At 39.3% G+C, this 121,896-nt stretch overlaps 4 protein-coding genes across 6 annotated transcripts; 2 read left to right on the top strand and 2 right to left on the bottom strand.

Moving 5' to 3' along the window:
* Positions 1–239: 239 nt before the first annotated feature.
* psmd12 (proteasome 26S subunit, non-ATPase 12) lies at positions 240–8,199 on the top strand. The gene is made up of 11 exons (XM_083935065.1): positions 240–417; positions 805–864; positions 1,341–1,469; positions 2,767–2,874; positions 3,353–3,457; positions 3,681–3,830; positions 4,020–4,154; positions 4,705–4,817; positions 5,894–6,068; positions 6,631–6,708; positions 7,620–8,199. The coding sequence occupies exons 1-11, from the start codon at positions 310–312 to the stop codon at positions 7,827–7,829; spliced, it is 1,371 nt and encodes a 456-aa protein (XP_083791191.1). The 5' UTR covers positions 240–309; the 3' UTR covers positions 7,830–8,199.
* A 2,457-nt stretch (positions 8,200–10,656) lies between these two features.
* On the top strand, positions 10,657–75,729 carry helz (helicase with zinc finger). Of its 3 annotated transcripts, none has more exons than XM_083938615.1 (34): positions 10,678–10,699; positions 19,647–19,673; positions 21,437–21,682; positions 22,663–22,699; positions 22,968–23,092; positions 27,150–27,206; positions 27,781–27,829; positions 28,581–28,656; positions 29,508–29,706; positions 31,818–31,925; positions 32,109–32,250; positions 32,514–32,669; positions 33,071–33,341; positions 37,303–37,429; positions 37,588–37,800; positions 38,588–38,718; positions 41,848–42,027; positions 44,180–44,281; positions 46,042–46,220; positions 51,224–51,342; positions 53,914–54,059; positions 55,212–55,359; positions 57,019–57,202; positions 57,959–58,187; positions 59,806–60,094; positions 64,361–64,406; positions 65,273–65,460; positions 66,844–67,048; positions 67,172–67,254; positions 67,361–67,871; positions 68,514–68,775; positions 69,092–69,788; positions 70,504–70,795; positions 70,927–75,729. In XM_083938615.1, the coding sequence occupies exons 3-34, from the start codon at positions 21,455–21,457 to the stop codon at positions 71,295–71,297; spliced, it is 6,150 nt and encodes a 2,049-aa protein (XP_083794741.1). In that variant the 5' UTR covers positions 10,678–10,699; positions 19,647–19,673; positions 21,437–21,454; the 3' UTR covers positions 71,298–75,729. The 3 variants fall into 3 exon arrangements, with proteins under 3 accessions (XP_083794742.1, XP_083794741.1, XP_083794743.1); XM_083938617.1 differs by having other exon boundaries at positions 67,172–67,258; positions 67,365–67,871; XM_083938616.1 differs by lacking the exon at positions 19,647–19,673 and having other exon boundaries at positions 10,657–10,699.
* Positions 75,730–76,456: 727 nt separating this feature from the next.
* LOC310954386 (voltage-dependent calcium channel gamma-1 subunit-like) lies at positions 76,457–91,471 on the bottom strand. The gene is made up of 4 exons (XM_083923821.1): positions 90,959–91,471; positions 83,409–83,483; positions 80,358–80,504; positions 76,457–79,064 (listed from the first exon to the last, which is right to left on the bottom strand). The coding sequence occupies exons 1-4, from the start codon at positions 91,194–91,196 to the stop codon at positions 78,832–78,834; spliced, it is 693 nt and encodes a 230-aa protein (XP_083779947.1). The 5' UTR covers positions 91,197–91,471; the 3' UTR covers positions 76,457–78,831.
* An 8,447-nt stretch (positions 91,472–99,918) lies between these two features.
* Positions 99,919–113,199, bottom strand: LOC310957721 (voltage-dependent calcium channel gamma-4 subunit-like; the record flags this gene model as incomplete). The annotated part of the gene is made up of 4 exons (XM_083928415.1): positions 99,919–100,463; positions 102,781–102,921; positions 104,899–104,982; positions 112,977–113,199. The coding sequence occupies 4 exons, from the start codon at positions 113,197–113,199 to the stop codon at positions 99,919–99,921; spliced, it is 993 nt and encodes a 330-aa protein (XP_083784541.1).
* Between the last annotated feature and the right edge of the window lie 8,697 nt (positions 113,200–121,896).

Here is a 121,896-nt window from a genome sequence, read left to right as displayed (position 1 = left end):
AGAGAGAGAGAGAGATAAAGATATACTTTATTTATTGTACAGCTTTCAGTGAATGACATTAGTCATGTAGTATTCCGTAGTATGTATACATATTCAGCAAAAAGTAGGTTTTATATAACGCCTGCCTAAAATAGTCTGGTAGGGGGTCCTCACTGGGTCCTTTCGGCGCCTCGGACAGCTGTCTGACTCGCTCCTCTGATTGGTCATCTTTCCGTTTCGTTCATTTGACGAGCAAAATAGTGTGCTAAGCTGAGTTCGGTAGCAAGAAAAGCAAAGCACCGTACATTATCCTAATTCGAAACCGCTACGATGTCAGACGAACAAACTGAGAGATCCGATGGGAAGATTGTGAAGATGGAGGTCGACTACAGTTCGACTGTGGACCAGCGTCTCCCAGAATGTGAAAAAATGGCTAAAGTAAGTGTAAAAGCTGCGCCGGCTGAGTCATGGTGCATCAGTGTCAGTGCGTTAGCAGCCGAGCTAACATCGACTTTGTGTTAGCACCAACCGGAAACATAGAACCGATATATTGAACCTAAAATGTATTTGATTAACTTTCACTAATTATAGTGACCATTATACTGTCACATACCCATAACGATGCGGGTTTGTTATTAGGCTCGCTAGCATGCTAGTGAGTTAGCGAAACGTCTGTCTTAGCGGTGTAGTCATTGGCAACATCTTAAGCTAACATGTTAGCCAGACAGAGTGCTTTTTAACTGTCTAAGTCCAAAAACAAAGTACTATTTGTCGAAAGAAAAACAAGTGTAACTCACTCTTAACTTGTGCATTTCTCTGTTGCAGGACGGCAAGCTGCAGGAAGCTATTGAGAGTTTGTTGTCATTGGAGAAGCAAACCAGAACGGTACGTTAAGCTATTTTGTACATTACACACCAAAACATGATAACATGCAAAATCTGCCTTATTGTTACTTATGAGCAAAAAGGTAACAACTCAGAACGGATCTTAAACTGTGTTTTCTGCTGCAACGGATCTAGGAACTGTAAATTGTCTTAACTGAGTAAACGAGGACTGTCACCCAGAGCAGTAAGAGTTATCCTGGAAAACGAGGAGTTCTGCTTTTCTGCCATGAAACATTTACCAAATTAACCAAAATATTCTGGGAACAAGTTTCATGTAACCCTAAAGTAGGCATTGGGTAGCAACCTATAGTCGTAGGATTTCCCCGGATAAGTTTACTTGGGTGGGTCCTCAGCGTCTAAAATCTATACATAGGGAAATGATACAGAGCTGTTAATGAAATAATTAATTCATCTATGTGGATTTTTGTAAGTATTTGATTCATTGTTTTCACTTATCTGCGTTCAACTCCTGCTCAGGCATCAGACATGGTGTCTACCTCCAGAATCCTCGTGGCTGTGGTCCAGATGTGTTATGAAGCCAAGGACTGGGATGCCCTGAATGAGAACATCATGTTGCTCACCAAAAGGAGGAGTCAGTTGAAACAGGTCAGATACTTATTTCTCCCTGATAGCAACTTTCTACCAGTTGTGTTCAAACATAATCACATAAGTTTTTGTGCCACCAAAAGTAACCATGTACACACCACTACTGACATATAACATTACCTAATAGCAAGCACTGCTGTTTGTCAATATTTTGTGCTGAACTGATTTCCCTTGATTGCAAATAAATAAGTACCAGGGTTCTAAATTAATACCTGTCAAATACAGGTAAAAATTAATTTTGGCGGGTGCATCACTTGCATTATACATGGCTCTGTTCTCTATCATTTATCCCCCTGGCAGTACCTCCTGCATTTCCCATGAATGCTGTGCTGTAATGCTACGTGATAACCAGTGAAACCAGCATGAGAAACCATGGAAATTAACGGAGCGTCCAACAGAAAACACATGGAAGAAGAAGAACGAACAGAGCCGTAGCAGGGAAATAGACTGAAAGAGGAGGGAGTTAGCTAACTTTAGTAAAGTCAAAAGTTAAGATAAACTAAGTGCGGCTGTGGTTGGGACAGACTTCTGGGGGCAAGAAGAGGAAAGAGGCAAGGGACGAGAATGTCGACAGAGAAATTAAGACTTTTTTTTTAAAGCCAAATGGCTGACAGGTCGTGAATGGCTTGTGTTTGATCACAAATATGCTTTGTCAGGATTGCTGCATGTACGTAAAAGGAAAAAACAAAAAGAACAATTTCGTTGGGTGAACTAGTAATTTTAAAGTCGGGGCAGTAAAGGACCATGAGAGTGCCCAAACTCATCAGGAGAGCCTAGGGAACTTGGATGTGAGATAGATGGCTAGATAGAGATAGATCCCAAGCTTGAAATGAAATGTTTGCAGTTTCTGTGTATAGATGGATAGATAGGTAGGTAGGTAGATAGATAGATAGATAGATAGATAGATAAAATAATAGGTCTATAGATAGATGGTAGATAAATAGACACATACCAAGCTTGAAACAAAATGCTTGCACTTTCTGTGTATATATTGTTGTATGTTTTGTCCTTAATGTGTTTTTCATGCCAACATGTTATAAAATTATCAAATGCATTCAATGTGGCACTCATAATTTCTGATATTTTCAGCAGAAAAATTTTGATAGTGGAAATTCTGATTCGCTGGTGATCAAAAAAGTTAATAAGGACCCTGGGAGTACCCATGAACAAAAATTACATAAGTTACTACATGTCCAGAACTTCTAACAAACATGATTCACTGAATACCTTGTAGTCCTTCTTTGTCAAGCTCTAAGGAGGATTAAATCTGTTTTTGTTTTGCTCTCTATCTTATCAGGCTGTTGCCAAGATGGTACAAGAATGTTACAAGTATGTGGATTGTGTGACTGATCAGGCCATCAAGCTGAGACTCATTGACACACTTCGCACCGTGACTGCTGGCAAGGTCTGTAATGTGTTCATGTGTGATAAAACAGAGTTTTATACTAGAGACAAAAGGAAAGTTGTGTAGATTTAAGCATCCGTCTTTTAGACTGGTATTTTGATCTTCTATATATTTCTTAAAAGTTTTTTATAATATGTTTTTGGCTGTATAATATTTGTTGTTTGTATATCTTGAGTTTCGTAGCAAAAAAATAATTCCCCCCTAGGATTATTAAAGTATTTCGGATTCTGTGCCAGATTGGTGGGGCCTGAAAGTCACAGGCTAACTATGACTTAGGCATCATATCCAGAGATCTGTGTATTATGAGGAGTTCCAGCCTTGTGGTGTAGCATGTTTATTTATCTTCAGGCACCCTTCAGAGTCCGTAAATGATGGCTTTTACTGAGGTTTTATGCCATTTTGAGTAATTGATTTACTGATAGCAGATACAAAAGTTGTCAGGTATATCATTAATACACTAAACATGTCCTCCTTGCAGATCTATGTAGAGATTGAGCGCGCCAGGCTGACAAGGACCTTGGCCAATATGAAGGAGAAGAGTGGAGAGATCAAAGAGGCCGCTTCCATCCTTCAGGAGCTGCAGGTAAGAGACTAATGGCCTTTATTTTCTTCCTTTTAGCATGAAGTAAAATCTCTTTGTGTTGTCTGGAGACAATTGGGGACATATGCGCTTTAAGAGGTTTGAAATAATTGGCTTGGATATTTTTTGTTTCCACATTTCAATAAGGGAAAATTATTGAAATGGAACCTTTCATTGCTAACAGTCAGGAAAGTTTTTAGTTGTTTTTTTTAATTTCCTGGCTCAGGTGGAGACATATGGCTCCATGGATAAAAAGGAGAAGGTGGAATTTATCTTGGAACAGATGAGGCTTTGCATTGCTGTCAAAGATTACATTCGCACCCAGATCATCAGCAAGAAGATAAACACCAAATTCTTCCAAGAGGAGGGCACCGAGGTAAGAGAAAGAGGACAGCAATAGAGCATTAACAAAATACTGCAATGTGTTGTTGGCTTGACAGCCATTGATGATGAAAAGCATTTGAGGACTGGCCAGTGTTCGCTTTTACAACCCTGTTTTGGAAACTGTCTGAATTCTATAGGTTTATGTAACTTAACATTTCATTTTGTCTAATAAACAACTTAGGAGTCCAAGCTGAAGTACTACAACCTGATGATTCAGGTAGACCAGCACGAGGGCTCCTACCTGTCTATCTGCAAACACTACCGTGCCATCTATGACACCCCCTGCATCTTGGAGGACAGCATCAAGTGGCAACAGGTACATGGGCTTTCTCTCAAGGCCACAGTATATTATTACAGAGTATTAAACATATGCATTTAAGGTGTGATTGTTTTTATGGTGTTACCAATCCACTACTGAATTCCCCCTTTTTGATAAATGGTTACAGTACAGTGTAAGGCAAGAGGAATTGTATTGTACTTTTTTACTGTCCGTTTCCTGCCTTATTGCTAGAACACAGAAGAAACAATATGTTCAGAAATGCAAGAGATTCATGTATCAGCCCTGACTAAATGAGCATTACCACTATTCTTTAGGGGGGGAGAATTTTACCTTTTACATTGGTACTGAAATCTACACCTTTGCACAGACGGGGCCCATGATTGGATTTTTCATCATAACATTACTCTGAACACATATCTAGGAAATTAACATCTTTTTGATCAATGCTCTTTTCCTTGAAAAATGACGATTACAGTATAGTTTTTAATAACAGTAAAACCAGCACTATATATCTGTTCCAAAACTTTACTTTGCTTGTTGCTATATGAGTGTCACTAGAAAAGCCATGAATGCATTTGTATTTCAGGCCCTGAAGAGTGTGGTGCTGTACGTGATTCTTTCCCCTTACGACAACGAACAGTCAGACCTTGTGCATAGAATCAGTGCGGACAAGAAACTGGAAGAAATTCCTAAATACAAGTAAGACATACTTTGTGCTCGTCTTCCTGTAGGCTTCACAATAAATATAACAATTTATGTGATGTGGGTCCAATTTCTATACAGAGTATGTACTATATTTCAGATGTCACTTATAGGCTGATGGAGAGTTTCTATTTTAACCGTACAGCTTCTCTAGCCTTTACTGCACTGGTTTAGAGCATGGATGGGTTATAGGCCCAGGAAACTCCCAGATTAAATAGCATGCACTGTGAAATCTCACTTGACATACGTAAACAATCAAGAAACACCACCGCCTTCTTTGGACCCAGGCTCACTTAAGAGTCAACATTTTTAATGCTTTTTGGAATCATGGACACCGTGTCCTCCAGTGTAAAGAGGAGAGGGACCATCCAGCTTATCAGCACACAGTTCAAAAGCCAGCATCCACGGTGGTATCCAGGGGGCATTAGTGTGCATGGGTAATCTGCACATCTGTGAAGGCATCATTAATAGTGAAAGATATATACAGGGTTTGGAGGAACATATGCTGCTATCTTTTTCAGGGAAGGCCTTGCCTCAGCAAGACAATACCAAACCACATTCTGTACGTATTACAACAGCATGGTTCCGTTGTAAAAGAGTCCAGTTGCTAAACTGACCTGCCTCCAGTCTTGACTTGACACCCATTGAAAATGTTTGGCACATTATGAAATGTAAAATAATACTAAGGAGACAGCAAACTGTTGAGCAGCTGAAATCCTACATCAAGCAAGAATGAGAAAACATTCTTTTCAAAATAACAGCAATTGTTCTCCTCAGTTCCCAAATGCTTACAGATGAGAAAAGAAGAGATGATGCAACAGAGTGTTAAACATGACCCTGTCCCAACTTTTCTGAAACATATTGCTGGCATCAAATTCTAAAGAGGAAGTTCAATAACAATTTTTTTCTGTTTCTTTCAACATTTTAAATGTGTTCTTTGTGCCTTTTTTTTCAATTACATATGAGGTTTCAATGATTTGCAAAACATTGAGTCCTGCTTTTATTTACATATTTTATTTACAGTAAGGTGTAAAAAAAGGCAAATGTTCATTATATTTCTCCTCCATTCCTAGGGACCTTCTGAAACAGTTCACCACTATGGAGCTGATGCGCTGGGCCTCACTGGTAGAGGATTATGGGAAGGAGCTGCGAGAAGGCTCATCTGACAGCCCCGCCACAGAGGTCTTCTCTTACTCAGAAGAGGGGGAGAAAAGGTGGAAAGACCTGAAGAACAGAGTGGTGGAGCATGTAAGTCCCACAAGTGTAGGCTCCTCTCAATTAGAAGTGATACATGCATATTTAGGTGGCTTGGAGAATGTGTTGGCGCTCGGCATTCTTTCTTATTCGTGTGTGTGTGTGTGTGTGTGTGTGTGTGTGTGTGTGTGTGTGTGTGTGTGTGTGTGTGTGTGTGTGTGTGTGTGTGTGTGTGTGTGTGTGTGTGTGTGTGTGTGTGTGTGTGTGTGTGTGTGTGTGTGTGTGTGTGTGTGTGTGTGTGTGTGTGTGTGTGTGTGTGTGTGTGTGTGTGTGTGTGTGTGTGTGTGTGTGTGTGTGTGTGTGTGTGTGTGTGTGTGTGTGTGTGTGTGTGTGTGTGTGTGTGTGTGTGTGTGTGTGTGTGTGTGTGTGTGTGTGTGTGTGTGTGTGTGTGTGTGTGTTCAGATTAATACTCATATTCCTAGATTTCACTCATAAATATTTTTTTTTTTTAGCTGCAAGTGTTGATGTGACCTGGAAAGCACCTCTGTTCTAACCTGAAGTAATTATCATATTCTACAGCTATGTATGTTAATGAAATTCTCCCTTTCCCCCCCAGAACATAAGAATAATGGCCAAATACTATACCAGAATCACAATGAAGAGAATGGCTGGACTCCTTGACCTCTCTATTGACGTAAGCATCACTTTTCATAATCATCTATCTTAATTCAGCGATTATGACTTGCAGTTAGTTGTTGCTTTTGGATAACAAGGAAACTAATCATCAGGATTAAGACTTGCTGAAGATAAATTTTTAAGTCCATGTAAAGCAATGACAAAAGTGGTTCTGGGTTTGTCATACATCTTCAAGTATGAAGAAAATAAGGTTTCAAAATCATAAAAAAGAAGCAGTCTTTTCTGAAACACTGGGGTTGTGTATTCTGGGGGGGTGTCGGGTGGAGGGGCTGAAAACACACACAAACCTCAGTTACGATCTGAAAAAGGAGCTGCAGGAAGATAAATGAACACTTGTTATTTTTAAGCTAACTATAGTCCTATAAGTGACACCAAAGCATTATGACAGTAAGTATGAGCACACATGTCACACGTGAAGTGGATCTCATGTTTCGATGGGTGATCGTCTAATTTCCATTATGTGTTGGCCATGAGCTTTCGTCTGTATCCAATTTTGGCTTTATAAAGGCTCATTTTTTTTTTGACTCTGTAGCTAGTAAAAACATGGTTCTGGGTTCTTTACCAGCTGCTTTTAGGCATTTTTCTCTTTTTTCTAGCAAACAAAATGAACAAAGAGGTACCCTCACACAATACAAAGTCAGTGGAGAGCAGTGAATTGCTACACCTACGGTGTGGGCAGGGCGCTCTGTCTCTGTGGCTCCAGTTCGTAATGGAGCCAAGACCAAAAAATACAAATCTCAAAAAATGTGAAAAACTCTTCAATGCTTCAACTCCGTAATTCAGTATTACACAAATTACAGTATTTTCACATGTTGACAGCAATAATTTTGTGTTTAATGTGTTTTGAATAATATCTCTGAATGTACTTTAGCCGGACTTTAAAGACTAACACAATGTATGTATTTACAGGAATCCGAGGAGTTCCTCTCTAGCCTGGTTGTAAACAAGACCATCTACGCCAAGGTTGACAGGCTGGCTGGCATCATCAACTTTCAGAGGCCTAAAGACCCCAACGACCTGCTCAACGACTGGTCGCACAAACTCAACTCTCTCATGTCTCTGGTCAACAAGACCACGCATCTCATTGCCAAGGAGGAGATGATCCACAACCTGCAGTGAAACAAGAACATAGAGCATTATTTTATGTTTTGGTTTCTATTTGTTTGTTTTTGAATATACAGCATATTGGCAGATTGTGTTTGCAGCGTTATTACAATGTCATATAATTGGAGATAAATCTGCAGCACATGCACAGTACCCTGAGTTTGTTCATTTTTTACTATCCAGTAAAACCTTGACAATAAACACATGAGCATCTCACTTTTTTTCCATCCCTCTGTCAGTGACTGGATCTCTAAATATACTTCCCATTGCCATTTAAAGGATTATAGACAGTAATTTAAAATGTATTGCTGTATGCAAACATCACTGAAAACTCTTTTAAATGTGTACTTGGAAATGTAAACAATAAACTCCTCACATTTGTTTATCAATTGTAGGTTTTATACATTATTTACCATGAGTGGCGTACATTCAAAGATGACGTCTATAAAGTATATGTTTTTTCCTTTGGAAACAAGTTGCACAGCGTCCATAAGTAGTCATCATAGTCAAGATAAGTCTGGATGAACTCAATATAATAGTCTCTGTCTCACGCTTAACTATCAAAATCTCATCGAGTTCCCCTCCAACAGGCCGCGTCTGCAGATGTGGCAGCGGCATGATGCTCTGGGTAAGGAAATACAGCCCAGTGCCATTCATTTGACCATTAGAGGGAGAGGGATCAGGCAGAAAATCCCTAGTTTGATCCATCTTTGAGTGTGCATGTAGTTTGGGAGAAATATGAAACCCCATTTTCAAATGTGAATACATTTCTTTGCATGGAGATCTAAGCAAAGTATATAATCCTGTATGAACAGTTCCAGTCTGGTTTCCGTCCCCTCCACAGTACCGAAACCACACTTGTAAAAATCACCAATGAACTCCTCATGGCAGCTGATTCTGGTCTACTCACTATCCTCATCCTCCTCGACCTGAGTGCTCCCTTTGACACCATCAGCCACCCCACCCTCCTCAATAGATTATGTTCCATCGGCATCACCCACACTCCACTAAACTGGTTCCGATCCTACCTCTCAGGTTGCACTAAGTTCAAATCCTTCACATTCCAGCATTCCCCCGTCACTTCAGGTGTGCCCCAGGGCTCTGTGCTGGGGTCCCTCCTTTTCATCATTTACCTTCTTCCCCTCTGCAATATCTTCCGTAAGTACAACATCAGTTTTCACTGTTATGCGGATGACACCCAACTCTACCTCTCCAGTAAACCTACCTCCACCCTCCCACCCTCATCCCTTGCTGACTGCCTAACAAACATAACATCTTGGTTCTCCTCCAATTTTCTCAAACTAAACAGTGACAAAACTGAGGTTCTCCTCATTGGTTCCAAATCAACACTATTCAAAACCGACAGTTTCTCAATAGCCATCGACAACTCCACTGTCTCCCCCTCTCCACAAGAGTCTGGGTGTCATCCTCAACAGTACTCTATCTTTTCACTCTCATATCAATAACATTACTCAGTCTGCTTATTTGCACCTACGCAACATCAACCGCCTCACCCCCCATGCCACTTCTATTCTTGTTCATAGCCTTTTCACTTCTCGCCTCGATTACTGCAATTCTCCCCTCTCCGGTGTCACTCACAAATCCCTCCATAAACTCCAGTTAGTCCAGAACTCAGCTGCCCGCATCATCACAAGGACCCCATCCATCCACCACATCACCCCCGTCCTACAACAGCTCCACTGGCTCCCAATCAAGTTCCGCATTGAATTCAAACCCTCCTCTTAGCATTTAAGTCCATCCACAGTTTATAATTGTGGGTGTTGCACTGTTTTTAACAAATGTACCCTCGTCCTTGAGTGCTTAGAAAGGCACCTATAAATAAAATGTATTATTATTATTATTATCCCGTAGTCTCAAAGCTTTTTCTTTTTTTTCTTTACAGCTGTGATTGCTCGGCTTGGGACATAAAACTTACCGTTTGGTCTGTTGTACTTGTACTGTAATTGCTGAGCAAAAATAACTTTTTTTTTAAACGTTTGATAACGTTTTTTGGCACTCAATGAGTGACTGTTTGTTTGAGACTGCATGAATTCTTGTAGCTTCTCTCCCTGTTTTTCGTGTTGTGATCTATCAAATTATTCTAAAGTGCTTTAAAAAGTATCTAGGAGCTTAATTGAAATTGCTTTTAATTAATTTTAATGACATTAGTAATGCCTGTATTCCGACCTATGTTACCTCAAGAACAGAGCAAGCATCAATGCTATGAGTTACAGCTGGGCTTTTCTTGCTATGACAGGTTGAAAATAGGTCTGCAATGGATCTTAATGGCGAAAAGCTAGAGTGTTAATCACACTTTAAGTGACTCTACTATAAACTCTCTAGTCCTGCTAAAATACAAAAATATACACTGTGGATGGCATCCCATATAGAGTTTAATAAGGCTGACAAGGATTGGGTTGATGACAATCCAAAAGAAAAGGCAGTCCACAGTAGCCTATAACTCCCTTTGGTTGTTCAGCATGGTTTGAATCCGCAACAAAAACAAGGTTTGTCCCAAGAATAAACTGCCTCTATTTTTCTGTTCTCGTACCAAGATAAGCTAAGGGGAAAACCATGTGTTCTGAGAAAAATGTCACCTCTATGTACAAATTATGCAGCGTTTTTATCGCTCCAGTTCTACAGAATATGGGGTATTCTAAAATGTGGCATTTTAATTTTCTTTTTTAACATAAATGTTTAAAGGAATAAAATAGGAATTTTGACGAGAAGGATTCCTGCCGTCAGAGGCCCCCCACTCTCTCTCACACACACGCGCACTAACACGCACTAACAAACAGTCCTCTCAACCTTCAGATCAGTACATCCCACTATGCTTTGCGATGGTCTGACAAGTGGATCCAAGATGGCGTAGAAAGTAAAGCTAGGTAAGTGTTGACTTCCCATTTTCAGCCCTTTCAGTTGTCCTTTTCATCGCAAAGCCACTGACATGAAGCCCCTCCACAAATCATTATGATAACGGCAAATGCTTTGAGTTCATGCAGGGATAACAACACGATGTCATATCAATTATGTGCGCCTAAACACCGTGGCAAAATTACAGGCCCGAACCCGTTTTGTTACGGCGAACCCAGCTAGTAGCTAGCTAGCGTGCTATCATTAGCAAAGCAGCCAGCTATTCTTGTTGTGAGCTTGCCAGTTTGGTGCCAAGAAAGGCCGTGTTTTGGCTAGCAAGCTAACGGTTAGCTGTGCATACTCTGGTTAGTGGGAACACTGTTTACCCCCTCGCAAAGGGGAACTGCGAGTTAACCAACATTAGTGGGGACATTTTCAGGGCTTTGTAACGCTGCCGTCATCGCTCTGACTTGCAACAGTCATGACAAGTTCACTAGACAAACAACAGCTTTAACTCCAGCTACTGAAAGACGAAAACAAGTGATTGCCAACGTTTGTTTGTTAGTGTATGGTCTCTTGATGTCTACTAATTCAAATTTTAATACATTTGTAAGTTTTATAGACGTGTATTCTACACATTGCTGCTAACGATACTGTCGAGCCCAAAGGTTATTTCAGGATGAAAGCAATCGATGTTGTTTTACAATTATCCATAGCTATTAAAATTAGCTTTCTCCTCCACTGTGCTGCATTCGAGCCTGTAACCTCTGTAGTAGGATCCCACGAAAGCACACTATAACAAGGCAGGTGTCCACCCACTGTATCCCGCCAAACTATTTGTTGTTGCCTCTATAAAGTAGTTGGCTTGAAAGCATTGGGTATCATCAGCTATTCTTACTGTTACAAATAGGAGTGTAAAACGCTCCATAGGGTTTAAAATAACCTCTCCTAATTGGAGATGGTAAGACATTAAGATCATTCCTAAGTTTGGGTTCATCTTTGACCCTATTTTCCATTTCCCAGCAAGCAATTTCCAACCCCTATTTTGCATATGCCACATACTGTACAACATTTGCTAACTACATTGTTATGATAAATGATGTCCCTCAATGTTGTAAATAGAAACACTAAAGTAAAGTTTCCAGGGGTACTAATACTTTTTCAATACCACATGTTTACTGTAAGACGATATAATATCTACATTTGATAGCATTGAAAGTACTGAAGCTACTAAAAAAGATCTACAATCAGATTTTAACCCAAGGCTGCACAGATGACACAACAAGGAAGTAAATCAACTCAGTGTTTGAATGTGTTCAGTAACTTTTTATGAACCAGCACGTTGTGTAGGATATAATTTTTAAAGAACAAAAAAGTCATATTTTTTTCCCATGATATCGAAAGGGGTATTGAGTATTGTTTTTTTTATATTAGTATTGTCGCAATTGTGATAACCTTATATTAGAATATGTCCTATTTGCCACCATAGCAATAATGCCATAAGATGACTGCCTTGTCATTCAAATACAATCTAAATTCACTTCCCGAAATGCACATGCACCTGTCTTGTGGAAACACATCCTGGACCACTCAGAGCGTTTACATGCAGTTTAAAAACCCAATTATATTCGGGTTAAGGTCATACCCTGGGAAACACCATACCCCGGGTAAAATCTGGGTTTTCATCTGGGTTAACAGACCTAGAGAACTCCTTCAGTTCCCCGATCAAGCGTCTTTGAGTACTGAGAAAAGGTCTATATAAAATTGATCTATCATTATTTGGCATGTAAACAGCATTCTCTGATTATTATCTTGTTTCTTGTCCCCACTCCGTGGCAGTGGCTTTTGACCCGGAAATAAAATAAACCAGAAAGCAACGGCGCGAAAAACAACAATAATAGACCGTTACCTTTTAAATTGAGGGAGAACTTTGCAATGGCAAGTAAAATTACAAACAAGAAGACCCATTTCGGTCGTAATTTTGTCCAAAACTCGGCTGTTTGTGACTTTTACAAAGGGGAACCGGACAAAAAAGCTGTATTCACTCCAGCTGTATGTTGGCGGAGAGCCACCTACTGTACCGGAGGTCGGGCTACTCCGTCATTTTCTCATTCAACCCCCGCTCATGTATACAGGGGGAACTTCAATAATCCGATCATTCCCTAAACCGGGGTAAGGCAATTTGGGGGTTACTGATGTGCATGTAAACGCACTGACGGTTTCTTGTTTTAAGATGCTCCAGGCTATATGTGGTATCACGGTATGGCTACTGCAACATTATTGGTCATAATATGGCCAGTTACCACATATGCATAGTATACAGTCATGTATACATTGTTTAGCCTACATAATATTGTTCCTCGTCTGAATGCTTTATTTTTTTGAGGAAGTGAATTCAGCAACAGTCTACTCTTTCCTTGTGTAAAAGATGAAACTGTAGAGAGAGCTGTAATATTTGGGTCAGAAACTGTAGATGAAACACTGAAGTGTTAACTATTTAGAACATGCATTTGTTCATGCTTAATATTGTACAAACTTTGTCTGCCTTTGGAGATGAGTGTGCTGTTACCAGCAACATTGGAAAATATTGCATTGTAACTTTCATGGCCGCAGTGTTAATTCTCAGTAGAATAACATCAGTTAAAACCTATAATAAATCCTGAACATTTTTTTTTTTTACATCATATTAAGTCAGTTTCATTTGTTCACCCAACATCTAATGTACATTTGTGAGAGAATCTGTTAAGTTTATGGTCAGAGACAAGAACAGGCTGTCTTAAAGGCACTGCCAGTTAGGAAAGAGCAGCTGCTACAATCATAGTTGCCTGTTTCTGGGTATTCAAGAAGTAACTGATTATCTGAAACACTTACTGCAGGGTTAATACGCTCTTTATTGCAAAATGATGCCAATGTGGCAGATGCACTCAGTTTTTCCCTCTTCTCACATAGTCCGTTATGGCACATGGTGGAATACCCATAAATGTTTTTTAATGAAAAAAAAAAAGTTTTCTACCAGGATGTGACATTGTCCGTTATTTTGTCTTCTTCATGCTGCTAATGCAGCTTTAACACAGCCTACGTTAGTTGTCTGCTGTCTCATTTTCAAGGACTAACTCACAAATATATCCAAAATTATGGGGCAACAGGCCACAAATTCACTGTTCCTTTTGAGCCAGTCATAATCAAAAGCTGAATTCCAGGCTGTGGAGAGGGCCAGGATGGAAATCCAGCATCAGCTAATTGTTGTGGAATCTTTATTAGCAACCAATTCTGCCAGCCATCTTTGCACATAATAACTATGATGGGGCTTTTTGGGCAGCGTTTTTGTGATAAAGGGTGTTTTTCTACCAGCCTGAGATAAGCTACAATGCCAACGGTGAAACCAGTAAGGTGGAAATAAGACCAAAGATTACTGAGCTATTAGCCAAGATTGAGCATTTGTTACTCTGGTGTTCAGCAGGTCATGGTGTACCATCCCTATCTTCATTTGTACTGGTTGGTGTGAAGGAGGGCACGCTACTTCTCGTAATCTCGGAGTGAGGTTTAGATTATCATGCTGTAGCCTTGCTGCTTTTTTGTTGATTGGCTAAGCATTAATGGAATTTTGCTGGGGCCACAAAGACTGTGGGGATTGTACAGTACAGTATAGTGCTATAATAGTCATCTTACATCAACTATAATTTTACACATTTTCAAACTTGAAAAGTTGACTCCAAGGGGCTCTGCGTGGGCCAGTGACAGACTGATGGCAGCATTAAGGTAGGGCCTAGGTGCTGTGATAACAGAATCATGGACAGAATTGTGAAATTGAGAAGAAATAAAAAACAAAAACACACTATAACACAGCTTCTATGAGCCCTAAATAAAGTAAGTGCTAAAATCTACGTCTTAGTTTCCAACTGCCCCTCTGTAACTGTAATTTAAAAAAACAAAACATTAAAAGAATTATTAGGCTTGGTGGGGGGTCAACTTAGACCCGGTGTGCCAACTTGATATCTAAGAATAGGGAAAACATGCACTTTCAGACCAAATCAGTGACTTAGGGCGCACTTACACTGTCCTTCCGCACCTGGCCAAAACAGGTTTTACAGGTAAAGCCTAGCTCGTTTGACCAGTGTGAGTGCAATCGCTCCTTACCTAGCTGCGGCCAGCTGCGTCCACGGCCCGTTTGAGAGAGTTGGGCTTTTGTAAAGCGTGTTTGCACATGTACAAACAGGAGCATGCGCACAACATGCGTGGACATTTAACAACAACAACAACAACAATGGCAGCAAAGGTTCACGTTGGTGTGAAGCGGAGGTGAAGTGTTTACTGCAGATTTGGACAGATGAAAATATTCAAAAACAGTCGGACAAGACGCGCAAAAACTCAGAGGTCTATGGAAAGATTTATAAACAAAGCGACCCATCGCAATGGCGTCAATCAATGTGTGTGTTACGGCATGATGACGTATGGACAGGCAAGACGCATTTGCGCGAGGCCCAGGCAGTGGGAGTACAAACGGGCTGGCCAGCGGGGGGGAGAGGGAGGGGGGGACAAGTACCCTAACGCCTGGGGCGCGGTACGGGCGGACAGTGTGAGTGCGCCCTTAGGATAAACCAGCTTTTTGATTAACAAATGTTATCTGTCCTGGCTTCATGATCCTTCTTTCAACTAGGTCTGGGTGATATGATGATTCTGATGATGATGATGTTGTTGTATATCATCAAAACCATGTACAAATGTCTGTTAGGGTTGGGTGATATTGAAATTCCTCTACTGACGCTATAACTTTAAGAAAACGATATATATTCCCTCCCAAAAAAGAGATGGAGATAGTTTACAGGAGGGCATGCTGAGATCAATAAGTCAGATAAATCAAGTCTCATTGATCGACACTGTTGTTTGGAGTGAAGAAAGCACATTATTACTTTTTGTCCACAACCTGTGGGTTTGGTGAATTGGTGAATTTACTGTTTATCAGACCAAAGCTGGTGAACGCACCCCACCGCTACTACTACTAACCAGTGTTGCATGAAAGTACTGTGCAAGGCAAGCTAACTAATCAACTGGTTTGTTAGCTAGCTAGCTTGCTAATTCTGCAATGCTTTAATGCTACAGTGGTAACAGAAAATGAGGCGACCTATGTAGCACTGTGCTTTTCTATGCTGTGACTGTGAACAGTGTGTGCATTACATTAGCGTACATCACTTCATGCTAACTTCAAAGACAAAAGTGAGGGCAAAATGGCATCACTGATCTTTTTTTTTTTTTTACAGAATATTCAGTTTTACCTCTGCTAAAAACAAAGACTCAGCATATTGGCGTGTTGTTCACTACCAAGCCGGCTTGTAACTGGTAGGCTATCGACAACATTATCTTTACTTCACCTGTTTAACTGACTTTTAGTTTAGTTAACAAACACTCGACTGTAAGCCTATTTCACGGAGTGATGGTGGTGTGGTGAGGACCATTATCGATGCCAAACAATATTGGTTAAATGATAATCTTGTCATATAATCCAGGCCTTACAGTCTAATTTTGCACTAAAGTTCAATTGAGAAAATACTCAATACTTTTCATTTGTCAAGTATTTAATTCACACAGAAATTCACTAAAATAGGCTCTCGTGCGCGTACACACACACACACACACACACACACACACACACACACACACACACACACACACACACACACACACACACACACACACACACACACACACACACACACACACACACACACACACACACACACACACACAGTTATCAAGATATGGAGTTATCCATATCGGGATAGAAGTCACATTGGGGCATACTTTTCAAAAGCCTTCCATGTCTTATTCGATACTTATTCTTACATATACAAAGCAGACAATCGCATGGTTGTCTATGAATTAAATTCAGTCCCTTGTACTTGTTATGCCTAAATGCGCAGAAACATTGCTGGATGTTGTATGGATCCTGCCACCACCACCTACAACCACACACAAACTCCTCCACACAGAACCAAAGACTACTTAGCCTTGAATATGAGTGAATGTTTAGATATAAACTTATTAGTGACTCACACTCTCTCTCTCTTTTATTAAATAAGATGACAGTAGGTTCACTCAAAGGATGCTGCTGGTCCAACATGGCCTGTTGTTTGCTTTGCAAACATTGATTATCATAACATGTTGTGATTGACTAAACCTCCTAAACTGAGAATGTGTCTGACGTCTTTAGCCAAGCCTATAATCATTACTCTATTATTTGACAATGAGTGTAAATGTCATTGCATAACCAAGTAAGCATACCCACATTTTTACTTTTAAATTGCATGCATTATGATGAAGCATAAGACTTTTACAAAAAGGTTGACATTCTGTGTAAAATAAAAATGGAATCATTGCATATCATTGAAACGCCATATGTAATTGAAAATAGCACAAAGACAACATTTGCAATATTGAAAGAAACAGAACATGTAATTGTTTTCTTGAAAATTATATTCCTCATTTAGAATTTGATGCCAGCAACACACTTCTAAACAGTTTTGACAGGGTCATGTTTACCCCTTTGTAGCATTAACCCTTCTTTTGACAACACTGTTCAACTGTAAGCTTTTGGGAATTGATGAGACCAATTGCTGTTATTTTAAAGGGTCTCTTTTGTTGTATTTTATGTTTCGTAATATGCAAAACATTTGAATGAGTGACAAGTCGCGACTGCCGTCCTGCCAGTTTAGCACCCTTTTACTATGGAGCCATTCTATTGTTATACGTGCAGAATGTGGTAATGTTGGAATTGTCTTGCTGAAATGAGCAAGGCCTTCCCTGAAAACGATATGGTCTACTTGGCAGCACATGTTGCTCCAAAACCTATATCGATCAGCGTTAATGGTGCCTTCACAAATATGTAGGCTACTAAGGCTGCACTCACACTGTCCATCCCTACCGTGCCCCGTGCTTTAGGGTACTTGCCCCCCCCCCCACGCCCCAGGCCCGTTTGTACTCGCACTACTTCGGCCTCGCGCGAATGATTCTTGCCTGCCTATACGTCATCACGCCGTAACAAGTCACACGCATTGATTGACGTCTCTTTGTTTACAAATCTTTCCATATACCTCATATTTTGTGCGTCTTGTCGACTGTTTTTGAATATTTTCATCTGACCAAATCTGCAGTAAACACTCCACCTCTGCAACTCACCAACATGAACCTTTCGCCGCCATTGTTTTAAATGTCCGCGCATGGTCCGTCCTTCTTTTTTCTATGTCCGAACAGGCACACATAAAATGACGTCAGAACCACCATAGGCCTCGTACTCGTACACGTGTGCAGGCTCGTGCTCATACATGTGCAAACGTGCTTTACAAAAGCCCACCTCTCCCAAACGGGCCGTGGCCGGCAAGCATACTGCTCCATGGCACTGTATGTTTGTACTCACACTGGTCAAACCTTACATGGTTGCATGGTTGCAAGAACAACATGGCTGACGAAGAATGAAGGAAAACTCAGCAGAAGTCTGTCCATTGGTAAGGTCTGTACAACAGCTACAAAGTACACCAGCAGCACAATAAATCTTTAAAATCTTGTTAGACGACATGGGGAAAGATACGCAGGTGATGAGGATTATGTGGATGCTAGTAATGTTACAGCTAGCACAAGCAAGAACACGCAAGACAAAGGCATGGATCTTAAAAACCTTTTCCAGCCACAACCGTTTTATCCCTCAATACCCAAGACCTTACATGGTACAGTCTTTGGTCCTTTGTAGTACTTTGACAGTAGGCTGTCTTTTTTTGTCTCCCTTTTGTCAATTGGAAAAGTAATACACCATGACATGTTATTCTGAAATGATTCTGAATTTCAAATTTTGACTCGTCAAACCACAGGATAGTTTTCCACTTGATACCATCTTAAATGAGCTCAGGCCCAGAGAAGACGACAGTGTTTCTTGATCTGGTTTATATACAGTTTCCCCTTTGCAAGGTAGAGCTTCAACTTGCAGTTGTGGATGCAGCCACAAACTGTGTTTACTGACAGTTGTTTTTGGAAGTTGTCCTGAGCTCATACAGTTTTGTTCACTACATAACCTATGTACTGTCGATGAATTCTTAGCAGTTTTATGTTGAGAAATATTATTCTTAAATTTTATTGCACTGTTTGCCAGTGAGTTGTGAATCTTTACTTCAGAAACACTCGGCCCCTCTGGGAGGTGCTTTTTATACCCAATCATGTTACTAACCTGTTGTCAGTTAACCCTAATTCAAGGTGAGATGTTCATTCACTGGCTTTATCCACAACGGAGCCACAGGCAGCTCTGTGTATTTTGTCTGTTTTTATATTTTCATTATTATTTTCAAAGAAGACTATTTCTCATGTTTTAGAACTAAAAGTGAATTGTGTGTTTTGGATGTTATTATCAGACTGTCGAGGATGTGTCTGTGTTCCCCTGCACTTATTCAGCTCTCTGGATCTCTTCTGCCTCAAAAAGGCAGCCATAGAGACCGCCGTTAAACAATAACCTTATGTTTTAGGTTAAGGAAAAGGGCTCAATGAATGATAATTCAGTGTGTTTTCAACCCTTTGTTGAATAGAGAGCTCCATCTAGTGGGCTCAGAAAATAAGGAAAATGGTTTATGAAGCTTCATTTGGGCATCACAAGTAAAGGTTCCCACTTGTTATCTGATCACTCAGGATGGATGTTAATACCAGGTGATAACTGGCCCAAAAAGTTTTTTTACATTTTGCATTATCAATTATGACAATACCTTCAGTCTAAGTAGTCAGATGACACCAGACAGTTGACTCCACTGCTGTTGGTTTTGGAGCTTGGTATGACTTTTAAAAAAAGTATGTCTTATAATGCTGTAGGCTTTTCATGTGATCACTGCTTTCCCAGCAAGTTGCAAATGTATTTGAATGTACACTGTGAGCAGAGGTCCAGAATATAAAATATGTAGGAACCACTCTTAAAGAACCATTCTCTCTTCCTCTTGATTTATGACACAGATCAACCACATGAAGACGAGACTCTTGGTGAGCATGCATCCACTTTCTTATTTTAATTAGACGTTTATTTGACAAGGACCACGTACAATACACATTGTCTTCAATAAATTAAATATGATGCATACAAAGATATACCTAATATAGGGATGCAAACAATGAATTGATTATTGATTGTCAGTAAGAAATTACTCCATTAAAATAAATGGATTGCGTTTTGAACCCGTTATTCCCCGCCAGTCCACTTGAGTGCGCTCTTAATGCCAGAAGTACTTCACATCGATCTATAAGATGAAACGACTATCGATTAATCAATTACTCAATAATTTGCATCCCTAATCTAAAACCTTATTTGCTAGTTTCCAGTTGAGAACCAGTAACAAATAAGAATCAGAATCGTAATTGTATGCCTTCGAGCTTCGATCAGTTATTTTTTATCAATGTCAACATGTTTTTCTGACAGATGCGCATTGCAAAAATATGACATAAAACTGCTGGAAACATGCAACAAGAATGAGTCATGGCGGTGAGAAAGAAATGGTTCAAAGCGTGGCATAACATTAGCACCACAAATGCAGGCTTAGCTGATTTATTTATTTTTCTTTAAAAACCTAAGTAAAAGAGAAAGCTATAAAATATTCTAATTTCATCTACACTGAGTTCAGAGATAATAGAAACAGTTGCCTTGACACAACAACTGATCTGGATTCAATAAGGGGATCGATAGAGAATTTTGACAATGAATAAGTAGAATTGATAATTGCATTGATATCAATAAATCTTATCAATTCCATCCCCATAATTTTCATCCCCACTCACAAACAGCATTAACATTACATAAAATATCAGTTATAAAATACTGTCCTATTTACACAGACACAGGATGTGTAGTAATTACAGATTAGTTGTCATGGTTTAAGTAATAATGCTTGATAAAATGTAATGATTATATTCTTGATTGACCACCTTTTCAACAGTGTGGAAAAAGAACAAAAATCCTCTGAAGTTTTGATCAAGGAATGGAAGGGGTCCCATTTTCTGTCTTTTATTGAAAAGCAGACTGTGCAGAGAAACTTGGTCATTACATATCAAGTTGAGCAAACAAATCAGGGATCTGTTTTACCAATAGGTGTGTGTGGGAGTACTGTAGGTTTTATTTTGTCAGATTGTATAACCCACAAGAAGTTAGTATGATGGTCTGACCTTTTTGAATTTCCAGACCTGACATACAGCCAGTGAACATGCTTGAAGTAGCCTAACCACATACAGACTGTCTGATACACATAACATGGAGACAAAGAAAAATGGCTTTTGTGAGAATGAGAAAAAGGGGTAAATGTTCTAGTTTTAGATTAACATATCACAAATTAACACTTTTCCTGTGTCTAGGCTGAGGCTTGTGTTATTTCACTTCCTGTGGAAGGAAAAATATTACTGATGGGCTAGTGTTATGTTTTCTGTAGTGCAGTGTCCTGGAGTTCTGTCTATGATCCCTGGTGAGATGAGTGTCACGTCTTGAATGGTTGCAGGGAGTTTGGAAAGTCTCACTTAATTTTCAGTGTAAAGAACATGTTTTTAACCAATAGCGTCACGGTTTGTCATGTTGTTTTGTAGACATGGCAAGCACCCCTTCCTTCAACCAGTCAATCGGCTATAGACACAATTTGCTACTTTAACCAGGGTGGCAGTGGCCAATAGATAAAAAATTTGGATTTTTTGTTCTCTTATTGGCCAACCTTGCTTCAGAAAAAAAAGATTTTGATGCCTTTCTTCTCGTCTATTTTTGATTCCAGACGTTTTGTCCCTGAGTCATGGCGGACAGGAGAGCGGAGAAGTCATGTGAAGAAGCCAGCAAATCGTTAGCAAGACGGGAGTACGAGGCGGCAGTCAGTCACAGCACGGATGCCCTGGTGGTCCTTGCACCCCAAGCCCCACCTTCCGGTGCCCCTGTCCCACTGAGCCCTACATCCCTTGTCGCTGCCGCTGGACCCCTCCGCAGCCGTGCACTGCTCTACAGAATTGCTGCCTTCTTGCAGCTGGTGAGGACAGTTGCTGTCTAAGTATTGCTGCTGCCTAGAAATAAGACAACCTATAGCCTTAGCTGATTACTCTTCTACCCTTGTCCCCTGTTGCTTTGTGGCTCCAAAATCCTTTCCATTTTTTATAACCAAGTGTTTTTTTTACACCCGGGTGAAAATAGCCTTTCCCGCACAATCTGGCTATTTACACCTGATCTCTCATCCACCGCATCAAACAGCAACAAAGTGTGTTAATGTAATAGTTAACTGTGGGTTAGGCAACACACCTTCACCCAGCAGATCAGGAGTCGAACCCAGCCTGTGACGTAGAATTTGGTTGATTATTTTTTTCCCAGTTTGGATAGATTTAGGCAACAAAACTACATGATTAGGTTTAGGTAATAAAGATACTAGATTAGGTTTAGACAACAAAACTACTTGGTTAGGGTTAGGCAAAAAAAATGGGTGAAAATACCATTGTTGGATACTGACACCCGGGTACAAATAGCATACATTGATATTTGTATCAGGGTGAAAATAGCATTTGCCTTTTCATTATACCAGTCAACCACAGGATATATACCAGGATACCTTTTTTGAGAATCTTAAAAATTATATTTTTTAAACAAAACTCAAACCATTGTATCACCTAATTAATTCATGACACAAATGACGTAGGCTGATCATTGTGCTTTAAAGCCACTGTTCTTCTAATCACATGTTAAATTATCACAAAGACAATGCTAGAAATGAGAACAATAAACCCTACTTTCTTCCTACATAGTACTGCGTTATCTTCCCAAAAGCACTAAAATTTCACCAGATATTTAAGCCCTAAGATTATGGAAACTTATAAGTCTGTAATGATTGTGTGAGGAATTCAACTGTGAAGTAAAGATGGCCATTCTTTGATCTTATGTGAAGCTCAGACCCTCCAACAAAAAGTATTCCCATTTATGGTTAGCCCTTTTTTACTTTTTTTTTTCTACGTCTGCCAACAGAAAAACTATGATGAAGCAGATGAAGACTGCAAACATGGTGAGTAGCAATTCAAATTGGAACCATCTGCTGATACTATACAGTAGTTGTTTTTTTACCAATTGGCAGACCAAACACCAAGTTCTAACATGCCTTGCTCAGTGTAGCAAAAGAAATCTTACATTTGGGCTAATTTATTTGCTGAATCCTGCTTATTTTTGTACTGTGCTAATGCCATTGCTTCATTTACATATATTGGAATAAAACTGGATGTACTGTCTTCATTCTTTCCCTACCTGTCCTCTGTGTATTCTTCATCCTTTCCTAGTCCTGGCAGAAGAGATTGCCAGAGGAGATGGTTCGCTACAGGCCAGCTTGCACACCATGGTGTTGGATGGCAGCCTGCAGGAGGTGGCCAGCATCCTCTCTAAAGCCTTGTATGGAGAGCCAATGGTAGGATCAATGGACAATTTATACAGTGTATACATGCAGTCAGCCTACACATTGACTGTAATTTATGTAATGCCAAAGTGCATGCTAGGCTAAAATATTGTGCAAAAATGGGGGAACTTCACTGGACATTTTCAGGGCATGGGCGGGGTTTGGCGATTTAATGTTAATGGACATGAGTCAGTGATTGGAGTCAGTGATCGGAGATGCTACAGGAATATACAGTGTGCTTGATAATTAACAGTCATGGTGGTTTTGTCAAATAGGCCACACATAGAAGAACCATGCGGCCTACTAAAAAACAATCAACTGTTTTCAGGCTCATACAAATAGTTTATGGACCACAGTGAAGGAAATAAGTATTGATTCAAAGGTTCCCAACTAATGTTGGAATTGAACAAGGGCCACAATAATGTGTAGTGCATTACACATGTTTAGTGCAATAATGTGAGTGCCCTCCCTATAACAATGCTACTTTGTGGATGTAAAAGACGTTTTGTGTCCACCTTTTCTCCTGTGTGACTCTCTCCCTTTGGTAATCCTAACCACTATCGTCATACATCAACATGTATTTTGCTGCCAAGGTGCCTCCCCCAGCTCCACTCTCCTCCTGTGTGCTACCACGTACTGCACTCCTGCCCACTGAAACACGCACGCACGCACGCACGCACGCACGCACGCACGCACGCGCGCTCACTCAAATGTATTCAAAGGTTGAGATTGGCCCCAAGGTCATCCAACATTTTATGTGAGTGGGGCCAATCTTGTTTGCTTGGCAGATCTCTATCTCTCTCTGTCTCTCACAAACGAAAATTATTTTGACACAGCTTGAGTTGATTAACCCCCCCCCCCCTTTTTTTTTTTTACTCCCACTTTTTCACACCATTTTAAGCCTCTCATTCTTAATGTTTCCTCAGCTCAGCCTCCCTTTCTTTGTGTGTGTTCTGTAAAACCCTTGACTTTTCTCATGCAAACGAGAATGTATTTCAGAATGGGAACACTAGAGGAGGCAGAAAACTCTTCTTGAAGTGAAATTCTGATTAATTTTATTTATAGTGCCAAATCATAACAAAAGTTATCTCAGAACACTTTACAGAGAAGGTATAGACCACACTCTATGACTTATTTATGATTTACATAGATCCAACAATTCTCAGCGTACGGTGGCAACAAAAACCTTCCCTATAACAGGCAGGAACGTCGGACAGACCCAGCTCTATGGAGGACGGACATCTGTCTTGACCGGTTGGGGAGGAAGAGAAAGAGAGAAAAGACAGACAGATGGACAGAGAGACACAAAGACAGAGACAGACACACTTCCAGTAACTATAATAATATCTATAGTAATGTGAATATGACTTATATGTTATGGCAGTTAATACAGCAGAATAGTAGAAACAAGCACAGCTAAGGTGATAGAATATGAAAATGATAATAATTATGGGGGTGAACAAGATAGAAATCATCCCAGGGTCTTTTTTAGGCAAATTGGGTCATCAAATAAGCCATCGAAACATTTTTTTTGTATATGGACTATGAACTTAGATTTTCCGGAGAGACGCTAACAGCCTGACGCGGCAAACATTGATTAGCTTAGGGCGGCAGCGAGTCGACACAGCGAGTGTATTAAGAGTGTTTTGAAAGACTTACCTACTTACCTACACCCCCCCCTGAGATCTCACGTAGTGTTTCGACTTTTCCCAAACCTTTTACCATCTTTTATCAACTTATATTTCACCATACTGGCACAAACCACAACATTTTACATGTTTTGCGGGAATAAATCATCAATGAGCTCCTTCCCTTTGAATTGCATTTGGTAATTGACTTGAATGGAGCAGCTGGTACTGGGGCTAGTAGGAAAGTCTTTCAAAACACTCTTTTAATGCACCCCGTGTTCACATACTATTTTGTTGGTGCTTCAGTTAATGTGAAGGGATTATCATGCTACTGCAGAGGTTTGGTGTTATTTGGAGCAGTATTAGTTGTTAGAAAAGCTGTTTGAATGCGTTCGACTCGCTGCCCCGAGCTAATCAATGTTAGCCGCGACAGGCTTTTGGTATCTCTCCAGAAAATCTACATTAATAGTACAAAAAAAATTGTCTCCATGGCTTATTTGATGCTATTTGATGGTCTTGCCTTGAAAGACCCCAGGAGGATTTCACACCGGGATTTCACTTTCATTGTTTTGCCACTTCATCTCGGCCCAATGTGGTTCTGGCACACCACAGTCAGTGCTTTTACATGCACAGCAGTAACCCGAAAATGGTCTTTCCTCTGAGTGGGATGGGGGAGTTATAATCCACGAAGCATGCGCAGACGTGTAACCCGATATTACTCCCGGTACACTGTTTACATGCATGAATACCCGGATGACCCAAGGAGTTATCCAGGTCTGTTAATTATGGTATGAAAACTTTACCGGGGGTTCGGTGTTTACATGGTGTTTGAGAAACCGGAGCATTCCACCATTCCGAATATAATCAGGTTTTTTGACTGCATGTAAATGTGACTGTGGAGTTAAACTGCCCTCTGGAGTGTCATGCAACTGTGTTGTCATTTGATACAGATCTATCAAGATGTAGCCAACTATTGTTTTTTAGGTCTCATTCAATCAATGACTGACACTTCATTCGGTTTATTGAGTAATAATTTCATTTTTCATAATTCTTTTTTATACTATTTTTCACAGTGTGTAATTAGGGGACTGCAGAGGACCACTTACATTTAAACCTCGCCCGCCACATTCAACACATTAAGTAGATTGCAAGTCTCTTAAATATTTTATAAAAGTACCCCAAATGTTCTTGGAAGAGTGATTGTTTACCTTTTGAGTTTGATAATTTAAGTAATCTGTTCCAGGGGTAGAGTTATTCACAGTTCTGTAATCCAATTTAATGAACTTTGATTTACCAGTCTTCTTCCAAGAGAGTGAGCTAACTCTTTTTGCAAGCAATAAACAAATATTTAAGGGAACAATGTCTGTCTTCTGTGTATGATGTTTACCAGTGTGTAGATCTAGAATGAAAAGGGTCAAGTATTAAATGTGAGCCCAGTATATTCCCCATAATTTAATTTCTCTCCAGATCTCACTTACTCATTTTATCACATTCCCAAACACAATAAAAGTGGATTCCTTTCTCCTGTCCACACCTAATACACATTGGTTTGTGCTATATTACTCGTTAAGTTTTTCTGGTGTCCCATATGTCCTCACCAGCCAGTTATATTACAGCAATCTGAGCCGAGTGTCATTATTTCTCAAGGCACTCCAGTTTAGTAGAGAAGACTCGGATGATCCCTCAATTAAAAGACTGTCATTTTGAGATAATGCACTTTCATTATACATACCAGTCCTTATGCATTTCTGTTTCCAAAGTAGATAATGGGTGACAAATATAATTTTGAGACAATCTAATTAAGTTTTTCAATTGTAAATATTTGAAGAAATGATTATGTGGGATATCATACCTGGAAACTTAATCTTCCAGTGAAATTACAGTCCCATTGTCTAATAAATCCTTGGTCTTTTCAGGTAAAAATTCACCCTTATCAATTTTGAGCCATACAATTAGTCTGCAATAGAGTTTGCCTTACTAATCACCACTGAGACCCTGAAGGTGCACCATATTTCTCCAGATTCTGGTGGCAGATACAGTTACTGTCAGATTATCCACCTACAGAAGTGGCCAATTGAAAGAGCAATATATAAACTATAAACCCTTCATTTAGATAATACATGGGTACACATTTTTGTCACTTGTGTTCTTTTGGCATTCTTTGATGCATCAGCAGTTACACACTGCAAGTTTTCACTTGACATCACTCCCTGCCGTAAGGAGCTGCAAATATTCACACTTGTGTAGTGCAGCTTTTAAAATATTGTGATGGTGATGAATTTAAATCTTCCTTGTAGATATCTGGAAATGCAAGGACGAAATATGATTACACCAAGCAATAATTTCCAGCGGCAGGTTTTAAAGTTATCATAAACGTATACTGAAAGCACTGATTGCATTATATTGTTGTAATGGAGATTTTCTTCTATCTTCTTCAACAGAATGGCATTGTTGCAAAAGACCTTACCAGATTAAAAATGCTCTTCTCAGAAATAGAGGTAAGTGCCTCTGCTGGCAGGGATGCAAACCCTACTGTTGTGCTGTTTTACAGATGATGTTTTAATCCCAGTTCAGACCAAAGATTCGTAACGAGACAAGTTGAAACTTTCAACTACTGTACTTGAAACGTGCAGGTCTGCAACGTTCTGAAACCTGCCCGTTCACACCAGTGAGATGAAAGGAGATGTATCATCTCCATAGCTGTACTTCTGTTCTAACCTCTGACTTTCAGGTTTTTTTGTAGCTGGATATTTATATTTTATATTGCTACAAATTATGAGGACAGAGATAGTGAGATACTTGCTACAGCTGCATTTCTAGTTGTGATAAAACGGCAAACATAACATTTTATTTTCCAGATTCACTGCTTTATTCGCGACTACGGCCGGTGCTCCCTCTTCTTATTCATTGTATCATTTTGTGCTCCTCTGCCTAACTTGTAGCTGATAGATTTATTACTCATTTGACTATAATAAGTCCAACTACTTGCATGGCTAATTCTGTAGTTCACATAATATTAATGATATTTTGTCCCCACCTCCATCCACCCTGCCCGATCTTTGTCTCTGTCAGGCTATAAATAGGGACATGGCACCAGAGTACACGGATGACCAGGAGGAAGGTAAGCAAATCTGTAGCACCAGTCGTTTCCAATACTTCTCTCAACTCCAAAAAAAGAAGTACTGACAATGTGCTTGATACCAAAAAGGGCTGGGTATGAAACAATACTAGTGTATAAACAAGCCTGAGCAGAATATATTAACTATTTACGGGGGAAGTCATACTGTTGCCACACAGGTGACTTCAGGGAAGCAGGAGGATTTAACAAATATGTTTTTCCGACATCTTCGACTCTGACAGTGGCCATGGTGCCTGGAAAAGGTGCAGCTGGTGGCAACTAGTAAGCAACACTGTGTCTTCAGCTGCATACTGTTGGAATCCCTTTAGAGCGAAATCCAGTCACACATAAGCCTTAAGCTTAAGCATTTTAGCCATATTTTCACTAGCTACTGGCAGGGTAAGGATACCTGCTGACAGGGGTAATGTTAACTAGCATCATGTTCAGCAATGCTACTGTTGCCTGTAAAAGTCAGTTTTAGAATACTATAGGACATCACAAGCATTTAAGTGGCACTAAATGAGTCACCAAAAGCTGCGCTGTTGTTCGGTACGGTAGACACTGGTTGTAAAGGAACCGGTGCCATTTTGGTACTTAACAGATTCTGATTCTGAACCCTATCACAAAAATCACATTTTGAAGTTAAATAGATATTATTCATGTTATAACATCTTAACTCAGCCAGCTGGCTGCTTGTGAGCACATTCTCCACAGGTTACAAGCTTACTGAAGCTCATTTTATGCTGTTTTACAGAGGTCCAAGATGGCTGGCAGTTCCGTCCTCCTCCCCGAGGAGTCACCAGCAGTGAGGAGTACACCCTCTGTAAAAGGTAATGCAAACTGGTTTGTCATTTTCACACATGTGTGAGGAATTCAGAATTCAGAATTTATCTCTCATCTATAATATTACTGAGGTCAATGAATATACCCTGTCCCCTGTTCTATATTGTGTGAAAGACTAATATAGTTTTCAGGAATAGTGATGTTATTCAGTTACACTGAGGACTATGAAGTATGATTCATGGTAGTTATGTTAACTGCCAAACAATTTAATTGTGTCTCTTCACTTACATTATTATACATCCTGGTTCTTTTATGTGAAAGGATGCCAGTGAGTTGATTTTGAATTCTTTGAGTTATCTGTCAAAGTCCATCATATATGTTCCAATGCCGCACCACCAGCACAGGTTAGACAGTCGTATTGGTCTGCTGCTATGTCAAGCTTGTAATTACCTTTTAATTAATATTCTATATTCTCAGGTAAGCTAGGACTGAATTTTAAGGCTTCTTGGTCATGGTCGTGTAAAATTCTGTTTCAAAGGATTTTTGGCCATGATAAGACACCATATTAATTAAAAACACATGAATACAGGTTTGCCTTGAAAATGGACAAATTTAAAGGTACTTAATATTTGAATAAACTATTTATTGATCATCTACAGATGCTCATCAAAAATGTTAACTTAATGTGTTCCTATGGAAAATTTGAATAACTTAAATAATTATTTTTGGTAAATGTGTGAAATGAAATGTGTAAACTAACTACTATGTTTGGTATCGTTTGATTTCTTGACGTTTAACAATTAGTTGAAATTGTCACAGCTTGCTATTTTTAGTTGAATAATTGGTAAATTGACTACTTGGCTTAGCACCAGTTTAGCTCAAAGTTTCTTTGTTGTAGGTACTTGGAGCAGGGTCTGTGTCGATACGGGGCCCAGTGTACATCAGCCCACTCTCAGGAGGAGCTGATGGAGTGGCAGAAGCGCTATGCGTCACGCCTCATCCGACTTAAACAGCAGCAGGAGAGTAAACACTTCACAGAGAACTACATGGAGACCCTGATAGAGAAGTGGATGAATTCCCTCTCCCCGGAGAAAGTGGTGAGTGCATGCAAGCTCAAAAGTGGCTCAATGGATAGAAAACAGACAAAAATACTATACCAAGGCAATGGTTCTCTTCCTGGAAAGGCTGACAAACACACATGTCTGTTTAGTACTGTGTTGTGATTTCACTAAATGCCACTCCAAACTTTTATAATCCCCTCACCTTGTAAATCTAGTGGAGGGCAGTACCAACACCCTTGTAACAAAACCCAGCAAATGGGTCTTGTGTGTATATACACATAAAACATTGACCATCCTAGCTGAGGGGTAGTTTCTAAAGGTCCAATATTGTAAAAAATAAGATTTCCATGTCTTTTTTCAATTATAAAGCAGGTGGAAGTGCTATATAAACACTGTGAAAGTATCAAAACACTCAGTCTAAAGAAATATGCTCACACAGCCTGTCTTCAGAAACTGTGCCTTTTTAAATGGTCAGGGCATTTGTACGGTTGTGATGTCTATATAGGTAAAAAGTGTAGCTATACTGCCATAACAGTCATTCCCTGACTGCAGTGACTGTACAGAGACACCAAGGAAGATCCAGAAACGCTGCCCAATCAGAGCTGACTGGACTTTTTTTAAGAGACATGCGCAAAAATGAAGTGTTTGAGACAGAGGCTGAATATAGGCATTTTCAGCCAGACAGTATGAGAAATGTAATGTAGTTTTAAACATGCTCTAGTAGAAACCAAAAACACAAGCATGAACCTGAAAATTATCATAATCTGGGACCTTTCAACTTACCAGTTTGGTTGTTCATGTGCTGTCCTGTTAAGGTAGCATATAGATTAGTGTTGTCACGATACCAAAATTATGACTTCACTACGATACCTGCCTAAAATATCTCGATACAGATACTGAAAGATAACACAGCCTAAAACTAAAATATGATCAACAGTAATGGAATAAAATATTAGATGACAGAACATGGAACCTAAAATTATTTATTTATTCTTATTAATTAGAACACTTTAACCTAAAAAATGAAAATAAAAATGTATATATTTGTTAAAGCTGCTGAGCTTAAATAGCTACTTAACCTGTTATAACAACAAGGAAAGGATTATGCAAATAAAGATTTGTCATAGACTATGGACACATGAAAACAAGAACATGTTCGTTATTATCTAGACAATTCTTTGCCCAATTAAAGGTTCTAGGCTTTGTTGTGTTGTTGATCAGCATACTTGTAAACACAAGCGCATGTTATGATAAAGTTAATGTCACCAGTGTTAACTGTTTGCATACAGAGATGTGTGAACCACATCGGACAGTTGAAGTTAGCTTTACACCTGACTTCCTCGTGTAACTCTGATGGTGAAAAAAGTTCACTTGTCACAAGATAAACACTAACTTGACTTCACGTTACATCCAAGGGATAGTTAGGTTATCTATCTCTAACCTGCAGCTCTCTGAACTCTTTAAACAAGTCTGCATGTCTGCCAGCTCAATGATTTCTCCAAGTTGGTTTTTGGTCGGACTGGCTTTGTGGTGTTTGTGGACTTGCCTTGAATGTTGTCAATGTAGGCAAAATACTTCAATATTTCGCTCCGTGCGTTGGCTTTTTCAAAAAGCCAAGGACGGTCGGCAAAAGCACTCGAGCCACTGTCAGCCATGTCTGTCTCACTCTGAAATCACGGTCACTCTGTCTGCAGGCAGTAATGAAGCAGGGAAAAACTGCACACAGACACGCTGCCCTGCTGTCGCACAAAGTTCATACAGTACCGATACTAATAGAACGTTAAAAAATATCGTTTTTAACGGCTGGCTACCGCAATACGTTTGTAGTATCGATATACCGTCAACACTAATATAGGTGTACACCCTGTTGTTTTTGTTGTTGTATAACTTAAACTAATGAAACGCCAGAATTGTACTTTGCACGGCAGGAGCAAACGATCCCTACCCCATTAAGGGTAGACTGAAAATGTTTTAGTCTGTTGATCTGACAAACTGACAGAATTAAGTAATATTGAAAGAGACACATTCATTAGCCTTTATAAAACCATTTATAAAGAAAATGACAGTATGTGATATGGATTTTGTATATTTCTGAGTACAATTTCAGTGATAGATTCTGTTTAACCACGTGGTTGTTTTTTTTCTAGCTAAGTGACTATTTAGAAGGAGTGAATGTAGAAACCAGCTCCAGCCTCTCTGTGACTGTCACCACCAAAAAATCCGCCCACTCCTGGACCTTCTCCTTCTTTTGCAAGGTAGGCTGAAATGTTAAATATCAATCATATACTTATTCAAATGTTTTCTTTGTTTAACCAGCTCACTTACGACACTGAAAAATAAGGCAATACTTGGAAGAGTGCTGCCAGTGCTAGTTGGTCCGAATTGTGTTTTGATGATGTGAATGTTCTCATTGTCTTCCTTTCTCTCTCCTTGACTAGCCGGCTAGAAAGCTGTACCGCATCGCTCTGCTCTATGATGCCCACCGACCACACTTCTTCATCACAGGTGTGTCAGCAGGGGAACGGCTGCAAGCCCTCCCCAAAGGCTGCCAAGAGTGGACTCCAGGAGAGGAAACAGGAGGTAAGTCCTGTTCAAAGTATCAAGAACTTGAAGTAGCTACAGATCCCAGATAAGGCTGCGTTTTGGCTCCATCTTACATCGGTTTACAGTTTTTGATTAAATTCTTCTTAAATTTTCAGGCAAGTGAATATTTTAACTTGTGTTGTTGCTTACTTTCATCTTAATTAATGCTGAAGTAACATCTCTCTTTCGTTTTCGTACATTAAAATTCAAAATTATATGTATTTTAAATGTATTTACACTTAACTTTTATGTTCTGACAGTGGCAGCAGACAATGGCCTTGACCACTGTGTCTACAATGTAGCAGTGGGTTTCAGCACAGAAATCTTTGGTACCTTTCGACAGACCGTTGTTTTTGACTTCGGCTCAGAACCTGTGCTGATGAAGCGGATCATGGTGGATGCTGCGTCTATTGAAGGTATATCTATAGGCTATGTAGAGACTCTTTGAAAACGTTTGTAAACATATAAATTTATATAAAGGAGTGACACGACTGTTCTGATCGGTACTGGTCTATTCAGGCATTCATTGCACTGCGTATCAAAGTGATCCCAGTTTTACATCGATGTCAAATTGTAGATGGTTTTACAAACATGTCTGGATATGTACTCTTCTTTGTATCTTCTTATTTGTAGTGTTTTAAGTTCTAAGATATTTTAAGGAATTGCTTATTTTATGTGTCGGTCACAATTGGTTAAATAAGCACAATTGCGGTAAGCACCCACGTAGTTATGTACTTGATGCACACATAAGGCAAACTCTGTGGAAACAAATGTCCCCTTTTTAGACAATAAATATCTATCTATCCTTTTTTCTTAGACCTGGAACACCTGATGGCAGCCAGGCAGCAGCTCTTGATCACCGCAAAGCGCTGGGACTCTTCCTGTAAGACTATCGTAGAATTCTGTCCTAATGAAACGATGGCAGAACTGGAGCGCAGCCTCCTATCCCGCTATCAAATCCCTCTGTCGGCTGACCAACTCTTCACCCAGTCAGTCCTGGACAAGACTCTGACCAAAGACAACTACCAGGCCCGACTGCATGACCTGCTCTACATAGAAGAGATTGCACAATATAAGGAAGTCAGCAAGTGAGTATACAAGATTACATTTTTTCTTCAGGCTGGGATAGTACAGTTGATTTTTTCATAACTGTACATAGCTGAGACATTCAAAACTGCAAACAATATATCGGTAAAAAATGAAAATAAAATGTAGATGCATATTAACTATTATATCTGTGATAAGTCTGTGTTCAGCATCTGGCAAAAAAATTATTGTTTGGAGTGCTTCAGTTGAGGAAGCACATGAACACTGGTAGAACTGTGATAGGATTTAGAATACTGTTTGAATTATATGATATATGACATATATCGCAGGCTAAAATGAGTATGAATTAACCGTATACTGCTAAAAATAAATTGATAATAGTTTCTAATAGAGTCAGTAATAACCTGCTTGGTGATGTTAAATATTATCCTGTGGGTAAGCATATAAGATCCTAATTCTCTAATGATAGAAACAAGTTCATGACCTAATTGTTTCAACCCTGACAAAGTGTGTCAATATATTTTGTGTTTTTATGATTTAGAAGGTTGTAAATAAACCAGAACCAAAGGCCTAGGCAGTACAATGAAATATCATGAGTTTCACCAATACATGATGGATCTTTTATGCCAATTTAAAAAATTCTACTGTGATTGTGCTGTGCTTAAAGAAGTTACCACATCTGATATATCATATGTATGGTGCCAAGTTAAAATCAGAGGCTTTCTGTCCTACCATTCTGAAGCCCTGACAGAACTAATGAGAGCTACTGACATTTTGGAACTTTGGAGTTGAAATTATTGCAAAACCACCTTCAATGAAATATAGTTGGGAAAACAAATACAATAAAAGCACGATATAGAAAATACCATGCCAAATATTAAAACAATATAATACTTTAAATGAATTAAAGTCTGACAAAATAAGTGAAACAATCTCTAGAATATAGTTATATATCAAATACGTGTTTGTATTTTATTCATTTATTTATCTATTTAAAATGTAATCTGACCACTAAGAATAAATAGTTTTTGTTTTTTTTACAATATGGAGTTTTTCTGAGGTAGAGTGGTGTAAATATTTTGTGTTATTAGATGGCAACCCACCACAAGGTGTCAGACTCAACCTTCATTGTATATTTGCCTTGTGTGAGTGAGAGAATGTGTTTCCGCGCACAGTTTCAGTGCCATTTAATAAGTGTTTAAGCTATGGTCTTTGATAATTCCTTGGAGGTATACGAAGAGGATGGTTTTTTCTCTTCCTCTAGAATAGGAACATATTTTCCATACCTACCGCCCCACTGGTTTAATCTAAGTGTTATACTAATTACAGGTGAAATCACGATAAATTCTTAATCTCAAACTAAATGTCTCAGCTTTCCTCTTTGCTCTTAGTTTAATCATGTCTCATGACTCACAGTGTCACTTGCCTTGGTTAGGAATAAAACCTACCAGTAGTATGAAATGTTCTTTCAATCTGCTGCATTTCCAATGTACATACAAATAGTCTCTCTGCCTATTAAATCATTCATGTCCTGGCAGGTTCTGATGCTCTTCATGGCGGATTGAGTTTCAGTAGGAGATCTCAGTTTAAGTGTGGATTCTTTTGGATCCCGCAGTTGTTAAAAGCTTACTTTAGTTGTTTAGATGCAACCTAGAATATTAGAATGGATGATCTCACACTAGATTTACATATTTGCTTGATAAGAGTTATGTATCCGGAGGACAAGAGGCATCACCTGATTAACTAAAGTGAACAGGGAGTGAATCATAGAGTACCAAGGCTCAAATTTGAAGATATTGTACCAGGATAAAAGCTGTTGATGTGTCAATTTATTACATTTTCATATTTGTTTCAGGCGAGAAAGTAACCTTTTAGATTCCCAATATGTGGTCAGTTTATCCACATAATGCCTGTTTGGAATTTTGCTGTGACATATTTGGAGATGTTAGAGCCGCTGGCGTCAGTGACATCAATGTTTTGCTTGAACGTCTCTGAGCATACTTCACTGTGAACATGCTGCTGGTAATGGCATATTTAATCCTTAACTTAGATCTGAGGGCAGAATTGGATGTAGGAAAGGACCCACGTGTGATTTATGAAACATTCGTATCTGACCAATCTCAGCGTATGAATGAGCGGGCCTTGATAAATGCGGCGGCTGAATTCGATCGTCATTAACATGTTACGCCCTATAGCGGGGTTTGCCAGCGGGGTTATTAGGTATTCTGTTAGAGGATAACCTTTGTCACCTAGAAGAACCATACCAAGATGTGAATCATCTGATACCTTGTTTGATTTAATGCAATCTATCGAGGGTAGCCACTAACCGAGGAGATGACTTTGGCTCTGCAGTGCGCATTCCTGCAGCCGCGCGCCATTTACTCATTCATATTCAACCGCTTGTCCCTGCCGGGGTCGCGGGGGGCTGGAGCCGAGCTGTTTTGAAATATAAAAGAATCGTGTGTGTGTCCCTGGTCACCTGGCCACCACGTTTAAAAGCGACAGCTTGGCATCACAAATCACCTGTAAGTTTATCTGGTGGTAGTTTTGGCGATTGATGAATGCGTAATCATTCATGGATGGTGCCTTCAGACGCACATGAGTACAATCAATTGCTTTATTTTTTTTAAAATTTGTTTTAAGATTCTGTTTTGACAGCTGAGGTTTGTTAATTATTTTCAGCCAGATTTTGCTGCGCTGCACCGCAAATACACAGGCTGAAATTTGCGTACACGATCTCAGACCAGACGTGAGATTTGATCTTAGCTCCCGCTCACATCCAAATTGAAAAATGCCGAAGTTTGCCAGGAAATGGTCGTACGCACGTTTTTCTGCCGTACGTTCGTTTGATAAATGAGGGCCAGTGTTTGTAGTAGGCAGTACGTCAGAATGCAATTTCGAAAACAGCTCTTTTGTCTAAATGTTTTCTACTCTGAGAATATAGCCAGAACGCTGAAGCAAAACCATAACAAGAAATGTCAAGAGACCATCCGGTTGTGTAACACCCGCTAGTTATACAGATACAGAATGTGTTAACTTGTCTGCGTATGTCAATCATCCATTAGAGTTCACTACCAATATTGCTTCCCATTTCATCACTTCAAATCCAGCAGAGACCAGAGAGGCATCTTAATAATAATAATAATAATACAGCAATCGGGAACTGAAAGAATCCAAAAAAGCTTCAATCTCCTATTCACTGTGCGCATGGTTATGCTCTGTGCCAATGCTTGTTTTTCTTTAAAGGACTGACATGTCAAAATAATTTGGCTGCTTTTTAGATTCCTCACTGACATGGTTTTATTTAAGTGCCCTTCAATTTGGAAGGATTCTGTTGGGCTCTTTTATGAGGTCATCTTTGAAATGCTCATATCTCTCATTATCACCACTCTACGCTCACCATAACAGTATATAGATAATTTATAATGTGTGTGCTGCCAATATCAGTGAATGATACACAGTCATTATGGGGCCACTGTGGTAAATCAAAGCTCAGAGAATGCTCAGATGCCCGAGGCATGCATGCATGATGCACAGGGAAATGGTGAAGAAACTTGTTGTCATACATTTTCAGCAGGTGTGTCTCAGGGGTTGGTATGGGGGCTGGTATCACTGGCTAACCACATTGACTCCTCTTATCCATTTCAAAGCAGGGATTTCATCACTTTGATGAACTGACAGTTTGGTTATTGAATGAGTCCGGACCTGCCTCTCTGAAGAGAAATTAACAATATTGTCCACAGAGCGAATATAAAGCAACCTTGGTATGAATGTGGCGAAAGGCTGATCTTTTGGAAAACAGAGCAGCACCATGGTTAAAATGGATGCAGTAAAAGATGAATGCACATGTCCCGCAGTCACATGAGAACATTGTGATATTGTTACAAATTTTTCATTAATTTACCACAAATAATTATTGTGATATATTTTTTTATACTGATTCATGAGCTCAAGATAGAGGTCTGTAAGAGCATAACCAAATGTCCATGTTTGTCCCCCCAGGTTTAACATAAAAGTGAATCTCCAGCTAGTCACCAGCTTCATGCTGACAGGCATTTCTGTTGGAGCCAAGTATGCCCAGAATGGACAGCTGTTTGCACGCTTCAAACTCACTGAAACACTTTCTGAGGTAACTGGATTGATTGAAATACAACAAAAAAACTTGCAATAACCAATATTGTGTTCTGCCTTTTCACTCATAAGTTCTGTAGATAGTTATTGGTTGCACTGGGAGCCCGAAGGTGTCAGCTAGATAGCGCTCCTGAACTTTTATTTTCCTTACCTCAGGACACACTGGCTGGACGGCTAGTGATGACCAAGGTAAATTCAGTCCTACTTCTGCCATTTGGCCGTGAGGGATTCAGCAGCCACCCACCTCCTGGGGTCAAAGAGCGTGTTTACGAGGCTGTGATTGAGGAGAAGACCAAGGACTACATCTTCCTAAGGATCTGCAAGAACTGCTGTGACGAGCTGGGTCTACTGCCTGACAGAGAATTACAGGTATGGTCTACACATAAAGAGACAATTAGGTCCTGCTGTAGGCGACACGATGGATTAGTGGTCAGCACTGTCGCCTCACAGCGAGAAGGGTCCAGGTTCGCATCCCGGCTAGGGCCTTTCTGTGTGGAGTTTGCATGTTCTCCCCATGTCTGCATAGGTTTTCTCCAGGGTCTCCGGTTTCCTCCCACAATCCGAAAGACATGCATGTGTTAGGTGAATTGATGACTCTAAGTTGCCCGTAGGTGTGAATGGTTGTCTGCCTCTGTCTGTCTCTGTGCTCCAGGGTGTATCCTATCAGTGTGGGAGCATAATCTTCTTATTATTTTGCATACGCCGCTCCTGCCTGCTTAAGTGATACAATTGCATTTCCCTATCTTCACTGTGGGTCCTTACAGCATTGCACATAGCCCTGACAAAAGAGTTAAAAAAAGGGTTGTGATCTTGATTGGTTTCTTTAGAATACTTTAATTCGACCACTTGTACTTGTTAATATTTGAGCTAATGATTATAATACACACACATTGCATGTATTACATTTATCATGTTTAATGAATGTGGGTTCTCTAGAAAACATAAGAGACTCTTGAGCTCAAGTTGAACCAAAACTGAATTATTCCCATTTTATCCAAAATAATACAAGTCTAACAAAACGATTTTGTATTTGATTGAATTACATTGTATTTCTTTCAACATATAATCTTTGGCCTGTAGACGCATATACATGACTGGGTAGATAAAGCAGTTGTTTTTATCGACTATTTAGTAAACTCTTGGTATTACCTGTTAGGTGGAGCTCCAGTTCCAGCTGAACAGACTGCCACTCTGTGAGATGCACTATGCCCTGGATCGCATCAAAGAGAATACCATCCTTTTTCCTGACATTGGCCTTGTACCCACAATCCCCTGGAGCCCTAACAGGTGTGTATTCCACCATGTACACAATCACGCACACATTTTGTCATTGAGGGCAGATTAAGTAATTGGTTTAACATTATTTTCACCTCCTGCAGGGATGGTGTCTCCCTTTACTGGTTCAGTGGGAACTCTGGGATACGTTATAAAATGATGGGAAAAAGTCAAAAACAAATAAATGCAAAGGAGGGAAAATGATATTTCACTTTGCACGCATGGCACACTGTTTTCATGTTGCTGTGTGGATGAGGGAAACTTCTTTCATATTGCAGATGAACAGTTTAGATGTCTGCCAATCAACAACTTAAGAAGGTTGCACACACATGCGTCACAAAGACTGCTAATCCTAGTTAAATGGTTATAGAGAAATTCCTTTAATACCTGCACATAACATTAGCTTGACAAATACCCTGACAGAGGGGGCATTACATCAATTTGAGAGTTGACCGAATACTCCTGGTATCGCCTGCTTAGCGGCTATTCTGAAATGCTGGCAGCCCCTTTTTTTTAGTTTGATATCTCTCTACGAAGGGAAACAGGTGAGGGCAGTGAGGCAGTAATCTTTATTGACTAGAGCCAAATACAGTATAATCCTCTGTGATTTCCAAGGCTGCTGCTTTATCTCTTCTCTAGAATATGAGTGATGTAGACTTTTGTTTTAATTGGAACTTGGATAAGTGATGGTGTTTTATTAAATGTGGGCCAATGAATGAATTTAGCTGAAGTTTAAGCACACAGTTTTCACAGTTTTATGGTGGTTGTTTAAACTTTAACAAGGATGCATGTGTTAGCATTGAGCGCACGCCTGTCTCCACTTTTGGCATAAAGGCTCAATTTTTAAACTCGGCAGCTTGTAAAAAAGTAGTTATTGGTTCTTTACCCTCTTGGTAGCACATCACACCACACAGCTGCTTTTAGGCATTTTCTGTCTTTTGCTAGCAAGCAGAATTGTAGGAGACACCCTCACACAATACAAAGTAAATGGATAGGGTTGAATTGTTTCCCCTCTGGTGTGAACAGGACTTTCGGTCTCATTGAGCCATGATTTCAGGCCTGACCATTTTTTTTATACCTACCAGTAACCTGTATGGCGGCAAAATGTGTAAATAATCTCACAGTTGCATTGAGAGAATCAATCACACTTTATTACCTTTTTGAATTAATACCTTTAATAAGTCAGATATGGCTGCATTACTGTAATCGATGAGCTTTATGCCCCTCACTCCAGTCAGTGATTAAGAACTAAGATTAAGTGAAATTCCGGGGTAAAATTATCCCAGGGCCTTTTTCTCCAAATACACTCATCAAATAATGTATGTACAACTATTAATGGAGACATCCTGGAACGTCACTAACAGTCGCCAATAGCTGAATGTGACTGATTAGCTCGGGGCAGCACGGTGATGGCATTAAAACGTCTTTTTTAACCATTAATACTGCAGTAGCATGATAAGAGTCCTTTCACATTAAGTGAAGCACCGACAACGTAGTTTGTAAAACCTGAGTTTATTAAAAGATTGTTTTGAAAGACTTGCCTAGTGGCCCGGTTATCAGCTCCTCTCATAGTTAAGTCCATTTCAGTCTATTACTAATGCAATCCAAAAGGAAGAAGCCCACTGATGCTTTGTTTTATGTGAGGGACACATACATTAAATAATAATAAATAATAATTTTAAAAATTGTCTCGATGGCTTATTTGATGAGTGTATTTGCTGAAAAAGACCCTGGGATGATTTTACGCGGGAATTTAACTTTAAGTTGGTACCCAAACAAAATGTTGCTTCAGCTGTAAATTCTATATTATTAAATGACAAACACCTGGGTGTTAGTCTCCACCTGAACAATCAGCATGCAGTATTGACTCAGCTTTATGTATTTTTGTTTTCCTTTTTGAATGCCGAAATACAATATTAATCTTGAGCACAGATAAGGTTAATGTGGTTATGTCAAATGCATTCTTGGAGAAAGAATAGTTAGCATAAGAGTTAGGGTTTTTTGTTACTCCACCTCTGTTAGACACACACACACACACACACACACACACACGCGCACGCACGCACGCACGCACGCACGCACGCACGCACGCAGTTTGAGCTTGAGTCAATTGCTGTTGGTGGATTCACAGCTGTACAGGATGTGGTCTTCATAATGAGGACAGGAGAGTATGTGTATGAAATTGCATATGTGCATCCCTCTCTTGTACCCGTCTGTTTTGTTTGAACACATGCTACTGTCCCTGTGACTACTCCTCTTCACAGTATTTTTGCCACTTTTTATTTTCACTATTTCCATATTTATGTCAAGCTATTACTTGTTTATACGACTTTATTTTATTAAAATACTTGAAAATGTGAAATTGTCAGATGAAAAAACCCCAAAGAAACCCTAAAACTGTTTCCACACAGGCAAGTGGCTACTGTTGCATCAGACTTACCGCCAGAAGTTCAGCAAGGGGAAATCAGAATCAGACATGCTTTAATAATCCCAGGGGGAAATTACTTTTGCTACAAAACTCCAGATATAATATAGAAACAAATATTATACAGACAACATATATTAGAAAAACTTTTGAGAAATATATACAAGATCAAAAATACCAGACTAATGTGCAAAAGAACAGATTGTCTGTGGTTGAGTCTGTATTACAGAGAGGAGGCGACAGGCTCTCCAAGGGATGCGTTGTATAATTTAATGACCACAGGCAGGAACGATTTCCTGTGGTGCATCTGGGTGCGAGGAGTCTTCTGCTGAAGGTGCTCCTCTGCTGGACCAGTGTATTGTAGAGGGTGTGAGACATTGTCCAGGATAGACCGGCGCCTGGGCAGCATCCTCCTCTCTGCCACGGTCGTCAGGGTGTCCATCTCCTCTCCCACGATATCACCGGCCCTCCTGATCAGTTTGTTCAGTCTGTTGGTGTCTGCGACCTTCAGCTCACTGAAATAAATATATGTTCATGTTAGCGACAACCACTTCATACCTGTACCGTTGTGATGGAAACCGCTTCTCCTCTACTGCCTTCCCCTAATTGAAATGACTGGAGGAGGCAGTGGTGTGAAAGCCCCTAATTCTGTAAGTTTATTTAAAGTTGATCTAATGATTCCATTAATAATTTCACCATCCTCCCTTTGCCCTCAGGCAGTGGGACGAGCAGCTGGATCCCCGTCTGAATGCCAAGCAGAAAGAGGCCATTCTGGCCATCACCACACCCGTCACAATTCCCCTGCCCCCAATCCTCATCATTGGGCCCTACGGCACCGGCAAGACCTTCACCCTGGCACAGGCTGTCAAGCACATCCTCCGCCAGGAGCAGAGCAGGTCTGTTAATGTTTTTTCCTGTTTTTAATTCCAACATCTTTTGCAAAATGTTTGACCTCTGTTGGCACTTAATAGGAAATTTGAACCCCTTTTAAGTCTTTTCACCCCCAAACCCCAATTCTCTCTACTTTCTTCCATCATATGGATGTATGTGCTTTATTTTTATTAAAATGTGAGAATATTTTTAAATAAATACAGAATATTGGCCTACCTGTTTTTGTGTTTTTCATGTTCATAAAGTCTTTATCCAAAAGTAGGCATTGCAAAGAATTTGGAAAAAAAAGAGAAATCAAGGTTGTCTTATATTTTGGGCAATCTTAAAGCAACACTTTGTCATACTGACATTGCTTTCTGACTTATTTATGTTTTTGGGAATGATTGTTTATTCACCAGTAATGACGTGTTTGCACTGATAGCTGGGAACACTGTCCTCCTTCTGTCAGCATTTGTAAGGCGTTGGGTGTAAAGATGTAAAGAAATTTTTGAGTGTCTTGACATGTTAATAGGGGTCCATGTAAGTGCTGGGACACTCAGTTCCTATGAAGTAAATGTTCACTCTTTGTGATTTGACAGCTTTGTTGATCAATATCACACAGACCTACCTCCCCTAGCTAAAATCGCTACAGTCTAATGCAACAGTCCTGCAATCAAGCCTAACTTCCTGGAGGTCATATGTTTTCTAATTCATTATTATAGGCGGTGTTTTTAATATTGGGTGTAGCCTTGATTAAATTAAATCAAAATATAACACCTCTCAGTATAATTTATAATATAGCACTCTTCAGTAGTGTCACTACCTTGCATGTTTTAAACATACTAAAACATTACTATTTTAAACGAAAACATTTGTGTTTTTCTTCCCCATATATGTAACAGCCTTTACACCATCTTGGGAATAAATCAATAACCTGGATCTCACAAGCCTCCGTCTTTGAACTTTTACACTAACAGTCCCTGTGGAATAGTATGTGCTTTTGGGTGATGGAGTGTTTTTAGGGAAGAGAAGGAGAATGAAGATGTGAGCAGGTGTTTGTGTGTGTGCATATAACTGCCATCAGTCATAAAAGCTTCAGATGGCATGGGAGGTCAGTCAGAGGGTGTGATCGAGTTGGGCGGTGCTGGGCTGTGCACTGGCCTCAGTTTTCGCTCCAGGGCAGTGACAGCCTTGGGTTTGACATTAAAAGCTCAAGAAAAGTGTCAAGCTGTGTGTGTGTGTGTTTGCACAGTCTGGGTGTGTATGTTTAGGAATGTAAATGTGTGATCACTCAAGAACAAAGAGTGCTGGTCATTTGGAGGAATTTTGTGTCATTTGTGGTATATGCACATGGTTAATTTGATTATCAACACATTTCCTGGGCCAGAATGCATCTACATGCGAGCCATAATCTGATCAATCTAGTTATGTCACTTCAGTGGAACACTCAGTGTTGTGTAACAATAAAACATTGCAACATTTTCTTCCGTTACAATTTTTCATCATTGGTTAGCTCCCTCAATGTGTGCAGATACCCACAGGAAATTCTGCAATGTCTTGTTAGAAGCAAAGCGATATTGCACAAGCACATAAATGGTTCCCTGTTCTTAATGAAAAATTAATGCTTTACATCTGACTGTGTCCCCTGAACAGAAGCTAACATTGTGTTTGAATAAGGGAGACAGGGTTGTATATATGTAATTTAAAAAATGTAGCAATGTAATATTCATTTCCTATTCACTTTGACTATAATTAATATTTTATCTCTAGGATGAATTATAGATATTTTAAAAGCCAAGACAAGGAGTAGTGACCCCTCCGGACTAGTGTGCCTGCCCATCATACTGTTAGGATGATAAAGATGTTGTAACATAGTCAGGTGGAGTACCCTATATGTGTTATTGTACATGTTTAATGCTCAAAGCTTTCTCTGCAAATATGTCGCTGTGTATTGTTTCACCAATGTTTAAATGGCTTATGAGAGACAGTTTTACAAAGCTAAAAAAACATTTTGTATTCTAGTCAGATCAAATAAAAGGGAACCAGTCCATAAAGTTAAGTTATATGGTCCATTAACCCGAAATGACAACAAAAGTAGTGCAGTACTAGTGGTATTTAATCAAGCAGGTAGTTTTGGAAGTTATGCTTTGCATCTGACATTGCGTTTTGTTTCTACAGGGTCCTGATCTGCACGCACTCCAACAGTGCAGCTGACCTTTACATCAAGGACTACCTTCATCCTTACGTCGAAGCAGGCAATCCGCATGCCAGACCTCTCAGGTATGGAAGCACATTTACTCAGTGTGTGTGTGCGTGTGTGTAAATATATATTTTAAGATGTATACACTTTTGAGTGTATACAGTATATAATGCAGTTATACATTGTCTACTGTGAGCCATTTAAAGACCCTGATTCAGTTGGTTCTCTGATATGTGAAGCTAGTTTTTGATTTTTTTTTTACAGAGTGATTTGGAAAGCCGAATAGACCATATTCGATACTGTGCTTTTACTGAGAAAACAATATCCTGCCTCTTAAATTGCTGTTATTTAATATGGACTCTAGTTCTATTTAGTTGAGATCTTTTGTATTCAACGGCTGTGGCCTGTCTGTCAGCTGAGACCATCCTAGCCAGAGAACATATGAGACACTCACTCATTTCTACATCAACAGGATTACATTGATTGGGAAGCCGGCAGTCAGAATAATGCATCCATATAAATATATACAGATTTTTGAGTGGATGGAAGGTTTTTGCCAAAATCAGCGACACAGATATAGAAACAGCAGATATTTGCTAGCTTTGGGATATATGTCCCCCAAGAACTATCCTGCTTTTAGAACTCTATATTCACAACATCAGTGACTTCTAATCACATTTTAGCAACCCCAGAGGTCTCAAAAAGAGGAAAGCAATGTCTGCTTTGACCAGCCGAGGCCCAACATTAACACTTGTGTGTTTGTTGAGCCTAGGGACCATATGGATAATTAAATGACTTGTTTTCACATGAATGGACAGTTTGATTTCAATGGATTCCAGTTTGAAATTCCCTCATAATCACTGTAGCAACCTCCTCTCTTAGCTCCTCCTTATCTCCTTTGGGAGGAGTGGAATGGAATAAAGCCCCTGCAGGAATGTTTAGGGCCCTAGTATGGAAAGAGACTGACCAGCATCCAAAGTAGACAAGGGCTTCCCTTCCTTTCTGTCACGTGTAGTCCTTCATATTATTTTCTTCTTTTCACTACACTCCATTTTGTTCTCTTCACTTTCACTTTACTCTTAAAGGAAGAACAGTTGACCTTAAAATTGAACAATTATTCACTATTAAACCTTGTATGATCTGATCCCTTGTTGATGCTGCAAAATATTCTATACTTAATAATTACCTTGTGTGAAGTGAAACAGAAACACATAAAAGATGCTTGGGCCTGAATGTCTGAAAAAAATTTGTAGTGATGAAAAAATGTAGTTGATTTAGTTTACTAGCAGTTTAACAGGTTCTAGTTTTACTAGGAGTTTACTCGCAGACTTGCATTCTGAAAAGCTTAACCAGGGAAAAGATCTGCAAATTACCTACAGCTAGAAGTCCTATACACACTGCCATGACTGCACTACACAATTTAAATGTAACAAGGCCTACATGTATTGTCCCTGTCAAATAAATAGATAAAATAAAAATGTATTAAAAGACTCAAGTAGTAAGGTAAGCATTGCATAGCATTGCAGTGTTCCTTTTTATTGTTAAGGAATTGACGTCAAATACAAACATAACCCTACCTCTTGTTGTCACGATTTTTCTGTACTCTAAATGGAAAATAGTTGTATTCACATTGACGTCAGTGTGAGCTATTGATGGACCATAATTATATGCAGCTACATGTCCTGTTGCTTGTTTAATAGTGAAAGTAAACCTGGGAAATGAAGGTGATGGGTAAATTAACTGAATGTAGAGAAAAAAAGTTAATTGAATCAAAATTAGACACCTCCTTGGGTTGTAGGTCCCACTCCTGAAATATCTCCTTTTGTCTCTCTCTCTCCAGGGTATACTTCAGGAACCGCTGGGTAAAAACAGTTCACCCAGTGGTCCAGCAGTACTGTCTCATCTCCAGCACACACCTCACTTTCCAAATGCCTACAAGGGAGGACATCCTCAGGCACCGCGTGGTGGTGGTCACCCTCAGCACCTCCCAATACCTCTGCCAGCTTGACTTGGAGCCTGGTGAGTCATATGAGAAGTCATATGAGAGTCATATGCAGTAACTAGTATAGTAAGGCTGTCCATCGGACATACACTCTAGCTTGACAGGTCATTCTCTTTGATAATTCATCCTGATGATACATGGAGTTCTTGAGAAACTTTAGATAGGGTTTACCTGGTGCAGATAGATTCAATATTTTACAGCAGATGGTTCCATTTTTTTTGGCAGCAGTAGCATTAAATCATCTTAATTTAATGAAGGGATCAGGATAACTGGAAATCTCTATTTAAGAATGAGCGCAGGCTAGAAGGACCTGACAAAAGACTCTTTATCAAACATAAGTACACAATACCCCAGTCATCAGGAAAAAATAAAATAAAAACTCTTGTAAATTACAAAAGTCTAAAATAATATAGCAAAACGGGTTTATTGTGAATGTCATGTTTCTGCTTCTTTGTATGTAAAGGAGGTTGACATTTCAAACACCTGTCGTTGACTGGCTTATGCTTGTGTTGGACTGACGGCATGGGCGTCTCAGACATAATAATGATGACCCAGTGATAAGACCGGGGGGAAGACAAGTCAGCTACAAGTATTGAATGTAGTCGTCGTCAAGCCATCAAAGGATATTCTACACAAGAGATACACAGAGTGGCTCCTGCAAGCATGGCATGTTGTGTCAGAGAGCATCATCAACAGATTTGAGCAGACAGCGAGGACTTCAATGGTTAATGCAGCTATTGAAATTTTGATCAGCTACATCGTTTTTTTTTCACTGAGATGGGTAGCCTGATTGGTACAGATATTAGACATTTTTATGGTACCTTGTGTTTTTATAATCCTTATTTGCCAAAAAATATATGTATTAATGAAAACTCAAAAGCATTTTTCCAAAAATGATTCTTAAAAAAGGAGCTTTGTCTTTGTCTAATCAGGGTCTTCTTACATCCAGGCCAATACGGTATTCATTATAGTTCTATGATATTGCACTACAATATATGAAGATATATTAATCTCTCGATTATAAATGTCGATTTTACTCCTTGGTTTCAACAGTCATGTTCTCATGTTATTTGGTCATCTCTAGTGACTCTCATATCCGGGGGTTGGCAGGAGCCCACCACTTAGAGAGGGATGGAACTTATTTAAGTTGTGTAAAAGATATGGAAACAAACCAGTATGTAGTTGCAGGCTAATTACCGACTCTAATGTATCAGCAGAGGGGGCTTTGTCTGTTGCTTGGGAACACCATCTGCCTGTTTCTAATGCACTTTACATCATTAGCCCTCCTCCCCACGTTTCATTCTCCAGCTCTCCTGGTGTTCGACTGTAATGAAAATCACCAGGAAACGAGGCAATTGGGAGCCAGCGAGTCTGCTTAGTAGCTATAACAAATCTCCCACCCCAAACACACAGATGCCCCCAAAAATATATTATACCGCTGGTTTGTTTATGTTCCTCTCTTAGATGCCTAGAAATGGGATCGAATATGTGGAAATGTATGTGGTTAAGTGTGCCTGTGTAAGAGATTAGCATTAAGACTAACTCCATCTTCAGTAGTGAGACCCACAAATGTCATGGCTTGCACATGTGTGGCGTTCGGTGGATGTCCTCCAATTTTTAACACATTCCTATATATAACAGTGTAGCTTTTTTTGTATTTTATTCTTTAACAATTTGTAGGTGTATTTGATATCTATCTGTCTCTCTGTCTATTAGCACTTTCTGCCATTTTTGTATGAAAAATTACTTTAACAAATTATCCATTATAAAAATTGTTGGCAATTATTTCTCTGACTTAATGATAGGTTGACTAATCTTTGCAGAACTTACTTGATGTCTATCTCCAGTGGCCAAAGTCTCTAGTCACAGGCTAGATTTTATAATACCTGAAAACGTAGCCAAGAGAAGGGTCAGAACAGTTCAATTACAATAGTATAAAATATTATTGTGTTGTTTTTCTCAATAATGCCAAAAATAAACTGTCTACCCCAGGTCTAACTTCAGTTTTCTGGAAGACATGAGTATTTCTCAAGATGATAAGTTCCTTGAGTGACATGCAGTATAGCTCTGTGTACTTGTGCACCATACTGCCAGCTGCTGTGAATCCCTGTAATTTGCCAGGCGCAGGGCAAAAATACATTCAAGTTTCTATAATAAACGTCATATGTGTGACGGGATCTTATAGCCTCTAGATAAAGGTTCAAGACTATAGCTCATACAGTGGTCAATAAGGAAATCTGAAATGAAGTTGGCTCCTAATGGGTTCACAATGTGTGGTACCTGAACACATCCAAGAACAATGTCAAATTCTCACAAAATGTTAGAATGTAAAATAATTTCCCGACCCTGCTCTGAGCAGTAACGGAGCTTACAAAGCTTGTCAGATCACAGCTAAACCAAGTCACTTTTACAGTAGAAACAGGGAAGATAGAGACTGAGGAGAGATACTGGGTGTGTGAGGTGAAGGAGCTGGCTGACATTTATTATTAAACAGTCATCTTTCCCCCAAATCACTCCTGCAATACTGTGCCTCTGATCTCTTTCACCCCTGCTTATTATCCCTCCTCCCTTCTTTCTTTTACTGCCTTTGTTCCCGAATTCAAACACCATTATTAGCCAACCGATAACAGATACAGAAATGTAATTTGGACCTCTGGTTTAGAGCTAGGTTCCCCAAGGCAGGGGGCTATGTCCCGGGTGAAACATTAAGCACCATGTTCCTTCATGTCTGCCTCTTGTCTGCGTTTTGCTCATAAAGACGATTTACTCCCCCCCTTTACTTCTCTGCCTGAGAAATATTTCCATTTGTAATAATGACCCATGTAAATCATTTGTGAGTGTTAGTTGGCTCTTACGTATTCATGTGGATCAAAGTAAAAGAGCAAGTAGGGAGGATGCGGTAGGACTCCTGTTGACTACGATTTATGATTTATAGAGGGGTCAACAAAGGGCCTGGCCTCATTAATTAACCATGTGATATAAATGTAGCACATCTACAGGATTTCAAGTCTCTTTAGTTGCATTGTTGTGCAATTACTATTCCATGCTGTGATGAAAAACAAATGATGTTCCCACCAATTCATTGCTCTCAACACAGGGAAAACTGCAGCTTGGATGTCCATCCATCCTCTATATAAATTCTTCAGCGATTGCTCAAGTACATCCAACAAATCATACTGTCTCAATTACATAATGGAAAAGGAGCGAATCTAATAATGCTTTATTTAATATTTAGTGCGTTTTAAGTAAAACCTGTGCATATCTCTTGAGTAGACTATTGTTTAGACTGTATATAAAAATGGATGTGCTTGTTTTGGCTTCACTTCTGGGAACATCTCAATTCCCCCCTGCCCCCTCCGTGTTGGCAGAAGGGACATGGGCTGAACTAAAAAAAAATTAGTACATATTCATAGTGCATGTTAAATAAGTTTTTTTTCCCAAAGATGGTTTCTGTCATTTTAGGTGGTTAACTTCTTATCACGCTGATAAGTTTGTTTTCAATTAGTTTTCTGATGCTTAAAGAAACAGGGTGAAACATCATGATTGACAGCTGTAATTCACTCACGTTTGGTCAGGCTGGTGTATGGGTGGGACTTTGATACTGCTGCTCCACCTGCTTTGTAGACTCTGGCCCCAAAATTACAAGATGGTCCCGCCTTCCAACAGAGGGAGGAAGTGGAGATGCGTCATCCATCTTTATATACAGTCCATGCTCTGAAGGAACATTTCTTACTTCACCAGCTCTAATGGATTAACCCACTTATACACATATTGCAAATCTGTATGCAAAAGCATGGGCCATTGTTAAAAGAACAAATGTATGCCAGTACCACAGTATCCTTCATGAGGTGATCAAAGAGAACTCTGGTTTTATAGTTGGTGAAATAAAAGTTTTGCAGGGCTTTGTTTAAAGGCAGATACAAAGGGGTGAATATTGCCTCAAATTAATCCACTTTTCTTGCAAGCTCATGTTTCTGTTTGTTTACTTTTTGACAGTCCTTAAGTTTTATTTCGTTATTTTCAACCGTCACATTTCATATCTGCATATACTTTCCTGTGGAAATTGTGCTCTGGCTTCAGAGGCTGTTTGCTGGTTGTTATTCAGCCTCTCTCTTTTCCACTCTCTGCCCTAGCGCTCATTTGTCATGCCGTTTCATCTCTCCCCTCATACTGCAGAGCGTCGTTTGAGCTTTTTAAATCAGGGTTAGGCTTCAATCCCTTTTAAAAACATCCACAAAACCCTGCCTGTGGTTTGCAGGGTTGGTTAAAAGAAGAAAGAGCAAGGGAGAGGATGGTACAGTTAGAGTTTTAATTCATCTGGTGAACAAAAGGATTGTTCATTAATGTGCCAATGTAACAATGGTAAAATGTTTACATTACTAGGTCTGGGTATTGGTAAGTGTCATCTGATTCAACAAGATTCACTGGGTTTTGATTTGACACTTATATTCAACATAGCAATGTTTTATATATGAATGAAGTATTCCTTAATAGAAAACATAATTGCACTAAATACGTTGCATCTAAGCAGTATCTTGACAAAGGATGTGTACTACAATATTTCAACACTGAATGGCATAGGTGACATGTCTTTTTTCCAGTTCTTTGTCCTTTAGTTTTGAATCTAAAATGGTCTTTAACATTTACTTGACTGATCTTAAAAACACTACAATAAATGGCTAATGTAGTCATATCTTTCTAAAAAAAAAAAAAGTTTGTAATTTCAGGCATTAATATCAAATTTACAGAATCCCTGTCGATAAAAAAACACTGTTTACCAGTACCAATACTTTACACTTATTAAACCAAACTTTACGTCCTGTATTGTCCTAAAACTTGAGATGGGTTATGGATAGCTATACATTCCAGCCCTGAGCGTTGGTTTAGCTTAATTTTTTCCTTCACTAAACCTTGATATCTTTATATTTCATGTGAAGTGTGCATTTAGAGGACAGTACATTGTATAAGTTGAGCAATGTATGTACTTTAATTGATCATGGTGTCCCATCTGTTTTAACAGGGTTGTTCTCTCACATCCTATTGGATGAAGCGGCCCAAGCAATGGAGTGTGAAACCATCATGCCTTTTGCTCTAGCTAGCAAGACCACCCGTGTTGTGCTGGCTGGAGACCATATGCAGGTAAGCACAAGTTTCTCCAGTTACTAATGACCCGATAATCTAAATGCACATAATATGGTTTTGGGTTCATTATCCCACATAATCCTTCCTAAATAAATCAAAAGAATACTTAGGAGCAGATAGTAGCAGAAGTAGAAGTAATAACTCCTTTGCACTTTGCTAATGCTATTGCTATTTGACTCCACTTTACTTTAAAAACAAAATAACAGTCAGCAGGCACTGTATAGTTGTAGTTCTAGAGACCACTTCAGCCATAGATAATAGAAAATCGCATCAGTTAAGCTTTCTAAGCCAACACAAGGAATTAAAACCATATTCCCTCCTCTTCTGGTCTTAGACAGTGTCACAGGATTACGACAAAGCAGGAGTCTACACTGCAATTACTGCTTTAATTACTTGAGCTCTTTCTGTTATTTCTATGAGCAAAGAAAACAGATTTAAAAAACAATATCCACCTGTGTATCCGTCTTATCTCTTTCTCAATCACTTTGTCTCACGTGTTTCTTTTTCAAACCCTCTATCCTTTATAAGAGCTTAGTAACTCGAAGGAAGGATGATGCCCTTTTATATTTCTCCATTTCCTCACTATCTCCCATCTGCTTTCACCATCACAGTTTATCACCATTATTCAGCAGTTGGAGAGCAGACTAATTAGTCAATGACGGCTTCTTATTGACTGCATGGGGCCTCATTACAGCTAGATGGCCCTCTCTCACTGCAGAGGCATAAATTAAGATTCAAACTAAATATACATCACTGTTTTGTATGTGGCAGTGGTCAAAAATTATTTTGTGTGGGTACGTGCAGTTTTGAAAATGTGTAACCTCATTTGGATCAAAGCACATTGGGATAATGGTCACATCTCGTCCTGTCAGACCAAAGGAACATACAGGTATCTGAGGAGATACTGATTTATGCTTGATTTATTCACTCATTTCATTTATTGCTTTCAAAATATCTATCAATCAATTGCCACTTGTGGTTTGATATCAACAACCTAATGCTATTCTGCCTTGGCTTGCAAACAATGCCATTTTGGAGCAGATCTGTAACCAAGACTGGATACTGCATATATACTCCAAACAAAATTTAAGTTGGCATGTTCTCAAACTGCTGCGAGTAAATTCCACTATAATCTCTGTGACTCAATTTCAGTTTATTTAATGACATACACACCAGAAGGAAGAGCTTGCAAGTCACAATGGGAGAAACAACCAATTTAATGTATGAAAGATGTGAAATATTTTAAGCTTTTGGCAAAATCTGACGCTAAATTGCATTGCAGGCTTGGATATGGAATGAGGTGATGAAGTAGTAGGAATAGTTGGAAAAGTGATAATGGGTTTAGTTATTATGAATAAGATTTAGAAGATAAATAATACTCATAATATATTTGGAGTACAGTTGAAAAGCTGATGCTAATCTGCTTAGCTGACTTCATTGTGTATGAAGAAGTGGGAAATGGGTTGATGGAATTTGGAATTCTCAATCAGCTATGTTGACATGGTGATGGTAACTGCTCAGTGGCTCCTGGGTAGACAGTTACACATGGAGAAGGAATTGAGGCACCTCTCAAACTCCTGCTTCTAGCTCAAAGACCATAACTCCTATTGCTTAGTTTTTTCATAGTGATATAGGGCAATGTAAAAATTGGAACAGTTTAGAAGAGTCCCTGTTTTTCCATCAGTTAATATAGGAGGCAATGTGGCAGTTGGTCAGCTTTCCTGTAGCTTGGAGACTGACTGTGCCAAATGTGTAAGGCCATTCACTTCTATAGCTACATTGTTAGAAAGGGCACCATGTTCCTTGATGTAAAATGCTGTATGAAGTAAAAACTGTGGAAGTTACAGCAAGTTGAAGATGGATTATTTTTCTGCTGCAGTTCATTGTAACAGTTGTCTTCTGTCCAATGCACACTTTTACACTACTTTACTATTTTAAAGAATGCTGAATGCTTTCCAAAACCCAGAATGAAGAAAATATGTTGAGCATTTTAAAATATGAATGGAGTTTCTATGCAAATAGATGAATGTGTGTACTGTAGATACCAGTTGATTATGCATGAAAATGCATGAATGTTTGTCAAAATTGAACATTCTGTTCAGAAAATGAATAGCGCCTTTTACCTAATTGAGCTGAATGTTTTGATGTTTGATTGAAGTTTCTACTTTCAGTGAATGCATATACTGCTGTTATCATAGGAAATTAAATAAACCACTCTGCTCTGGCATTATCAAAGCTGCCTATAGTGACTGCAGCCGCTCATTGTTTTTACATTCATACGCTTAGGTAGTGTATCCATATTTTTTGGTCAGCTTGGTATGTCCCTCCCTTAGAAATGAAAAACCTTCCCCTTCATTTGCTTTGAGCCTAAACCATGTGTGGTACATGGTGTGACCCTGCTTTACTAGACTTTGAGTTGATTCAGTATACCAAATTGAAATTCATAGTTGAATGGGAAGAAAATATTATTGATAAGCTACCTTTGTCATGCTTGTAAACTAACTTTTCTTTCCGTCTCTCCCTGTCCCCTCCTCTTTCTCTTTTCATTTTGTGTCCCTTGATGTGCAGCTCAGTCCATTTGTGTACAGCGAGTTTGCACGGGAGCGTAACCTGCACGTGTCACTGCTGGACCGACTGTATGAGCACTACCCCCCTGAATACCCTTGTCGCATCCTCCTGTGCGAGAACTACCGCTCTCATGAAGCTATCATCAAGTAGGTGTGAGCCCTCAACACTGCCTTGTGTCAAAACAGTGGAAGGAGAAGCTGAAATATTCAACAGGAGAAGGGGTGGGAGGAATGGGTCAAGCGGAAAGACCTGGGTTATTCAGATAGGAAAGAAGAGTCATAAAGGGAATCTTTCGGCTCACTTATAGCTCAATGAAAGAACCACCAGGGGCTGCGTGGGTTTAGGTGTACAAGTACAGGCTCTGGTGATAGGATTAATTGTGAACTTGGAACTTCACTTTATATAACTTTGAACTCTTAGCAGACACAAATAAAGTTTTACTTTAACAATATGAACTTCAGCACAATTATGCATGGTGCAAGTTGTTTTGCCTTTCTCAATTCAAGTGGGTTGTACTGTGCTTGACTAGTTGATGCAGTTTGTTGCTGGGCATAATTGCATAGTGGTGCAGAAAAAGGACACAAAAACACAAACTTACAAAGCCGCACATTGAATTTTTCCAGTTTTACATTTTGCTTTGTGAATAAGTCCAGTTCATATCTACAGAATTTCACTGTTACAGTTGCTCAACCAACTGTATATTTTTTGTATCAATCACTTTTGACAGACATCCTTGCACAGACATACTCTATACCTGTGGTTCTCAAACTTTGCACGACGTACCAGGCTCTCTCAAGTACCACCACTAAGACCAATGTTAAAATTCAGTAGTGTAGGCCTACACTATTCAGTTACAGAAAGGAAGGTTTATTCCTAATCATAAGATTATTTATTGTTGTCTTCAGCCACAGCTACGCTTAGGAAGGGGTAGCATCAGAACCCGCATGTCAGTGTTTTCAAAACAATCATTTTACCTCTGCTTACCACCACAGTTTAGCTCGTAACTCATGAACATGACTACGTAGCAGGCTGATATTGAAACAAAAATATTGCAAGAAATGTTAAACTTATTTTAAATTACATTTCATTGCTTTTAAAAGTTTAGGTATTTTCTTAGTATTGTATTAATTTAGTAATTAATGTGTCCTTTTTTTATTTTGGAGATTCCTTCACATACCATCAGAGAGAGCAGAATTGAACAAGTACCACAGTTTGAGAACCAGTGCTCTATACCATTTCATATTCCTTTCTTTTTGATTCCCTTTCTCTCACCCCTTCTTCTTCTCCTCTTCCTACAGCTACACGTCAGAATTGTTTTATGATGGGAAGTTGATGGCAAGTGGAAAGCAACCCTCCCATAAGGACTTCTACCCTCTGACATTCTTCACAGCCAGAGGAGAAGATGTCCAGGAGAAGAATAGCACTGCCTACTACAACAACGCAGAGGTATTGAAGTTAGAATTGGTTTCTTGTTCTGTTGTGTCATATATATGTATATATATATATATATATATATATATATATATATATATATATATATAAATATGTGTGTATATATTATATACACACATATTTTTTCCCTGAATGTCACATTTTGAAATAAATAAATGTATGAATAGAACATTTATAATTGAGACGAAATGCATTTTCAAGCACAATGCGTTGTAAAACAATTGCTATAGCTAGATAACACCAATATCTTAGTTTAGCGCCTGTTGCATTAATACAGCATTTGTCATTTTTATTTCCACTGATTTCCTAAATACGTTTAGAACTCGGCTGCTCCTTTTCATCTGGGAAGGGGATGGCTTATCTTCAAGGGCTGTCATGTACACTAAAAACACCTCCTGTTTCTTACAAATTGACAAGTTAATATCTGATTTTATTTTTTTATTTGTTTAAACAGCTTCATCTCTCTAATAAAGTGACAGCTGAGCTGTGATAGCGGCAGTATCACTGATCTACAACAATGATGCTAGCAGGACAATCAGAAAATATGTATCCAGTTTGAACCTTCTCTGCAGCAACTTTGTGTACAATACCGAAATTAGCTGCTGGTTGTTATGAAAACATCCAAAAACATGTTAAGTGCACAAGAATGAACAGTTTCAAGTCAAAAGTAGAATGTTTATCCAAAAGTGTTCAGCACTGTTTATTCCGCCACACCGATACCCAGTCTTTTAATCATAATTGAAGATGAAACCCATAAACTTAATTAGGAGCTATGTTTGACATGATGCATGATTCACTGACAGTCCTGGCCATTGATTGGTTCCTCTGTGGTCTCACTTATTTGTGGTCATTGGCTCGGTCTGACCCCTGACCTTTTGCTGACATGTTTTAACCAATTAAACCACAGATGCTTCTTGATTTTTGCTCCCAAACTGTCAGCAATGCCAAATCAATTGCCTCCCTTCTGTTTGATACAGCACCCATGTGAAACCATTAACAACATTATCATAATCTTGCATTATCAAAAGACATTGATAAAAAGTGTGCCTGTTTGTTAATCTTGTGTGTTTGATAGAGGACAACATTTCCATGACAGTTCAAAGTCAGTGGCAGTATACTGAGCTCTGAACAGGAATTGAAAATTGCTCATATAACAGAAGAAGACTAAGGATTCAAAATAATTAATTCATTATTATTAATTGGACATAAAATCATTACCTCTACAGTAAAGGTTATAATGTTCAACATGTGTTAATTCAACTAAGTAGTATGGTTTTAGAATCAAATTGAAACTGCAGGTTTGATATTACGTGATATTGGTCAGTAAACCAAAAAAGTATATTTCATTTAGCAAAAGCATGATGAGATAATGCTGTTCTGGAATACTTTGCTTTCCTTTTTTATTTCATCCATTTTTATTGAGCCATAGCATTCTTAAAGTGTTGTTTTAGGTTCCTCAGTGTCATACAGTACCTAAAGCCTTCTTTGTTCTTCAAATATTTTGTTCCTCTACTGTTACCTTTTTACCTAGGAGGAAATATCTCTTAGTCTCTGACTTTCCACAGTTATTTTTGTGTGCATGGATCAAGGCATGATGAGAGCATGCAATTGAGCCATGTTGTCACCTCTCATGCTGCCTCTCTATCTCCTCAGGTATTTGAGATTGTGGAGCGGGTGGAAGAGCTGCGCAAGAAGTGGCCAGTGGCCTGGGGCAAGCTTGACGAGGGCAGTATTGGAGTGGTGTCACCATACGCTGACCAGGTGTTCCGCATTCGTGCTGAGCTCCGAAAGAAGAGAATGCATGAGGTCAGCGTGGAAAGAGTGCTCAATGTCCAAGGTGAGGAGAAAGTTATTAACCAATAACATCTACATATGTGTAGTTACTGGTTAATGCACGGAAACTTGAAACATTTATGCACGAGTATGAGCAATTTGAGATTTAAATTGCCTTGTTAATTCATTTTTCTCCGTGGCACTTTGTCTTCCTTATTTATATAGCATCTATCTTCAGTCAAAATGATGCTAAAAATGAGAGCTACATTACCCTGAAGACAAATGGTTACTATTTTACACTGCAGTTATCAATGTTAATATTGCCTTTCACATCATCTAGTCCAAGTATAAGGAAGCTATGAGTTAGGGTTTCTACCCCCAATTTCTCATCTGCTTCAGTCTCATGCAATTCCCTCTGGTATTGCATCCAGCTGCTTTCCACAACTTCCTCATTAATCACATATGAAACATGTGGACACACACACACACACACACACACACACACACACACACACACACACACACACACACACACACACACACACACCCAATCTACTCTGGTTAGTATACAAAACTTCAAACAATTTTAACGCACATGAAGACAAAGTTTGTTTATGATCTATCAACTGCCTCGGGAGTCATTAGAAGATTACATTATTAGGCCCATTTTTTTCCATTTAGAGTTATAGTGATTTGGCACCTTTATTTGTAGCAACACTTGAGACAATACAACACAATTAGCTTGAGAAAATAGCATGCAAATGGAATTTTCATTCATTTTGAGTACTTAAAAACTTCATAATAAAAACAACGTTTGCAGGTAAACAGTTCCGGGTGCTGTTCCTCAGCACGGTGCGGACGCGGCATACCTGCAAACACAAGCAGACGGCCATCAAACGTAAAGAGCAGCTAGTTGAGGACTCAACAGAGGACCTTGACTATGGATTCCTTTCCAACTACAAGCTACTCAACACGGCCATCACCAGAGCTCAGTCCCTGGTTGCAGTCGTGGGAGACCCCATAGCACTGTGCTCTGTTGGGCGCTGCAGGTAAAAAAAGGGCACTTTCAACTTTCAACAACATAGCAGATCTTTATGCAATAGTTATGAGGGGAAATGCAATTGGTTGCCACGCAATATCTCTGAATCTCTTTAACATACTCATTTTTAAACCCCGATGTCCAATTAAATTGATGTCCAAAATGGATGCATGGTTTTACCGACATTCCTGACATGAATTAAAGATCTTGGTCAGTGAAGCAGCTGCTGTGTTACAATACAGTCTATAGGGAGTAGCTTAGGTTGAGTAAGTTTGTAACTAAAGGTAAAGGCTAAATCAATTTGTTGATGATTTCCGTGACAAAGTGAACTTATGTGATAAGCTGCCGTTACTACTTCATCCTAAATCATAATTGTCATTGTCAGAGTAGTTTTAATGCAGCATACTTTTACTTGAGTAGTTAGAGAAAAGTTATTACTTTTTTCTGTTACATTGGAATGCATTCATGGCGCTACTTTTTTTGATTATTTTATGGATTCATTATCTGTCAAGAGGTGGTCAGCTGGTCCCACGTCTGCCGGTTTTCTGTTATCCTATCGCAGCCCCGTCTCCACATAACGCTGTTCAAAGTGGCTGAAGCTACAGCAGGAGAAATGTTAACGTTATGGCTTTCCAGTAGGGCTAGCAACTAATATTTACAGGTGATAAAACATCACATAATTATCTCCCTTGAGACATTTTCAAAAATGAATAATATGGTATAAAAGAGTATAATATGAATGTAATATATAATCGGAGATACAGACTGGGAATATTGTCTGGTGTATATGTAGCAGGCAGGTAATCTAATCAGGAGAAGATGACTTCTTATCACAAATACATGTGTATGTTCAGTGCTTTACCTGAGGAAGAGTATTTGTGGTTGACATAATAGTAGTCATATCCACATCAAATAAAAAATTTCATGGAAAAGACGTTAGTGTGCCTTGTTTATTTTTATTTCTTAATTTACTCACTACTCAACTAAGTTTTTCAGTCAGTACTTTTGTACTCTTACTCAAGTAGTTATGAAGACTACATTTATTTGAGTACTTGTTTTTGCAAAGTAACAGTACTTTTACTTGAGTACAGTGTTTTCCTACTCTACCCACCTCTGCTAATATTGTGGGTTTTCCACCCACTCTTTTATGAATAATCCTGTATGAGGACCAATATACAGTCAGTGAAAAAAAAAGTAAAATTCTCCTTTAACCATGACTTGATTGTTTTAAGTTTTCACATATTTAGCTTTGGTAAGAAGTATTTGATTGCTCTCATGATTGTCTTATGACAGCTCATTTGTAGACACTGTACTGAGAGATAATTGAGATATTTCTTCAGCCTCCTTGCTTTAATTTTCATTCCCTCTGGTGTCCTTAATCATTTTGCTGATTTTCCTTTTCCTCATTTTACCTTCCTCTTAACACCTGCTTTACATTTTTCCATGTTTGTTTTTAACAGACTTGCTTTTTTTATATTCAGCCCCAACCGATTAATTTGTTACAATGCCAGCAGGAAAAAAATCAACATGACAATCCATGAAACACTCAATCCAAACAAGGATAGATAAAGGAGAATAGAAATAAAACACATCTCCATCTGTTGTTTCCTCTTTTCGCCCCTTTCCAGAAAATTCTGGGAGCACTTTATCTCCATCTGCCATGAAAACACGAGCCTACATGGCATCACCTTTGAGCAGATCAAGTCTCAGCTGGAGGCCCTGGAGCTCAAAAAGACCTACGTCCTCAACCCATTGGCCCCAGAGTTCATCCCCCGTGCCCTCAGGCCACTGCAAGGACACCACTCTTCTGCGCAAGCCCTCCATCCCCACCATCATCCACATCCTCAACACACACAGCCAGCCTCCAACAAGCAGGGTCTACAACAGCAGCAACAGCAGCTTCAGTCCCCCCCAAAGGTGAGGTGTTTCAGATGAGGGAGGGCACTGTGGCAAGTATAACCTTCCATTCACCTCCTTTTTTATTGGCATTTTCAATATGGGCATTACAAATCATGGGTCGAAACTTTAGAAATTGTATATTTAAAACAATCAATAAGATGAAAGAAAGACATTAATATATTTTTTATGTAAAAAGGGAATTAAGAGAGAGGAGGACAGGAAAACAGAGTAGGGAGACAAACAAAATAAAAACAGGTGGGGAAGGGGAGGCTTTTAAAAGCTCAAATGCTGTAGGATTTTCTATTTTGATGTAATGTATTAGATAACCACAAATCATGTGTGAGTGCTTCTTGCTTTTAGAAAGGAAAACATATAAAAGATTTCCACATGTGAAGCACAAAGCACATATTAAAATGACTCACTTTATTTTCCACCAATACTGTAGGTTATGGTTGTTAATTTTGGCCTCAAACAACACAGATATAAAATTAGGTTTGGCGGAAAGGCCGCGTTATTTGATTGTTTAGTTCGGCTTGAGTCTAATTGCCAAATTACGTCATCATTCTGAAACCAGAAAACAACAAATGTGGTTGCCCAGACAGATAGACTGAGGGGAATGACTAAGTATGTTAACCCCTTAGTATTCCTCCCCCCTTTTGTGGTTAGTTTGGGTGACGTGATGTTCAGGGAACATCATTAGATGGCAGGCCAAAAGTAGATGCCACATAGAGATGTTATAGCCTATATCATCTGAAAGCTGGGCACCTGAAGATTAAGTTACAATATACCTCAGCACTATCAAGTCATAAATCTTTAATAAACATTTTGTAGCGCCTTTTCAAATTTTCGAGTGTATAAGGGCTAAGAACATGATGATGGAAGTATATGCCAATTAACATGCTCTATTATGTAGCAAATTATACCATCTGTTACGCAGATGTGGTGCTAAAGTTAACCATTTTTTCCAACTCGAAAATTGATAAATGTCCAAAAACCCTCCAAAAATACCACATTAAGACACTAAGGGCGCACTCACACTGTCCGCCCGTCCCGTGCCCCGGGCTTTAGGGTACTTGTCCCCACCTCCCTCTCCCCCCGCTGGCCAGCCTGTTTGTACTCACACTGCCTGGGCCTCGCGCAAATGCTTCTTTCCTGTCCATAAGTCATCACACCGTAACACGTCACGCGCATTGATTGACGTCATCGCGATGCGTCGCTTTGTTTACAAATCTTTCCATAGACCTTGGAGTTTTTGTCCGTCTTGTCCGACTGTTTTTGAATATTTTCATCCGACCAAATCTGCAGTAAACACTCCACCTCCACATCACACCAACGTGAACCTTTCGCCACCATTGTTGTTAAATGTCCGCGCATGGGCCGTCTTTTTTTTATTTTTTACATGTCCGAACAGGCGCACATAAAATGACGTCATCGCAATGCGTCGCTTTGTTTACAAATCTTTCCAGAGTTTTTGTGCGTCTTGTCCAACTGTTTTTCGCCGCCGTTGTTGTTGTTAATGGTCCGTCTTTATTTTTTTTTTCTATGTCCGAACAGGCGCACATAAAATGACGTCAGAGCCGTATGGCTCGTGCGCACGCTCGTGCTCGAACATGTGCAAACACGCTTTACAAAAGCCCACCTCTCTCAAACGGGCTGTGGACGGCCAGCTGGCTGCAGCTAGGCGTGTAGTGGTTGCTCTCAAACTGGTCAAACGAACTAGACTTTACCAGTAAAACCTGTTTGGGCACCGTATGGAAGGACAGTGTGAGTGCGACCTAAGACTTGAGGAACACAATTGAAAATAACACTTTTGTACTGCATGAGAACAACTCCTTGTTTTTTTCCCAGACTGCATGGGATTAGCTTAATGTAGACGTGTCTGTAAGTGGGAGGCTTGTGGGTACCCATAGAACATTTTCAAAGATAAGGAGGTTTTTGAGAAAACATCTGGAGCCAGAGATCCAGAAGTCCCCTGCTCTGACTCTGTTTCTTCATGTGTCTATGCGTCTTCTCTGCCTGCCCTGAGATAAAGGTTAACAAAAACACCACAGCTGAAAACCTGATGCCATCACCCACTGGGCCTAATGAGCCGCAGCTCCGCAGCATTAGCCGGCTTTAGAGACACACTGTTCCTCTTTCTCTCGACAGTCATACTATGTAGCTCACAACCACACGGCACACACGGACATTGTGCTTTCAGTATGCAGTATGTAATATATTGTTTCCTTCAGCATATACAGCATATTGTTGCGACAAAAAGAGAGCTGAGCCGGAAGGCAAAGCTCTTGATCTACCGGTCAATCTTCGTTCCTACCCTCACCTATGGTCATGAAAGCTGGGTCATGACCGAAAGAACAATATCTTTTCTGCAACGCATCTATGACTAGATCAAATAACCACAGAGCCAGATGATTGGCACCATCTTCAGTCTGGTTCGTCAGATATTGCTCAGTTAATGTTCCTCCCTAAAATAGCAGCGAGGCAGAGCTGCCACTGTGACATTACCTCAGTCAGTTTTAAGAAGGGGATCCTGACTTTAAATAGATGCAATGTTTGGTTGCTACGTCATGCCATTACTAAAAGTGATGTATCAAATGAATCCTTTTTACATGTGGAACCAAAAAATGTATATAATTCTTTTTGTTTGTGACATAATAGTTTGGCTGTTCCTCAGCTCAATGCTGTCTCACTAGAATAACTGTATTTAAGGACCAATAAAAAATGGCTGTGCTGTTTGTGAGGCTAGCAGAAAAGGAGGCCCCGGCACATTTGATTTTGTTTACGGAACTTCATACATCATTTAATTGGTACCTGGGCTCTGTCTCACATAGTGTTGTCAACATAGTGAGTCTGTCCTTAGAAACTGCAGTTATTTAATACTAGATTTACTGCATTTCCAACCAAGTGGATCTCATGAAATGGAGGATGTCATTTACCCCTCCAAGAAAATATATTCGCTGTTGAGGACTCTAACCACAATCAACTGGGAGACACTGCGTGCTACAAAACCAGCCAGTGAAAGAGCTCAAAGTAGATTATTTGGTATTCTTGCTTGTAATGATTAACAATACATGAGATAGTCGATCTAAACTCAGGTATGAGGAGATCTTGTGTGAGCCCAGACCAGTGTTGCGTGTGTATGGGTTTGTGTGTGCAGTGCATGCACACCTCCACATAAGTGATTGTGCATGTGTTTTAACATTGATCAGGATACAGCTCACAGCTATGTACACATTAGATGGAGCTGTGCTTTTGAAGCTCTTTGGAGAAAGAGTTTGGTTGTTGTCATGTAGTAGTTGTAAAAAGCATAGTTTTTTTTTCTTGGCAGAAACGTTGACTTACAAAAACAAAAATGCATTCACAAAATTGATTCAACTTTATAATCTAAGGAATATGTCTCCCCACTGCAGTGATATGGTTCTCATGGGTTTTTGATTATGTGATTTTGGACAGTGGCACATTATAAGCTGTATCACCTGCTGTGTCTTTTGGGGATTTATTGATATTAAAATTATGGATCTTTCTATTAAAGTGCTTTCTTTAATGCTACATCTATGGTTTACAAGTGAAGCTGTCGCTGTGAGGAAGGCAGTATAGTGGATACACTGTCTCTCTGTTGACAATCATTAATTTGTCTGTACTATATTAAATGTCAGCATTTGTCTTTGTGAATGCGAAAGCTTTGAACATAATTAGAATACCCGGGAGGCTGTACTATAATGGAACTGTTGGACAGTAAAAAGATCATCTTTGAGATTATGTTAAAGGGCAGACACACTACAGTACAGTTTATAGTCATTTGTAGACTGCCAAGATGTCTTTACTTTTTTTCTAGTGGAAATTAATATGTAATTAATTAAATAAAGCATTACAACTGGAATCCATAATGGAAGGAAATGTTGCATGTTGTTAAAGGTTTTACTTCTATCACATATATCTACCATTTAAAAACTTGAGAAAATTTAGCCAGCTGTTATTCTCCTAAATTGAAATTTATTATTTTTGCAAATACAAAACTGTCTCTCTACAGCAAAAACTACAAGCATTACTGCAGACTGTTCAAGAGCAGAATAAGTCTGCTAGACAGTTCAATTCCCGCCCCGTCACTGAGGTGTGCCCCCTATAGCTGTTGTGACAGATGTGGAAAAGTCAAGACCATACTGCTAATGCTGTATGCTGTATCTCCTGTTCCTATATTGCTTTACAGTTGCCAGAATCGTGTATTTACCCCCGCTCATCTATACTCTGAATTTTTATCTTTTCTTCTTTATTTTCATTCTACAGGGGAAGCATGCAAACCACCCAGAGCACCTTCCACCTGAAGGATATGGTGAGTATATCCTACTGTCCATGTTTACCTTTGTTGGTTATCAAAATATTAAAGAGCAACACTTTATGAAAGTGGCAAACTTCACATCACGTTTTTTTTCTTAACTTATATGTCTAAATTCCAGACACCCTGGCTTTAATTTTTTGTCAGTAACTCATCCTGCACTGTGGGGCATATGCAGATTTATACCCATAAAGAATTATAATGAAAAGCACTTTCGTGGAACCTTTAAATGTTGTAGCTCAAATAAGCTTACATCAAAAAGTAGCAGTAATTTAAAACCGTTGAAATCCATCTGCGTCACATTTTTACCCTTATCACTATAGGCTTTGTATATTATGGTCAGGTCTTACAGAGCAACAGTGGAAGTATTTTCATTGTTTCTATTACTCTGTCTGTCTTCACACAAATGCAAGCAAACATCTTGACAGCTTGATATGAGCTATTCTAATGCAGCAGCCCAGATGGATTAATGAAGGCCAGGGGCCATTGAAGCAATCAGTGCAGTACAGCACTGAACAACCCAAGTTGAAATTATCAATATGATGTTTACCATGGGAATATCATCTCAAGTTTCTGCTGCAAATTTTCACCCAGCTAAATTACCCCCCAAAAAAACAATGAAATCTGTTGAAACCTGCAATCCACACCAAGATTACTATGATACAGGTAGATCATGAGCAATTCATATGTCGCCCTTCTCTCTGATAGAATCATACAGGTTATTATCTAACGTTTTCCACGCTATGAATAGTTGTTGGATATGCCGTGGGCTTGTGCGCTGCCTCCTATATATCTGGATCACATTTAAAGTAAAGAACCACTTATATTTACTTGTGTTACCATGCCGTCTTCTCTCATTGCAGTCCAACCCAACCCAGCTGTGCTGATGGGAAACCCCATCCGTGCATTCACACCACCCTTGGGTGGTACACCCGCTGGCATGGGCAAATCACCCAGTCCTGTTCAGAGGATAGATCCTCACACAGGCGCGAGTATCCTCTACGTGCCAGCCGTGTATGGTGGAAACATGGTCATGTCCATGCCCCTGCCTGTAAGTTTCCTGCTTCTGGCAACATCTAATCTCTTTAGATTTAGTATTGGTTAGTGTATAAGGCTGCTCAATAAATTATTATTTTTTTAATCATCATTGCAATATCAACTTGTGTAAAAGACTGCGTCACATCACGAAAGACACTGGGATTTATTGAGTTAGTTGAAAGAGAGTATCGGTAGAAAACTGCAATTAAAAAAAAAAAGTAAATGGAATTATCCCTGCCTTTTGGGTTCAGTTATATGTTCAGTTTGTTCAATGAAATAGCTTCCTTTCCATTTTTTATTTTAACCACAAGTTTCTTGTATTTGAGGAGTATAGTGAAAGCCGCAGTAAGGCAGAACTGAGTACACATTAATATGTATTTAAAATATTAATATTTAAATAATATCGTAAGCTATATAGGTATCTTGAAATTCAACATTATCACACATACATTAAGCATATTTATCTCATATTGTTTAGCCCTAATTGTGTACTGTACTTCTATCTGAGGGAACAAAAAAAGCTGTCAGATAATGTAATGTGCAAGACAAGGCAAGTGGCAGTGCTCAAAATAATGTCTCATAGGTAAGCTTTCTCAGAACAATCTAAATAATTTATTAGCTTCTCTTCTGTGTGAAATTCACTTTATTTCTCACTATTAGTATGCCATGTCCCCAAGACATTGAAGCTTATTGTAGACTAGTCCTCTGTGTAGCTCAGTTTTGCTTAAAATGTATGCTACTTGAAGCTCGACATGATTGTAGTACAACTTAAATAGAATAAAAGTATGCAAAACCATTAAGCCATTAATGTCATACTTGGATACAAGATGGTATTTGGTACAAGACTTAAGTATTTGTTTCAACAGTTAGTAGTAATAGTAGTAGTTTCACCATTATTGGAAATGTGCTGGCAATAATCCACAATAGGTTTTTACCTCCCTTCTCTCTGTCAGGATAATCTCTATGAGATAGATATATGCCAAGATTTTGGTATCAGATGTGTTCCGGTTACCATTTGTAGTCCGAGATGATTAACCAATCATGCTTGAGCGGGCCTGAATTGGCTGAAATGTTATCTTGGAACCCATCTGCGTTTGTCTGACGACAGTTTAGCTTTTTATTTGCGTTTTTCTGGTATTAATCTGCATTTATATGCAAATACCTATTTATAGAAACGTTGTTTCTCAATTCCAAGTCCATTCTTGCGTCTCAAGTTGCTCCACAGTCCCGGCGCATGTAAGAGGAAGTCTTGGCCTGGCGCTCCGCTGGCTATACCATAAATCCCCAAATATTGTTTGTTGCCCCAGAGGCTTAATCGTCGTCTATCACTCTGAGGACAAATTCTGTCATAGTGTCTAGATCAATAATCTGTCAATCTGTGTTTTTATTCTCTCAGTTGCCTTGGCCAGGTTACCAGAATCGTTTTGCTGTGGACCCTCGCATCATGAGCCACCCGGCAGCCATGGCTTACAATTTCAATCTGTTGCAAGCCCAGAATCGAGGCTCCCCAATCCCTTATAGTGGAGTGGCCCACCCCTCTCCTCTAGGAATGGGTCAGCCCAGCCCTGACAAGGAGCTACAGGCAGACCCCATCAGAAATGGTGTGCCTTGATTGAAAAATACTACATCAATACCACATCATGCAACACCCTCAAATCATAAGTGACTGTAAAAAAGCCAAGAATATGGTAATAAGTTTGTTTCTGGTTTTGATTGCTTCTTAGGAAAATTAGAGGGATGTCCAAAGTCAGAACAGAGCCGTCTTCAGACACCAGAGAGGAAACCCACAGACATGAAGGAAAAACAGGCAAGTTGTTGACGTTTGTGTTTTGTTTTTTAATTTTTTTTCTATTGTATGTAGAGCCGCAAGTTGGTGTTCATGGTGTTTGAATTGCTGTATCATTTTTTTCCAGGGAGAATTAGACACAGGCCAAAGTCGAACTCTAGATTCGCAGTCAGACGGGATAGTTGGATTTCCCAATGCACTGCTCCATCGAAAAGATCCCTCAACTGCCCAAAGACCCCTCAACTACCACTTGGCACCACCCAACCCAGCATTTCCCCCACATCCTGCCAGTGCAAGAGCCTTCCCTCAACAGTATCCAGTCTCCAGGCTTCCTTATCGGGTCAGCCAGCCACAACACCCAGGGATGGCCCCACAGAGTCAGCAGCAACAACAGCTTAGCCCTGCCTACACTGGTGGTAGCCACAACGCTTCCTTCTTCAGTGGCCCACTACCCCCACAAAGGGCGGTCCAGTCTCCCACTTTGGATGGCCCGGAGCCTGGAGGGGTGGAGGAGATGAGTAGCTCCATAAGAACTCCAATGGGCCACCCAGGAGGCCACCATCCAGGCCTGTCACAGCATAACAGGGTCAACAGCTTTGGGGAGGATGGACAGGATGGAAGCCTGGGAGATAGTTTGGGTGAGTGGAGCATCATATATATATATATATATATATATATATATATATATATATATATATATATATATATATGTATATATATATATATATATATATATATGTATATATATATATATATAGTTATATATATAGTTATATATATATATATATATATATATATATATATATATATATATATATATATATAGTTATATATATAGTTATATATATTGTATTTTAGTTTGATAATCTGACTTATTTTTGCAAGACCCTTTGTATTCTGTCAGACTGATCAAAAGCTCTTAAATGTTAGACCAGTCACTTTCACGTTGGCTCGTATGAACACTTGGTATTATTTGGTCTACGGGAATAAAGCTTGTATTGTTTATTAAATTGCTCAAGCAATGGGTTCAATTTAGAGTGTATAGCACATTATATTAACTTAAAACAACAATGAGAGTCACAGGAATGCTCCTAAATTAGATTTAATTTACAATATAGAGCCTTCCTGCAATTATATTAAATTCTTTTGTACCTTTCCTGTATTGAAACACTCGCTAGATAAACATTCATAGTAAATCCATTTAAAGATATGCTAAACCTAAAAGGGAGTCATGAGGACATCACCAGTGACTCAAACTAATTCTGTGGTTTCCTTTTCAGACCTCCAGGGTCCATTAGCTCTAGAGGCCCTGAGCCAGCAGCAACAGCAGCAGGCAGCCAGACATGGCCAGTGGGGGGAGACGGCAGGCCCTTTTCTTCAGGGCAGTGTCGCCTTCCCTCTGCCCCAACAGCTTGCCCACCTTGCTCAGCCTGGCATGGCTCGGTTTCCCCATCAGCTGCTGCGGGCAGCTAGTTGGGGCATTAGTGCCAGTATGGAGGAGGAACCTGTTACTTCTGCCTCCACTGGGCCACCTTTCACCAGGTTAGACTAAGCATCAGTTTTGTTTTATTGTCATGTTTAATGGTCTGATAACTCAATACTAAATAAATATTACAGTTTAGCTGTTGAATATTGGTCTTATTGTTTAAGATTTTAAATTGTGCATTGCACAGTATAGCTAGCAAAAACAAGATAACTGCTTGAAATGACACCGTTACTATTGCTGTATGTTCTTTTTGCTGATTGCCCCATGATATTGTTAACCCTCATTATTGTTGTTCCTAAATAGTTTTCTTGCTGTAGCGGAAAAACACGATGCCAAATTCCGATGTAAAGAAATACATTTTTTAATTCCCAGGTACCCGGGCCTCTTGAGAGAGATGCCCCCACAGGAACAGCCTGAGCCAAGGGATGCAGCTGAGATGCAGCCCCCACCTCAATCTCGTCTCCTTCAGTACCGCCAGTCCCAGTCCCGTGCCTCAGATGACCCCTCATCCTCGTTAGCCGCCACCTCCAATCATGCTGGCCCTTTCCCATCAGGACCTTACTCCCATGACGCAGGTCGCGATCTCCTTAACGAAAACCTCCTCAACAACCTGTCTCTGCAGCAGCAGCACCCGGGGAACCCCCTGTATAATTCTGGTAACTACCCGCATCAGCCACATGCCCACTCTACCAGCCCGCCTGCCTCCCAGGTCAAATACCTTCTGCAAGAGGCCCAATGGCCTCATGGTGGAGCTGCGTCAGTGAGCCCACCCCAGCAGAACCACCTGTTAGGGAACCAGGGCCACGGCCTTCCTTACGGACTGCCCCTCATGGCTCACCCGAGTAGGCAAGAGCAAGTCCACCTGATGCAACTTCACCATCAGCACCATCAGCACCATCAGCACCAGCACCAGCAGCAGCAGCAGCAACAACAACAACAACAACAACAACAACAACAACAACAGCAACAGCAACAGCAGCACCAACAAAGTCAAGGTCCAGACCAGGAGTCCTACCACCCACTGTCCCCCAGAACATCAGCAGCCACAGCCCTTCACAATGTAGATGAGGTGTGTTTATTCGTTCATTTGGATTATTATTTGGAAGGTATCTAAAATATAATGTCTAAACTACAGGAGTTAAGTGGACACAAGTTTCAGTAGATGCTTAAACTACTTCAGGATTCAAGTTGCTGTAGTAATTGAATTTTTATCAATCAAACATATTTTTACACTGTTTGAATGCTTGAAGAAATAAACCCCTAAATGCCTGTAGTTGCCATAACATCCTGGAAACTGATACTTTGTAGTTGACATAGGAATAGTCTGGTTTACCAGATGTACAGTGTAGGTTTAAAGTTATCTCTGCTATCTGTTTTCCAAGGGAACTGTCATTGCATCCAGGGCTTAGCGCTAACCCAGATGATTGTGATTGGTCAAAAGGAATACATCAGCCCAGGACATGTTTTCCCAATACCAGAATGTCTTATTTTTGTGTCAAGTATGATCTGCACCAGAGGGATTAGTTATATAAAAGCTGTGGTACTTTGATCTATACAAGACAATGAGGTGTTCTGTGGCCAGCAGTGGTGCAGAATTTAAAATTAGAGTTAAGTGGAGCAAAGGAATGTTTTTCTCTTTTATTTATGCCTCCTTCACTGAATCAGTCAGTACTGGGAAAAGATGATGCTCCTATACTTGTTGTTTATGGCCTCTTGAGGGCTGCAAGGTCATATTTCCTATCTTACCGTTTTTTGTTCCGTATCCATCTTTACTGTCTGTGCAGTATGAACCCAGGGGTCCAGGCCGGCCTCTCTATCAGCGCCGCATCTCCTCTAGCTACCCAGATGAGTCGTCTCCAGCCAACATCCACAATGCCCTGTCCCAGCAGTCCCAGCCCTGTACATCAGACCCCCAGGACCACCCTCATCCACACATACAGCATCATCCGCACCCCCATGCCCCCTACGGTTACCCCGCACATGACCTCTGGCCCAGTAATGGTGGGGGTCCTGGCCCGTTCCAGAACATTCCATGTAACGGAGCCGGGACACTCGTTCAGCACCGGGACCTTATGGGTAAGTTGTAAAAAGTTTGTTTATTATATAGAACTATTTATCATATTCCATCCAAGTCTAATTTATCCCTCCTATCTTTCTGGGGCATCTTTCCTTTCTTCGAATCATGTCTTCTTTCTGGGTTCTGGCAGCTTCCAAGGTTCTTCGTCAGACGGAGGAGCAGGTGAAGGCTGAGGCCACAGCAGCACAGCAGACACATCCTCACTCCCTCAGCTCCCTTCAGCATCTTGGACAATTTCCTCCTCTCATGCCCAATAACAAGCAGCAGCAGCAGCCACCGCCACCGCCACCACCGCAGGCTCCCACAGAGGCCAGCCAGGGGGCTCCAAATTTAAGCAAACCACCCACCATGTCCTATGCCAGCGCTCTCCGTGCTCCACCCAAACCCCGAGCTGTTAGACCGGAACAGGCCAAAAAGAACAGCGACCCTCTCTCCCTCCTACAAGAGCTGAGTATAGGAAGTTCAAATGGTAGCAATGGGTACTATTCCTACTTTAAATGAGTGTCACCCCTCCCACATAATAAGTAAGTGATTAAATATAAAACAAAAAAAAGGCAAAACTGTTTCTAAAAACACACAAAAAAATAGTGCAAAGTGCATTTACAAATTGTTTCTATCAGTAGGTTTTTTTCTGCATTTTCTTTAATTTTAACTTTTTATTTGTAATGGTCATCTTTTCTTCTATTTCACATATCTGTGAAGAAAATAAGTATATATAATGAATGCATTTCTGGTATATATACATACTCATGTATATATGAATATATACTTATATTATCTACACTTGTATATGTACGTAATGCTAAAAAAAAAGTTATAAAAAAACAACAACAAAAAAAAAACATAAAAAAGGTGAGATTTGGTTGACCACTTAGCTTCCTGCATTTTCCCTCACTGAAGTTGGTTGGTTACTAAATAAGTATGTTGAAGTTTTTATCATTTTGTGATAAAAATGTTGCGTCTTGATTTTCATACTACTGTAGTTGTGGTAACGGACAAAAGCTAAGTGGTCAACTGACATGGAACAGTGTATAGAAGTAGATAAAATTTCCTCTAATCTGTAAATATAAAGAAAATAAAAGACTGAATTGTATGCCACAGATATGTCCTTAAATTCCTGTATCATGCTAGCAATTGCATTATGAATTATTTTCCCTTTTGTTGGCTTCTGATCCTTAATTCTTAGACATCCTGGGAATAGCTGGGAATGATCTTCAGTGATTTAGTATTAAATGTGATTATTTACTGAAAAATAACAATACAAATATTGATTGTGTATTTTACTTTTCACCAATGTCTCATCAGCAACAATAGATAACAGTGAAAATGTCCAAAAAAGAAACAACCATGTCATTCCTCCCTTTTGTTTGTTTTAAGGATCAGAGAACACCAGGCATCGCTTTCTATGATAAGATTATCCCAAACGGCTTTGCTTGTGGCCGAATCTCAGTCATTTTATTTTTTATTTCATTTGTGTCAACAAAAACCTTCACCACAGAAATTGTTTTTATAACTGTTGGGGATATGAAATGTGTTTGTTTTTTGTTTTTTTTGTTTTCACTAATTGACAGAGCTTTCTTTGAAAAGGGTTCAGTAAACTAAAGGTTTGTGAAAGTGAAGAGAGGGTGGTGTGGTCTGAGTGGTGTGTCATGATAGGTAAGTTGAAACTAAGGGTGTGATCAACACTGCCAGTCAGACTTTTTCGAACAAGTTAAATTTTTGAATTTTTGGTTAAATCTGAAGTATACTGAAACTGCGGTAAATACCCTGAAATTTGAAAATACACATTGATAATACGCTAATGTTTGTGGCTTTTTTTTTTATTATACTGGAAATGGCCTTGACCTTGGTCAACAGCATGCTGTGTATTATTCAGATTGTTGACTGTTTGTCTCACAGATGTTTTACAGTCAGAGTTTCTGAGTTTCTGGAAGCCTTTTCTTACTGTAAGCCAGCTCAAAGATCATTTGCAATTTTCTCTGCAAGACAATCTTTTAACGAGTAATACAAATCTTTTAATAAACAATAACCATGTATCTCCCCCATAAGCTTCTTGCTCCCATTTTCACCAAAAAGTTAAGCGCTGACCATGCATATACTTTTTTTTTTTTTTTCTAATTTCAGGGTATTTAATGCAAACTGATCCCCCATCCCTTTCAACCCGCTTGAGATTTAAACAAAAACGTAAAGCAGGAAAAGTAACAAATCGGTAAGCTTTTCAAAGATGTGTGACTGTTAATGTGTCTATTTTTTTTTTTTTAAGCCTGTGCATAACAATGAATTGTTACTGCTGTGTATGTTGTTCCTGGCCATTCAGAAAATTGCGTTCACCTTTTCAGTCTATGATTAATGTATTAATATTAAAGCGGTAGATTAATCTCATTCCCTTTAATTGAAAAAGCTCTGACTGTGCTTTACATTTGCAATGTTCATGTTACTTTCTTCTCTCAACCTAAAACACATGAACATAACACAGGAATACTCATGTTTTTAGTTCCACACAGTGAGTTTCTTGTTATTAATTGACACACCGCTTACATGCACATGAATTTTACTGCAAACATGCTAAATCCCCGGTGATCTGAAGGTTAAGTATGTTTTTAAAAAAAAGATGCCGATACCATATCTGCCCAGGTTTTTCCTTAATGATGAAAGCAATACTGGAAATGCCTGTGAATGTTCTCATTCGTCCAGGTCATCGTTATCCTCAAAGCAATTTCAGTCAAAAACAACTGGACTGGTTGTTTGTCTAGGAAGACGTTTCACCTCTCATCCAAGAGGCTTCATCAGTTCATGTACGCATCTAAAAGAAGCCATCTATGTTAAAGTGGAGAAACCATCGCTAAACAGAGGAGGGGGTCTGAGACACCACTTATCTCCAATTTACAATGCCGCCCTTTCGTCCCTTCCCAGGAGATTCAACAATCTAACCTCAAAGGACAACTGTTCACACATGGCCCGGGTGACCCCAACGACTGTCGTTCAGACTCAATAGAGCACTAACGACGTCGAAACCAACTGCCCACCACCGACTGTCACTCTAACGACGGGCGTGGGCACTTGGAGCACAAAGGGTTTCAGTGACATCATCGGCCTTGTGAGAGGTTAAATACTTGGATCTCCACACCAGTTAGTTGGACCAGTCCCAGCCTGGTCAGATGCGTACATGAACTGATGAAGCCTCTTGGATGAGAGGTGAAACGTCTTCCTAGACAAACAACCAGTCCAGTTGTTTTTGACTGAAATTGCTTTGAGAATACTGGAAATGGTCATCCAGTGCTCGCTCCTGTTACATGTAATTTTAATTGTTAAAATACCACTGCCCCATTTGCAAATGAATAAAATTGTAATGAAATCATCATGGTTTTCATTAGGCAGTAAGTTACTGTTAACTCTCTTAAAATGTCACTTCCCCAGAAAGCTTGTACCCCACGTCAAATAACTTGGATGAGTTTTGTCAGCGGAGAGCTTCATGGTTTTATTTGTATGTTTTTAAGTTTTGACATTGTATTTCAAAGGTCCAGATTTTTTGACTTAGCGGAGAACAACACATACTTGTAAATATGCATTTTCTAGGTATTTACAAACAAGAACTTTGGGAACGCCTCCATTTTGTAGAAGCTGTTCAAAGAAGAGGTATGCCCTTTTTAATTATGCAAATTCACAAAAAAATAATAATTCTAGAAATGGACAACAAAGAGTTGGTAGTTGCAACATCTTGTTGTAACATTTTAGATTTATTTGTTCTTAAGCTGGTGTCTAGCTGATTTGCGAAAAGAGGAGAATTTGTGTTGCAGCTGTTATAAGATGACTTATTTCACTGTAAAATACATAGTTTTAAGTATATGTTGCTGGATTTGTCTCGTTTTCTCACCGCTATTCAACAATCAACATGGATTTTTTTTAATTTTATTTTTTTTATGTGAAGACTTTTCTTTTAATGCATGTTGAGATGACCTGGCTGGTTTTTATCCCTGTTTTTATCAGTTTGTATTGATTTGTGGATGAAAAAAAAGGAGGGAAAAAAAAAGCTTTTGTTCAACCTACAGTCAAATTTTGGTATATTATTTGATGTGTACAATAACTTGTGACATTATCAACAAAACTATTATAATATTTTACTAACATGTCAATCAAATATGTAATGGTCATGTAAGTTCTTTTATTTTCTGCAGTTACTTAGCAGGGCTAAAGCAAAGGTTGCTCCCTGGCGTGTGTCGTCTTTACGAAGCTTTGGATGTCGTTTTTTCCCCAAAGCAGTCGTTGGCTAATCTCTGAAGTTGTGCAATACTAATATTTCACCGCTTCTTCACTTTTATTTATTTTTGAAGCAGAAGAGATTGAGCCAAAGACATTTCAAAGGGATCATAGTCACAAGTTTTCGCCATTGGTGATTTGTTTTAAGGGCCTTTTTTTTTTTTGTTCTTTTTGTTTCCAAAATGAGTTTGACTGGATCTTTGCTATGAAACTAAAGGTCTTACCTCTTGTTATAAAGTTGGATTTTAAATGTTTTCCACCCAGTATTGCACCATATATCATCATGAAATATTTTCTCAAAAAAAAAAAAAAAAAAAATCTGTGTTGCCTTTTTAAAGAAAACAAAATGAAACCAACTTGTGTGTGTGGCACATGGAAAGGGAGCAACCTTTTGCCCAGCCAGTAGAGAGCACTGTGTTCAGCCTTCTATAAACGCCACATCTCTTCCTGTTATCTGTTTGCTCTCCTTCGTTATTCCCTCGCTGCAGTGAATCAATGGCACACCTGTTCTCCCAGCCTCCCAGTCCCACTGGTTCCTCCCTCGTGGGTACAAAATAATGAATAGATCTGTTTTACTCTTCTTCATTTCAATTGGTGGTGGTTATATTAAAGGTTTTAGACTGTGTTTCAAAGGTTTATTTTCTTTTTTATTTGTTTCTCTATTAAAGTGTTTTTATTGAAACCGCTTGAGCTTTGTCTTTTATCTTCTGCATTACACAACAGTACTATAGATAAGCCTTTGTGCCTGGATTGAATATATCAGCTGAATCACTGTATACAGAAATGATTAGGGCCACTTTGGCCGCAGTTTTTTAAAATGGTGATTGTAGTTACCGAGACAGTCCGGAGTAAGTAAGAAAAATACATCAATTAAAGGTCCCATATTATAAATAAAAAATAAATTTACATGTTTCTTTTTGAAATGTACACAGCCTGTATTCAGAAACTTTGAACAAACAGGACTTCTGAACGGTTATATCACAACTATACTATATACAGTATAAGTAGAAAGTGCTGTTATACAGTCATTCCCCGGCTGCAATCACTGTGCAGATACTGGACACACGAGAAGAAACGCTAACCAATCAGAGCAGATGCTTTCCACAATCTACCTAGAAAATAATCACTATGTCGGCAGCATCTTCGCCTTTGTCATGACCCTGCTCTTAGGCCATGACACACTGTTGTACAAGGAAGAGCATATTTATGTTCACAACAAAATACACTACATGTATGAAATAACCAATCAGTATGAGTAGTGTTTGTGAGTGGGTGTATAAGAGTGTGCATAGTGTAGAATAAATATGTGTGTAACTAAAAGACACCAACAAAAGAAACAAGCATACCTTTCAACATCCACTCATCCTCACGCATTTGGTACCCAAAAGTAAAAGAAACAATCAAAGTTTTTCCAAAAATGATCAAGATTTAATTTTTGTTACAAAGAAAAAGCATATAATAAACACACACACACACAAAATACACTGCATTCAAAAACGTGTTTCATTGGATGCGATGTTCAATGGAAGACAAAATATAAGAAATAATATTAGAAATTCATTATTTTGCAACCACTTATAGTGCTCCGGTATGATGTTTTTTTCTTGTCTTTCTTTCAATTGTTTTGTAGTCAAACATATCGGAGAAGTGAAAAGAAATAAAATTAAAGTAAATGGACTTTACTTATAACAAGGATGCTTGCTCTCAACAGCTACAGGTTTTGCACAACAGTTCAGGAACTGCTATACTGCTCATCTTTATCTCCATATGCAAGGGACAGAAGCTGTTTCATGATGCAAAGTAAAAACAAATGTGTGGTTGAGAGACATATTAAGCAAATAATAAATAGGTATACTACAACTTTGTGCAAATGTTTCATTGTTAAAATTGTGATAGTTCCACCCCACCGGTAACTTTTGACTTTTTTTTTGTGATCTTACACAGTTTATGTTGCGTCCTACCTCGGCAAAAGTATAATATATATCAGGGGTCAGCAACCTTAGGCACGGGTGCCACCACTGACACGCTATAGCTTAACAAATGGCACACTAGCAACAAATGTGCAAGAGAGTTGTTAAGAAATGTTGCAGAGCAGGACTCTTTCACACCCATTGGCATGTGTGTGGTCTGTTATTTATGGTAGTTTTATTGACTTTTTCTCCATTTGCATTCCGCACAGACGCGCCCAACTCTGCCTGTGATTGGCAGGTACGCACTGCCTTTTTCACAGAATGTGGCACAGGTGTGGAAATAAATAGCATTGCTGAAACTAGCTTGGTAGACAATGGCAGGCTTAATGTTAGTATGGCACACTGATAAACAAGAACATTTAAAAGTGGCATTTCATACTGAAGCAGCAACTTGGCCTTGTAGCACCAGCCCACATTTACTCTTTCTTGTTTATGAAAAAAGTTGTGTTTTTAACATGTACAGTTTGTAGGCTGTAGCCGCCTGACCATGACTGTCATTCATACTGTAGATAGTTACAGATGAAATGGATATTCAAACTGTTTCTTATTTCCTTTCTGTATCGTGTTTGTGTGATTCGGTTGGCTCATGACAGTCCACCTTTTTACAGTTGAAGTCAAAAAAGTTGAAGTAGGTTTTATGCAGTAACATGAACTGGTACAAATACCAATTTGCCACGAAAATGGGTCATGATGACGTGTGAAAACGAACAGAGAGTTTTTTGTATCAGTTTGGCTTCAAAGCTGTCAACATTAAGTAAAAGGCATTGTATGTGCACCTGCAAGAGCTGAACCATTTCCAACATGATCAATCCTGCAGGCTGTGTGGGTGTTTAACATTCAGCCTGCCACACACACACACACACACACACACACACACACACACACACACACACACACACACACACACACACACACACACACACACACACACACACACACACACACACACACACACACACACACACACACACACACACACACACACAAACCTGCTCTGTGCTCTTGCTTTGCTCGAAATCAGTAATGTATTCACAATGTTCGTATTTTAATGGAACATTCTTCATCTTTAAAGGTTCTTAATAAATCCTTGAAACAAAACACATTTAAAGACATACGTCTGGATTTCTTTTACTTCAATGTTATTTCTTGTAAGTAAGTAGTTCCTTGAGTGAGCCAATACAAAAATCAATTGAACATTAGATATGTACAAGATATCATAAATAATGCAGTACATAAAATCCCATAAAGTCACCTCCTGTAGATGTCAGGCCAGAATTGCACTATATTCTCAAAATATAAATGAATCTAAAATCATAATTTCTTTTTAACAAAGGTATGTTTAATGATGACATTTTGGGAGACCAAATCAGACCATGTAACATAACAGTGACATGTGATAAACAAGTTTTGGCATTTCCTTTCAATATGCTGGCTATGAATTAGAGTTTGGAGAAAAAAATAAAGCTTACTATTAATGCTTACAAATCATTGCAAATAGTTTTGGGACCAGGTTTCTTAGAAGTATGTTGTTTTGAGACCTCAGGTCAGATTTGAGCATTGATCATCAACATATGTACAGTTGGGATGTGTTGAAAAAGAGTGTGCATACAGGATAAGGCAAACATTTGAAACAAAAGCCCCACATTCAAGTTGCTGTGGGATTTCAGTGAAGGTAAATTTTCCATCATCACTATGGTCCATCCACACCCAACATCTGATGTTACCCTATTATGGCCAGCTCTTGTTCTTGAAATGAATCTAATAAATGTACTGTTAATCATGGTAACAGTACATTTCAAGTCTAGCTATCACTCGACTTGGTCAGGCTCAGCATCCATGCAGGTCTCCCATGGATTTCTGGGCATCTGGGGCATGGAGAGGATCAGGAGGGCAAAGCCAGTGAGAAAAAGGAGGACAAAGCCGGTGCAGGCACAAGCGAATGACCAGGAGTAGTAGTATTCGATCCAGATTGTATCCTCGCTCTCTATCATGCGTTTGACTGATTGACGCATCACCTCCAGTGAGATGAAGGAACAGAGACCTGGTAGGGGAGAGAGATGCGTTAACATGAGTTAGATCAACACATTCTCACTCCTAACCCATCACATATGGACGTTTGGCCAGGAACCCTTGGCGTCACGTTTTTAAAGTTGTAAAAAGATTTTCATGTAGTCAAGAAGAATTAAAGAACACCGTTCAACTTTCAGTCCAAGGAAATATAAACAAAAAACTAATCGAAGTGAAGAAAGGCAAATAATTAAGAAACACAGCGGTGGATGGGGGGCTCTGAAAGAACAAAGGGGCCTGAGGAAAAGGACTCTAGGAGATGAGGTTCCAGAGCCTTGCCTGCAATCACATCTTACTGCCAAATAGACCGCTTCAAACAACGTATCTAAAATCTTACAGATTATGACTTTAAAGCGCTGGGTACTTCTATATTGTGTAATTTTTTAACTTGCAGAGTATGCATAGATTTAGGCAACAGCTACTCAGTGAGGTTTAGGTTTTGTTGCATAACTTATGTTAGGTAAGTACGTTGCGCAAGTAACTCACGTACATATGTTAAAATGAGTCAATGCTGTGTCAACGAAGGTTCTGTGTTTGTTTGACCCATCCATCCATTCTGACCTACTCCTTGTGGCACTCTTCCTCTCCTCGGACCTAATAGCTCTTTATGTTATCTCACAGCGCCACAGTCAAAGCCCAGTGGTCGATGCTAAACCGTACCTACTGAACGGTTGAACTATGCTTCTCTGACCTTGTAAGTAATAACCTTTTAAGTGACAAGATGTAACCCTTGTCCTTTTTTTTCACCTAACCCTAACCCTTCATAGCTAATGTTAACTAGCTGCTAACATAAATGTTAATGCTTACATAGTATGCCAGATTCCTTCTGTGATTGGTTCAGGAGTGTCCAAATTAAGCTTCATGAACCATTTTCATTATTTTCTGAGTCCTGAGATGGAGCTCTCTGTTCAACAAAGGGTTGAAAACACACTGAATTACCATTCATTGAGCTTTTTCATTTAAACCAAGAGCTCCAACTGGTGGGCTCAACAAATACAACTAGTGGTTCATGAGGCTTCATTTGGACATCACTAGTATCAAGCATCTACCAAGCGTGTCTCATACAGATGTTAAAGGGTTACTGTGCATTGGTATCAGAAGCTGAGGGCCACTGAGCAGGCTACCATATTTGGGAGTGACAACGGTTAAGGGCAGATTCCAATGCTTTGTGACAGGATGCATGATCATAAAGGCAAAGTATTGTTTTTGCATTTCAAACTGTAACCACTGGAGGGAATTTAATATTAAGTTAGTTAACCGTACTCACCTGCAAATGCAAAAAACATGCCAGCGGGTTTGAGGAGGTAGTCTCTTCCTTTGCCTTTACCGGTACACGATCCCATCACACACAAAGACCCCAGGATCATGAAGCCTAGACTGAAGATGGAGATGGCTGCAGCCGAGATGTTGTACTCTAGAAAGAAAGAGACCAAGAGTGTTGACATGATGTGACATCAGATATTCTAAGATCATTGTCCTTATATTATGTAATGTCATTGTTCACTCTTTAAAAAAAAAAAAAAGATTATTTTATTAATACAGTACATGAGTCACATCTTTTTCTGCAAACAATAGTAATTATTGGGCAGCTGGCCAATTTGTTGTTTGTATTGGCTCATTTAGAGAGCGCCCCCCCCCCCCCCCCCCCCCCCCCACATGGGTCACAAATGTAGTTTCATTTTTTTAAATGATCACTTATTTCCTAAAACAGCTAAGCACTGTAGTTCAGAGATAACACTACTCAAACAGGATTAAAAATAAATAAATAAATAAATTAGTGTGCGACTATTTTCAGAGTTGGAATAATACACATTTGGTGCTTTGGTGAGTGAGGATCAATTCATTGTTGTTTTTTGTTTTTCCATCAGTTTGTTGATTCTAACAGTATAGAATATTACCTGACTTGCTATAAAGGCAATAATCCTAACATTCAGACTAAAAATATACAGTACAGAGTGTCTGTCTAATAGGGACAGCAGCTGGCTTGTTTTTCCGATCAGAGAGGTGGATAGGATGCGAGGCCTTTGATCTGCAGGCTGTTTGCCTGTGAATCATGCCCAGGGGAGAGGCACTCCTATGGGGAAGGGAGCCTTCATCTTGTGCTGGTAGGGGAAGATGGGCCGCAGCCTCAACACTGTGTTCTCTGAGATACTGCACGTCTGTGGAACGCGTTAGCTAGCTCAGCACTCAAGTTTCTCAACACCAAGAACAAGGTAGACATCAAAAGATGCCACTGTTTCAGTCATACAGGGCATACTCCATCTGAAGGATTTCTGTTCCCTTAGAAACATGAGATTTTTAAAAAGTAAAAAAAGTTTTTAAAAAAAATCTGCAGTACCGCAGTTAAATGTACCATATGTAGTTTTCTGCATATCTAGGAGTCTCACTATCAGAACAATGACAAGAGACAGACTTTTTGATGACCCTGTGAAGCATGGGATCATGGGAGTTGTAGTCTTTATTGTCAACCACCATGGAGGGGAAAATTTATCTGATGTGACTCAGTCAGAAATAATGTTTACGGACGATGTATTAAAGTTATCTAACTATCGTTTTGTCCGTGTTAGCAAGCAAGCTAACATTAGCCAGTTTAAACCACAGTATCACAATGTATTTGACATATAAGTGTCTTCTCTAGGATTTTTTCAGCATCAGGATAGAGGGATTTGTTGTAACATTACTCCCATAGACTCTAGCCATGGGTCCTTCAAAGGTAAGATGGCACCATAAAGTTCATGTAGACATTTCGCATAGCTTACTCATATTTGTAAAGAACCAACACTCAGATCCATTCCTACAGCATCCTTGACTATTCTCAACTAGCAAGATTTCATTACACTTATCTTCTACTGGCGATCTCTGTATCGCAGATTAGAGTCCTAATGTATGGATGAATATGCATGTGGTGATGTACATCTACTCGGCTCATTCAGCCGTGTGCACCATTATGGTACAGCCAAATGGCTCAGTCAAGAGTGAATAACACAGCGGGGGAACTTGGGTCAGTGCTGAGATCAGTTTGTCTCTGGCTGGCCATCAGCACTGCATGTGTTTGTGTGTACGTGTGTTATAGGATGTGGAAGGGGTGCCTATGTATTCTTGCATTAGCGTCTATGAGTTTAGGTTGTGGAGGTGCGGGGGTTTGTACAAGACTGTTTGCATGTACACCAATAATTGAGTGTGACAGTGCTCCACATGTGCTCAGCCCCCTAACGCACATTACATGGGAGGGCTGTCATACAACATGTGCTGCCTGAGCTCAGTACAGTCACAGCTGTAACAGGGTCATTGGAGAAAGGATGGAAATAAGGGAAATGGAACAAAGAAAAACACAGCTCTGAAATGTTGACTATACTATATGTAGAGTTTATGACTTGCAGTGTTCCTGAGGTACCATGTGTGAAACACTCTCGTTGTGTCAGTACACACTGTGAAGTTTGTGACTTTGTGAGTGAACTTTGGCCCCAGCTAGGGAGCTGCATTAGCTAGCATTATTAGCCTATATGTATCTAAATCTACCAGTATAATCCCTGTCAAAAAGGTTTGAAGCACACTATCACATTATAAAATAATATTATAACACATATCATCACTTTTTTTTGTGAAGAGATGGTGAAAAATATTTTAATTAAGTCATACATGTTAAAGAGTGTATTAAGTACACTTTTAGTATTTAAGTAAACTTAAGTGTCCTAACAGTGTATTACAAATGACTTGAAAACAATTGTACTTGTATACTTTAGTACACTAAACACTAAAATACAGCCTAAAATAAACTTATATTAATGTGCACGTTTTGTAAATACACTTAAATACACTTAATTAGGCAATAGTGTATTACAAAGGATAGGTATACTTTTTTATGAGTATGCTATATTACCAACTATTTGCGTTTACTTTACAAATATACTAAATTATATTTCTGAGACACTCAAGTACACCACTCTTTAACCTGGGAGGACACAACATTTCCAGGTTTTGGAAAAAAGGAAAAATACAATTTCCTTTTATCCAGGACTTTTTCATGTCCTATGAAGATTTTTATCATTTACAGTGTTCCCTGCTGACACCAATGACTGTTCTTTGGTCAGAAGTGAGACATGAATGAAAATCTGAAACCTGAGAGCAGAGCAGCAGCGGCAGCAGGTGACGTCAGCTGGGAATATGTAATGCAGCCTGCTTGATGATCAGCTTTGTACAGACTGAGACGTGCCAAGGAACATATTTTTAAATGAATAACAAATGAATCTCTCCTTTTTAATTGACTGAATGGAATTAAAGTTACCATCAATAGGGGGAACCACTGACAGAAACATACCTTTTTGTGTTTTATATTCAAATATCTCATCATCCTGCCCTGGGGTGAAGTGTCTGAAGTAAGTGCAGTTTTCCGCTGTGAAAAGAAAAAAAAGGATTCAGTTCAAAGTTACACCTACACGTACTGTATGTCACTTAGGGAAAGCACAAGAAGCCTTAAACACATCCTTGACACTATCAACATACAGTATAACATTCCTGTGGCACATTTGTTGCCAAGTCAAATATTCACTCTATTCTTGCTCTGTTTTGGTCTCTTGAGGGAAATATCTGGCTTTTCAGCTGCTAATCCTTCAATGCGATGATCAGCTAGTCGCCTGTACGTAGTTTGGTGTTGGGCCAGTATGAGGTTATAAAGCTTGAGCTGAAAACAGTGGCTTGCTGCTGTAAATAGGTTGGTGAGAATAACAAGACTGAATAAAAACAGGGAAGTTGTGGAGGTCAAAACCAAAACAATAAGCTGAAAAAGGCTAAAAGGCTCTTTAATTAACAGATAATTCTCTGTGGGTTTGTCACATTGATATATTCAGTCATTTGCTCTGAAATTATATTAAGTTTTAATAATTAAAACTTTGCTGTATTTGATTCAACTGTTCTTTTATGTTTTCAAGTTCAGCCCTGTCTCATGAAATTTCATGACATTAAATTTAAATACAAATCATATGCATACTTTATGCGTAAAAAGCAATGGGACCATCAAGAAAGGGTCATATAGTGGAGACATGTCTACAATCGTTAATTTGTTCATTAAAATGGCATTGTGATGGAAAGAATTGAACTGCTTTCAACTCTGATAACTAAAGTCTGTTGTGTGTAAAATTTCGGCTGTGTGCTCATTGCTTTGTTAGTCAAAGTCTTGCTTTATTTTAAACCAAGTTGCACAAGTTCAAACCAAATCTTTATCAACGTTTTCATGCCATGAACAACTTTTGTTGGCCTTTGTTGTAAACTTGATTTCTAATCTGTGTTTTAGAACTGAATTTTTTTACTAAATTATCTGAAGTTTCCTTTCTTTGCTGAATCACTAAATTCTTTTACATGTCTGGTCAACCAAATAAATGATAGATAGATAGATAGATAGATAGATAGATAGAGTTATATTAATCAAGATTTGCCCCACATAATTTTGCACCATATGTATCATATGAATATGATACCTTGAACACTTCACACTGTTTAGGATCTGTCTCACATTGTTTTTCCAAAAGCACCTCACAGATTGACACCTCCCAGATAATATTACCACTAAAACTGTTGTGTGATGCCGTATAGACCCTTCTCTGCTTTATGTGGTTTGACTATCAAAGTAAAAGTAGTTACAGCTGACATCACACCATTTTTTTTTCAAACAGAAACCGTGGGGATTTGCACCACTAGCATCACAGGTTGGTTTGGTTGAGTAAATATTATGAGATGCCAAGCCAAGTGTATAAATAAATGAAAGACAAATTTGGTCTTCAGTCAGATCTTGATTACATGTGACTTATCACAAACACCACGCCACATACTTCCAGTCAGGGTTTAAACATTTATACATGGTTAAAGTAATCCATTAAGTGCACAAAGGGCCTCAAATGAGACTACACTTTCTGTAACGTGTTTCTGAATACGGGAGAATGGCTTGGCAATAAAAGGTCACAAGTTTGGATGATCATACTTGCAAAGAGTGCAGCCGTTTCTGGATGTAAAACCGGATCACTCTGGCATTTAATCTCATGCAAAGTGAAGTGCACATCAATGATCTCAGTTATCTCGGCTATGAGGTCTCCACTCACACATATGTTCCTAATCCCTTTTTACATACAGTCTCACCATGGGACATCAGTGAAATGCTTTCACGTGAAAATATGTAGTATTGCATGGTATCGTATAACGGTGAGAGCTTAATAAGCCATGCAAGGATGGAAGATCATTTTTCTATGTACTCTGGAAACCATGAAGCTAAATCAGGAAATAGACCAACATTATTTGACTTAACTCCATATAATGTGCAATAATATATTACAAGGTGTAAATATTATTTGTCACAATGTACGAAAAGTTTCTGAGATGTCACTTCTTTTCATGACGTTTGTGATTACTTTTTTCAAACAACAACAACATGTGGAAAGTTAAAGTACCGTTTCAGGAGAAGGACAGTAAATTGCGTTGTACAATGTGCAAAGACAATAAAGGCATTCTATCCCATAATAGGCACAAACAATATCTCTGAATCAACAAGTCATCATTGCAATCTTTTCAAAAAAACATCCTTTAAATTTACAAGCTTTTAATGCTGTGGGCCAACACAACACAATACAGCAAACACATACAAAACAGTTTTTATAAATAAGGATAGGAGCGGGCCATTAAAAAAAAAAAACAGAGGCTGTTACTTAGCAACAAGCTCTACTGTTTTCAATGTCGAAGGCACACATGAGGGTGTGAATGAGGCTTGTCAGTTTTACTTCTGAGTCAGACCTTGGATTTAAAATGGAGGCTGAAATCTTTGAACTTCACTCTTTTCACGAAACTGTGAATATTAATGTTTTTAATGAAAGGAAAATCCACCCTTCAGACTACTTTACTGCTCTGCTACCAGACAACTCTTTCAATGGCAGGTCACATCTGCGGGTGAGATAAAATTTCTTTTTGTCCCGGGTTGGAATATCTAAGAACTACAGTACCGTTTGTTATTTATGTTTAAGTGGTGCCACACAGAATATATAAATTCTTGGAGTGGATGCTTTGAGCTCATTGTCTTTATCAAGCAGCTTTACTGGATGTGTGTTGCCTAATTAAACCTTTTTGTACCATTTTTAGAGCGCAAGCTTCAACAGAAATGATTAGGACAAGCTGGTGGTCTTAAATTAATCTGTATTCATCTGTGGAAGCATGTCGCCACAGGCAACACCCTCACATAAACCGCTGCACCACTTGTTGCTGGTCCTCGTCCATAGGCTCTGCTGACAAGCTCCGCAAAGCCTCTCTCGTTCCTAACAGGGCAATCCATCATCTCTCCAGAGATCAGGAGAGGACACTGGATTAACAGCATTTCTGGACATCACAGATCACACTGTATATAGCTTTTGGTGTTCACTGTCTATTCATTTTGTCCACGGTGGGAGCTAAGATTGGCCCAGACCCATATTTGTCTGCTGTATGTGGGTGGCATATCCTTCCTCATTCTTGGCTCTATCAGCTTACACAAGTGAAGACAACTTCAGTTATGTTGTTAGGTCAACACAAGTGTACATGCCACCAAAATATGTGTATTTTTCTACAGAGCCTGGCAAGTTTTAATGCTAAACGTTTTTGGTAAATAATGCGCCAAATTTAATTAAAGGAACTTACATGACATTTTTACTTCTGATGCCTGTCTGGCTGTAAATTTAAGCCCATCTAAATAAGTCAATTTGAGCACCTATTACCCACAGAAGCATATGGACATGTCTATGTAATTGTTAAAGACATCACTGATGATTCCTCGTCCCCGTACTGTATTGGCTATCCCTGGGTTGGTCATTTGAGTGCCCATAAATACAAAATATCACTGGTACCAATTTTTTTTTTTCCGGACCATGTGTCACATCCCCAGGGAATATAAAGTAATTTGAGCGACTATGTGGGCTGCACAGAGACGTGAAGCTGCAGGAAGGTCTCGTGGGAACAGTTTGATGGGACAGCAGGCCTCAGAGCTATGCCTGACTCTCCCAGACGGCCCCGTCACTCAAAGCAGGGCTGCACTTGGTGTGAACACCTGACCCTCGCAGCTTCCACCCAAGACAGCTGAGTATTCACGTAGCCTATAGTTAGAACCACAACGATTGCTTGCTGAGCAGTTTGCACAATATTATTGAAAAAATCACACCCTTTCTGTTTCTGGAACTAGAGGCCGACCAATGTTGGCATCTCACTGACAGTCAGTATCTAGCGGAACACGAAGCTTGGCGTGATTTAGAAATTGTGTCTTATGACTATTTATTTTATTTTCATTCATTCTTTATTTAAATGGTCAGAACTTGACTGAAGAAAGCAGCCTTCTGAGTACCTTTGCAGAGTCAAAAGCAGCTCAAAATTTCCCTATATTGTCAGCTATGTCGGTAATGAGTGAATTTTCCCCCTCTAAAGTCAGTATTGGTCTTAAGAAATCCCCTCTCTGTCTGGCTACCTGGAACCACAGTGAATACATTAAGCGACTGTCTTCGTACCCTGTGGCAAGGAGGAGCTTTGTAACAAACCTGATGTGGCTTATTTACAGCTTACAACAGTTCAGAAAACCATTATAAAATAAGATCCCAGTATGGAAAGTGAAGCATGACAACTCAGACTAAGGTATAGCACCTAAAACCTATGATGTAATTCTGTATTATAGCAGTTTTCTCTGAGATCATCTCGCCATCTGCGCTTTGTCAGCAGCAGATCTAAACAAAAACACAGCCCATATTTTCCAGATAAGCGTCTCGGAGCGAGAGGGAGCTCCTCACACTGTTTAAAACCTGCTTTGGATCAGACGTTGACACCTCTGTGAAGACTTGTGGCTATGATAAACAGTAATGCTCCCTCCACATACAGCTATTGGAATGGGAGAAACCTTTGGAGATGGATACATTTATTTACTTTTTAAATGCCAAGGCTGTCAAGGTTGCCAGCACAAATCACATGTACAGTATATAGACATAAAAGCCAATTGTTAGGTACAAATGGCTAGTAAAAAGTTCTGGCTCTTTGCTATGTATATAAAATAAATTTATATAATATGATAAACTTCCTTTCCAAATATTCATACATCGCTATTGTCAGTATAACGGCTCTAGAAGCATTTGCCACTTGTATTTACAAACTGATGAATTCTCTGCATGCCTGTTTGGGCCCCGCTGATTCAGTATATTCAGCACATGCCCGCAATGTCTCCACAAGCGAACCACCCTCAGACATGCGCTCTGCTTCTGGGATGGCCCCGTAGTAGACAGTGTCCAAGAGTCCCAAAAGTCTGACAGCCACCATCAGTTGGGACATATTTTGGGAGTTTCTCTCAGCTTTGTGAGTTGGACAAATATGTTGGGACGTTCCAGGCTAATTTACAGAAAGCGACATGCAAGGTCAGATATCCGCATACAGTAAGATTCTCAGATAAGGGTCAATTTGCACAAGCCATTGAGACATGATGACTGCAAGTCAACGGCAACTGCTCAATACTGTTTGCATTTATGTTATTCAGTTACAGTCTGCTTTTTACTTAAGCAGCTGCAAGAGCACCTGTTATCACATAAGGTTTATTTTAAGATATTCATAGCAAGACGAGGTGTTGTTGGGATACATAAGATGTGACCATTAGCTGATTACATGTCAGCACCATTAAAGGATAACTTCGGCTCAAAATCATCCCATGGTCTTTTACGGCATCAAATAAGCCATCGAGACGTTTTTTTCCGTGTAACAACTATTAAAGAGGAAATCCCAGAGAGTCTCTAACTGATTAGCTCTGGGCAGTACGGTGAAGGCATTAAAGCGGCTTTTTTTAACCACTAATACTGTTCAAAATAACACCAAACCTCTGAGTAGCATGATACATATTCCTACACATAAGAGGAAGCATTGATGGGCTCCTTCCTTTTGGATTGTATTTGGTAATCAACCTAAATGGACTTCACTACCAGAGGAGCTGGTACCAGGGCCAGTTGGTAAGTCTTTAAAAACACCCTTTTAATAAACTCTGGGTTTGCTTACCAGTTGTTGGTGCTTCGTTTTATGTGTAGGGACTCTTATCATGCTACTGCAGAGCTTTGGTGTTTTTTTGACCAGTATTAGTGATTAATAAAGCCATTTAAAAGCCTTCACCGCACTGTCCCTGAACTTATCAGTGTTAGCCACGTCCAGCTGTTAGTGACTCTGCCCGATTTCTCTGTTAATATTTCAAACATGAAAAAAACTGCCTTGATGGCTTATTTGATGTATGTAAGTGCCAAAAAAGACCATGGGATGATTTTGCGCCAGAATTACACTTTAAGGACACTGGTGGAAGAGGTGGATCCTTTGCATAAGTACAAGTACCATTACTCAACTTCTTCAAAAAAATTATCATATTCCAAAGTACTGGCTCCTTTTAGAGTGTTGTACTATCTAGTATGTTATATTAATTTACTATATGTGTCGATATATATCAAACTATTATATAATTTCAGGCAATCTAGATTTAAAATGGAGTCAAAGAAGAATACCACACACCACAATATCTCCCTCTGAAGTGTAGTGGAGTAGAGGTATAACGAAATACAAAATAGAGAATTTCAGTTAAATTGAAGTGACCTGGAAAGATCTATGTGGTTTGAGACTAATTATAAAGAAAGTAGAGACAGTATTCTGAGACAGAACCCATTCATTAAGTTTAAGTGACTTTTTTGAGGTGTAGCTGTTGATGATTAGAGGAATTAACATTTTAGTCTAACACTTTAGTTTCTGGAGAAACTGACTGTTAGTAAGTTACACAAAGTAAATATTAATTTATGTGTATGTGTTATTCTTTATATTTGTTTAATTGTATGCTACCCATATTCAAAGCTACGCATAAAGACACACCTTGCAATTTTTTTCAGTTGAAAGACACTGAATTGAAATTAGTTAAACGTGTACCAGTTGAACATTACTGCCTTGTACAGGCGCCCATGTTGTATGGAGCATCACTTGTCTACACTGGCTGTCTTTTTTTAACAAATAAAAACCTCTTTAAACAGAAAGGAGAGACCGATTAGTAAAATCAGCTGGTGTGGTGTTTTCTTGGTGAAAGCCTGCAGCCTTTCAGGATCCATGACTCTTGCTTGGCCATTTCTGGTTGAAGTCAAATATATATTGTGGTCTGGTTAAGTCTTCATAGCTAACTGATAGCTAAGACATCATTTAAGGCAGGGGTGTCCAATCCTACAGCCCTGCATCTTTTAGGTTTCTCCCTGCTCTAACTCACCTGAGTCTAATAATTGTCAAACCTATGACAAGCTTCAGCTTCTTGATGACAAATCATTAAAACCAGGTGTGTTAGGTGGGTGCTCTCCAGGAGCAGGATTGGGCACCCCTGTTTTAAAGCCTTGTCATGGGGCCTGGTCTGGCTGGATGTCGTCTCCACCCTCATCTTCTGGCTTATTCAAAGGTGGGGCAATGGGGACCGCCCCTGAAGCCCAGTGGTGGACTTGCTAACCATCACAAGATACTCTATATAAGCATTGCCTAAACTGAGAGACTAATTTGTTAGACTAAGGCATTTCAACACCACTGATGTGTGACAATAAAAATATATTTTCTTACAGTATGTTTCACATGGAAATTCAACTACACTTTCACAAAGTTTAAGTCTGTTGAAACTGAAAATATCGTATGACATGTCAATGATTCAGCATCATGAGGACTTCTATTCTTAGAAGCTTCATACCTCAGAGTGTAGAAACACCTCACAGTCACAGAAAAGCAATATTCATACAGTATAGAACCACACTTTTGGTCTACATGGTAAACAGCAACAGAAACAAAGTATCAATTTATTTGCCATAACAGAAAGGTTTTGCTCAGATATTCTCTTACCTCCAGGCAGGCTCATCGGTCCGCAGCCATGCCCCGGGATGTAGTTTTCCGAGCTGATGTAGATCTGCTTCTTGCACAGCCTCCACAGGCCGAAGTGGGCCGCCTCGCAGGTCTCATTGACTTTCTCCACCCGTGGGCTAAGCACTGCCCAGTGGTCCGTTACAACTGCGGTGAACATGCAAGCCATACCCACCAGCAGCACGAAGATGGCAATCTTTATCTTTGTACGCTTGTGCATGTTTCCAGGTGGTGAGATTTCTGTTCCGTGAATATGTTCAAATTAATAAATAAATAATGTGCGATTTGAACACACTGGTCTTTGTCCCAGGGGATTATTTACTCAGTGACTGCAGCAAGCTTCCCACAAAGTCTCTTCTCCTTTTCTCTCTCCACCTAAGTATAGTGTCTTCTCTCCCTGTTGCAAATCCCTGCCTCTGGTTTGAAAGGAAAGGGGCCAGACTACTCTGTCCTAGTTTCAAGTCCCCTTTTCCCTACTCACTATCAATTGCTTGCTGCACAACTGAGGGGTTTGCAAGTTTAGATGAACAGCTGTTGAGGCTGATCATGAAAGTTGATGACCAAGCCAACTGTCTGACATGGTGGGCAATGGGCGTGGTGGTGCTGCATGTGTTGGTAGGTTTTTTGCCGGGGTGGGGGTGGGGGTGGGGGCTGGCTATAAATGTGACCGGTGAGTCAAGTTGTCAGGCTGTCTGCTTATCCGGTTACAGTGCCATTGGGTGGAGATGTGTAACGTGCCACAGTAAGTGGACTCACATAAACAATTCCTCTTAACGCTATGTACATACAATTTTCAAAATGGACGTTTCAGGATTGTGAGAATAGTTTTCCCTTCCTATAGTTTCCATCCATCTAAAGTGGCTGTGTTTTCACACCACCTCGATGTGGATTGGTCTCTGTTAACTATTTATAAGAAGAAAGTGGATGGGTTTATAAAGACGGCTCCAGCTGTCAGACGGCAGTATAGTTGCCGTTCCTTGATGGATAATAACTGTTCCAGAGACCAACTGTTTCTTTATAGACATGCCCAATGTGTCATCTAACAGTGTCAAGATAATATCTTTCTTTACATTTTTACATACAGTAGTTTATTTTTGTTTTACAGGGAACATGAGTCAACCTGAAGGCCCTGTGGAAGTGGAACAACTCATGAAAATAAAATATGAGCTTTCATAAATGCTGTGCCATGTTAAGTTCATCAAGTTTCCTGCGAATCAGGCTGCACGTAACATAGACAGTACAGTAAGGCATAGTGGTAACCTTTAAGAAATGAACAATTTCGGCGTTGTTGTTTCACTGTTATTCCTCTGCATGGAGTTCACATGAGAAAATGGCTTGAAGCTCTTACACCACTTTGCTTACTGGAGATTGATTTCTAATTCCTAGCAGCACAAGGCCTAGCATAACATCCTCTTTGGCTGATTGGAGAAAAAACATCATCATGTGTGGAGGAAACATTACTTTGATAATAAGAAAGCCAAAAAGGTGTGCTAATGCCTTTGACAATTCCACTACAGTAAATCATGGTGGTATATCTCTGTTTATCTTTTTACTTTATCCTTGGCCCACTTTGTTTAAAATAAGTGTGACCCACTACCCTTCAGCATGAGTAAAGGCGCCAATGAAAAAGCTGTGACGGCAAAAAAGTAAAACTTGATAAATCACTGCAAAACTACACACACATGACAAGCTAACATATTTATGAGTGTAGTCTTGTGCTGAGGGATCTGTCAGTCATTAACACCAACTATACCTGCCGACTTGTGTCCCTGAAAGCATTATAGTAGTTCCTCTTCACAGAACCTCTTTTACAATCTCAAAGAAACAACAACATCCTACTTTAATTCATGTCATCAATACTATCTTAAACATTAACCTGTCTTCTATTTTGTTCCTTTGGCCACAACATGAGAACTCCACTTGCAGTAGCTTTAAGTTCGATTCCATAACATATTACAAATCAGGTTTTGCAAAAGGCAAGTTTATCTGAGTAATATAAAGCACCCACAGTATTTGGACAGGAAATTAGTTTGAGGATGTGTGATTATCAGGCTACGTTTCCTGTATCTGGTGTCCTCACCTACCATACAGGTTTGGTGAATATATGAGTTCCTATATGTGCTATCCCTGAAAAGCAACCACCTATCCAGTAAGTATCCTGTCACTCACCCTATGTGAACTGGGGAAGACTAGAATTATCCCTTACTTCCTTTGAATTATTCCTATCATATAGGACACCACTATGGAATGCCATTACCTTGACTTTGTACTTTGTACCGATCATAATATCTTCACTTCCAACATGCCACCCTATTTTGGTCATGCCTCCTAAATGCTTTGCAAGTCTGACTTATAGCGGGTGTATTCTTGAGTCTTTGATGAGTTAAAGTTCATGTAAGATTAGGTCAGTAAGCAAACGCAAATGTTATAGGCTATGAGTTGCAAACAATAAATCTGAACACGACCCATTTGGCTCTGGGGAATTCTAATGGCCATTTTTCATAATGTTATGATGTTTTTTAGACTAAATATTAAATATTTTAATCATAAAAAGAATGAACAGATTAATAAATAAAGAATAATATAATTCATTTGTCACTGGATCAATTATCTTATGTAACATTCCTGCTGTAACATTCTTGACTAAAGCCACAAATGTACAAAAATAGTTATTTTAACCCCCGCAATCTTTTCGTAAACCTAGTCCTTTAAAGTCATTAAAGCATACATATTAAAAACATAAGTAACTATCATAGTTTTTCGGTTTTGTTAAACAATAGATTCTCAGCAACCAGTGTTGTCAACACTTTTTGCAGCTAGATGAGAAAAGGGTAGTTGAGGCTTACTTTACCTTACCAGGACTTTTTTCAGTGTATTCTATAGTGTATGTATTACATATCATCAATTGCATTACGTAGGGCAACTTATTGTGTATTCCACAAAAATATTACCATATATTCAAATAAACTGTAGATTCTGTACCATGAATTTTATTTTATAGGATGCCTTGTGTATCATGAATTGTATCGTGTAGGACGCCTTCTATCATGGTCATAGTAGAGAATATACGTATGTTCTCATTTTAGTGCATTTTACATTAGTATTTTGTGTATGTGTGTGTTTTTGTGTGGGGTGTTATTCTTTTTGTGTCTAGCTATAGAGTATTTGTATTTTATTGTGTACTGTATTTTCTTGTATCTACTTGTTTTGGGGACTACAGATGGAAATTCGTTTTTTACTAACTCTGGCACTGGCGTCTTTGTATTTTTTTTAAATTATTGTAATGTTGCTCGTTGTCCCTTAACAAATAAAAACAGATGAACAAGAATTGTCATCATTTTGAAAGATGGTACTGACATAATGACTTCGAAAAGAGCAACAACCCCTGACCTCATGAATATTGGCTGCTTCAACCTCTGACCTTTGTGTCATTGAGACAGCCATACTGGAGCTCCTCTGGGAAGCTTCTGGCTCTTCCAAAGGTAATCTCATGGCTGATGGTGTGGAAAGATTGACTGTAATCACAGAGGACACAAGGCTACATTTATTATGTGATATAATGACTGCTTAGTAATTGCTAACACCCAAATATTGTCATGGATCTCTTAAAAGTTAATGTGTGTTTTAAATCACGGTGCGAGCCAGGTCCGGTCAATCTTTAAACTTCTAAACCAATGGATCTATTTTCGGAGCACTGTGTACAAACCCAATACGTCCAGTATGTATAAAATAATTGAATTTGTAATTTCATGGTAGTCGCTGACAAGCATAATTAATTACATCAATCTGATGAAAGACTGCAAAGAGAAAAGACATATTATTCAAAATTTTGCATAATTAATATACGAAAGCTTCCTCTGTGCTTCACAAGTGCACAGAGTTCACAGATATATGAGTGAAGAAACATGTTACTTATAGTTGCATTTGCCCTTTAAATTTGTGGCTTTAATGCTGTGTTTATGTGTAATGGGATGAAAACATCTTAATGTCTTATTCCCTCTTGTATAACGTGTTTAAAGGGTAAAGTTAATTGGGTTATAGTCAGAGGTTTACAGTGAGTGATGTTTGCTTGTTATCAGATAAGCTGTTTCTGCACATTGCACAGTAAAATTATATATTACACTACTCTATGACGGTCTGTTGTTTTTCTGTGTGTCATAGCAGTTGAAAAGGGTTAAGCTCTAACCGCTGCTGGATAAATCCAGTCTTAGCACAGTGACAGATGTCATGCTAATGGCTGCATGTGGTTCCTGGATTGACAGTATGGCACTGATATATCAACAGGGAGCAAGGAATCAAGCTCACTGCTGGGAGGAATCTCTGCTACTTTAAATTTTCAATGGAAACTAGGGAGGAGGGGGAGAGCGCCTGCGAAGATGGGATCTCTCAAGGAAATCACATTGGGCTTTCACATTCATCCTGTAACCTCTCGATACATGTTGTGCTAAGAAACAGTATGCAGATCACATATTATTAAACTAACATTTATTGCAGATAAAACAGCGATGCCCTCATACAAAGAGTGAAATAGCTCTCCATGCATCAACATGATGTATGGTGTTGCTTTCACCACTGGTGACTGAGTTTCTTTGTGTAGGCTTTATTTTTCTTTATTGGATTAATAAAGTATGGGTATATGCTTATTATTTAAATACTTTTTTTTTAAATAAATATAAATATTTTTTTTACTACCTTTGTTACTGATAATTTGCAACAGTGGTAGCATATGACGTGTTCGGAATATACCGTAAATTAAGTATAGGTACTGACGGTACTTTACTTTTAGTTTTTTACAATAGGGATAAAGAATTTGTCTTTATATATATGTAACCTGCATATGCATATTAGTGCATTATGCTTGATATATGATATAATGTATTTTCCAACTACATTCACAATATTCTTACAGATGTCACATGGATGCACTTTGAGTATTTAAGATTGTGACTCTGTGCTTAGAAGGGAAGGGGAGAAGAAATGTTACTGCTCACATCAATAAAAACCTAAGGGGAGCTATATGGAGTGTGGATCCATTTGTTTTCCTTGATAAAAGTTCATGACATTATACTACACAGTCATCAGTGGTTTTAGAAGAAAATATTCTGTGTTTGAACACAGATCTTATCAGCTCATAGCTCAATTTTGTACAAAATCTGTTCTCAATTTGCATAAACAGTAACATTTACACCTGCCAATTGTAGGATTTCTAATAATATCTGCCAACAATGATCCTTTGTCATCTACCCAAGTGTTACAATAGGAGATATATGATCTCTGTAACTACATCCGTATATCTTTGAGTACTCTTAATTACTAAAATTATAGCAGTACTTTTTAAAATTAAAGTAAACTTTTAAAATATTTAATGGCTGGCTGTAAGTGCTTTGTTGTGGCATTGGATGTATCATATTTAGCATAAAGGTAGATGAGCAGCTGCTGAACCATTTCTCATGCCAGCAAATCAAGTTAAAAAATCAGAACCTGAGTTGAGAGCCTTGGGCACTATTTTATCCATCCTGCACAGCGATGTGCCGATGCTAACAAGCATGTTGGCTAGTCTTGTGACTTCAGGGAGAGGGGACCCTGCCATTTTCCTCTCAATAACTGGAGGAGAAATTTCACTGGTGCACAACAGGAGAGAGTGAGGGCATGGCTCTATTGTGGATGAAAATATCAGTGAGGGCCCATGGCATTCAAATTCCCAGGCTTAACAGCAGGGTGATGGACAGAGGGGATGCGCGAAGAATCGCTCAAATTAAGGGATGGAAGTGGAAACAAGGACATCAGACCAATGTGGCATAACAAAGACACATCACACACATGCAGAATGAAAATAAGTCTATTTTAAATCAAGGCTAGCCCTTCTCCACATCAATGACATGAATGACAACTATATCTGCAGAGACACGCCCTCTCATGTACGCCTTGACACTGATTTACTTAACAACCACATTAAACCAATTCTTGCTGCTGCTAAAAATATGGGAACTGGGAAACAAACCATGATGCTGAAATGGAACCCGGTCAAGCGTGCTTACCAAGAATGAGTAATTTGAACTTTTACTAACCCTTCACACATACGGTGCTCACACTTGGAGACAAGGAGACAAGCTTCTTGAAGTCTGGATGAGCATTTGGGATATTGTTAGTTCAGTCGAGCATTAAGTCAGCTGATGTCGATTTCCTCTAACACCCTGTGGTTGCCTGACTGTCTGCCAGGCAGTTTCATAGCAGAGCATAGCAGGCCCATCAGCCCCATGTCATTAGCTAAATACCTCCTCCATAAAGAAAAACAAACAAAGTGGACCTATTCTTAGTTCATAGTTTGCATTAAACCACAAGCAAGTCCAAAAGGTACTTACTAAGCCTCTCTATCACTATTTAGGATACCTGGTCTTTAATTATGATACAATAACAATCTCAGTATTTGACTGAATGTAACTGGGTTAGGGATGAGGTTATTGTTTGTCTTCCTCGCATGGAAGGAGAGGGTCGGCCCGGGTGGGGCACCTATTCAGTGGTGGCTTGTTCGTGACCTTCGGCTAGCTGGAAGAAGCTAAGAAGAAAATCATTTCAATAGACTTCAACAGTTTCATATTCTATATCAGGACTTTTTAAAATTATTATTGTCCATAATGTCGTAACCATCCATGGTAGACTTACCATGAGTTATGCGAAGTGATGGTTTATGCTCCTGAAGAAGTCCATGTGATCAACCTTGCTTTAAGAAAAATGTTGTGTGTTGTGTGTCATGTTTTATTTTGTGATGTCATGGAGAAGTACTACACTACCAACAATCCTTGAGTGTACAGTAGTAGCAGTGTCTCTCATTGGTGGAGCTCTGTGCTATGATTGAAATTAACCTACCATGGAACAATCTATGATCGTTATGTACACAGTCCTGTACTTCTGCCTTTTTATTCTGTTTTCCTTTTTTTTCTGGTCACGATTCATCTTGTGGTTTTTTCAACAGAGTGATGAAATTAAAAACATTTAAAAAAAAATAAAAATAAAATTCAAGTCACTGAAGACTTCCAAAATGTATAATGTATATATATGTATTTCTTTCAGTACCAACAGTAACATGGATATCAGATCTTAACATACAGAATACAATAATTGACACAATATATGCAGCAACGCATTTCCCTCTACCCACAATTCTAAAACCAAAATACAATAAAAGTTTTTAATATTGCTTGTAGAGAAACTCACAAACTCTTACATATGGGATTCTGTGATGATGGAAAATGCCCCTGCTGTCTATTTTCATGCCTTCTGGCTCTGCACACCGCTTTAACCCTTCTGGTCGGAGGTCACGGGCAAGATATCCCAGATATTTAGTCTCAGCATCCCCATTAGTCCAACCATGTCCTTCTTGGGTAATCTTTCTGCACTTAATGCCACATTGGCTCAATTTGTTAACAGACAACTCTGGAAAGATTCACAGAACCTTACAGGACAAAATTACTCATGTAACACAATGTGCTTGTTCCTTGTAAAGCGGGTGTCATCAATCCTGTTCTCCTATAGTGTCCCCTTTTTTGTTGTTGTAATCTGTCAAAATTAATTTCATTTCAATTCATTCGTTTTTCACTATACTGTATTTTTATTTTGTCTCATTGTTTACATACTAAAAAAAGACCTTTCTCTGAGGGATTTACATTAACTGGATCTGCATACAAATGTAGCCATCCATTGCCAAAATAGTGCAATTTTTCAATATCCGTCATGCAATAATAGTTTTTAAATTCAGGAAATCACATGACATAAAATACCTTGTTGGCAAAGTATGATGCAGTACAGAAGAGTACAGAAATACTACAAATGTATCAAAAACCCATTAACAGCAACACATACAGCGTGATCTCCCTTCTGTTTTTACACACCAACTATAACAGCCTGTCTGGCTTAGGTTAGAAATATCAAAACAACTGAATTTTTTTTTCTCTCTCCTGGTGCGCTCTAAATCTCGAAAAGTAAGATTAATTTGTTCCATACATTGTCCCTGAGCGAATGGAGAGCAAGCTTCACAGTCTGTACAAATAATGTTTTAAGTAATACATCACACAGCAGACTTTAGTTTATATATATCTACAGAAATCCATATTTGACAGTGCGGCAGTGTCCCAGAGCCATAACACACATTCCACATATCATAACCGACACACACACACACACACACACACACACGCACACACACACACACACACACACACACTATATAACACCTGACTCACACACAAGCTTGAAGCTTGAGTGAGGTTATCGAGATACAGTAGAAGTATTTAGATGGCAGTTGAAAAGGCTTAAGACTATCAAAGGTTTAAGATTAAGTTAGCACCATTTGTATTAAGTTACAAACAAATACAATACAATAGCACTCAAACAATCACATAAATCACCTCATTTTAGCAAACAATTTGGGAGAAAAACATATTTTTGTTTCTGAATAAAAGAAGCAAGTTCATTTCTGAAAAGCTAGACAGTTATTTGCGCATAAAATCATAATAACCTGAAGGTCAATATTTAGAATCTTTATTATATATAGCATCAAGTCTTTAAAAACTGAATTCTGTTATGAGGAAATTTTCTTTAAAAGAATACCAGAACATTGTTTAGCCTTTCTGTAAGAGGAGAGTGGGTATCACATATTCAAATCTTCAAATGTTGCTACAAAATGTCTGCATCCACTTTTTAGATACTGAGTCATATCAAAAAAAGTTGTTCACATTTCCTCTCCTCTCCAAATGAAACACAGATTGGCACTTTTCTGTCACAGAGGGACACAAGAAAAAAAGTAGTTTGAGCTCTGACCTTTCAACACCACTTTAACAGCCCCGGGGAGCAAGTGTCCTCTCTCATTTACTGCACAATATCTAATGTTTTCCATCAAGCTTATTGTTAAGATTATTGTTTTACACAGCAATACACTCCTGTCCTCATACTGGTGTGGTCCTCCTATTCACTCCATCTTTCATATCTTTCTGGAAGCAGTTGTGGACTTGTAAAAAGTCCCTCTCTGGACTGTAAGGCCCTGCAGTAGCACCACCCTTCAGAGGGTCCCTACTGAGGGCATACAGGGATATATCCCCCATTGGCAAACCCATCCCCAACCCTCCTCCCCCACTTCCTCCACCGATCTTCATCCCCACCGGGGAGGACTCGCGGGATGGGTCACTCGACCTTGAACTGGAGCGGGATCGCCTTCGTCTGTAACGGTAGCTTGGAATGCGAGAGTATGGCGAGGACGACGAGGTGGTCTTGATGAAGTTGTGTCGCGTTCTGTAGCGTGACTCTTTGTTTTTCTCAATATATATGTTGATCGCGAGAACGCCCACTGATTCGGCCACGATGAAGGAGAGGGCACCGAAGTAAAAGGACCAGCCGTAGTTGTAGTGGTTCTTCTTGTCCTCATCTTTCTTGTCACTCGGGTCTCCAGCATTGCTGGAGATGTAGACGATAATGCCGATGATGTTGCTCAGGCCTGATGCGAGTAAAGGTGAGAGAAGAGAATGGAGAGAAAAGGGAGGAAGAGAATTAAGGGACAATGAAAGAAAATCTATAAAGTGCTTAATGTTTAGGCACAGTGGTGGTAAAGCCTATAGATTCAACTCGTTCTCACTTCCAACTCGTCAAATACGGCAGCCTAGTAAGTGGTCCTCAACGTTTTTATTAGGACGCCTAAGGCAGCCTTTAACTTCTGTATGAGACGCACTGGGCTTTCAACTGCTCGACTGAGTCGCAGTGAGATGACGTAGTATAAAGAGCAACAAAATCTGAGTAGGGAGGATAATAATAAAAAAATGAAAAAGTCTGCATAGGAAAGAGGTTGGGGTAGATGGACGGGTGAAACAAACACAGGACTTTCACCTAGGAGACTGCTGTTAGTGGCCTGTGTGAAATCAAAAGTCAACATCTGTCACTTACAGAACGTCACGTACGTAACGCCACATGCGTAACGCCACATGCGTAACGCCACATGCGTAACGCCACATGCGTAACGCCACATGCGTAAAGCCACATGCGTAAAGCCACATGCGTAAAGCCACATGCGTAAGGCCACATGCCTAACGCCACCAAGCCCCCACCACAGCGACTTCCTGTAGTTTACACAATAGAGCAGTTTCTCATTGACCCTCATGTTAATTAAACCTATTTGAGTTATTATTTTATTGGAAGTTAAAGTTTATGAATAATTAGGGGCGCGGCCTCTTGAGTGACAGTTAGCCTCTGGCCCTCACTTCACCTTGGAGGCTAGCAGTCAGGATTAGCATGCTAACTCTGTCATCTTGACATGGACTGCGGTCATTTGTGTAATGGTGTTACTATAAGTGACAAGATGGTCTGCCTCGATTGACTGTACAAAGGGATGATTTACGAACACAGCATGCTAATTAAATAGCTGCACTTGCACAATGACTTGCAATACAGCTTACTATCGATGGCACATACACTAGATGCTAATCTGGAGCCCAGGGAGAATTCGGGCCGTGAGGGTCGGGGTTTTACAGTCTATGTGAAAGATACTGTGCTGAATATCAGTATAAATCATATAGCATATTTGCTGGCTGCCTGAACCCGGAGCCGGTGTAATCTCCGCTAGAGACACGAGAGCAGTGTGTTTCTACCCTCTAAAAAATCCTGGCCCCGTTACATGCGTAACGCCACATGCGTAACGCCACATGCGTAACGCCACATGCGTAACGCCACATGCGTAACGCCACATGCGTAACGCCACATGCGTAACGCCACATGCGTAACGCCACGTTTGTAACGCCACGTTTGTAACGCCACGTTTGTAACGCCACGTTTGTAACGCCACGTTTGTAACGCCACGTTTGTAACGCCACGTTTGTAACGCCACATGCTTAACGCCACATGCGTAATTCCACATGCGTGATTCCACATGCGTAATTCCACATGCGTAATGCCACATGCGTAATGCCACATGCGTAATGCCACATGCCATGCGTAAATGTCACATGCGTAACTCCCTGTATGTAAGTTACATAACAAATGTACAAACATTAACCCAAACCACGTTCCTTTCCTAAACCTAACAAAGTAGATTTGTTGCCTAAACCTAACCATTCCCATGCATGTTGACAAATGATACCAAAGGGGTACCCAGCGCATTAACAACTTGATGCCAAGGGGACCTGACCAAGTGTCCATAATTATGAGACCAGTTGGTTGTGAAAATGTGTTGAAAGATTATACTACAGAACATTGTTCATCAAGAGGCTGATTCAGTTTGGGTTCACACACTTAACTCCTCTCTTCATCTGTATCTTCATAACATCCAACACCTGAGAGAATCATCTTTACAATTTACAATATTCCTTGAGTGAAATAATTATCTAACAATTAAGCATTACCAAGAAGACGCGACTTGAATATTGACACGTATCCTGCAGATTTTTACCTTCTGACATTCTTCGCTGCATATTAACAATTAATTATTTGTCACTGCCAATTAGAGAGAAACCATGGATTCAGGGGAAAGGGAAAGTGCATTACAAGTGTGTGAGATTTCTGCATGCGTTGTGTTATGTTTAAACAATAAAATATGCAATAGGGTAGAGGCAAATTTATCCTGTTTTTCTGTTGAAATACAGGAAAAGTTAGGGTAACTATAAAAAAAAGAGCAACACAACACAGAAACTCAACACAGACAACAAACAAAGGAAGACCCTGTGTTGTATCTGTCTTGTCCTTCTGTCTGCTTCTTCTTTCTGTCTTTGGTGGACAGAATCTAGTTGTTGTTGTGTATTTATCTGTAGCGTGCGCTCTCTTCCTACCTGCAGCCACAAACAGGATGCCAGCACTGAGCAGAATGTTGTGTTTGTTTTTGTAGATGCGTCCAACCCCAACACACAGGCCCCCCAACATCAGCAGAACATTGCTGAGAATGGGGAACAAGCTCGATGCACGCACAATACCTGTACATACGAGACAATGAAGCCTTGTCATCAAAAAGTATGAAGAAACACATCACTTTAAATAAACAGCACAAAGGCTGAGCAACATGTGATTAATTTGACAATTGTACCAATGAAATAATGTTTAAAACTAGTTGTAACAGCAGAAATAACAACCTTTCACATGTACATCACTAACAACAGGAAAAATATTGTCACTTCTTGGCACTTACATACATTACAACTCTGAGGAGCAATTCTGGATGTGTGGGGTTTAATGTTCCATTATATTCACTAGCGATTCGCTTATTTGTCTGCCTGCTGTTTGGTGCTGGGCACGTTGTGTAACTTGGCTTTATCCAAGTTGTTTTTGCTGTAACAGCTGCTGGAAAAGAGTGTGGTAAAACCAAAAAAATGAGTTTAAAGACACTAAAACGCTCCGTAGAGCTGAGGGTCTGGTGCTTATCCTTTTTGGGTTCTTCACGACATGAAACACACATACTTATTTCATCCATTGTTAATAGAAAAATACTTTTAATCTTATCATATTAAAGGTTCCCTGTGGAGGTTTTGACTTCTAGTAATGCTAGGGAGCTGATTTTCTATGATGCTATGTTTACCTTGATGCAATACACAACCTGCCAGTGATTTCAGACTATTCCACTGATCAATAGGTTGCAGTACCAATGCCAGCATATGCAGTAATGTGCCAGCAAAAACAGGAAAGAAGTATAATGCCAGCAAACCACCATGGATTTAAACGTAAAACACAACAAGAATCAGCTTTGCAATTATCTTAAAACTGAAGGATACACCCATAAGTAACACTGAACATTTGTTGTAAATGCACTGTCATAAAATATATAGTTAGTTAATATGGTTTTCTGATCCCTTAATCTTTGTGGAGGCAAATTGCGTCAAATTATTCATATCATATTGTAGTTTCCCACTGTTCATGGTGCTATGTACTCATGTACCAGTAGCTTAAACTGTCCTTAAAATAATATATGGCACTCCTGGCTGACACATGTATAACTCTGCCATAAGTGTAGATATAAAGGATGTGAAAGAAGAGCTGTCCAATCCGGGCCGAGTCCAGAAATCAAGAAATTATTGAGAATGATTTAATTTTGAGCATTTTTTACCTCACGTGAAACTATAAGCCAATCAAATCTGTGCATCCCGTGTGAGTGAGTGAGACAGGAGAGGGATAGACTACGAGAAAATCGGAGAGAATGAGTCAGATAATTTATTATGGCATGTTCAAAGATAAGAAAAGAAGACATCGAAAATAGGGCTTTCAATCAAGAATGGACTGACGTGTACATGTTTACTCTTCCCTAGGGCAGTTCAAAACCAGTGTGTCTCCCTAGATTTAGAATCCATGTTGTTGTTAAGTGTTTTTGTTTATTTTACATTTGGTTATGACAAAAAAAGAAGAAAAGGGGAAACTGAAGCTACAGTTTTCATTACATTTTTCTAAAATTAAGCACTTTATTTTCAGATGCACTTTTTTAAAAGCTCTCTGCTGTGTATTTTATTTTAAAAGGCAGCCTTTATTTACCTTGAAATAAGAAAATCACATTTGTTTACAGGAGCCTACTTATTATTTATAATCCCTCCAACTAAATGTGAAAACTGACAACCAGACCTCGCCTTGAGGTCATTTTATCTAACTGGACCTCTTTGACTTGAATACCCCTGACCTAGACAGTTCTGTTACCACTCAGGGTGACATGTTTTCATCAATCTACTATGGTCAAATATGTGCTCTTACGTGAGTAAAGTCAAGATATAACCCTATTGCTCATCAGCACAACACACTACATCATCTCCATAGCTCCAATTACTGTCATGACATCAGGCTTTTATGGGGGAGGGATAAAGATGTCATGACACTTTAAGTACCCTTGTGATAACTCCATCACTACTGGAAGAAAAAAAGACAGAGGATTATGGGTTTAAGTGTTTGAAGATGAAGAGGTTGCAAGGCCTTACGTAAGATGTACTCTGAGCTGTCTGTGTCGTAGTCGTTATCATCTGGAAAATGATTGATCCGAAAGCAGCTTCCTTTGTTGATACCTGCAGAGAAGCCAAAAGCAGAGTGTGAATGTGTCTGATGGCAGTACCAGTCTGTGCAAGGAAGAAATGACAACAGTTAAAGAAAAATGCTGTCTTTATAATGAAGCAAGACTGGTGATTCTCCAGTTAAGAAAGAGGGTATGAAAAGAACTACATGTTGGCCAATCAATTTTCGATTTAAACTGTGTTTTCAGCACTGATGCTTTGCCATTGTTAGACTTAGGAGTCTTATTTTGTAAAGATAAATAGATCAGTTGGTTTTATGCCCTGAGAACTGTTATCCAAGTTTTCTAATTCGTCTTTAAAAAGATACATGACATCAAGTGTAATATAACTGCCATATTTTGGGGGGTAATGTACCACACCAAGGCCATATGGTCCTTTTTAAATGATTTATTTAAATGTAATAATGACTTATTTCACCAGTCGATTTGAAACAAACAAATTGACTGGTGAAATAAAACGGCGAAATGAACTGAGAAACAACTAAAATAAAAGCCACTAAATGGCAAAGCGTTACTTTACGGTTGAGTTTACAAGGTGCACCTGAATGCACCATGAAGTTCTCTTGGAGCCCACCCACTTTACTGTTAGTTGTTTAATTACATAACTATAGTGAAGGTAAAATGCTGCTACACCAATGACTTCAGGGAAGCCAGAGAATCATTACAGACTATAACTGGAAAAGTGCATCTGCAGAATACTGGTAAGTTAATGTTACCAAGTGTCTTTAGCCGAATGCTATCCGTGTAAGCTACGCTGTGTCATCAATGTGTGCTAATGTTTTTTTTCTTCAGACGTGTGCAAATAGGCAGGGCTGGAGATAAATATAATACTGGGTAATTGCGGACCCTGCATTTGATTTCAATGAACAAAACCTCAATGGAAAACCAATGAAAATGTTTGGTAAAGAATATCTAAACTAGTGCTGAACCATCTTGTTTTCACCTCTAACCATGTCAGAAAGCATTTAAGGATAGGCTTCTGTGGATCTGTGGTTCTGAAGTTCTCAAGCCCTCAGGCACCTTCTATTCAAAGACCCAGTCTCTTCCCTCCACTTTTAAGAGAATAAAACATCGGAGCGTTATAAATATTGAAAGGTTGGACTTTGAATTAAAAGTCTTAAGCCTTATTTTGCTACCCCATCCTTACATTTCTGCCTTTTCTACTATGTTAGTTCCTCTGGAACTCTGCAAGACACCAATGACACAATGGCAAATGTGTTAATTGACATATATCATCTGTGTGAAATTGATAACGTGTAAAAACTAAACTTATCACAGCTTTGATTCTCAAACAATCAATAAGCTGTGAAAATGTAACAGCAGTATGAGCTCTTTGTTATTCTGAAAGAAAATGTTCAATTCTCCATGTTGTAATTTCATATCTTGGATGTCAAAATAAGGCGATCTATTGAGTTTAGAGAATTCAGACAAACTTACTCACTGCAACACATCTGTTCCCCATATTTAAAGGGGAACACCACCTAATTAGGAATTTCAACATGTAATTCCCATGGCCTAGGAAATGTCATATGTAAAGACATGTATCATGTAATGTCAATGATTTTGGTTGTTTTTTGTTTTTATATCCAAGTGAGCTTTATTGTATTGTAGTGTTGAGTCAGTTGTGAAACAGAAAATGTTTCCATGTACTCAGAATACTCCTCTGGGTGCTCTCAGTATCATCTATAACATATTTCACCATTCATTGTCTATAAAAACAGTTCCACACCACTTGATGACATCACAAATTTGAGTTTAAGCACTCTGGTTTTTGAATTTGGTAAAGAGTTGTTCATGCTTACTAACATTTTTGTCTATCTTAAGCCATAGCAATAAGAGGAATGAATTTTGAAAATGGGCATGGTTTCCCCTTAAAAGTATCCTATGAAGTTCCTGAGTAACCATGTGGAGCAATTTTTTTGGGTGAGTGGATCTTTTGCATGCAAATACACATACCTTAGTGTAGTGTGCCAGCCATGGCCTGATCATGGTCAGCGTCACACACATTTTTCAAGTTCATATTTCAGTATTGTTGCATTTGGCCTCATCTTTTTTTCTGCAATGTTGCGTTGTAGCAGGGTTAAATAAAATCTGTTAATCGTGTGTTGATGCCTGCCCAGTATGCCAGTTTTGTTTGGTGAAACTTGTGACTACATTCTAGCATGAGCTACCAGGGCAAATGGGCAGCTGGCTAAAATAAAGCTTTGTGGGGCCCTATATGTGCTTTCCGCATGGAGAAGCCCACCATAAGAGGTCTGGGGGCCATCACATTTTAGGTGCAGAGGGACCTGGTAGCAGTAGTAGTCAGCTCACATTTTAAACACCAAGGGCGGAGGGCTCTGGGGCCCTCATTGTAAATGCTGAGGGGTCTTGGGGGCCCCAGTGGTTAGCTCATGGTATAAGCGTCCAGGGGCCTAGTGGTCACATTGGACTGTGTGCACTGAGAAAAGTCTTAATCCACACATCATGCGTAACCTAAGGATTGGAGGCCCTCTGGCAGACCAAGGCCCCGGGAACTGGCCCCACTGGCAATGAGAAAGAAATCTGCTCTACTATTTTTTTTATGAGGAAGGATATACAGAGAGCCGAGAGTACAGAGTTAGAAGATCAGGTAACACTGACTAACCAGAGCAGACTGGGCTTTTTCAGATGGGGGGGCTTAGAGACAGGCGCTAAAGTGGAGCGTTCCAGACATAGGGTGAATACAGGTATATTCAGACACACAGCATGACAAAAGAGAGTGTTTTTTGAACAATAAAGCATGCAAACATGTTAGCAGAAACCCAAAATACAAGCATGAAGTTAGCATACTATAGGACCTTTAACATGTTTCTAACTTAATATTGTGTCATGAATTCAATCTAGCCATCTGCAAAAAAATTCAATGTCACATTTGTCTGCTAAGTTTTCATGTTAATGCTGCCCTGACTCTATCTTCACCAACTCCACTCTCTCAACCCCACTCTTTCAGTCTCTTCACTCTCATTCCCTGTCTCTTTTTACAAAACTCTTACCACTATCATGTCTCAATTGTGCACTTCTCTACCTCCCATGTTCTAAAATGTTTCTTGTTCAACCCGCTCTCAGCTTCCTTTTGATCTTTCTTGCAGCAAGCACATTCTTTGGATTGATCCATAAGCACAATCAATGGGTGTGTGCGTGCATCTTGTGTGTATTTGATATTCACAACATTCAGTGTAGAGTTCAGTGTAATTAGATGTTTTCTCATGATCATGGTCTTCAAAAGGTCTGGGATAAAGTAATGACGTGTAGGGTAAAAGATTTTAAAAAAAAGAAAATATTTAGTACAATCAAACAAGAAGTGAAGTAAAATTGTAATAATCCTATTAATACATAACACACAGTTAGCCTGTGAGTTAATAATCAGAGGAATGACGCCTGTGAGAGAGATAGAGAAGAAAGAGAGTGAGCTCAGTCAGGGAGGTATCTCCCCAGAGCCCATCTGTCTGAGAGACTGCAGCCTATCTTTTATTACTCAGCATAGCTTCACCATGGCAACCTCCCCCCGGCAACCCAGAATCACATTTCTAGCTCCGCTTCTCAGAGGAAGCCTTTGACATCTCACTAATGCATTCACTAGACTAATACGCACGCACACGCTCAACAGAAACACACACACACACACACACACACACACACACACACACACACACACACACACACACACACACACACACACACACACACACACACACACACACACACACACACACACACACACACACACACACACACACACACAAACACACACACACACACACACACACACACACACACACACACACACACACCACACACACACACACTAATAAAGCCACAAAACCACCTGAAAGCAGCCTTTATGACGGAGAATCTCAAACATTTGCATTAAAAAAAAACTAAACCATCAGGATTTGTCCATTTAAAGTTGGACCAAATGTCTGTTTAAAATGTGTCATATGTTGAAGTGCCACTCCAACATGTTCAGCATTCAGGGGTGATTGCCTTAAGTGAGAGTTCTTGTTGAGTTTCAGCATGAATGACTTCACTTTGTTTCCTTTAAAAGGAAACACATTTCCCATCATTGCTCTCCTCCTTGTTCTACAAGACACAACATTCGTGAAGTGGTCTGTTTGGCACATGAGAGAGACACGTGCAATTTCTTCTTCAAGATTATGTGTCCTAGGCTTGCCCATTATTTAAGCTGTTCATTTGACCTACTATAACTGTAGTTTTCAAGATTTAAGCTGTGACTAAAAAACAACCTTTGTTTGTCTTCTCTGGCAGGGTAGTCAGGGAAACACCTTTTGTAACTGGCTGAACTCAATCTTGTTCTTTGCTCCAGGAAGAGACTATCTCTCAACTGGACGGTAAAATGAGTGGATAAATGAACCTTTATTCAGTCTTTTCTCTTAAAAAAACAAGTCAACTGCGAATGGAAAATGTACGCTCAGTAACTCAAAGAATTACTTTTCATTTTTGCCATTAGAATATTGCATTTAAGCCAAAGAGGGACTCAACTTTAGGGGGTGTAACAACTGGAAGTCACTATAATCTAGTATGAGTCTTACATCAGATGCCATTAACATTTTGATTCTTGGAAAGTCCTTTGGGCTCAGCTAGCATTGGTTTTATAGCCCTGTGCTAACCACTTGAATTGAATTTCACAACATTGTGGCAATAGTGCTGGTGATGATGCTGGTGTGTGTTAGAGAAAGAGCAAGAGATGAAGTGCTACTTTTAGTTTCATCTCTGTGTGTAACACGCTTTCAACAATATTTGAAGGGAAAGAGAAGATGGTGGAAAATCCATCTCACTTGCTGATGATACTCTCAAGGGTCGGAAACGAGCTAAAGGGACCATGTCTTTGGATTGACCCTCGAAGGGCTGAGTGATCGAGTGAACAACGATGGTCACTCCAGGGGCGATATCCCCCACAAGTTATTGCAGTTATGCATTTGATGGAAGAAAATGCAGCCATAGGTAGGTGGCAGTAATGGACCTAAAATTCTGCGATTGCTCACCACTAAAGAAGAACAATATGCATAAATAAAGCAACTTTTTATCATCATAAAACTTTACTATTTGACATGCTTTTCAGTTTCAGTTTGCTATAAATAATATCTTATTATAAGTCTGTATTCATACATGTGTGGGCTGTTTGCCTGCTTAGCAGATAGTTTTACTGAAAAATGACTAGTTACAGTAAATATTTAGTCTACTTATTTTTAGTTTATATATCCATACTTGACTCGTGTGGCTTCTTCTCAACATTATCTGTAAACTAACAAAAGAAATGTTATTTTGCAATATATCATAGCAAAAATAATGATGATAATGATGATACAGATCACAAACAGAGGTTTCTTAATCAAAGATGATGCAGCTGTTTACAAAGTGCCGACGGTGCCGACATATTGCAATCATCTGTAGAAAACACCTTCATCTCATTAAAATTAGTCTAAAGGTATTTGTGATTATTAGTAAAAATCAGTACAGCGCTAAACCTACAACTGCCGGTCGATCCATGATAGTTTGGGCTGAAGTGAACAAGGGCATGTGTTTCATTTCATCCCCCGCTCCTCCCCCTGCACAATTTCATTCAGCTCTCCAAGTGGCCTCCGTGTGACGTGTGCTGCTACATAATGCCAAATGCTGAGGGGAAGTGAAGGAGGGCATGTTGAACAACTATTGAAATGCTGCTCTAGAAAGTGTTGCCCCTTCCCTTGGACCAACCCACCCACAGCAATGTTCAGATACTCTCTTCATGTATGAGAGATTTGATCTTTGAGTCATATGGAAACATATTGATACCAATGCCAATACTGATTCTGCTTATCAGTCCAATACTTAATCCATTCCCTTATTGATGCCTGGACAATTTTCTGTGTGGAAAAAAGGCCTCGTCAACACAACTGTTTTATCATCTCCGAGTCTTGAGTCTCATCCCTAATAGACACTCATGTCATCAATTAATCTTAACGCTGTAAGGTTTGGGGACGAAAAAAAAGTATTTTACTTTTGCTATCTAACTTCAAACATCACCAACAAGTTATTTTGGAAACACTGTTTTATGAAGACCGCTTACTACCTTATGGGGGCAATCAGAGAGAATGATAGTGCATTGATAATGCTTCAAGACTAAACTCATAAACACGCATAATGCTTTCTGATGCACCATACCAACATTCATAAAACATTATAGATGTGACGGGTTGTAATGGGTGTTACTACAGTAGTAGAGTAGCTGCAAACAGTGGATGTGCATGTTGTGGAAGGTTTGTTAGTATATAGTAAAAATAAAGTATTTTTCTTTCCTTGAATAAAGGAAATAAAGGTTAAAATCATTTTACTTACTGATTATTTGCATTTTGCAACTACAACAATAATCACTTATGATGAAACATAGATTATTTTCTTTTAGGTGAGCGCAGGAAGTTAAAATGAACTATAAGCCCCATCAATTAACCTCTAGTTTACAATAAGTCAACAACATCCATAAGATTATAGTTCCCAATTAATGCCCCCATAACACACTATAGATGTGGTCTTCATATAAAGTATTTCTTTGCTTTCTTTTGATCAATAAGGACATGGTGAATATGTCAAATGTTCTAGAAACTATAATGATTTCAATTATGGTATACTACATTCTGTGAAATGCTTTTTATCAGTGTTGTAATGTGAGTGGGACATAAAAACAAAATGTGGCTGCAAAACATGAATGAGCAGCCATAAACAAATTAAAGTGCCACCTGTAAGCAAGTGAGGCTGATCAGCTACATTCTGCTTTCAATCATGGCACAAATTGAATACTTTGCAAGTCAGCAACTGACTATTTCTAGCTTACAGTGTGACGTGATTGGCCCCTTACCTCTGGGGAAGTTTCACAAATGTAGTTATTTACTTATTTAGACTACAGTCATTTTTTAGCTTGGCTATTACTTAAAAGGAACTACATCATGCAGAGTGAATGTTTCAGCACCAGTAGCAGTGGACAGCGCCACAACAGGTAGGGCTGCTGGAAGACGCATGGGATGACGTCACTGGTGACTACTTCAGCGGAACAACTGACTGATCTCGACGATCTGGCTCATCTCCAATAAAGCAGTCGCGCGCATCGGTGTGCAAACAACAACGAGCTGCAGGAAGCCCAGCCCAAAACTCCTCAGGCGTGTGTGTTGGGGATCATGGATACGCAGCAAAGCTGAGACAATGTTGACAGGTTTTCACAAAGCAGTTTCTTGTTAGTACGTTACTTCTGCAGCTGAAAAAATATTTCATCAGTTTAAGCAATTTTATGGAACTAGTTGCCAAGCAACCGAGTTAATGAGAAAAGTAGGGGGATCCTTAAAATTGTTATTGAGGGACTTCTTTCTTGGGTCAAAATGTAAAACATTAAAAAAAACATTAGACTTGGCTCTCTGACATGGTCTGTCCATCGAGTCTCCTTTTTCAGTCACAAACTAAATCATTTACTAGGGAAACTGACAAAAACGTAGCATTACGCACGCACAACACCGCCTTTGCGCGCAAAAAGCAGCAGTTTCGCTCCAGATTTTTCCTATTACATATCACGTAACTTTTAAAATGCTATTCAGCGCATATAACATTGGGATTATTGATAATAACGATGCCGCCCTTGACGGATTTCCATTATTGGTGCGTCGTCACACCAAACAAACGGGAATATATTTGTTTCGAATGCCCTTGCACTTTTTTTGCACAAAAAGAGGGCGTTTCGGGTATTTTCATTTGGAGTTCCCAATTCTAGCATTCGTTTGAATCCGTTTTTTTCACTGACAGAATATGCTAATTTGATCAATCACACTGTGTACATTGTCACTTGTCACCGCCGTAAAACAATCATAATGAAATCCGCTGGCTCACCACTGGACAAAATGCGCACCTGTGCCAAAGAGCACAATAAAAAGTAACGCATAAAAGTTTTTGGAATAACGGTAACTAACTTATTACACTTTATTTTACCTTCTATACAGCAGATTCTCCACAGTCCGGAGTGCGTCAGGTCGCCTCTGACTTTCTTTGTTTGCATTTGGGAGTCGTCCGCGGTGGTATTTGTGGCGTTGCAGATGTACGCCCGGGAATAAAGCCAGTAGTCGGTGCCGATGGCGATGGTCATGAGACTGAAGGCAGCAAATGCCCCCGCGATGGCCAGCAAAGTCTGAACCCCTCGGTCACACCATGCCATGGCGTCTCATAATGTGCGGATCCTCCACAGCAGCTTATGCGCACGGCGAGGAGCGCACGGTGCCCATGGTCAGGGTCAGAGGTAACGCTCGTGTCTCGTGTTTTTTTCCTCTCATCAAGCCAAGTCTCGAACCTCAACTGCTTGATTTGTGCTCCTCTTCCTGCTAAACTTCAGTCGGAGTTCGATCCAAATCTCCGAGTTTGACACGTTCGACAGTTTTGAATGTTTTTGAGTTGACTGACACATTCTCAGTCGCCGCTACAGGTGGAAACAAAAAAGATGGAATCGTATCCCTTGAAAGAGTACACGTGTATGTTCAGTTTAAAGGATGATCCCAACAGCCATATCAATCACACGCGGATATGGCTTCTATAGTTTACTATTCAATATTAAAGTGCATGTTAAACAAAGGATGCAGCATCTTTCATCCAGGCCACGCCTTTCACGGCTGTGAAGCCAATGGGAAACGGCTGGTTGAGCAGCTGCACGTCAAATACCAGGAGAGTCAAGCCACTTTCTTTCGGGTTTCAGGGTTTACAGTTTATCTTTCACCCATAGTTAAAAAATAACCAAGCAGTTCTATTCACCCACGTACAAAAACACATACAGACAATACTCTCAGAAACTGAATTTGCAAATGTTTTCCGTAACATCTAGAAAATCAAGCAAAAAAAAAAACAAAAAAACAAAAACAAAAACCCACCACCACTGACAGCAGAGTTGAGATTAGAGAGATTCGAGCAGTGGCTGAACTACTGTATAGCAGCAACTTATTAAAATAAGTTGAAAGCATCACCACTGATGAAATATTTTTTAAAACATCCATCAAAACCACTTTGAAGTTGTAGCAGGCTGCTTGTAAGATCACCCCGGCTCATAAAAGTAGAAAAGTAAGACATAAATCTTTGCTACAGCCAGAAAGTCATTTATAAAACACTGTTTATGTTAGGGCCAGGCCTGTCACTTTAAGCCCTGCTCTTTGCAGTTGGGGTCTCATTTCTGTGGAGCATCTTGTTTTTCACACTGACACAGTGAGAGAGAGCCGAGCAGGGAGGGCCGGCAGTGTTTGGCCTAAGCTGCTGCTGTTTGTACTGTCCCTTCTCTTGGACTGGGAGCCTCATCCTTAAGATTTGTTCTTTGTCAAAGAGTGCAAAGAGTATTTGTAAGGGTCTGAACGTGTGTGTGTGTGTGCGTGTGTGTGTGTGTGTGTGTGTGTGTGTGTGTGTGTGTGTGTGTGTGTGTGTGTGGAGGGAGATACTGCTGATGGGGTATTGAGGATTAGGAGATAAAGTGATGAAGAAAGGAGATTGAGATAGAGGAAAGGATGTGAGGAATGGTAATAATAAGAATATGATAAAGAGGCAACAGAGGATTGTGCAGGAGGATATGGAAAAGAGCTCAACAGTTTCACATTTTACATATTAGGTGACCTCAATGCAATGTATTTGTGCCACATTTTCGCTGTGATGCAGCAGAGTGGGCTTAGCTCTCAGTTTGTGGAGGGAGCTGGAACGTTTCCATGGGACTTCAATCATCTCAAATGGTGGGTGTGGGGGAGCCACAGCAGGTAAGCAGACAGAGGCGGAGAGATGAGATGTTTTGGTTTGCATCAGCAAACTGAACATTTGTGAAATATTGTATACAACTGCTCTGAAAGCTTTTCTGAAACCAACTACTGATGTTTTCTTTCTTTCCAGCCAAAATCTATGCTGTTTTTTGTTTTATTTCAAATGTGTTGCCATTATAACTTGGTGAGGAACTATCTCTAAATAGTGAATAACTTAGGGCATGTGCATTGTAGGGTGTCATACGGTAGTTTTTCTTCTCAGGAGTAGTGACATTCAGTAGGGATGCAATGAACAATTAGGTTTTCCTCATCCTTAGAAATAAATAATTTGTATTGAACGCAACAGAACTTCTGTGGGTCACCAAATGAAGTTGCATTTACCCAGTAGATAGGTGAGGTTCCAGACGTTTTTTGCTGCACAGTGTAAAGATACATTTAGTTGGTAGTAGTGGTCATGTCCAAAAATAAAACACGAAGAAAAGGCACACATGTTTTACTTCTCTTACATATAAACTAATTATTTATGGATTACCATTATCACAAACTAGCTGACAGGCATATAAACAGACTGATATTTGCTTCATCATCTATTCAAAGTCTGCACAAATTAGTTTAATCGTCAATTAATCAGAATAATTTACTATCTAAATATTAATACTGACAATGTATTATATACCTTTTATTATATATTTGGGCTGTAAATATCAGCAAGTAGTCAACAAGAGACCTCCAGCCCGAGGTCATGTCACTAAATGTTTGTTTCCCGTGACTAATAGTCCAAAAATCTTTATTAAATATATTACTATAAGACCAGAGGATATTTACATCAAAGAAATTGGAACCATTCATATGTCCTCTATAGAATGGTTTTCAAGTGTATGTTCCTGGGCTAGTTTTTCATCCTGACAAGATGTGCCTGAGTGCTGCTGTATTTCTTTGTACATAATGACATGTTGGATTCTCAGCTAGCCTGTGTGAAATGGCTGTGGTAATGGTAGAACACATGGGCCATTGATTGAGTTTAATTCTCATCATCATGTTCCCAACTTCTTTTTTAATTTCATTGCTTCCTCTCCATTTTCTAGCTTCTGTATTGTCCCTGCAATTAGCTTGAGCGAGTGCTTTTGGAGCAGCCTGCCCTTTCACTCTGGTAAATTATGTCTCCCCTGCCAGCTTCCTCTTTTCTCATGGTGTTTTCTTCCATCATGCAGGTTTTGGCCTGTTCCAAGAGCGACTCCTGTATGACCTTGCTGAACTCGCTGTACAATTATGGCAGTTTAAGCATTGCTTATGTTTCTTAACTGATTTTTTTAGCTTGTTTTCCACCCAGTTTGAGTAACAACCACAGCCTGGCCTATCCAGTGAAAGAGATTATTGCTTCATGGCTGCCTGGGGTACAGCATAAAGTGAATGTGCCAATGTGCCAGATCTATTTAGATAGGAAGTCGGAGGAGGGAAGTAATTGGTTAATTCTTTTGAAATTATTTTGTCAAAATGTCTTTGAAAGCCTTTGGATGTTGTTTCTTTTGGAAAGCAAATGAGAGAAAAGGGACTGAGTAAGATGGGGGAAAAAATAAACACAGGAAACATTAAGCCTTTGCATATGCAAAAGAGATATACCAGCTGAATATGGTGGCAAAAGTTCAGTTCAGTTTCAAAGAACATTTTTTGGAGCCAAACACAGAGCAGCAATGAGAGTATTGATATGGTTTGTTTTTATCTGGAATACGATCATTTATATCATTATTATTATTTTTTATTTTATTTTTGTTTTGGAAAAAAAGACAATACATTACACTACAATGAACAGAGTAATATGACTGCTTTGTGATCATGTTGACTGTAGTTAGTAACATATTTTCCTTTGAAATATTAAGATCATTTGAGGGTATTTTCTAAAACCCTTGCTCAGCTTAAGGAGAATTTAGAAGGAGATCATAGCAATTATTAATAGAAGACTTGGTTTGAGTGAATAGTACAGGAATGTCTTTAACTACATGAGTAGTTAACAGAGAACATTCATGCTCATCACTGCCCCTTTCAAAATGAAGGAGGGTTAAAACTAATAGCCAACATGATATTGCTCTGTTCTCTTGCTCCTAATTTAATGTTGTTCAGGGATGAGGTAAAGCAAACACACATGAATTCTGCCTGTTGCAGACAGCGCCTGGAGCAGAAGAAAGATATAAAGAGCATAAGAGATTGGGCTAAAAGAAAGCAAACACAGACTTAGCTCTTAGGCTGCCTGAGACTTGCTATGCTATAAAATGCCCCCCCCCCCCCCCCCCATTTCTTACAGTAAGAATCTACATGCTGTAGATATACAAACTGTAAATACTGTGGATACCTATATTTTTAAAGGATAATTTCTGTCCTATCTGGCTTAGTTGTAGCATTTTCCTTAATCCCAGCAATGCTTTTTTTAATACACAGTTATTCTAACTGAGAGAAATTATGGTCAATGCTATTTAGAAGAAAAAGTAGAAAGAGAGAAACTGCTTTAAAAGACATCTTTTTTCAATGAATGAGATGCATTTTAACTCCGATATATGAAACTAGCTGCCACAGACGAACAAAAAGAGAAAGATAACAGATAAACAGGACCATCTGTCCACTCTGCCAGCTGCAGCAAGGAGTCACTACTGTGGGGGATTTTTTAAATTTGTAAAAGGGGTGCATATTGAAGGGCTGCTCTTAAAATGCGAACTTTCAAGTCCGTTACATCAATGATTAAAAACGCTATGTTTTCCTCTGAATATGTCAAGAAGCCAAGCAGTTATATCTTCAAATAAAGTTGCTTTGTTGCAAATTGATTTTTCAATCACTTTGGCATTCCCATTTAAAAAAGGTAAAAAACAAACATGCAATTTAACTATTTGATTACAGTAAATAGAAATGAGTCTTTGACTTTGATAAACCAGACTCTGATAGATTTAAAAGCAATTTTGTATTGTTAGGAATGCTCAGATATGTTTAACTTTCTATTGTACCTTGAGCATTCCTCATTTTTGTGTAAGGGGGGGTGAATGAAGTAGACGAGTGAGAAACATGATCTGGGCTTACAGTTTTTTTCAATTGCTAAAACACTAAACCCTGTTGTCTGAACCAATTTCTCTGTTGCTTGAACACACTGATTGAATCAATCCACCTTTTGGCAAAACCATGAGCACTTTTCACCTGTTTAGACACAACTTACCAACACATTTTCATTGTGATGCACATGTGCTGCATAATGGTGAGCACAGGTGGCAAAAGTCAAACACAATTAAAGCACGGTTGTCACTACTTGAACACAACAACTCAAAATTGATCACACTTGTGGCTAATGATGTGAGGGAATATATAAAGCCAGTTCAGAGAGGACTGATTTGTGAGGCACTACAATGGATAGAAATCTAAGAGGAAGAGTTTGTGTGAGAGGAGGTCAAGGAGGTCAAGGTGGTCAAGGTGGTCAGCGAAGACAAAGAACAGTAATATCTGACGAAATCAGAGCTACTGTGATTGACCATGTTCTTGTCCATGGCATGAGGATGAGGGAGGCCGGACAAAGGGTACAACCAAACATCGCTAGATTCACTGTGTCCACCATAATCTGAAAATTTAGAGAAGAGAATAGGTAATTATCTTTTTTGACATTATAGTAAAGTATGTAAATGTTGAGAGCAAATTACTGTATGGCATATTACAGTATATACTGTACCACAGTATACTGTAAGTAATTATATGTTTCAGTACATCACTGTGCCAATGTACTGTAGTATTGTAATGGAGGGTTAGTCTAACTGTCCGTAGTATTCCATGTATATCTTTTGTAACTGCATGTTCTCTTTTTGTAGAATTGAAAGACAGTCACATAAGGGTGTGAGGACAGGTATGTTCTCCCCACACCAAGAGACCCTAATTCTTGATATGGTCCGTGAGGACAATGCCAAACTGTACACAAGTGGCAAATGCATACGGTTTCTGTTTGTTTTGAACAAATAATATGTGTACTGTAAATGCAAAAGATCTTTGTTTTTTGTACTGTACAAGTGCTACATGTAAATGCACAAGATTTCAGTTTTTTGTCTATGTGTAAAGTGCTAAATGCAAGTTTTTTTGTTTTGCAACATGCATTCAGCTTCATGTCATGAGCATTGTGTTTTCTATTTTTCTATGTAGTGTTTAGTGGCTGCTCAGTAGTGTTTTTAATTTTGATTGACTTGGGGCATGATTTGACAACAAAGTTCAGTTTTGGGCACAGATTGAACTGTTTTGAGGTGAAAGTTTGGTTTTGCAAGAAGAGTCTGAGGTTTTGTGAACGTAGCTTGAAAATTGGGGTTTGTGTTTACAGTTTAGAGAAAAGGAGAGAAGCGTTCAAGAAATGTGTCTTAGCAATCGAGAAAAACTGTAGTGTGTTTGGTAGGAAAGGCTGGCCTAGAGCTCTCAGTTTTTTGTTTTTCCTCCCAAGCGCTTGTTGCAGCCGCAGTTGTGGCTTTTTAATGTTTCCCAATGGATTTAATCCAAACCATGGCCTTTCTGCTCTGTGCTTGCTTTGTTAAGAGTGATTCATTAAGAGATTCAACTTAATATGATCTGGTGACACTGTGTGTGTGTGTGTGTGTGTGTGTGTGTGTGTGTGTGTGTGTGTGTGTGTGTGTGTGTGTGTGTGTGTGTGTGTGTGTGTGTGTGCGTGTGCGTGTGCATTTGCGTGTGTATGTGTGTGTGCGTGTGTGTGTGTTTTGTGTGCGTGTGTGTGTGTGTGTGCCTGTGTGTATGTGTGTGCCTGTGTGTATGTGTGTGTATGTGTGTGTTTTGTGTGTGTGTGTGGTGTCTGTGTGTGAAGGATTCCGTCATATTTTATTTATGACTTCCCGCATCCTTGGTCCTGTACAGCTGGACTTGTGGGAGTTACTGTTGAGATCATTATAATATACCTTTAAGATGAGTTTCTTGGCCTTAAGTCCTCAAAATGAATTCATTACATTTTTATGAATATGAATGCATTATTTTTATAATATTCATGAGTTATTTATTAAGCATTATTTCTTGCCCAGAACTTCCAGCGGGGAGTAAATCAATATGAAACTAGACTAAATATGAGAGTAATAGTACTACGGAGGACACTTATATTCAAATTGATATTTGTATGCAGACAATGCCACTTCAAACACCCTTCAGCAATCTGGCTATTGAATTTGGTCTTGACTTTTGGACTTTTTAAAATACAAATCCAGGCTTCTCCCAGCCTGGTCTGCCAGGCAGCAAACACACACTAGAGTAAAACACAAACTTTTAGAACTGATTAGAATCTATTCAGTTTACTAATGATATGTGATATACATACCATAGACTGTATAAAAAATGGAAGTAGCCTCTATGTCGAGATCTGTTCTCACAACTTGATCCAATCGTACTTGCCATCTTGTCAGACTTTGACTACGCCTCTTTTCCTCTTACCAAAATAGGGCATTGATGTGACGTTGGGGTGGAGGAACATACATCCATCTCACTGATGTATACCTCTGAGGAGAAGTGAGGGCCAGTGGCTAGCTGTCACTCAAGTGATTGCGCCCCCAACTATTAATAAACTTTAACCTCCAATAAAATAAAAATTAGCCTAGTAAAGAGAAATTCACCACCCTCAGTGTTGTCATGGAGATATGACCTAAACATACAGACTAGAATGTTTTCTTGTAACAGGCCTTAAATAGGTTTAATTATGCTGTGAAAATGGCCAGTTTAACATGGGAGTCAATGAGAAATTGCTCATTATGAAACCCGCCCCTAGTGGCCACTGGGCAAACTGCAATTTTTGGCACTTCCTTATTGGATCAACCAGGATGGTGGGAGCTTGATACATACAGTACATATACATTACATATGCTTAAAGAGACAAAATACCATTAAGCATACAACATCTTATTTTTTACTAGCATATACATTCTGTTTTGCTTTTTGTTTATTTATATCACTCATTAAAGATTGAATATGTAGAATGAGTAGAACACTGCCATCTAGTGTCTCAAGATCGTAGTCGCAACAACAGAAAATAATTCCAGCAGTCGGGTTGTCAGGTTGGTTAGACCGGGCCCAGTAGCCTACAGGAGACCAGAGTCTGTTTGAGTCTGTTTGAACCCATACCCTCCAGCAAATTGCCCCATAAAAAGTATTGCAGAGGAGTTTGACAGTTACTGTTAGCCGTTACAGCTAAGTAAACAGGAAAGTTAGCTTACCAATCAAGGAGCCGTTTTAATGCCGTTGAACTCCTTTATCTCATTCCATTGAGTGAATGCTTGGTCTGTATTGACTCTAGTTTTTGCCCGTCTCTGGTCACTCAGCTTCGGGATTGGTAAACTCCATTTCACCCAGCGCCAGCCTACAGTAGCTGCCCAGAAAAACAGACAACCCTGGCAACCCCGCAATGCCGGTCACTATTGGCTGGTCCAATGTTAACAGAATGTGAAAGAAAGTCATTGTCAAACCTGTAAAAAACAATTTAAATATCAGTTCAGAATAAACCAATTTTTTTTATGGAAAAGCAATACTTCCATTCTGAACCCCTCAAAACACCCCATGGGCGTATTATATAAAAAAATATATAGCTTTTAATAAAGATTCTTCATATTCAACCTTTAACTTTTTATTTCAGTGCTCCTCCTATCTCATTTCACTTTTTATTTCAGTGTTTCTATACATATATGTAAGCGCATGTAGCTTAGATTAACATACAGGCATAATCTATTATTGCTTAGTCACTCATAATACTCACTTTTACATAGGAACACAAACAATTTCTGAAGAGCAGACAAACCCATAGTTGCTAGGGGTGAACGGTTCACAAAATCCACTGTTCGGTTCATATCACGATTTTAGGGTCATAGTTTTTCGGTTCCTTTAGATTTATTAAATAGATTTCCTTTAGATTCTAAAAATACCATGTATCAGATCAGTAGCCTAATAGAAAAAAAATGTAATCAGATATTCTTAAGGACATGTCATGCAATTTCGAAAAGCTACCGACACATTGCCTCACTTACGTTTCATAAGAAAGATTACAGGTTCAACTTTTATCATATGCTGAAAATGACTTAGGGCTCTCCATCACACAGGGCAATTTACTTCTTCTCTGTAATAACAGTGAGAGGCTT

This window comes from Echiichthys vipera, assembly GCF_963691815.1.
Source record: "Echiichthys vipera genome assembly, chromosome: 2".
Lineage (NCBI taxonomy): Eukaryota > Metazoa > Chordata > Actinopteri > Perciformes > Trachinidae > Echiichthys > Echiichthys vipera.
The sequence above is the reverse complement of the archived record's forward strand: the minus strand, read 5'-3'. Positions and strand labels throughout refer to the sequence as shown.

Coding starts and splice junctions, on each gene's coding strand:
- psmd12 (XM_083935065.1), top strand. CDS start 310: ATGTCAGACGAACAAACTGAGAGATCCGATGGGAAGATTGTGAAGATG. Junction 865..1,340: donor TGGAGAAGCAAACCAGAACG/GTACGTTAAGCT, acceptor ACTCCTGCTCAG/GCATCAGACATGGTGTCTAC. Junction 2,875..3,352: donor GCACCGTGACTGCTGGCAAG/GTCTGTAATGTG, acceptor TCCTCCTTGCAG/ATCTATGTAGAGATTGAGCG.
- LOC310954386 (XM_083923821.1), bottom strand. CDS start 91,196: ATGCACAAGCGTACAAAGATAAAGATTGCCATCTTCGTGCTGCTGGTG. Junction 83,484..90,958: donor ACCGATGAGCCTGCCTGGAG/GTAAGAGAATAT, acceptor TTCTTTTCACAG/CGGAAAACTGCACTTACTTC. Junction 79,065..80,357: donor CATGTTTTTTGCATTTGCAG/GTGAGTACGGTT, acceptor CTCCCCTACCAG/GTCTCTGTTCCTTCATCTCA.
- helz (XM_083938616.1), top strand. CDS start 21,455: ATGGCGGACAGGAGAGCGGAGAAGTCATGTGAAGAAGCCAGCAAATCG. Junction 37,801..38,587: donor TGCCTGACAGAGAATTACAG/GTATGGTCTACA, acceptor ATTACCTGTTAG/GTGGAGCTCCAGTTCCAGCT. Junction 68,776..69,091: donor ACTGGGCCACCTTTCACCAG/GTTAGACTAAGC, acceptor TTTAATTCCCAG/GTACCCGGGCCTCTTGAGAG.